This window comes from Saccopteryx bilineata, chromosome 2, assembly GCF_036850765.1.
Source record: "Saccopteryx bilineata isolate mSacBil1 chromosome 2, mSacBil1_pri_phased_curated, whole genome shotgun sequence".
Taxonomy (NCBI): domain Eukaryota; kingdom Metazoa; phylum Chordata; class Mammalia; order Chiroptera; family Emballonuridae; genus Saccopteryx; species Saccopteryx bilineata.
Window position 1 is genome coordinate 95068079 of NC_089491.1, and position 102516 is coordinate 95170594.

The window sequence follows — 102516 nt, forward strand, 5'->3', positions numbered from 1 at the left end:
CCCCTCTCCTTCTCTCACCGCCCACAGTCCATCTGTCTGCTCTTAGATTTGTCTTCAGTTTTAAATTCTGCTGAACATCATTGTTACAGAGTCTTCTATTTGGGTTTTGCCGCATGTGTGCAAGTTCCTCTCAGTCTCTCTCTCTCTTTCTCTCTCTCTCTCTCTCTCTCTCTCACACACACACACACACACACACACACACAATTGCTGATTACATATATCACATATGTACAACTTCAATTTTACTTTTACTAGTGTATCCGTCAGATCCACCTAGGAGACAAAAAACACAGCACTTTGAACAGGACTACGCAATGCACAAAATTATTAACTACTTATAAGGAATTAGAAACTAAAGGGGCATAAAACAGAGCTCAAAGAAAAAAACACCCTAGGGCTAAAGGAGAGTATCTAAGAGACAAATTTGGAAGGAGGCCCTGGACCCAAGCCTGGGTCCCAGACCTCTCTGGAAAGTGTGGTGGAGTTCCCTGGGTAGCCCTGAGGCAGAGCCGCTCTGGGCAGGAGGAGAGGGCTGGTCCACAGGGAGTGGCTGCCTGGAACAGGGAGTCCCCGTAAGAAGGCTGACAAACCCTTGGGGAAGCAGCCAGGGTGGGGGTGGGGGTGGGTTGCTGCTAGAATCACTGGGGGAAGAACTAACATTTTTTTTCAACCAATAAACACGGCATATCTCTCCTTTTAGTTCTTCTTAATATCGCTCAATAAATTTTTATAATTTCCTCAAAAATTTTTGTGCTTATAAAAATTGATATTAAGAAAAATACCAAAAATGTGCAAAAGTAGAGAGACTAATTTAATGGACTTTCATTTACATATATTATAAGTAAAATAATGACAGTTAATAATAAAATTGCAATCATTTCATGTTTACTGTTACTTTGTAACAAACTATAGAAATGATCCCTGAAAGTATAGTCTGTTACTTTGTTTATACCCACTTTTCCCCCATCCCCAGAATGACAAGAGCTCTTCATTATTTTTAATTGAGGTAACACTGGTTTACAACATTACCTAAGTTTCAGAGGTACAACATTATAATTCAACATCTGTACACACTACAGTGTGCTCACCACCAGGGCTCTGGTTTCCACCTGTCACCATCCAATTGACCCCTTTACCCTCTTTGTTCTCCTCCCAACCCCTCCCCCTCTTATAAACACACATCGGGTTGTCTGCATCGATGAATTTGTTTTATTTTGTCTTTTTCATTTGTTTTACATAGCATAATATCATAAAGTGGGGGGGTGCATAAACATCACTAAAAGGTTTATCAAAATGTTGCTTCTAGAATGAAAGGACAGCCTGTGTCTTAAATATACAGAAGTTCATTGCAACTCTCCAAAGGACAGTTTCCAACTTGAGAACATTTAAGATATTTTCTCCACCAGCTACAGAAGAGGCGATGTAACATAGTGACTCAAAGAGGACTTCCGTAATAAGTGCTGTGATCTCTGGGTTCTGCTCACATGCACAGAGACAGCAATGACCAGCCCGGCCAAGCTGGAGCCAGATACACACGGAAAGAGCAAGTCTCGGAGATCCTCGACAGCGAAGCTGGGGGGTAATCTGGTGCCTGAGACTTCCTAACGTGAAAGAGTTGTAAAGGAGAGGTTTATTGATAACCACATATTTATACATATTTCATATTTATACAGAAAATATAATATACTAGGAAATAGAATGTAAAAGGGAAGACTGGCACGTGGATAGCATGCCGTCTACGCCTGGGTCTTCCTGACATGAAGGCCGAGTAAAGACAACGGTTTCGGGACGTGACTGCACTGAGCAGGAGCTGGGTTGGCACTGGGATCCTGAACAGGAAAAGACAAGCTCGAAAGATACAGTGTGTCACTGAGTTGATCACTGCGGTAGGTGACTGAGGTTTCATCCTGCTGGAAAGAAACCTTATCTGAGGAACTATGGAATGAACATCAGATGCTTTGGATGTAAATTTAGAAGCAGCGTGTTTCTCTATTGGCTCCGGAGCCCATTGATCAAGCTGGCCGCGTGGGGTGTCATGCCCCGCATCTCCAGGTCTGCCCACATGTCAGGGGACTAGTGAGTGCCTGTGGGTGAAGAGGAGCCCCAGAGAGGAAAGTGAGATATAACAGGGTTTAAAAACTCAGCCGAATAAATTCAAGATCCAGTGGCTTTAGACAACTATTCATGAAGACAACTATTCTATTCAGGCAGTGTTCCACCCAGCAGATAGAAAGGAGCCCAAGGAGTTGTACAAAGTGACAGGCCTTCATAGGCAAGAGGGCACAGGAAGAAGGAGTTTCCAGCAAAGGTTGGATTGTGTCACGCAAGGTCACCATTTATGAGACAGAAGGGTCTGTCAGGCTGATTACCTTGCTAGTATTGACAGGTAATCGCAGATTAACTGGTTTCAGATTACATTCTGGGGAGAGGCTAAAACTGTGATTAAGTTAGGTACTAAACCTTGGTTTGCTGACCCGGGGTTTAGCCTAAGTGACTCCATTTGGGGTCTGTTGCCTCCCTTTGATCAGACTCTCAGCCTGAGGGACAGGATCTAAAGTTAAAGGATTAGAGCTACTCTCAGCTACAGCTCGGTAGCTCTTTTTATATCCTCCGCGCAGTGATCACAGGTCACGATGCTTTCTGCTCAGTCTCTGTGGTATTCACAGGTATGACTGCAGGTTCACAATTTTTTATTCAGTCATTTTCTTCACTCTTTCTCTGGCGTTCCAGTCTTAGAGCGATCCTCTGCTTGGTGGTTAGCAGCTGGGGACATGCACTGAAAGCTTTTGGGAGAATACAGCACACCAAGGAGACTATTCTGATTGTTATAAGCAGATCATTCCCAGAATTTGGAGCCATGATCCCAGACTCAAGCCATTCAAAATCAAATAAGAAAAAGAAGGACCTCATTGAAGGTGTCACCCTTTTAAGTAAGCCAGGTGGCTTGCGCAGTGATCTTATATAACTGAACGTCAGCTTGCCCAGAGGTGGTGTTCCTCCAGGTGCTGGGGGGTGGGGCGGTCGGGGGGCTACAGCACAGATATGTCCTTATTGAGCTAAAAGATAATCAAGGGCTGTTTACTATTATGTAAGATATCTCATTATGTAAGAGATAGTGATATATTTTTTATTATTATATAAGAACAACTTTAGCCTGAGAATCTGAGAATTCTCTTCCTGGGCAGCTCTTGTCTCAGCAGTGGATTCTCAACATTTTCAAGTGTTGCGGAGAGGTGCCTGACCATACCCTCATTACATTTACTCCTAACCGAGGAAGTAGGACCCTGCCAAAGAAAGCAAATCCTGAATCATGAACGCCTCCTGCTAGATCTTCTCTAACTTCATGATGTAAGTTCAGGGGAATTAACTAATAAAGTATCTCAGCTCATTTGTCAACTGTGTAAAGCACAGATAAGTAACCTAAGAGGCATTGCTTGGTTAAACACCAGCCATCTAAGCGTTCACAGGTCCAAGGAGAATGATAAAATGGCCACCGACAAAGGTAACCCCATTGGAGCACCAGCCATTCCCCTAGAGCTGGTGCTGTTAATGAATTCATCAGCAGGAATTGTTGCATTTGCCTATTCAAGATAGGGATCAGTTCAATGCTCTGCACATTTGGGAAGTACATTTAGCCTGAAATAAAGAAATGTTCTAAACTGCTTGCAGAGATGGCTGCTGTTACGGATTTCTTTACAGTTCAGACTCACAAGGCAAAAGACACATCAGATGCAAGTAAATGGGCAGAGGGCTGAAACTCTTATGCGGAATCAGCCCCGAGAAACTGTGCCACTGCATTTTTATTGAGTTCCAAAAGCCATAGTTCAGCAGATAAAATTAGAAAGCTACAAAAGCCTTTTCCCGGCCCTGGCCGGTTGGCTCAGCGGTAGAGCGTCGGCCTGGCGTGCAGAAGTCCCGGGTTCGATTCCCGGCCAGGGCACACAGGAGAAGCACCCATTTGCTTCTCCACCCCTCCCCCTCTCCTTCCTCTCTGTCTCTCTCTTCCCCTCCCGCAGCCAAGGCTCCATTGGAGCAAAGATGGCCCGGGCGCTGGGGATGGCTCCTTGGCCTCTGCCCCAGGCGCTAGAGTGGCTCTGGTCGCGGCAGAGCGACGCCCTGGAGGGGCAGAGCATCTCCCCCTGGTGGGCGTGCCAGGTGGATCCCAGTCGGGCGCATGCAGGAGTCTACTGTCTCTCCCCATTTCCAGCTTCAGAAAAATACAAAAAAAAAAAAAAAAAAAAAAAAGCCTTTTCCCATTCGTATCATCCCCAACCCTGCACATCTACTGTTTCTTTCATGAACAAGGACACAAGAAGAGTCAGAGTCTCAGAGCTTATCAATCATAAAGGATATCTGATTCTTGGAGGCATTCTTCCAAGAATCCTGCATACTTGCATTCAAGTAACCCAGGCCAGTCTCCCGTTATGGCTAATATACTCCAAGATCTCTTGTCTCCAAGTAACCCCTGCTCTGCAGTTAAGTGCCGGTTATATCTGTGCAGGTTGTCTCATACATATCCCCTCCCCTTTTTTTGTTTAGCTTGCACTTTATGTAGCATAAGAGATAACATGGCAGATTGCTACTCTATTTTGCTTTGACGCCGATTTTCTCTTATTATTATATATAGTAAAAAAATATAAAGCAAATGATTAGTATAATGCCTCCTACAGTTCCTCCAAAAATCTTAAATTGTTTTAGAGGATACAAGTTACTGATTTCATCAGAAATAGCAGTTAGTAAATTTTCTCCATCAATCAATTTCAACTGATCCTTAAAAGTAGTATCAATATGCTTTTGTAAATCTAAAATTTCCATAGTTAAGTTTTCATGATTTAACAAATGTTTTTTAACATTTTCCCAAGGGAAATGAGTACGATTCCAAGGAATAGGGGTAATACAAAAAGTTGTTACATTCCAATCACATTTTAGCTTGATTTGTCTTTGCAGGCTAACAATTTGATCTCCTAACATAATCACTCACAGTCTGTTCAAAATCATTAACTTTAGCATTAATATCACTATCTATACATCGTTAAGAAGTCCACCATTGTTCAGAATTTTCATGCCATTTTTGTACAAAGTCCACAGTCTGTATACTTTGATGTAATGCAACTCCAGATATAGCAGCGCGGTGGTCACAGCTATTAGTCCCATAATGATGGTGATGATCAGTCTAACCAGTCTCTTGGTTCGCTTCAAAGACTTAATAAGATGTTGTAACAGCATCATGGAAGGAGAACCCTGCCACATCCGATGCATCAATACTGGAATCCAGACTCCTGTTCGGGCTCTTAAAATATATAGACTTTGACTATTTTTATTAAAAAGAATGGAAGAGTTAATACATGTATAAAAAGCACACTTATTGCAAGTTATAGAATAATTTTCAGCTGTCCATGTGGTTTCACTGATAATAAACATATAAGGCAATCTAACACAAGCAGATATAAAATGTGTCTCATTCTTTTTAAAGGTTAACATAGTATGATTAGAAGGATTTCTCCAGATTTCTCCTTTCCACACTGACATATGTTTAAGTGCCATGGCTGCTTTCCACAAATGATATTGTATAAGACCAATTTTTATATGTGAAGATTGAGGTGACATCCCTTCTCCATGACATACAATAGAGAGCCAAGCTTGAACTTCTATTTTTAAATAATGTGGCTCATATCCTATACATATAAGTAATCCCTCAACTCCTGTTGTATAATTTTCTAATCTTATTTCTTCTTCCGAAGGTACTAAGGGACCTCTATCATCAAAAGGTCCTGGAAGCCAATTAGAGTCATTAACAAAAATAGGAATGGCACTATCTTCCCAATGAATAGCTCTACTTAATGGAGGATTAGGGATTTATGCCCAGTAACTAAAATTTTCAGCCATACTTACCTGAATTGTTACCATGGCAATCATTGCTAAGAACAGATTAGTAGCATTTTGTTCTTTTCTAGTAGCTTGTAGCATCTTTTACCCTCAAAGGTCAGCTTTTTAAGTTGACTCCAACTTGGTATTTTAGCCTTTTCAGTACTAAACAGTGGTACCTTTAAGGTTCTTCTTCTGAAATTCAATGTCTCCATCTCAGCAATGGGTGGATATGGAACAAATCTATTTCTCTTATGCATGTTGTTAGTTTAATTCTGCGAGCAGGGATCCAAAGGACTTCACCAGACTCTGCAATGACACAAGCAAACCCTCTTTCCCAATGTTGCACTACACCAGGTACCCATTGATCCAATTCATTTTTATAATGCACAAGTTGATTAATCTTAGAACTATTATTTTTTGTCCAATGTCTGTCTGCAGCTGTCAAATTATCTTCTCCTGTATTTAAGAAATTTAAAGTAAATAAAACTTTGTGTAACATAATTCTAGGGGATAATTTCTTTCCTTCTCCTCCCTTTTGTTTAAGTAACATATTTTTCAGGGTGCAATTACTGTGCTCATAATTACCTGTCCTTGAGGATTATATGGAATTCCATTAGTATGTTTAATATTCCAAAATGCTAAGAATTGTTGAAATTTAGTAGATGTATAGGCAGGACCATTGGCAGTTTTAATTGCTTTAGGAATTACCATAACATTAAAAGCTTCAATAAGATGTTGAATGACACAATCAGCCTTTTCTCCAGGCAAAGGTGTGGCCCATTGAAAGGAAGAATAAGTATCAATAGAACAGTACACATCAGATAGTTTTCCAAAAGAAGAAATATGAGTAACATCCATTTGCCACAGGTCATTACTGTGTTTTCCTCTAGAATTCTTTCCTCCTGGTAATGGAGGAGCATTTATAATACTGCACTGAGGACAGTTTATAACAATATTTTGAGCCTCTTGCCTGGTTGTCTTAAATTTTTGCATTAAATCTTTTTTATTTGTATGAGTCTCTGCATGAAATTTAGCAGCCATTTCTATTGATCCAATGAGTAATTGATCGAATTTATTATTTGCAGTAGACATAGGCCCTGGTAAAGCTGTATAAGAACGAATGTGAGTTATATAGATAGGCGAATTTCATTCCCACAATAAAAGTTGTAACTCTTGAAACAATTTGTGCAATTCCAAACCATTATTTGAAATGTAAAGTTTCTGTAAGTTTAACTGTATGTTCTACATATTGTGAATCAGTAACAATGTTAATAGGGCAAGAAAAATCATTAAGAAGTAATAATACAGCAGTAAACTCTGCTTTTTGAACTGATGTATATGGAGTCTTTATTACTTTTGTCACTGGTCCAGTATATCAAGCAATATGTAATTTATTTGTATCAGTATAAAAAATAGAAGCCTTTGAATTGGCTGAGCCAATACTTTAGTCAGCAAAATCTATTGTGCTCTTTTTAGAAATTGAATTCTTTTATCTGTAGGATTCTGATTGTTTACAGTACCAAAATAATCAGCCAATGCAATTTGCCAATCAATATTTAACTTAAAGTTGTCTAAAATCTGATTACATGTTAAAGGTACAATAATTTTATTTGGATAATTTCTATTTAGTTGTCTTATTCTAAGTCTACTTTTAGTAATTAAAGTACAGACTTTCTCTAAGTATGTACATAATTTTTCTTGAGTCTTATGTGGCAGAAATTGCCATTCTGATATCTTGTTTTGTTGCCATATGATGCCAGAAGAAGAATATTCTGAGGGAAAAATAATTAATTGAATAGGTTGATGTGTATTAATTTGACCTAAATAAGCAGTATGCATAATTTTTTCAATAAGTGATAACTCTTGTTTTGCCATTTCTGTTAACTGTCTAGGACTATTTAAATCAGAATCTCCTTGAAGAATATTAAATAAATTTATTAATGCATAAGTAGGAATTCCTAGAGAGGGTCTCAACCAATTAATATCACCCAATAATTAAGGTTTTAATGAGTCAGTTCATAAATTGACCTTTTGAGAAATAATTCTTTGATTTTCAATTATATACTCTAAATACGTAAAAGGACAAGATGTTTGAAATTTGTCTCCAACTATAATTAAACCATACTGATTCAAGGTTTCAGAAGCATCTTTAAGAATGACTGAAAGAAAAAAAAATGACTGAAAGTTCAGCATTATTTTCACAAGCTATTAATAAGTCATCCATATAATGGATTATCAAAGATTGAGGCTATTTCTGATTAATTTTTTCTAAAGGTTGATTTAAATAATTTTGGCACAATGGCAAGCTAGTCAACATTTCTTATGGAAATAATATAAACTTAGTAAAAATAGTTAGTTCTGCTTATTGTTATAGACACAACAGCTGACATTGCTAGAAACAGAGTCAAAGATGTTTTTTGAAGTCTTAGTCCTAATTAAAACATTTTTGCCTCTTGGGTAAGTTTGTTTAGTTGCCCCTAAGTAGGCAGTTTAGCTTTTTGTGTTGTAGTTGCTTTCATCTTTATTTCTCTAATAACCTTTGCCTCTAGGCTTAGTCTTTTTATTTCTTCTTCTGATGGCTCAAAGATGTCAAATCTCCCTTTCTTCTATTTCAGACTCATGCCAAGGCTTCAATTTTCTGGAAGGTATCTACTGATCCCCCGTATCTGTGGAGATAAGAGCAAATCCTTGCCCCTATATTTTGCCTACATTGCTGTTGTAAAGTAGCAAACTGTCCCTGCCTAAAAAGTTCATCTTGTATAATATTAACAGGAGGGTTAGTGTTAGCATTCCGATTAGCTTGAATATGAGCCTGATCCTCCTACTAAGTCATAAATTGTAACTATTTCACTTTTGAAAGAACAGTCTGAGCTAACATTTCTAAATTTTTTGAGACAAAATATTCAATGAGTCTATGAAGGAGGATAGCAGTTCTGCATATAAGGACAGTTAGTTCTGTACTGGGAGCAAGCCGTTTTTAACTCTTTAAGAGCTTTGACAGAGATTTGGTCATATTGAGTATAAAAACCTCCTTGAGGGAACTGTGCATTAAGTCCAAATGGAGTGAATGTGACAGAAAAAGCTTCTAATGCTGGACTTATGAATTTTAAATTCCCTTCATCTCTAGCCTGCATTATTCCTTTCATAAGAGGTGTGAGAATAGGTCCCTTAGCTTGTTTCCCAGGTACTACAATAGGTACTGAATCTACAAATGGATTAGCAGAGGGGGCAGAGGCTAATTATCTTGGTCAGCTTTGAAAGGGTTCATACTATATTGAATCTTCTTGTCAAAAAGTTTAGGCTGTATTTTAAAAAGTCACTCCTTTAATTGTTTAGAAGATAAATGTTTTTCTTCATCAGAGGTCAAATGACCTTTGTCATCTTCACATTTTTTTTTTTTTTTTTTTTTTTTTTACAGGGACAGGGAGAGAGAGTCAGAGAGAGGGATAGATAGGGACAGACAGACAGGAAAGGAGAGAGATGAGAAGCATCAATCATCAGTTTTTCGTTGCGACACCTTAGTTGTTCATTGATTGCCCTCTCATATGTGCCTTGACCGCGGGCCTCCAGCAGACCAAGGAACCCCTTGCTTGAGCCAGCAACCTTGGGTCCAAGCTGGTGAGCATTTTTTATTTTGCTCAAGCCAGATGAGCCCACGCTCAAGCTGGCGACCTCGGGGTCTCGAACCTGGGTCCTCGGCATCCCAGTCCAACACTCTATCCACTGCGCCACCGCCTGGTCAGGCTGTCATCTTCACATTTTAAAAAAACTTAGAGCTTTGTTAGGAACTTTGCCCTAAGCCTTGCAGCTTAGTGACCACTGCATAAGTGGGCCAGGAAGAAAACTAATGTTGCTTAGCAATAACAGATGCATTAGCTTCTATATCTAAAAGTCTTTTGTATTGTTAAGTCTATTTTAGGTCATCAGAGGAGCCAAATTCCCGCTTTCCTCGGGGGGCCCCCCTTTTTCAGGAAGTGGCCTGGCAAGCAGCCAACTGCCTGAAGCAGCTTGAGATAAATTCTTGAAATGACTTAATTTTACTTAATTCCTTTGTTTTACAGATCTGAGCATATCTTTTTTTTTTTTTAATGTTTTTATTTATTTACAGAGACAGAGAGTCAGAGAGAGGGATAGACAGGAACAGACAGACAGGAACGGAGAGATGAGAAGCATCAATCATTAGTTTTTCGTTGCGCGTTGCAACACCTTAGTTGTTCATTGATTGCTTTCTCATATGTGCCTTGACTGCGGGCCTTCAGCAGGTTGAGTAACCCCTTGCTCAAGCCAGCGACCTTGAGTTGAAGCTGGTGAGCTTTTTGGGGTCTTGAACCTGGGTCCTCTGCATCCCAGTCTGATGCTCTATCCACTGCGCCACCACCTGGTCAGGCAGATCTGAGCATATCTGCCTGACACAAACAAGACAATTTTCAGCACAGAAACACAAGTATAACATATAACTTTGATTAATCTTAATACAGTGATACCTTGAGATACGAACAGACCAACATATGAATTTTTTAAGATATGAACTGCAACTTGGTCTGTATTTTTGTTCAAGATCTGAGCGAAATTGCGAGATATGAGTTGTGATTCAGGAAGCTGCTGCTAGTTGGCTCGGCGCATGGGTCAAATATCGGCACTTTGATATACGAGTTGACTGACTTACGAGCTTGGTTACAGAACAAATTAAATTCATATCTCAAGGTACCACTGTACTTGAATTATTACTGGACTTCTAACTTTGAATACACCTTACAAAGCATTAACCAAATTAGCAAGTCTTAAGGATTCATATTCTATTCAATTTAAATTTAAATAAGTGCTCCTTATAATTTCTAATTTTAAAACAGAAAATATATGGATGAAACTATTTTTTCAATATAGAGCCAGCGTTTCCAATTTTCGTATGCAAGAACTTAATTCAGGACTTAAAAATCACATTTTAGACAACATCAAACAAAAACTAAACAGAGACTAGATTCAGACAAATCAGATGAACCAGAGAGAAATCCAGGATTTCAGAGTACAATCAGACTAGAAAGACGCCTGCCTGATTTTAGTCAGGGCATTTTCTGACAGAGGGACTGACAATGGATGGGACGAAGTAAAATTTTCCCAAGAAAATCTTCTTGACAGTTGCTGGGATATTTTCTATAGTCAGATCCAACACATGCCCCCTGCCTCAATTTCCAGGCAAAGAATAAGAAAGAAACAAAATGATAGTTCAGAGGATTGTAGCTAAAACATTAAAGAAAATCAGTAAACATTCTCCATTTTCCAGATTTTTTCTTTATTACAAAGACTGGAGAATTCTAAGAACTTTATGTCTTCTATATGTCCTAATTCTAATTGAGTTTGTACCAATTAATGTAATGCTTCAAGCTTCTCTCCTTTTAACAGTTACTGCTCAACCTATATTGGTTTTTTACTTAACCATAATAAATATCAGTCATTACCTGACGAACTGAAGGCCATGAGAATTTAGAATCAGACTGTAAAGGTTGTAAAGCTAAAGAAATTAAATTACAAAGAGACCAAACAGAAAAAATAATAACATCTTATATGAACATGCCATAAAGAAAATTTTTATTTTTAACAGTTATACCAGACACTTTTAATGCTTGCAGTAGTTTCATGTACTGGGTCTCTATTGATGAGAAATTGGTGTGAGAATTCCATTACTCTGCCTCCCGGAGGTATCACTTACCTACCGAGTGGTCTTATATCCCCTTTGGTCTGATGGTCCCGAGACTGCAAACTCTAACCTCTTCAAGCCCCCGTTTGTGAGTTTGTGCCCCACATTGGATGCCAGATGTTACGAATTTCTTTACGGTTCAGACTCACAAGGCAAAAGACACATCAGATGCAAGTAAATGGGCAGAGGGCTGAAACTCTTAGGCGGAATCAGCCCCAAGAAACTGCGCCACTGCATTTTTATTGAGTTCCAAAGCCATAGCTCAGCAGATAAAACGAGAAAGCTACAAAAGCCTTTTTCCCATCCGTATCATCCCCAACCCTGCACGTCTACTGTTTCTTTCATGAACAAGAACACAAGAAGAGTCAGAGTCTCAGAGCTTATCAATCATAAAGAACATTTGGTTCTTGGAGGCATTCTTCCAAGAATCCTGCGTACTTGCATTCAAGTAACCCAGGCCAGTCTCCTGTTATGGCTAATATACTCCAAGATCTCTTGTCTCCAAGTAACCCCTGCTCTGAATTTATATTTGTGTAGGGTCATCTCCTACAGGCTGCTGCTAGTGAGATCTTTTTGTGATTAGGGGCAGATCAATTTAGATAATCATGAGAACATGGGGTGCAAATGCACTAAGACTTACTTACATAGGGATTTATGTCTAACTGGGCAAGTACAGTTATAATTAGAGAAAGGTGAAAACAAGGCACTGGATGTCCTGGCCATAAAGGCTGAACTGAATAAGAGGCTTGGGGGTGGGGGGATCAGTTTGTGGTAACATTGGTAAAGAAGAGAACTTGATCACAGGGAGTCACAGGGTCTTTAACATCATGGATAGATCAGACTCTCTGATGACAAATCTAGTAGTCTGAAAGGTTACCCCCTGCCCCTTTGCAAAGGCCTGGCAGACACGCATGAGGACATTAGCCTTCCAGGCCAATGCCAGAGGGAAGGAAAGAAAGAGAAGAATAAAGGGTTTTGTGATAAACTAGGAAGTCTTGGTCCCGTATCTTGAGTGGATGTTGGCTAGTTCTCCTCCTGTCGATTTTACTCGGAGGTCTCCAGCATCTGTCCAGGACCAGATGTCAGATGGAGCGTCTCCAGCTGTGAGACATAGCCCCGACGCTAAAGCCTTCTCACTGTGTAGCAGGGTCGTGGGCAGGATCACTGGGCATGGTCCCTCCAGTGGGGTTCAGAGGCTGCCTTCCGCCCATGACTTTCCAGAATACCCAAGCACCGGGTCCAAGACTGTGACCAACAGGGTCTTTTGAATTGAAATCTGGAAAAGATTTTGTAACCTGTTGGCGATAGGCATTAGTATAACACCTTAAAAACTTACTGGTATGAGATAACAAGGAAGCAGTAGAAAGTTGTAGACCAATATCCATTGGTCTCCTGGTGACTATCTCATGTGGAGTGAGTTTGTTTCCCAAGGGGGTTACTGCGAACAGCCAGCAAAACCAGAGGCTACGCCTTAGGCCAAGGAAGTCCAGTAGATTCAGGAAGTTTGGAGGTTTTAAGAATGAGGGTCCCATCAGTTCTCTCAGCCTTACCTGCTGGTTGAGGGTGATAGGGACAGTGATAATATCTAGAAGTTTGTAAGGTTCTTGTTAAGGCTCATATGATTTTCCCAGTTAAGTGGGTGTCTCAATCTCTACAGACTGTGAAAGGTTTATGCCAAGTGGGAAGCACGTTTTCCAACAATTTCTTTGCCACCAAGAGGGTATCAGTGTTGCAGAAAGGGAAGGCTTCATTCAACCCACCCAGCAAACATACATTTGCTAACAAGGACAGATAACCTAGGCTAAGTGGCAGTTAAATAAAGCCCTTGCAAAGGACCTAGAGGGAGGAGTTCTGAGACCTCTGGGAACAAAATTATTTCTCCAGGGTCATGGACCTGGTATCAGTGGTAAACTGTCTTGGCAATTTCATAGAAGACTCCCCACCAGTGTTTATTTATAATTTGAGTCATCTTGATTGCACCATCGTGGGTAAAAGAATGCTAAAATTGAAAGATGAGGGTTTTCCGGGGAGCCTGGCAGATGCAAGCAGCCACCTGGGTCTCCCAGAGCCCCGACTGCTTTGCTGGTGCCATGCTGCGAGGACACCAGTGTGGCGAGGGTCTGGGTCTCCTCTTGCAGGAGCGATAGACTTCATCCATGCGTGTAACCTTTGTAGGTTCTGCTGCTACTGCCTCTGCATGGAAGTCGGCTCGGGCATTTTCTCCGATGCTCAGGTTCAGTCCTTTTAGTGTGAACTGCAATGTCGATAACAGTAATTTCAGAAGGGAAGAGAATAGCAGTAACAATATTGTTTGTTGATTGAGGTCCTTGTAAACATAAGAAAACCTGTTTGTTTTCATAGCATCCCAAAACCGTGGATGACCTCAAAGGCACCCCAGCTGTCAGTTTAAAATTTAGCAATGTGTCCCTTTGACAACTGGCATACTCTGGTGAGAGCATGGAGCTCTGCTTGTGGGGCTAATTGAGCTTGAGGGAGGTTTCCCCTTCCACGTGGTTCATATTGGATAGTAATAGTATAACCAGCTTGGAAATTCCCTTTCTCATTTTTACCGTATGAACCATCAAAAAACAATATTAGATTTGGATTAGTTGAAGGGGTGTCTTATAAATCAGGCAGCAGAAATAAGAGTCACTCAGTGTGGAGTACAGGGGGGACATTCTGCTGACTGCAATTCATCCTGATGCCTGTTCCAGGTGCACCTCCGCTTACAGAAGAGCCGCCGTGGGAAAACAGTGTGCGTGGGCCCTGCTGGCCAGACACACGGTCCTCCAGCCACCATGCCAGCTCTCGTGGGGCCAGGTCTCTCTGGTGCAGAATGACGGGTAGCTGATGTGGTCCAGCCTCACTGGACCCCTGTCAGAGTCAGAGGTAAGTCTGAATTGGGCACTACCTGTTGCCTGGTAGAACTCACATGTCTTATTGAACAGATTATAAAATTGATATCATGTGGGATCACCCTAGTTCCAGCTACCCAGGCTGGAAAAATTAAGAGTCATTATAAAATTTCTTCTTTTCCTTTACGCCCTAGATAAAAGCAGTCACCTGAAGCAACATTAAACACAGTTCCTCTCACTGACCGGTTTCCTTTCCGTGCCTGTCGCCTCGGTGGCCCAGCTCCTCATCTGGAACCACTAGGAGTGGGGTCTGGAGAACAACATCCTGGGTGTGCCACTGGCCGTCGTGTGACTCGGACAAACTAACCGTTCTGTCACTCAAGTTATTCTTATAAAATGGGATTCAGAATTACTCTAATGTTGCAGACTATTGTGAGGATTAATGAAATAATATTTAGCCTGACCAGGCGGTGGTGCAGTGGATAGAGCATCAGACTGGGATGCGGAAGACCCAGGTTCAAGACCCCGAGGTTGCCAGTTTGAGCACGGGCTCATCTGGCTTTAGCAAAAAGCTCGCCAGCTTGGACCCAAGATCGCTGGCTCGAGCAAGGGGTTACTCGGTCTGCTGAAGGCCCACGGTCAAGGCACATATGAGAAAGCAATCAATGAACAACTAAGGTGTCGCAATGCGCAACAAAAAACTAATGATTGATGCTTCTCATCTCTTCGTTCCTGTCTGTCTGTCCCTGTCTATCCCCCACTCTCTCTCTCTGTCTCTGTAAAAAAAATAAATAAATAAAATGAAATAATATTTATAAAAATGCAGGTGACCAAACAATGTGGTCCCAAGTGTTCTTTTAGATGTGGTGATTAGTAGAACGTAGTTTATAAGGATACATACCAAAATGTGTTTTCAACTTACATCTGTGATTTTTTAAAAAATTTTGACTTTAGAGAGAGAGAAAGGGAGAGAAACACTGATTTGTTGCATTATCCATTCATGCATTCCTTGGTTGATTCTTGTTTTTTTTTACAGGGAGAGAGATTCAGAGAGAGGGATGAGGGATAGATAGGGACAGACAGACAGGAACGAAGAGATAAGAAGCATCAATCATCAGTTTTTCGTTGTGACATCTTAGTTGTTCATTGATTGCTTTCTCATATGTGCCTTGACTGCGAGCCTTCAGCAGACCGAATAACCCCTTGCTCAAGCCAGCGACCTTGGGTCCTAGCTGGTGAGCTTTTTGCTCAAGCCAGATGAGCCCGCGCTCAAGCTGGCGATCTCAGGGTCTCGAACCTGGGTCCTCTGCATCCCAGTCCGACACTCTATCCACTGTGCCACCTCCTGGTCAGGCCCTTGGTTGATTCTTGTACATGCCTTGACCAGGATCAAACTCGCAACCTTGGTGCATCAGGATGAGGCTCTAACCAACTGAGCTACCCTGCCAGGGTATTTATTTTAATTTCCACAATGAAGATATATTACTTTTGTGCCTAACAACCATAAATACCATCTCAGGGCTCAGCCGAGGGAAGCTGCATCCCCAGCTCCCGCACATGTTTGTTGCCGAGGTAAAGTCTCACATACAGCTGTGCCTCCCACGGGGACTGCTCCAAAAGGCAGCTCACAACATGGCCACCTGCTTCATCAGGTTGGGCAAGTCAGGAGAGTCAGAGAAATAAGAAAGGCCATAGCCACACTCTTGTAACCTGATCTTGGAAGAAACATCCCATCAATCGTACTGTATTCTCTGCATGAGAAGCAAGACCACATTCTGGTCCAGCCCACACTCGAAGGGAGGAGGTTACACAGGATGTGACTCTAAGGGTGTGGGGATCATTGAGATGAATTCCAAAAGCTACCTACCACATGCACATACCATTCGGATGAAATTCAAGAACAGGAAAAACTAAGCTTCAGTAAAATAAACTAGAACACTGGTTTCTTTTTTAAATTTTTTAAAAATTTATATTAGAGAGAGGGAAAGGGAGGGGAAGGGGGAGAGAGAAACATCGATTCGCTCTTCCACCCACCCGTGCACTCACCGTCGACCCCAGCATGAGCCCGACCAGGGGGTCCCAGGTGAAGCTCCAGAGCACTGGGACAGGCTCCAACCAGCCAGCGTGCACTCACCGTCGACCCCAGCGTGAGCCCGACCAGGGGGTCCCAGGTGAAGCTCCAGAGCACTGGGACAGGCTCCAACCAGCCAGCGTGCACTCACCGTCGACCCCAGCGTGAGCCCGACCAGGGGGTCCCAGGTGAAGCTCCAGAACACTGGGACAGGCTCCAACCAGCCAGCGTGCACTCACCGTCGACCCCAGAGTGAGCCCGAACAGGGGGTCCCAGGTGAAGCTCCAGAGCACTGGGACAGGCTCCAACCAGCCAGCGTGCACTCACCGTCGACCCCAGCGTGAGCCCGACCAGGGGGTCCCAGGTGAAGCTCCAGAACACTGGGACAGGCTCCAACCAGCCAGCGTGCACTCACCGTCGACCCCAGCGTGAGCCCGACCAGGGGGTCCCAGGTGAAGCTCCAGAGCACTGGGACAGGCTCCAACCAGCCAGCGTGCACTCACCGTCGACCCCAGCGTGAGCCCGACCAGGGGGTCCCAGGTGAAGCTCCAGAGCACTGGGACAGGCTCCAACCAGCCAGCGTGCACTCACCGTCGACCCCAGCGTGAGCCCGACCAGGGGGTCCCAGGTGAAGCTCCAGAGCACTGGGACAGGCTCCAACCAGCCAGCGTGCACTCACCGTCGACCCCAGCGTGAGCCCGACCAGGGGGTCCCAGGTGAAGCTCCAGAGCACTGGGACAGGCTCCAACCAGCCAGCTCCCAAGCCAGGGCCCGAACACAGGTTCCTGACGGAGGTTCAGGGATTGACTGGTCAGGGTCACAGGACCTTTTCCAAGTTGATGAAGATGTGTGGTAAGATTCTGATAAAGCATGTGTGTTCATGGGGGTGTGCCTTTATCAGCACGTATCACACTGTCACTTAAAAGGTCTCTGTGATTTACTGCATGGGAGTTATACCTCAATTTTAAACAAATTTTATATTGCAGGGTTTATTTTGTTTGTTTGTTTGAGGGGGGTAAATAACTTCACCTTCCATATTCCCAGACACAGCAGTAGTTCATTTGTGTGCTTGGTTTCAAAACAAAGTTTCCATTTTCACTTTTCAAAAAAGAACAAAAACGTATTCAACTCTATTTAACAGATTAAGAAATTACAGCTGACCACCACTGGTTGGAGGACACCCCTCCCACATGACAGATGCAAAAACGTGCCGCCCGGGCTCATCTACCCCGATGCAGACAGCAGACCTCCGCTGGCACTAAGGCCAAAGTGGAGCACTTTCTGAGAAAACAGAGTACTATGGAGTTTTCTCTTTCCCTCTGAGGCAGGTTCTCCCTTTGCCCAGTGTTGTAGCCACCGTGGCAGTCTCGGGATGGCTATAGCCTCCTTCTCTGAGTAATTTTTAAATGCATAAAATAAAATACATAAAATTTGAAATCAATTACAAAAATTACATCACAATATTCTCTGAATAAGATGTATTAAGGCCTGACCTGTGGTGGCGCAGTGGATAAAGCGTCGACCTGGAAATGCTGAGGTTGCCGGATCGAAACCCTGGGCTTGCCTGGTCAAGGCACATATGGGAGTTGATGCTTCCAGCTCCTCCCCCCTTCTCTCTCTCTGTCTCTCTCTCCTCTCTCTCCCTCTCTGTCTCTCCTCTCTCTCTCCTCTCTAAAATGAATAAATAAAATAAAATAAAAATTTTTTTAAAAAAAGATGTATTAAAATATGCTTCTTTATGAACATATTCAATAACAAGAACTACTGGAGTGTCTAATAACTACCAAAATACTGAGCAGAGTATAAATGATTTTTCTGTAAAAACCATAGGGTGATATAAAAATATCCCAACTTCTATTGATAACAAGGTCACAAGTACAGCTAATATTACTGTGGTTTTGCCTACATTCAAATGAAAAGAAATGCCAAATTTTGGCTAGGAAAAAATCAAGATGTACTGTTTCCCCACCCAAGTTCACCAACCTGACCCGGCAGTGGCACAGTGGATAGAGCGTCGGCCTGGGATGCTGAAAGCCCAGGTTCGAGATGCCAAGGTCGCCAGCTTGAACGCGGGCTCATCCAGCTTGAGTGTGGGGTCACCAGCTTGAGCGTGGTCATGTCCATGGTCACCAGCTTGAGCCCAAAGGTCTCTGGCTTGAAGCCCAAGTCCACTGGTTTGAGCAAGGGTTCACCACTGAGCTGGAGCCCCCCAGCAAAGGCACATATGAGAAGCAATCAGTGAACAACTAAGGTACCACAACTATGAGTTGATGCTTTTCATCTGTCTCTCTTTCAAAGATCACCAGCCCCCCTAAATTTGTTAAAACTAGGTTAAGAATCCCTGGTACTAAAAGTATGGTCGAGATCAGTGATTTTCAACCAATGTGCCACAAGAATTTTTAAAACACACAATATCTTACTATTTAGTCAGGGGCACTGACCGTTTTTCCCATAGACTATAAAATTAAAAGAATGGCAACAGCCAACACAACCACAGAAGTCCAATGTGAATAAATCAAAATTATACTATTTGTCATCAGACTGGCAAAAAATAAATTTTTTGGTGTGCCACAGTTTTACTAATTAGTTTATGTGCCATGTGATGAAAAATGTTGAAAACCCCTGGTCTAGACCAATAGCCTGGGATCGTGGTTCTGAAATCACCTGGTTGAAGCGCAGACTCTGAGTCAGTGCTGCACCCTGATCGCCTGCAGTTCTAACAGGCTCCCCGGGACGCTGAGGGTCCCGCCCAGGAGCCCACCCAGGGGAAGAGGCTCCGAGGCTCACTCAGGGGCTTCAACCTGGAGTGGAGGTGAGAGTCAGAAGTCACACAGAGAGCACCGCCTCACCTGGGAGTCCCCAGGAATGACCTGGGACCTCACCCCCTTCCTCCTAAAGGGCATGCTCCCTTTTTCCATGTGCTTCAGCTTCTGGTGACAGAAAGAGGTGTGGAGTTTCTGAGTTGTCAGGAGCCCTAGGTTCCAGAAAACTACCGAGGAGTCACAACTGCCGGTCAGCTAAGTCGCTGCCCTTGGCAAGTCTCAGCACAAGGACACATATCCATTGACAGGACACAAAAATGACTCGTCATAAAAATGACTCACTAGGGCTTAAAAGTTAAAATGACCATGCAAAAGGAAAAAAGTAACTCAAGATTCTGAAATTAGTGACATATGTACCTTCATCATTTTTCTGAGGGCACAGAAAATGAATATAAAGAAAATATATACAATAAAAATATATAATATATAATATAATATAGTTATATAATAATAGTATGTATACTATATAATATATAAAATACACAATATATATAAATCTAGTCTCTAAATTAGGTTCTATTATTGTAGCAAACTTGACAATCACGAAACTCCAGTGCCCCTGTAACTGAGATACATTTAATATACAGAAAAAAATATTAAAACAGCAGAAAAAATTCAAGTTAACAAATAAGTTGCTTTTGTTAGCAGTAGAGTAGCCAGAAGTGAGCAAAATATCATGGATAGCTTTGTCTCATCCAGAGTGGTTTCTAGACTTTTTAGTAAGAAAAAAGAAATCTGGAGACCTAAGACATTGGGTTACTCTTCTTCTCCAGCTTCCTTGGAGCTCGCGGATCCCTCTACACCCTCTCCGCATCCCACATCCTCAACTGACCTTGACTCAAAAGCCAGACTAGAGCTGCCAGCAACCCCACACCTCGGGAATCTGGTTAACAGTAGAGCAGAAATTTCAAGTTTCAACCCAGCTGCAAGGGCTGCTCTTGGAGCGCCCTCTGCTGGCCACAGATAGAAACGGGCATAGAAGTCTTTCCACACAGATAAAAAAAAGGGTGTATTTTTTAAATTGGACAAGTACATGCAAAAAAATGAAACTAGACTACCAACATACACAACTCACAAAAATAAACTCGAAATTTATAAAATACCTAAATGTAGGTCGTGAAACCATGAAAATCCTCGAAAAAAAAGATATACAGTAAACTCTCAGACATCTCTTGTAGCGATATTTTTTGCCGATATACCTCCATGGGCAAAAGAAATAAAACAAAATAAATAAATGGGACTATATCAAACTAAAAAGCCTTTGCACAGCAAAAGATACCATTAACAAAAGAAAAAGACAATCCACTCTATGGGAGAACATATTTGGCCACAAGTCTGATAAGGGTTAATAACCAAAATTTATAAAAAAAAAACTTTTAAAACTCAACACCAGGAAGATAAAACAATCCAGTTAAAAATGGGCTAAGATTCTGAACAGACACTTCTCAAAAGATGACACACAGATGCCAATAGGCAGATGAAAAAATGCTCAATATAGCTAATCATTAGAGAAATGCAAATTAAAACCATAATGAGATATCACCTCACACCTGCCATATGGCTTTTATTAACAAATCAATAAACAAAAAGTGCTGGCGAAGGTGTGGAGAAAAGGGAACCCTCCTGCACTGCTGGTGGGAATGCAGACTCCTACAGCCATTGTGGAAAACTTTATGGCATTTCCTCAAACAATTAAAAATGGAACTGCCTTTTGACCCAGCTATCCCACTTTTAGAAATAAGTAAGAATCCCAAAACCCTAATTCAAAAGAAGATCTGCACCCCTATGTTTATTGCAACATTGTTTGCAGTAGCCAAGATCTGGAAACAGCCCGTGTGTCTATCAGTGGATGAATAGATAAAAAAGCTGTGGAACATATACACAATGAAATACTACAGAACCACAAAAAAGAAGAAAATCCTACATTTTGCAATAGCATGGATGAACTTGGAGATTATTATGCTAAGTGAAATAAGCCAGGCAGAGAAAGACAAATACCATATGATCTCACTTAGATGTGGAATCTAATGAACACAATAAACTGAGGAATAAAAGAGAAACAGAAGCAGGAGGGAAGGAGGAAGAGGCGACAGAATCAAAGAAAGTGAAGGGATTAGTCAAATTATATATACATAACACACAGATACAGAAAACAGGGTAGCAATAAGCCAGAGGGAAAGGGGGTGGGAGTAGGAAGAAGGGGAGCAAAGGGGGTGAAATGGGGGCAGAAACAGACTTTGCATGGGGCATGGCAGCTGTATGGCCAGTTGCCCCGGCCACCATCACAGCCGCCTGGCCCATGCAGGTTTGCATTTGATTCAGACAGACGGTAATGAAATAATGGAGCCAAGAACTGGTGGGCCATTAGCTTTAATCCTAGCTTGCAGCCGGCAGGCAAGAAATACACACAGTGGGAAAACACTTCCCTTTCCATTCAGGGCTCCCAAAGCCACTGACTTATCAGTGGATTTTAGTTTCCTAAAATCAAAGGTTTCTACCTCACCAGCCTTATTCACCTCTGTTCCCCACCTCTTCTCTCTGCACAAACTGGCTTCTCCTTCAGCACTCTGCCATCTTGGCTACTTCTCCTCTCCTCCACGGGGCCTTTCTCTGCTCTCCTTGCTCTCCTCTCTAATGCTAATCTCAGGAACTGGGAGAGAGCAAGCTCCCGGTCTGCCCCACTTTATAGTGTAGAAATTAAAACCTTTAATCCAATATACAAACAAGGAAGTCTCTGATACAAAGTCACTTAGGGTGGGAAAGGCTTAGTCTTAAAATTAAGCCTTAGGGTATAACAACCCTGCCTGCTTACAGCCTGTCCCTCACACCCAATGCAAGCTATAAGCGAGCAAACATATATATATCATATTTACAAACTTATTTGACCAACAGCAGCACAATGCGGTGTGTAGGGGGTGTTATATAGAGTGAGACACTTGAAATCATGTCAACACAATAAATTAAAAATAAACACTTTAAATTTAAAAAATAAACTATACCTGTTTAAAAAAAAAGAGTCATTTAAGAAAAGATCAATAAAGGTACTTGGGTGATTTTAAAGGAAAAAAAAATTCAATAAGAACTCCTTTCCCAGGCCCTGGCCGGTTGGCTCAGCGGTAGAGCGTCGGCCTAGCGTGCAGAGAACCCGGGTTCGATTCCCGGCCAGGGCACACAGGAGAAGCGCCCATTTGCTTCTCCACCCCTCCGCCGCGCTTTCCTCTGTCTCTCTCTTCCCCTTCCGCAGCCAAGGCTCCATTGGAGCAAAGATGGCCCGGGCGCTGGGGATGGCTCTGTGACCTCTGCCTCAGGCGCTAGAGTGGCTCTGGTCGCAACATGGCGACGCCCAGGATGGGCAGAGCATCGCCCCCTGGTGGGCAGAGCATCGCCCCTGGTGGGCGTGCCAGGTGGATCCCGGTCAGGCGCATGTGGGAGTCTGTCTGACTGTCTCTCCCTGTTTCCAGCTTCAGAAAAATGAAAAAAAAAAAAAGTTAAAAAAAAAAAGAACTCCTTTCCCAGGCATCCTTCTTATGAAAACAAAAGATTGACCATATTAATACTTCAGAAAAACTAAAACTAAAGCAATTTTCTTTAAGAATTCTAAAAATAGGACCTGGCTGGTTAGCTCAGTCAGTTAAGAGTGTCATCCTGAAACAACAAGGTTGAGGGTTCAATTCCCCATCAGGGCACACACGGGAAGTAACCAAAAATGCACAACTGAGTGGAACAACAAATGCTTCCTTTCCCCCTCCCCTCTCTCTCCCTTCCTCTTTTACTAAAAATCAATAAAAATTAAGCTCTGGCCAGATAGCTTAGTTGGTTGGAGCACTGGCCCGGAGCATGGAGGTTGCTGGTTTAATTCCCCGGTCAGGGCACATACAGGAGCAGCTCAATGTTCCTGTCTCTCTCTCCCCAGTTCAAAAATGGGCAAAGGACTTGAACAGACATATCCCTGAAGAAGACATACACATGGTCAATAAGCACTTGCAAAGATGCTCAACGTCATTAATCATCAGAGAAATGCAATTCAAAACCACAATGAGATATGTCTTCACACCTGTTAGAATGGCTACTTCAAAAAAAAAACCCCAGCATGCATCAGTCAGGATGTGAAGAGACTGGGAACCTGTGCGAGGCTGTGCAGGAATGTAAAGGGATGGGGTGTAAGACGGTGCGACTGGGGTCCATGCATTACTGTGGCTGAGCTGAGCGTATGGAGCCTGACCAGCAGGATGAACACCCGATGTGCTGGGGAAGGGGCGCACCTGGAGAGTGTGTGGCCACTCCCAGTGTTTTACCACCTGCCTGTCCTATGCATCTGTCTCTCCCTTGGGCTGTTCCTGACTTGTAGCCTTTATAATAAATTGGTAATAGAAAGTAACACACTTCCCTGACTTCTGTGAGCCATTCTAGCAGGTTAGTGAACCCGAGGAAGGGGGAAGTCCTGATTTATGGCCGGTTAGTCAGAAGCCCCAGTCACAACCTGGGACTGGGGACTGGCATCTGAAGGGGGGACAGGCAGTCTTGAGGGACTGAGCCCTGAGCCTGTGGGGTCTGAGCTAGCTGCAGGTAGTATCAGAATTCAATTGTGGGACACCCAGTTGACTTCCAGGGTTGGAAAACTGCTGAATGTGAAAAAAGACCCCACACATTTGGTGTCAGAAGTGCTCTGTGTGTAGAAGAAACAAGTTTTATTTTAATATCCAAAAAGAATTAAAGGCATGGGCTCAAAGATACAGTTGTACACACATGTTTATAGCAGCATTATTCACAAATGGCCAAATGGAAGCAACCAAATTGACAGGACGTCCACTGAATGGGTAAACAAAATGTGGTGTATCCACATGATGGTACATTATCCAACCTAAAAAGGAAGGAAATTCTGACACATGCGATAACATGGGAACCTTAGGACGTTATGCCAAGTGAAATAAGCCAGTCACAAAAGCAAATCCTGTGTGATTCCACTTATATGAGCTGCCTGGAACAGTGCAATTCACACAGACAGAAAATAGAACAGTGGTTCAGGGGCTGGGGCAGGGAGAAGGAGCAGTTACTGTGTAATGGGCATAACGGTTCAGTTTGCAAGAAGTGAAAGTCTGGTAGATTGTACAACAATGTGAATATATTTAACACAACTGAACTCTACACCCAAAAATAGTTAAGATAATAAGCTGACCAGGCAGTGAGTAAGAGTGTTGGACTGGGATGCTGAGGACCCAGGTTCAACCCCAAGGTCAATGGCCTGAGCACAGGGTCATCAACTTGAGCATGGGATCATAGATGTGACCCCATGGTCGCAGGTTTGAGTCCAAAGTCACTGGCTTGAGCAAGGGGTCACTTGGTCTGCTGGAGCCCCCAGTCAAAACACATGTGAAAGCAATCAATGAACAACTAAGACGCTGCAACGAAGAACTGATGCCTCTCATCTCTCCGTCTTCCAGCCTGTCTACCCCTACTCCGCTTAAAAATATATAATAAATTTTATGTGTATTTTACACTTAAGAATTTTTAAAACATTTTTAAGTAAGTTGAAACAACACATCAGCACACTCGTTCCTTCATTTGCTGCCCTGTCCACAGCTGGCTCAGCTTCTAGAAACTCAGAAACTTAGAGCTGGCAGGGATTTAAAGATCTAGTCAATTTCACAGGTTAGACTAATAGAGGTCCCAACGCAAGGTGGCCTGGGAAGGTCACAGTGGGTCAATAGGTCAGTAGTGAAGACAAGGCTAGAAGGAAGGGGCCCTGCCCTGCACCACAGCCCCTGGGGACAGCACACTTACTGACAGAGAGGAATAACTTTCATGCACTCAGGGCTCCCCCTCACAGCAGGGACCTGGGAGGGAGGCAGGACAAAAAGGAAACACACCTGTGGTTAAAGTCCACATGATCTGCATTTCATAGCCCCTTGAACAACCTGGAGGGAGATGAGGAGTGAAATAGGACCTCCTTAAATGTGGACAGAGCACACTCAGAGGCAGATCTAACAGCGGGCACACCAGACATGTGCCCTGGGCCCCAACTTCCGAAGGGCCCCGCAAAACACCAACTTGACACTTTTTTCTAATGACACCAAGTTTGGTTTCATATGTGCAATTTTAACATTAATAGTACATAATATTTTTTATTTATTTAAAAATATGGTTAACATGTGTTTTTATTTTCCCTGTCTCTCTCTTTTTTAAGGGGCCCAATATTTTCTTCTGCACTGGGGGCCTCAACCAACCTTAATCTGCCTCTGGGCACACTGCCTCTTATAGAATGTTCCACTGAGTTACTTGTAATTTTTCCCGACAGAAACCTTAAAAGGAGGTTCACCTTCCAAAGCAGAGTGGAGAACTGACTTACTGTCTGCCTGTCTACAGTACATAATACCATACACGGTAGGAGGCATGCATATAAACCATTTTTTATTTTACTTTGATGATTGGGAAAAATACCGACATACAAGAGCAAATCAAAGCTAACAGATAACTCCACTGGCAGCTTTTTGGCTAATTTTATGAAAATAAAGATACATCTGTTTAAACTGAAGAAATGCTCTCAGTGGCATCAGCCTTGGCTGGACTTTGGAAGTGAAGGTAAAGGTGCTGGTAAGAAAATAGCCACCTTCACAGCGTCAACCTTGTACCTCCTCCTGAGCTCACAGGACCGGTGAACAGCAGGGCAGCCCCTGGGAACAAGCCCGGTGACCGCGGCTTACTTTGAGAGGATGCACTGTTGGCTGGTAAGACTTTGCCTGGACACGTCTCTGGGCGATGGTGGCTCGGTGTGCAGTGCACGCGAGGTAGATTCTCTTTGTGTTTTGCAGCTTCGTGCTTTAATCAGAGGGGTCCCACGGCCCACACATCTGGCTTCCCTTTCCTACGTCCAGGAACAACCACCAGGATCGCAAGTCAGTCTCCAGTTCTGCCCCAGTCTTAACTCTTCAAATCTGGGGGGATGTTTTCTTCATCCACGGGTTGTTTAGGTTTTAACTGTCTGCTCAGAGTTAAGAAGGAGTATCGCAAGCCTCCTGCCATGCTGAAGGAGGGGAAAGGGTGAGAATTAAGGAAACCACCAGTAGTTGCTGCCAGCTTTATAAACACAGCCAGCTTAATCTGGAGGTGATTACTGAGCCTCCTGTTTTTCCTCATTTGTAGGTTACTTGATGAGAATTACCCCTTTTATTTTATGTCTTTTGTGCAGAAATAAAAGAATAGATCAAATCTAACACAGAACCTTCTTGAGAAAATAAGCACTTGGTTATTACTAAATAAACTATACATTATTATCCCAAAATAGCATCCCATGTCTGGGACCCCGAAATGCCTTTTAAAAGTATCTTAGTGGCCCTGGCCGGTTGGCTCAGCGGTAGAGCGTCGGCCTGGCGTGCGGGGGACCAGGGTTCGATTCCCGGCCAGGGCACATAGGAGAAGCGCCCATTTGCTTCTCCACCCCCCCCTCCTTCCTCTCTGTCTCTCTCTTCCCCTCCCGCAGCCAAGGCTCCATTGGAGCAAAGATGGCCCGGGCGCTGGGGATGGCTCCTTGGCCTCTGCCCCAGGCGCTAGAGTGGCTCTGGTCGCGGCAGAGCGACGCCCCAGAGGGGCAGAGCATCGCCCCCTGGTGGGCAGAACGTCACCCCTGGTGGGCGTGCTGGGTGGATCCTGGTCGGGCGCATGAGGGAGTCTGTCTGACTGTCTCTCCCCATTTCCAGTTTCAGAAAAATACAAAAAATAATAATAATAATAAAATATCTTAGTCACTCCTCTCAGTACCCTGAGCATATGGGGCTTTGATGGAGCGCAGATTCAATGAGCCCACTTCACAAGAGGAAGATGCTCACGTAGGGGATTTTTCTGTGAGGAAGGTACACGAGTTAAATTCAGACCTCGGCCCCTTGAATGTTCCTTATTCACATCCCCATGATCCACATGAGGGAGGATGTCATAAAAATAGAAGACTGAATGATTTAAGCAAAATTACCTTAGAAACTGTCATGTCAAAACACCTACTCTTTGACTTATTACATATTAATCAGACTTTTAAAAATTCATATTTTGCTAAAATTAGTTCATTTAAAAATCCCACTTACCATATATTTAACCCTATGAAGTTTAACACAGAGAAAATGTAGTCTCCACCAACTAACATCCCAATGTAGGCAATGGATACATTCTGCAGGAAAAGAGAGGATCAGTCAATCTAAAAGGAAAGAAGTTGGGGGAAAATACATGTATATGGTGAAATATGAAAGGAAATACTGTAGTTGCTTTGCGCACAGTAAGTGTTCACCGAGTGCTGGGTGAATGAAGAAAACCCATCCCACAGGCTTTATAAAGCAGGAAGCGAACGGTGCGCGGCAGCAGAAGAGGGCGCGTCCTGCCACTCCAGTCCACACACAGAAGAGATGGGAGAGGTGAGGTGTAGCCAGCATTCCAGACCCCATCTCTTCACCAGCATTGGGCAGTGAATTTTAATTACAGTACGTTGATCCTAAACTTGGACAGATTAGAGACATCTCATAAATGCCCAGCAGCACTCTGTCCCCTGTAGGCCTAGGCCCCTGGGCAGCCAGCAGGCAGTTCTTTTCGCTCCAGGAGGCGTGTGAATAGAATACAAAGCAAGTGTAGAAGAGAACTGAGAACAGCCCACCCTTCGTCATTTCGTGTGTGTCCAATGCAGGTGCACATGCAAACACTCACCCCCATCTATGAGTTTATTACACCTTACAACTGAGCACATATTGACACTGAAACTGTTCTTCATAAGGATTCCCTTTCTTAGTTGGCAGATGCTCCCAGAAAACCAAATTGTACATGACAAGGTATGTCTGAGCTCAGAATTTGGGACTTTTTTCAGCTTTTTTACTTCATTCTCCCAGATCATCCCCTCCCATCACCCTCCAATTTAAAAATCACAATTTGTCTCTCCTTTTTAAGTTAGCTAGGCCTCCCTCTGTTTTATGGATTAGATTAGAAGACAGAAGAAGGGATTGCCCAGGCACAGCTGAAAATGTCACAAGCCTCCATTCTTACTAGCACTGATAAGAAAATCAAACTCAGCTTCTACCATACGGACGGGACTCACAGTCTAGTCCTCAATTCAGTTATACACCCACCGATTTGCCCACTCACCTTGATGGCTCCCACCACGGCCGTTGTCAGGGCCGAGTTGTAATAGCTGCACAGCACAGTGGAGTACATCAGCAGAAACCTGGGCGAGGAGCAGACACCTGAGTGCGTGCCTATGCGCTGGGGAACAACAGATTGCTACGAGCAGTCAGCCCCATGCACGGGCACTTTAACACCATAAAGATTTTATAACCTCCATCTCAAAGCCTCTTTTTAACTCTGACTTTTTACAGGAAAATGGTCCAGTCATGCATTCACCAAACTTTCTACCTCAAGTGTCTCTTTTCATTTTGTCTGTCTCTTTCCTATTCATGTTAGCTCGAAAAGAGGTTAAGAACAATGAGATTTTTTGAATGATCTGAAATCTGTCGTTTGACCAGGAGGTAGTGCAGTGGAAAGAATGTCCACCTGCAACACAGAGGACCCAGGTTCAAAACTCAAGGACCCTGGCTTGAGTGCGGGCTTGACCAGCTTGAGTACGGGGTCTCTGGCTTGAGCGTGGGATCACAGACATGACCCCATGGTCGCTGGCTTGAGCCCAAGGTTACTGGCTTGAACAAGGGGTTACTAGGTCTGTAGTAGCCCCCCAGTCAAGGCACATATGAGAAAACAATCATTGAACAACTAAGGTGCCGCTACAGAGAACTGATGCTTCCATCTCTCTCCCTTCCTGTCTGCCTGTCTTCTCTCTGTCTCATCTTGAAATATATATATATATATGATATAATTTTAATTCATTAAGTTGTAAATGGGACTAATTCAAAGTAAATTGTTTAGGAGATTTTAACCAGTTTAACTGGAGAAAACAATCAAATAATTTAAGTAAAATTATTATGTTTATACAAAAATTACTAGCTTTATAAATAGAGCAACAGTGTTTTTATATTAAAAACTTGACAAAATGTAAGTTTCTTGTTTCGTTTTTACATTTTTAATAAATTCAGGATTAGTTTAGAACCCGGAGAAACTATAAGTAATCCTACTCCTGAGCAAAATGAAAAGATTGAAAACCTCAACCTGATGCTGATAAGGCCTGTGCTGCCAGGCCAGGGGGCGGAGGACAGAACCCACCGCACCTGCACTGCCGGGCCTGGGGGCGAGGACAGGACCCACCGCACCTGCGCTGCCGGGCCGGGGGGGGCCGAGAGGACAGAACCCACCAGACCTGCGCTGCCGGGGGGGGGGGGGGGGGGGGGGGGGGGGCGGGAGGACAGCACCCACCGCACCTGCGCTGCCGGGCCTGGGGGGCCGAGAGGACAGAACCCACCGCACCTGCGCTGCCGGGCCTGGGGGGCGGGAGGACAGCACACACCAGACCTGCGCTGCCGGGCCTGGGGGGCGGGAGGACAGCACCCACCGCACCTGCGCTGCCAGGGCCTCGTGCTGACTCAAGTCTTAGCGAGTACAGCTCAGGGGAGGGGACCAACTGATCTAGGAGACACAGAAAAGCTTCCAGCAGGCTCATTCAATGATGGAGCAGCCCTAGAACCTAGACAAGAATGGATGTTCTCTATTTTTATTTTTGCTGTAAAATTCCTATTCCAGGGTTCCAATCACGCAGCATTCTCTCCATCCTTCATTTTAGTGAAACCATCTTGGCCTGCATTCAGAATCATAGACAGCTTGGATCTAAGATTCCAATATCCATCTGCCCCAAGTGTGGGTGACCACTCACTCACTAGCTGGGCTGAGCAGGGAGGTGCTCCCCTCTCTACAGTCCTGGGGGAGTCTGAATTAGCAAGCAATTCTTGGTAACATAACAGATGGCTTCTGGACAAAAAGGCTGCACTTCATACTATGATCACTAGGTGTCCCCAAAGACAATAAATATAAAGCCACTAAGCTCAAAGAAGAGCATTGTTTTCTAAGAAACATAATGCATTTGTATATGAAAATGGGTATCTATCCAGTTCTTTGGGGAAAACCAAGGTTCTAAACTAAATAAACATCTAATAGTTCAGTCCAAAGGAAACTACATCCCCAAAATGTCAATCTCAATCTTCGAAGACATGACTGATTTTAGCACCTGTGATGAATACAATACAAAGATATTTAAAAACACTACAAATGCTCAGCAGCTCTTTGACATTTTTTTTTTAGCAGGGACAGAGAGAGAGAGAGTCACAGAGAGGGATAGATAGGGACAGACTGACAGGAACAGAGAGAGATGAGACGCATCAATCATCAGTTTTTCGTTGCGACATTGATTTTTAGTTGTTCATTAAGATTGCTTTCTCATATGTGCCTTGACCGTGGGCCTTCAGCAGACTGAGTAACCCCTTGCTCAAGCCAGCGACCTTGGGTCCAAGCTGGTGAGCTATGATCAAATCAGATGAGCCCATGCTCAAGCTGGCGACCTCAGGGTCTTGAACCTGGGTCCTTCCACATCCCAGTCCGATGCTCTATCCACTGCGCCACCGCCTGGTCAGGCGACATTCTGCATTTTAAATCACATATCATCTGTGTACATTTGAAAAATAAAGGCACATACATGTGATACACATTTTTTCAGGTATCAGACGCCAGCTGCATGTTTGGCTTACAGGGTCCAAGGGACAATGGTGCCCACGTGGATAGCCCTGGCCAGAAACCCTGCTCAAAGGCTTCTTGCCGTTGCTGAAAATGACATGCACACAAAAACATTTACCCAAACCTGTCTGGCAAATTTGTGGCGGTCACAAATGGAACTCAAATGACTTTATTTACAACCGGTTGCTGGTTACCATTCTATGCACAAACCTATACAGAAACTCAAAACAAATGTTCAAATCATAAAAGGCACTTTAACACTCCTCGCATCAAGCACAATGGTACCCCGGAACATTACTCTTTTATAATTCTAGGTTTCAGAGAATTTCAAGAATCCTCATCTTGCTCATCTCCAACAGGAGCTCACACCAACCCTAGGCCTCGTGAGATGTGCAACGATGCTGCAGTCACAGGATAGGTGTGGCCCATCTTCCAAGGGCACTGATTCTACACTGGGACCGGTTTGCTGGGAACTGAGGGGAATCTCTGCCATCTCTACAGGTCTGTCCTTCCTGTGCCAGAACCCAAGAATCCTGTTTTCTCTCGTCTGCTACCTCTTGGCAGTATCGATGAAAGTTCAAAGAATAGAACATTTTTTATCCCGGAATTAGGGAAATTTGATGCTCTGTGTTTTTATTAAGGGATATATTAGTGCTTTAATAGGATTAAAGGGCCCATTACTGGAGCAGAAACAGATTAGGAGGACGACCTCCGGGCCTGGGTGCTGGTGCCGGCAGCTGGTACGATGAACCAGATCCTTTCATTTGTCAGCAGATTTAAAAGACCCGCGGAACTAAAATCCAGCCAGTCAACTTTCGTTCCAATCTGTATTTTACTATCTTAGCTCTCACGATCCAACCTCTCTTCCTGACATAATTCCATACGCTTTATTTACAAACATCTGATCACAAACGTTACTCCTGAAAGCAGAGTCTTTCACCATAACTCGTCTCTCCTCCTCACCATTCCATTGGCTTTTAAATTACATCCTTAAAGTGTTAGAATTTTTTAAATTTATTTTCAACTTGGAAGAGAGGTTTGGTGGTTGGAAAAAATGAGGTGGAAATGCAAACGTGAAAGCAGAGAATGTCTGTGAGGAGCTGAGCGCCAGAGCCCTCTGGAGTCGGGCTTAGAGGCTCAGTGAGCAGGGACCTGGGAGAAGGCACAGCCTGAGCCCAGGGCCACTTGCTCTGGAAACCAAGAATGTTCTCAGAAGTTCACTGTGGTTTCCATTACTACAAAGAAGTAAATGATGCCATCATGGTGGTCTCTGAGCAAGAAACTGCCAGAAAGCAAGATTCTTGAAAATCTACCATGCCAAAATTAAAGCTTTGTTCTAGAGAAGTTTCAGAATTAAAACTTGACCACTGCAAGTAAAGTACACACAACAGAATAAAACTCTTGAACCCATTGCTAGAAGAAGAACCAAATCTGTCTGGGGTAGAAAGAGGACAACCAAACTGAGCAGGCTGACCTCAAGACAGAGGTGTTTAACAACAACCACATTTAATGCATACTGACATTTCCTATGTGTCTAGCGTTGTTCAAAGTGCTCTTTACTCATTCAATTCACAGAACACCACCTTATAAACCAGAAACTTTAGCTCACAGTCCCCATTTTAAAGGTAAGGAAATTGAGGCTCAGCAAGGTTACTTATCCAAGGACCCAGAGCAAATAAAGGCAAAGCCAGGACTGAAGCCCAGACCATTGGATTCCAGAGTTTGGGCACTTAACTGTTGCAATGGTGTGATGATTTTAGTGTCCTCAAAGGACTCACTTAAAAAACAGAGACCTACCCAATTTTTATCATCAAAGTTGGATGAAATCTGAAATGTTAGTGATTTTCATCATTTTTATTCATTTATTTATGATTACTATGCCTTTAGGATATTTTCATTTGGAAAATAATGACTGATAATATATTAAAAACTTTTAACAAGAGAGTATTTGTTTTCTAAGAAGCACATTATTAAATGGGCAAAATGTATGGAACCCTCACAGGCAAGTCCCAGAGTGACAGCGCATGTCCAGGCACTGCCGACCACGTCACTCCTGAGGACAGCTCACCACAGAGGGCTTACTTCCTGATTTCCTTCATGGAATGGTTAAACAGTAAAGCACCAGTAGAATACAAAAACAGTATCTCATCAGGTTTATAATAACAAGAGAAAAGACTTGAAACTCGGCTCTGCAGCTCACAGGTGAACGGGCTGAGAGGGAAAGGTGCTGGTCTGAGTTTGGGTGATACGGATTGATTTTTTTTCCTTTTAATTGGAAAGGAAAGAAGGATGATTTGACAAAGGGCAACTCACAACACTGCTTAGTAGATTTTTTTCAAAATTAAATGTTCTCAGTCAGCAACTGGGAAAACTACAAATACCTTACTAAACTTAGCTTCCAACAACGGCCGCCTGAATACTGTGAGTACTCAGTGCTCTCCCAGTGCAGAACGACCAGTGACTGGAAAGACACATTATCTGGAGACTGTTGGTCTTGAAAGAGGTGCAAGAGGTCATTCAAAACCACCCCTTTGGAAGAGAAGGCACTGGGTCTGGAGCGGTGAGGAACAGGGCCAGGCAAGAGTGAGAGCAGCCAGGGGGCAGGACGGGCTGCCTCGGGGAAGAGGCAGAGCAGAACAGCTCTGTCTGGAAACTGAGGGTTGGGCCAGACTCCAGGTGGGGAAGATGGACCTATGGAGCCCACTGAGCCCAGGCGCTCAGAAAGGCCTGATGTGATCCAGGCTGGGGGCAATTCTTAGGTACCAGCTGGAGCAAAATCAATTTGTAACTGTAGGAAAGTTTCTCAAATTCCCAATTTCAGGGACTGATTAAGATTAAACAACATGCTCACAATCACAAATCACCAAACACACTAGAAAGCAAACCACAATGACAGTCACAAACTACACAGATAGCCAAAAAAGTACATGTTTAGATTCTCAAAAACTGCAGATGGGCCCTGGCCGGTTGGCTCAGTGGTAGAGCGTCAGCCTGGCGTGCAGAAGTCCCGGGTTCGATTCCCGGCCAGGGCACACAGGAGAAGCACCCATCTGCTTCTCCACCCCTCCCCCTCTCCTTCCTCTCTGTCTCTCTCTTCCCCTCCCGCAGCCGAAGCTCCATTGGAGCAAAGATGGCCCAGGCGCTGGGGATGGCTCCTTGGCCTCTACCCCAGGCACTAGAGTGGCTCTGGTCGCAACAGAGCGACGCCCCGGAGGGGCAAAGCATTGCCCCTGGTGGGCAGAGCGTCGCCCCCTGGTGGGCGTGCCGGGTGGATCTGGGTCGGGCACCTGCGGGAGTCTGTCTGTCTGTCTCTCCCCGTTTCTAGCTTCAGAAAAATACAAAAAAAAAAACTGCAGATGTTGAAATCATCAGCTACAGAATATAGAATAGCTAGGCATGTAAAATTTAAAAGAATAAAAGGTACAGTCACAAGGATCACCAACAAAAGAATGTTAAAAATGAGAAGATAATTTTGAAAAAGAGCTGTGAAACTCTGACAAATAAAACATAAAATTGTTAAAAATCAAAAACTCCATCATCATCATCAGGTGAAACATTAAATCAAACACAGCTAAATGGGAAATTACTGAACTGAAGGATAAACAGAAATATTCTTTACTGTATATGAGTACATTATATAATTAAAACCCCATTTGAGAATTGAGTGTTAATCAAAGAGATCATGAGTTGTCATAATTTATTTATACATAATTAAAATTGTAGTATTCATGATTAAAAAAAGTGGGGGGGATTCATCTTTCTTCACAGGAATGACTTTTGATAAGTCATTCCCTGAGACAGTCATTCAAAGACCCTTTCGTGGGGGATCATGGAGCCCAGCCCAGAAAAGATACTCCAAAGACTTCAGACAGTGATTGCCTCTGGAGAGGACAGCTGCAGCGCTATAGGGCAGGGAAGAAGGGAAAGTACTGAATGAATGAGAATGAGGGAGGGAGGGTGGTTTACGTTCACTATGCACTTTTGCAGCTTTTGGATTATTTGCTAGTTACATGTATTATCTATTCACTCAAGTTTGGGGAACATAAAATAAAAAGACAAAGTTGTACAGTTTCTGATAGGAAGATAGACCTAAGGAAAAATTTAAGAACAAAAGCCTGAAAGTATTGGACAATATAATGGCCTCGACATCTCTCAGAAACCTCCCTGAATATAGCAGGTACAACACTACAGAAAATGGTTGTTATATCCACATATTTATGAGAGGTGGGAGCTTGAAAAACTTGGGACATTGTGACAAAGACAAACACAGTACTGAACTTGACATGTCAGCTACCTTCATTTGAAACAAACATTCAGAAATCAATAGGCAACATCACATTTGAAGTAGAATGTGACGTGTAACATGGGTCCCAGTCCACCACGGCTATAGGGGTCCTTTCCAGAGAAAAGTGGAGAAGCACAAATGAAGGGATTTTGAAAGAACAAACAACGTATATTTTCATTTGACTTGTGAAGAGATTCCATAGACCAAAGCTTATATTTATCTATGGTTCCTTACCCCAAAAAACAGGAAAGAAGAAACTGTATGATAAATAGAACATTCTTCCATTGGTTGAATTCAGTAGCCTATTATCAAAAAGAAAGAAGACTAATGATTAGATGAATAATAATTTATTAATTTAGTACATTTATTTAGTACAGGTACCAATTTCTCAAACAGAAAATATTATTTGGCCCTGACCAGAGTGGCTCTGATCGCGACAGAGCGACGCCTGGATGGGCAGAGCATCACCCCCTGGTGGGCATGCCGGGTGGATCCCGGTCGGGCGCATGCGGGAGTCTGTCTGACTGCCTCCCCGTTTCCAGCTTCAGAAAAATACAAAATATATATATATATATTATTTTTAAAATCCTAGGTAGTGCCCTGGCCGGTTGGCTCAGCGGTAGAGCGTTGGCCTGGCGTGCGGGGGACCCGGGATCGATTCCCAGGGCACATAGGAGAAGCGTCCATTTGTTTCTCCACCCCCCCCTTCCTCTCTGTCTCTCTCTTCCCCTCCCGCAGCCAAGGCTCCATTGGAGCAAAGATGGCCCGGGCGCTGGGGATGGCTCCTTGGCCTCTACCCCAGGCACTAGAGTGGCTCTGGTCGCGGCAGAGTGACGCCCCGGAGGGGCAGAGCATCGCCCCCTGGTGAACAGAGCGTCGCCCCTGGTAGGCGTGCCGGGTGGATCCCGGTCGGGCGCATGCGGGAGTCTGTCTGACTGTCTCTCCCCGTTTCCAGCTTCAGAAAAATACAAAAAAAAAAAAAAAAATCCTAGGTAGTACCAGTTATGTGACCTTGGGCAAATCACTTTTCTTCCCTAAACCTCAGGTTCATTTTATAAAATAAGAATTATTTTTTTAACTCCCTCAAAAGACCGATGTGAGGATTGAATGAAATTGTTTAGAACCCTATAGGTGGCAAGAACAAAATGGTAGCTAACATTGCTGTAGCTATCATTAAATCTTTATAAAACTGTAGTCACAAAATCAGGTGAGGTTTACTTCCTGTAAAATGACCTCAGAATAAAGTTTATCATAAAACTAATAATGTTGGCACTGTTAATTATAAACTTAAGAAAACTTTAAGTTCATAAACTGTTTTCCAGAATTCACCAATGCTTAGGAAGTATCATGAACAAATAAACAATTATTTGCTATTTACAAAGCAATAAAGTAACTCAGTGAAGGCATTGGAAGACAGAAAAGTTTAAGACTCAGTTTCTTCTCTTAGTCCCTAGCTGAGAAAATAAAGTTAACCCTCTTGCAATGGCAGGTGACAATAAAAAGGAGTACTGTACTCATGATTTGTCCTATCTGCCTCCAAAAACAATTTTTAAGTTGACTCAAGACTATACATAGGCCTGACCTGTGGTGGCGCAGTGGATAAAGCGTCGACCTGGAAATGCTGAGGTCGCCAGTTCAAACCCTGGGCTCGCCCGGTCAAGGCACATATGGGAGTTGAAGCTTCCTGCTCCTCCCACCTTCTCTCTCTCTCTCTCTCTCTCTCTCTCTCCTCTAAAATGAATAAATAAAATAAATAAAAATAAATAAAAAATAAAATAAAAAGACTATACATAAATATTGCTGAACAACATAATTAAATATAAGTTCTACTCACCTTCTGTTTTACAATACTTTATTGGCCAAGTTTTAATGGCTTTATATATGTTTTAAATTATTTAAATCTTTCTTAAGTTTGTAATTCAAAATTTTTAAATAATTTAAAATGGAATTCTCTTGTCAGATTGCTACAACCTTGTTATTCTTTACTGTGACTATTTCATTAGTGAAGCTGTGCCCAGTTCTCTTGTTAAAAAGATGCACATGGAACGTTAATAACTGCGGGAACTGGTGGTGGTACAGGGGTTTGTTACACTGCTCTCTCTCTCCTTCTGCATAGTTTTGAAAGTTGCCATCGAAACACATTTTTTTAAAAATGCTTATTTGTCAAACAAAAAAATATAAAGATAAATCTGTAATCCTGGCAAGCTCCAAGCCAATCAAAGGGGCAGAAACCATTCAAGAGCTGATGCCAGGGCCGAACACCAAAACCAAACCAAACTACGGAAAACACTGTGTCTGAAAGTCAAAGAAAATTGGCAACAGGAGGAAACTATACACCCCAAACTTAGCCAAAAATAGAAAACATTTGTTTACTCAAAGCACTCCAAGTACTTATGTAAACACTAAATAAAAGTTATATATTCTTGATACCACCTAAACCATAAAGGGTGATGGAGTCATTTTCATAAAAACATTTGGATTCTTTGCCAACCTAAAGTTTGAGAGATTTTAATTTTATTTGGTTTCTCTAATAATGATGAGGCTGTGCAGGTACTATTTTAAAAAATAAAGTAACATGACATTTATTTTAAAACATAGAAAATAACTCAAGATGAATAACAATGAAGTACTTCTTCCCTTAGACTTATTATTGTTATAAATTACATTAGCATGTAAACCTTTTTCATTTTGCATTTATGAATTTTTCAATCAGATAAAGTTACATTTGTCCCTATTATCAACTATAATACACTAAATGTTGTATATTACTGTGTAAACTGCCAGTTATAATAAAGTACAGCCTAGGAAATTTAGTCAATAATATTGTAATAACTATGCATGGTGTTGGGTAGATGGATACTAGACTTGGGGTGTGATCATTTCTTCAGTTATATAAACATCTAATCACTATATTGCACACCTGAAACTAATACAATATTGCATGTCAACTGTAATTGAAATATTTAAAACATTTTAAATAAATATTTTAAAATAAAAAATGTACTCTGATTCAGTAATTCAACAATTTAAATGACTAGAGGAAGTTCACCCACTGAGTGTTTAGCAGAGGTCTAATTTGTTAAAATTGCTGACTTTGTTAATCAGAGGTAGAATCAAGGTGTTATGCGCAGACCTATTGACTGTGTAAGTCCAAGGTCCGTGAGTGAACCCCCAGTGTGGTGACTCACCCCGAGTTCTGACACAATCTCTGACCCTCTCCAGTCAACCAAAAAAACTGACTCATCAAAATGCTCCTTCCTCTAACAAGAGAAGTTAACATTTAGTCTAATTTATCAATCAACTTTCTGTACAATCAGACCAAACTTGGCATGTAAAATGCTATTTTATAACAGACTAACACATCTATATATAGAAATTTGCTCTTTTACTGTCTCTTGTTTACAATCTGGCATGGAGGCAGCTACGGTTTAAAGTGACCAACTAGAAGAAGTCTGTCCTGATTCTGCTGTGGAGGAGGAACAAACTTTCCTCTACCTTCAAGGTCCTTTTGGCTGGCCTAATAATCAAACAGACATGAGACAGATTAACAAGAGAAAATAACCACCTTTAATACCCACATTCTATTTCGTCTATGTTGCTCATAAGGCGCCTAAAATTCAGTGTCTGCTCACCATGCCATCCAAAACATTGCTCCTATGGTGAAATATGCTTTTAGTTCCAATCAGGTGTTCAAAAAGTTTCTAGGAATTTCTACAAACAAATATATATATTTGAAACAGCTCTAAAACACCAGAATTTCAGAATATATGAACTCTAGTGACTTCAAAAGAAAAACAGCCCTGGCCAGATAATTCAGTTAGTGAGAGCATCCTCCTGACATGCCAAGATTGATGGTTCAATCCCCAGTCAGTGCACAAAAAGAAGTCAACTAATGAATGCATAAATAATAGGTGGAAGAACAAATCAATGTTTCTCTTTCTCTCTCTCTCAAATAAATAAACTTTTTTAAAAAAAGAAAAATTTATGCCCTGGCCGGTTGGCTCAGCGGTAGAGTGGCAGCCCAGCATGTGGAAGTCCTGGGTTCGATTCCCAGTCAGGGTACACAGGAGAAGCGCCCATCTGTTTCTCCACCCATCCACCTCTCCTTTCCTCTCTACCTCTCTCTTCCCCTCCCACAGCAAGACTCCACTGGAGCAAAGTTGGCCCGGGCACTGAGGATGGCTCCATGGCCTCCACCTCAGGTGCTAAAATGGCTCCGGCCACAACGAAGCAACACCCCAGATGAACAGAGCATCACCCCCTGGTGGGCATGCCGGGTGCCAGTCGGGCACATGCGGGACTCTAACTGCCTCCCCTCTTCTAACTTCAGAAAAAATACACATACACAAAAAAAGAAAAATTTATTCGTATGATAATGAAATGCGACAAGCTGCTAGTGCTACTCCATTGAGGGTTCATAATTTTGCTTTATGTAATGTCATCTACACTGAATGGTTTAAAATCAATGGATAATGGCTGAAAGGTATTGTGTTTTCAGATACCCTGTGCTGTTGTTATTACTAGAGAGGGGTGGGGCGCTCTGTCTACCTCCCAACACCCTGAATGAACAGTGAGGCTCCGGCTCACACAATGAGAGCCCTTTATCAAAACTGATGTTTATGGGTGGTTTATCCCCAAAGTGCCGCTGCTCAGACCTTCTGCTCTTCCTGGTTTTTGGAGAGGACCTGTACAAGTCAGAAAGGAGCTTCAAGAAAGAACAATCAGCCCTGAGGTTCTCCTAGGTGTCCCCAGAAGCCCACAGGCTTCAACCCCTTAAAAGGGCTACAAGCGGGACTGCCCCTCAAGCTGTGTGCACCACACCATGCTGACTGTTAAACACAGAAACGCTGTCCCATGGGAGGGGACCGGCTGCTGAGCAGGGCCTCTCTGACCCCCACCCATGGTCCAGCAGCCCAGCAGTGAGAGGGTTAATGCCGAGCAAGCAGGGGTTTGGTTCTGTGGGCCGGGGCCCAGTGCCCTAGTTTTCCACAGGACCTTAATCTCTCAGTAAGATCCAGGCAACATTCCTAGAAGTGGTGTGGCTGCCACCTTCCTGAAGAGGCAGGGCCAGGAGGGCTGGCTCAGCACAGTGGCCATGGTACTGCTGTTGTGGGTGCATACTCACCCCCTTAGCAGACTGGCCTCCCCCCTCTGCAGCTGGGCCTCTTGTATTCCTACTAATGCACCACTTCATTTGTCCCTCACTGGTGTGCAGCACGTAAGGGAGCAGGCTGGGTACTAAAAATATCCCTTCTCAAAAGTCAAACACAGATCCTGGAAGTCAGAGACAAAATGGCATGGCATCTGGAACTTGCTTTAAAGTGCCCCAGGATCAGCAGGGACAGCAGAGGGAGGGGTAAAATATGAATGGCCACATACCAGTAAGTGCGGAAGCGGGGCAGGCACACAAGTTCATTATTTATTTTCCCCACATATGTTTTAAATGCCCATAATCAAGGTAATAAATAAATGGACCTATTTTTTCTTTTTATTTTATTTACAGAAACAGAGAGAGAGTCAGAGTGAGGGATAGACAGAGACAGACAGGAACAGAGAGATGAGAAGCATCAATCATTAGTTTTTCGTTGCGCATTGCGACACCTTAGTTGTTCATTGATTGCTTTCTCATATGTGCCTTGACTGCGGGCCTTCAGCAGACTGAGTAACCCATTGCTTGAGCTAGCAACCACTGGTCCAAGCTGGTTAGCTTTTGCTCAAACCAGATGAGCTGCGCTCAAGCTGGCGACCTCGGGGTCTCGAACCTGGGTCCTCAGCATCCCAGTCCAACGCTCTATCCACTGCGCCACCGCCTGGTCAGGCAAATGGACCCATTTTTTAATGTCAAACTCCCTTTCTAAGTTATAGGTTTCCCAGACTTTTATGGCTGTTTCCAAAAAGCTTCCATGCAGAGTTCTTATGACCACTTCCTACCACTTCCCAGGCATGGGAAGGTAAAAGCCAACAGAAGAATAGTGCCAACGTCATTACTGGGGCTACCGAACATCTTCTTTCACGGAACCCTAGTCACCCTTACACCTTCCACTGCAGTGAGTGCCAAAGGTGAAACATTACAATGTGGAAGACTGCAGAGGAAGAACGCTCCGCTCCCACCACCATCGGCTCACCTGCTGCAGGTCTTCTGTGGAGACGCTGAGGAGGAGGGTCGGGATGATCATGAAGCAGGCATTGTAAAAAAGCACTCCATATTTCCCCAGCTCCTGCGAAAACAAGGAAACGCCTCTTGATTTGAGAAACGCAAAGCATCAACCTTCCATTTACACAACCGTGTACTTAAGCAGAGTGAGAATACGCATCCTGGCCAACTCTGTACTGCAATACTCTCAGCAGGTTTCTGATGTAAAATTCTTCCTTTCATACCGGGTAGTCCACTTTGCTCATGCAGTACCTGCCCTAAAGTATACTGTAATCCCAGGACAAACGTTGTTTTACACAGAAATGCAGATAAAATAGATGGAAATGGGTGGCTTCCGAGTTTCACCCTTCTCTGACATTCTAATTTTTTTTAAGCATGCTATTCAAAATAGGAACTCTGGAACAAAATAAAGAACACTAAAATGTTAATGTAAACAGAACTCCTTAAAAATATCTGCTCTTTCTATGAAAGGACAGCAGGTTTAAAACACCCGGTATCTCATTTTTCAGTCTTCCATAAAGCTACTTTTCATTAAAGTGGCTACACCACTTCTCCACCCCTTTCCATAAAGGGTGACATACTGTGATTCTCAAAAGGCAACAAAACTGTTTTCGTGAAACAGCCATTAATTGAAAAACAAATGTCTGTGCAGAGAGAGAAACAATGCTGTTAAAAACCAGCTCACAGCCCAAGGTCGCTGGCTCGAGCAAGGGGTTACTTGGTCTGCTGCAGCCCCACAGTCAAGGCACATATGAGAAAGCAATCAGTAAACAACTAAGGTGTCGCAACGAAAAACTGATAATTGATGCTTCTCATCTCTCTCCATTCCTGTCTATCTGTCCCTGTCTATCCCTCTCTCTGACTCTCTCTCTGTCTCTGTAAAAAAAAAAACAAAAAAACAGCTCACAGACATCAGCCAGCAGTCAGGGCAAACCCCTCACTTCCGGACAAAGAACTTGGAACAAAGAAATGCACGTCTGGCTCCTCCTGGAAGCTTGGGGCGGCTGGGGCGGGGTGAGGGTGGGGCCTCCAGCGGAGGCAGCACTCCAAGAAAGGATCATCTGCCAGCAGCCCCTATTGACTGTGACAGGCGGTTACTGCCAGGCAGGACCTTATAAATTATCCTCCAATCATCTCATCCCACAGATGACCAAACTGAAGTTTGAAGAAGTTAAGGTTCAAAGTCACAACGACCGCCACTCTACCGCAAAACTTTTCACTGTAACCCTCATTTCCAGCCTCTCAACCTGGAGTTGCTCTCAGGGGTCTCTCTGGTCACTGACAATGCTGTAAACACACACACACACACACACACACACACACACACACACACATACATCTTCTTTTAATTTTAATTTGCCCTTCAAAATAATCCTGTTTTATATATTCTGATTTTGCATCAAAAATAGGGGCATCTTCCATGCTATCAAATCTTCAATCAAAACTTTGATGAGACAAGGAGTAACAAGAAACTAAACAGACAAGATCACTGAAAAGAAAATTAGTGACATTATATAAATTCATTTACATGCCAACTTTACAAATTCATCTTATTTTTTCATGTGATTTGGAGGCCAGATGACTGTTGGTCAAATAAGTTTGTAAATATGATATATGTGTTTGCTCGCTTATAGTTTGCATTGGGTGTGGGGGTAGGCTGTAAGCAGGCAGGGTTGTTATAGCCTAAGGCTTAGTTTTAAGACTAAGCTTTTCCCCACACTGTTGATTGTTGCATAATGTGGGGTGTTGCACTCTCATGAGGAATCCCATTTATGCCTCAGATAAGTGACTTTGTATCAGAGACTTCCTTGTTTGTATATTGGATTAAAGGTTTTGATTTATACACTATAAAATGGGGCAGAGGAACCCATGCTGAAGGAGAGCAGAGAAAGGCCACGTGGAGGAGAGGAGAAGCCAGTTTGTGCAGAGTTTGTGCAGAGAGAAGGAGTTAGGGAACAGAGGTGAATAAGGCTGGTGAGCTAGAAACCTTTGATTCTAGGAAACTCGGATAAGTCAGTGGCTTTGGGAGCCCTGAATGGAAAGGGAAGTGTTTTCCCACTGTGTGTATTTCTTGCCCGCTGGGTACAAGCTAGGATTGAAGCTAATGGCCCACCAGTTCTTGGCTCCATTGTTTCATTACCGTCTGTTCAAATCAAATTAGAACCTGCATGGGCCAAGCAACTGTGATGGTGGCCATGGCTAATGGTTTTACAATGACGAAGCCTGAAAGACAGGGGTGAAGTATGGTACCTTTGGGTCCATTTTCTGTTTGGTGTAAACTCCATTTGCTGCTGTGAAGACATCATTCAGGAATACAAAGATGTAGCCTTCCAAGTTAAAAGCAAGGTCAGAACTGGGAGGGAGAACACAGAAAGGGGAAAGATTATTCAGAGACTGGCATCTTGGCCTCAACGTCGTCCTGTTTCATCTTCCTCCAATCAAATCCCCTTGTGATGCTGCGAGGCACATGTCCCCCTCAGTAGTGGCGAACTGTTCATTTCTCTGCTTTGCCTCCAGACAAAAACAAAACCAGGCCATCAGTTGGCTTCAACTAAATCATGAACAGCTTAAAACCAGAGAACATTAACCATCTTCCTTTAACTGCAAAGCCCTTTCTTTTGCTCAATGATAAATCGGCATCATAATTGGTGAGCTCTGCTTTCCTAAGGGGAATGACTTGTCCAACACACCCAGTGGCAGTTGTTTATTGTAGTAAATGGGGCCATCACCAGGGTACAGCCCTGTGGGGAAAGCTGGGCTGTGACTGGGGCAAGAGGGGTCATTTGAGAAACTGACAGCTCCATCTGGTGCCCAAACAGTCATTCACCCACCAGCACCTCCCAATACCATCCATCAAAAAGGCAAAGCAGGAATCCATTCCTTCTCTGCACTTCCCCTAAGCCTCCCTTCTTCCCATTTTTTCGAAACATCACCTCTTCAATTCCCACTTTAAATAAATAATACTGGTATAAAGATGTTTGGGGTATGTGGCACAGGGAGGAGACAAAGAACAACAGCTCAGCCATGATGTGATTCATCTGCCTGCACTTGACCTTACAGACAGTATCAGATCCACGTCATAATTCATAAATATCCATTGTCAAGGAGGTGTCCTCTACCCTCTTAGGTTCAGTGACTGGGGGCCTGAGAATTTAACTGATAATAGACAGATAAACAGCAATATATATATATATATATATATATATATATATACACACACACACACACACACACACACACACACACAAATTGTAGTGAATATTTTACACACCCAGAAGTTCACAGAGAAGTAAAACTCAAGCTGTTAGACTCTGGGCTTATATACCATTTTAACAAAGAATAGGGTTTAGGTTTTGAGAAACAAATAAGTGATGGGAAAGGGACAAGGAAATGTAAGAGGGAAACCAATGGAAGATAAGCATTATTTTAGTAAGGTCTCCTTATGCAGACTTCACCAATGTTGGTAAGAACTGTTTTCCTATTCCTGGTACAGGAGAGGGGGACACCTCCACAGAGAGCAATACATGGTGTGCTTTTAGACACCAAAGGGGGACAGAGAATTCCTACATCTGTTGATTCTCAACTGCCTTCAGCTCAAAATCATGTTTATGCCAAAGCGACATATTTTTGGAGTGGCATCTCCTGATCACTTCTGTGGCAGGCAGTTAAGACAGATGATGGGCCAGGTACAGAAGGTCACCAGGGTAGAAAGGTACTTAGCAACAAGCAAAACTAGGAAAACAAGGAGCTCCCCCACTAGGGTGACCTTTCCTCCCCTAGCACACCACTGGTCACGCAGTTTAGACCCTGACCTTACATATCACTGGTCGTGCAGCTTAGTCCCCTGACCTTTCCTCCCCTGGCATGTCACCAGTCATGCTGTAGATCCCCTTGGAGGAAAAACAAGGGCCCGAAGAGTGGCCTCATGGGACTCCCATGCAGGCCCTCATAGGACCACTCCCTTAAGCTTTAACCTCTAGGGATAAATAACATCGAGGCCTCAGTTGTGTTTCAGCTTCAGGCCCAGAAAAGCAGCAAAACCAGACAAGCAATGCCATCACAGTTAACCTCAGGACCAGGTGCAATGACTAATCATCCACTGCCCTTGCACTGACCAATCAAGGAAGACCACATCCCTGAAAGGACACACCTGGAAAACTGATAATATTCTATTGGGATCCTCCCATGAGGCCTGAAGATAAATACTCTCAAGACAGAAGACCCAGTGCTACTTTCTGTGGAGCACACCCAGCACACGGAGCCTTCCCCTCCACTCCTCCTCCCCTCCCCCCAGGTGCATTTTCCTTGCCTCTCTCCTAAGCTTCAAGGGCCTTTCTTTTGCCTCTGTAACTTGTTTCCTGAGCCCATTTCTTCTACAGCTCACTTTTTCTGTCTCTGTCACTTTCTAAATAAGCTTTCTTTTATAGTTTGAGTGTTGGCTCTGAATTCGCTCTTAGCTAGAACTCAAGTGCCAAAGTTGCTGAACTGAGGTCTGGTCTGACCCCACCAGACTAACACCTGGTGCCGTTTCCCACTAACATTTCAATATAAAAATAAGATTATTGCTGACCATAGAGAAGGCAGTTGAGAGCTGCAAAGATTGCATCAAGACTTGAACACAAATTAAACCAGATTTTGCTTGAAGCTTCTACTGGCATTATCTACAAATATATTTGTGAGAATATAAATTAATTTGAGATCATCATAAATCAGAATTCTTCTGGCTCACTCACAGAAATAGAATCTCTCAAAATAGGGTTCAGATCTTCTGCCTACTCACACTTGGCTCAGTGTTTAAAAGTTGGCCATTCCTTAAATTGGCAAAGAGATGAATGAGCAAAAACATCAGGCTTCTAGAGGAATGGGAAGGAGGTGTTGCTCACTTCTCCAAGGAGCCTGGGAGAAATTCCCAGAGTTCTCAGATCTCTTCCTGGAGATGGGGGTGGGGGTGTTCCAAATATCATTTGTTTAGGCCACCAATGAAAGCAACAAAGTTTGAGAAGAATTGACCTGTTCATAAATGAGTATTAACCCTGTGGTTGTCATTTAGGGCCATTCACAGACATTCTATTTGAACTTTCTCTGGACATGTGACTTGTCCTGGCAAATTAAATATAAGAAGAATTGACACTTCACTTCAGGGCCAAAGCTTGCAGAGTCACTGCACAATTCCCCACCCGCCCTCTTCCAGCCTAGATGAGTACAGAAGCCCCCTTTGAGGCAGGGGTCCCATCATCTGCATCCCTGAGCAGCTACACTGAGCAGAACACACACAGCATTAACTGGGGTCAGTCTGCACTTGTGGTGTGAGCAGAATATATGGTTTGTTAAACCACCAAGATGAGACATGGGGGCTGTTTGTTACAGCAACATACTGGCTAATCCAACTGAGTCCATTCCAGGATAATTTGCATTTTGTTTCTTTTCTTTTTTTTTTTTTTTTTTGTATTTTTCTGAAGCTGGAAACGGGGAGGCAGTCAGACTGACTCCCGCATGCGCGCGACCGGGATCCACCGGGCATGCCCACCAGGGGGCAATGCTCTGCCCCTCTGGGGCGTCACTCTGTTGCAACCAGAGCCACTCTAGTGCCTGAGGCAGAGGCCATGGAGCCATCCTCAGCGCCCAGGCCATCTTTGCTCCAATGGAGCCTTGGCTGCGGGAGGGGAAGAGAGAGAGACAAAGAGGAAGGAGAGGGGGAGGGGTGGAGAAGCAGATGGGCGCTTCTCCTGTGTGCCTTGGCCGGGAATCGAACCCGGGACTTCCGCACGCCAGGCTGATGCTCTGCCACTGAGCCAACCAGCCAGGGCCTAATTTGCATTTTGGATGAGTTCATTTCAGTGGGAGGAGAAAAGGGTGGGCTCTCGGCTGGTCTACAACTAAGAACTGCACTTGTCACCCACTAGGAGGTCACCATTCTGTGGGTGCTGAGAACGGGGGAAGTCAAGAATGATTATTCCAAGCTGGTTCTTGGGTGACTTAGATGCTTTGAGAAATACCAGTTACCCTTTGAGCTCTTTGGAGTATCATATATGTTAAATATGAGCTAAATTTCTAAGTGGTTCTGGAATGTGCTTCCCCACACATAGCACTTGAAGTGCCATTCCTCACCCAAGGCTTACAGACATTCTTATAAACCATTTTTTGTAAAGGTCTTCAACTGGCTTTAAGTCAGTGGTTTTCAAATTGAGCTCTAAGAAATCCAGAAGAGAAGGCTGCCCAGGGGAGACCCCAGAGTGCTGCGGGTGGAGGGAACTTTCAACAGGGCACCTCCTTTTTTTAGCTATTTTACTCATCTGATTTTGTTTGGGCAAAAGTCTTCATGACTACACAGGCTCTGAGGGCTGCGCTAATGTCCGTACTGACCCCACACCAAGGGCATGAAACACAGCACCGAAACCAGAGGCCTGCTTTCAGGGATCTAAACTCAGCCTCAGAGAGGACTAGGGAGAAGAAGACACAGATGAAAACACAAGTAATAAACCTTAGTCTTGGCAGGGGACTAAATGCATTATAATGATAAAACTGTTATTACTGTCTGCAAACTCTGAGGTGCTATGTGTATGTGTGTGTGTGTGTGTGTGTGTGTATGTATATATATATACTCATATATATGGTTTTTTTTTGAGAGAGAGCGAGATGGGAAGTGAGAAAAGAAGGAGAAAAATGAGAAGCATCAACTCATAGTTGCTTCTCATTTTAGTTATTCATATATTGCTTCTCACAGGTGCCTTGACAGGGGAGGGGGGAGCTCAAGCCAGGTCAGTGATCCCTCACTCAAGCCAGCGACCTTGGAATCATGTTGACAATCCCACCCTCAAGGCAGCTACCTCGTGCTCAAGCTGGCAACCCCACACTTAAGCTGGCAACCTTGGGGTTTTAAACCCATCCTGGGTCAACGCTCTAACCACTGTGCAACCACCAGTTGGGCAGTGTGACATATTTTTCCTATTTCTTCGGGTTACTGTCTGTCCACCAACTAGAGTGGAAGCTACATGAAGGAAGGACCCTGTCAGTGTTGTTTCCTGCTGGATCCCCTGCACCTGGAATGATGCCCGGCATACAGTCAACACTCAGTACATTTTTCTTGACTTTGGCCACACACTAGTATAAACTCTAGTTTATTATTAGCTCATTTCCTTCTCACAAAGACCCTGTTAGGTGGATGCTATTCAAATCTCTACTTTACAGTTGAAATAACTGGGGCACAGAGTTCAATAGCCTGTCTGGTTACACAGCTAGTAAGTGAGGCGGCTAGAATAAGATCCCAGATATCTAGACAACATAGCCCCCACTCTTAATTAGTTTGTACGTGATGATCCAGAACTCATTTCTAAATGAGTTAAAGAAACTAGTTTAGCTGGAATGCCTATAACCTTTTCTTTCTTTTCTTCATTTAAGTAGATTTTTCTTTTCTGTTATCATCTTTACTTTATAGATGAGGAAACTGAGGCACAGGGAGGCTGAGAATCAGCTGACAGGGGCAGGGCTAAGTTTTAAACCCAGGGAATGTAGCCCTAGCCGGTTGGCTCAGTGGTAGAGTGTCGGACTGGCGTGTGGGAGTCCCAGATTCGATTCCCAGCCAGGGCAAACAGGAGAAGAGCCCATCTGCTTCTCCACCCCCCCTCCTTCCTCTCTGTCTCTCTCTTCCCCTCCCGCAGCCAGGGCTCCCCTGGAGCAAAGTTGGGTACTGAGGATGGCTCTGTGGCCTCTGCCTCAGGTGCTAGAATGGCTCTGGTTGCAGCAGAGTGACACCCCAGATGGGCAGAGCTTCACCCCCTGATGGGCGTGCTGGGTGGATCCCTGTTGGGCGCATGCGGGAGTCTGACTGCCTCCCCGTTTCCAACTTCAGAAAAATACAAAAATAAATAAATTAATTAATTAAACCCAGGGAATGTAGCTGTACACGTGCTGTAACTACCACACTGGAAAAGATAGGAGTCTAAGTGCCTGCTTTCAAACGCTAACTTGGAGTTCTCCTTCCTGCTCTTGCATATTAGTGAGGAACACAGTAGCCAAGCACTGCTATTGGCTCATTTCCCAAACATACCAAGACATTTCATGAGAGCATTCCACCCTTGGAAATACTGACTCCTAAGGCGTCACGGGATGACAAAACAAATCTGTATTCAAGGGCTTTATAAATCTGTTATTCTTCTTGATCAAATGCCTAAGAAGTTTTCAGTAAAAATTTTAAATTATAAACAAATATTCAGTAATAAAAGTAAACAGTTCATTCCTTTTTATGAGAAAAGCCATACTAATATCTTATAATGATCTCTGTATATATTCTCAGAAATGTTCTGGCCAACATGGATTCCAGTTTCACTTCTACAGGGACTCACGGGGATTCCCCTAACGTCAACAGATCTGTCTCCTAGCTGCGCAATTTAATGGTGGCCAGATGGAAAACAAAGAATGAGACCCAGGCTGGGCCTGTTGTCAAAAACACAAAGAAGTTATCGAGCAGAAAATGTCCAAAGTCTTACCCAGCTGCTATGAAAGCACCAAGAATGATGGCAGAGACACTGACAATGACATCCAAGGAATACTGTTCCCTGTAATAAATAAATAGATGGTAGACAAACAGACAGACCGAGGAAAAAAGTACACAAATTATATTTTTATAACAAACTAAAAATAGACATTGTTAACAGTTTTATAGCTAAGATCTAATGAATATTGCTTTACCTTCAGAAAGCACTAAAAGTACCCGCAAGTAGATTTGTAAGTTAGACCACATTTACTGCATTTCTTGAACAACTGCCTTAATCTAATTATAAGCATATTTCTCTGTTAGCAGAACAATCATCCTATCAGGCCATCTAAATTTCACTGCTAAATACTCTTCACAGCAAAATCAGAAAGAACCTTTTTTGAATGTCAGCCTGAGTATCCTCATGAGAAATTTCTATACCAACTTTATAAAAATCAACTCATTCTGATGTTACATCATTACCCCTACATCAGAATAGACTTCCCTGTGTCCCCGCCTACCCTGTATGTTTATGTGGACAACTTCCCCTCTGGATTCCAAAATCAGTGTATGTTTCATCTGGCTCAGGAAACAGATTTACAGCTGCTTGAGTTTTTTTGTTGGCTTTTAAATAAATTTTTATTTCCAACATGTATTAGTTATCTAATGTAAAATTACAATTTTAAAAATCATTCATTAAGTTCATAGAAAATCACAGAAACAGGAGATTGCTTTTAAGTTAACAAACTATTTGTCCTTAATTTACTGCTCCTTAGCAATTCAAACCAACTACCTGGAAAGAGGACAAGATGTTGAGAACTTGCTAGGTAACAGCACTGCAGGGTAGAGGCATGACGACACCAGAGGACCAGAGAAAAAACAACGATCACCTGAGTATGATGGTTTCCAGAAGCAACGTAAGCGGAATAGTAAACTTCCTGAGCACGGTGAACATCGGCAGGCTGTCAGGAAAAGATTTGAGTACAATAACGTCAGACACCAAATAATTCTTAACACATTTTACATTTTTAATTAAAGCACTCATTTTTCGAATTAAATATGAGGAATTAACCTACTTCTCATGAATACTACTAACAAACCACACTAAATAAATTTCAAAAATGGAGATTAAATCATTTCATGCCACTTTCATTCATTGGCTATTTAAAACATCGTAATAGCCAACTACTGCAAAACTGTGCTGAAACTACACAATGTGAACCAATACACCCTTTGGCAAAACAACCTGGGACTATGTATCAAGAGTCATCGCGCCTGACCCGTGGTAGCGCAGTGGATCAAGCATCAACCTGTAATGCTGAGGCCACTGGTTCAAAACCCTGGACTTGCCTGGTCAAGGCACATATAGGAGTTGATGCTTCCTGCTCCTCCTCCCTTCTCTCTGTCTCTGTCTCCTCTAAACTGAATAAATAAATTAAAAAAAAAAAAAGAGTCATTACATGGCCCTAACCTTAGACTTAATTACTTCTTGTTGCAAAACTTATCCTAGGTAATAATCCAAAGAAAAGAAAAAACCTTGTGCACAGAAGTGTTCATTGCCTTAGTGTCTTTGTGAAAAACATCAGAAACAACAAAATGTCAGACAACAAAACAATGATTCAATAAATTATGATAAATACATAGAGAAAACATTCTACATATAACTATGATATAAAGCTTCACCACTATTAGAAAATAAATAGTAAATAAATGAAGGAATATATAAAATTAAGTAGAGTCTACAACTGTATAACAAGGTACACTCTGTACATAAAAAAATAAAATGATTATTTAAAAATGTGTTAGCAGATAGAATTACTATTAACTTTTTCCCAAAAATTTTATGCAATGAGATTACAGTCAATGCTTTTTAAAAATACTTAAGAACTGGCCCTGGCTGGTTACCTCAGTGGTAAAGTGTTGGCCTAGTGTGTGGATGTCCCAGGTTCAATTCCTGGCCAGGGCACACAGGAGAAGCGCCCATCTGCTTCTCCACTCCTCCCCTTTCCCTTTCTATCTCTCTCTTCCCCTCCCACAACCATGGCTCGGTTGGAGCAAGTAGGTCCTGGGTGCTGAGGATAGCCCCATGGCCTCACCTCAGGCACTAAAATAGCTCGGTTGCCGAGTAACAGAGCAAAAGACCCAGATGGTCAGAGCATCACCCCCTAGTGGGCTTGCCAGAAGATCCCAGTTGGGGCACATGGGTGAGTTTGTCTCTCTGCCTCCCCGCTTCTCACTTAAGAAAATTAAGAAAAATAAAAAAATACTTAAGAACCTTACACCCACTCCTAAAATTCAGGAATTCCAGGAAACAGCTAAATGCACAACCTACACACTGCCAGGCCTGGAGCAGCCCCCCTCCACCTGCTTCCAGATGGGACCCTCAGATAGGATGACCTTGGGAAGGTAAATCAGAACCACAAGCAGGAGGGAGAGTGGTCAGCTCCTCCTGACCAAACTTGAGCAGGGACTTCACACTAACAACAACACCACAACCAGGGACCAAGTACAGACATAATTTTCAGGGACTTTATATCCATACTTAAAGATATCTTATGAGAATAGTTTAAATTGCCTTTTCCAAAGCAATTAAAAAATAAGTATTGTTATTTTCAATTAATTTCAATAAATATTTTTAGATAATGGCTTTTAAAAGCAAGTAAGATATATTTAATGATCCAAACTTAAAAGTTTCACCTTAAAATCAAGAATAAGACTAGGGGCCCTGGCCAGTTGGCTTAGCGGTAGAGCGTCGGCCTGGCATGTGGAAGTCCCAGGTTCGATTCCCAGTCAGGGAACACAGGAGAAGCATCCATCTGCTTCTCCATCCTTCCCCCTCTATATCTAAGAATATTAGTTATTCTATATCTAAGTCTATCTATATTTTCTCCTAAGTTTTCTTCCAGAAGTTTTATAGTTTACGTTTTACATTTGAGTGTACGCTGATTTTGAAGTTAATTTTTATGAAAGGTATAAGGCCTATGTCTAGATTCAGTTTTTTGTGTGTAGATGTCCAGTTGTTTGAGCAGCATTTGTTAAAAAGACACTCTTTTCTGCTAGTGGGAATATAAATTGGTACAGTATGGATGTTCTTCAAAAATTGTGAAATAGAGCTACCATGTGACTGAACAATTTCTCTTCATTCTCTTACCTATGTACCAAAAAAAAAAAAAAATCAAAAACATTTATATATTTGTGAAAATACACATACCCCCTATGTTTACTGCAAAATTATTTACAACAGCCAAGACATGGATATCATCTAAATGCCTTTCGATAGATGACTGCATAAAGAAGATGTGGTACATATACTATAGAATACAGATACACCATAAAATAATACTCAGCCACTAAAAAGATAAAATACTGCCATTTGTGACATGGAAAGATTGTAAGTGAAATAAGTCAGATGGAAAAAGACAAGAACCATATGGTTTCACTCATATATGCAATATAAAACAAAAAAGCAATAAATGAATAAACAAAACAAAATCTCAAAGCTACAGATGACAGAACGGTGGCTACCAGAGGGGATGGGGGCTGAGGGGAAGACAAAGAGGGTAAAGGGGACCATGTATACAGTGACAGAAGGAGACTAGACATCAGGTGGTAAGCAAACAATAGTTTATAAGTGCTGTACTGTAAAGTTGTACACCCAAAATTTATATCATATTATTAACCAATGATTTCCCAACAAATCTTTTTAAAAAGATGTTCCCACTAGGTACACTAAAAAAAAGCCCTCATTTGGGTGGCAGAGACCCCCCCCCCAATGTGAGAAGTAGGCAGCTGGTTGTCATTGTTAATAGAGGGCACCCCCCCCCCAAGAGCTGCAGAAAGGCCAGGAAGACACACGGTAACCCAGCAATAATATCTGCCCCCAGAAGCTTATTTGAGGTAAGGAAGGAAGAATGATTGCTCTGATCCCAGAAGGAAACAACACACCAACTGAAAACAGTTTCACATTTTGGTTTGCATATAACCACACCTGTTCTTTCCAAACAAGTGCGAAAGGCAACAGGCCTAATTTCATATATCTATGTTTTATATGTCTTTTTCCTGCCTCCTTCTCCACTCTCACTATACAAGCAGGTTTTCCTCCATTTTTGTCACCATTTGCCCAAACTTCATTTTCTCATTATTTACATCTTTGTCAAAAGATTAGTGACTCTAAAGTGTGTTCATTAGGCTAAATATTTCACACCACGTTTTCTAATTTATAGGAGTGCTGTGTCTTTCTACATGTCCATTTTTATTTTTTTTACAGTGGCTTTTAACAAAAGTAGTCAATCAAAGGATCATAAAATAAGTATAAATGTAAACTTCAGAAGTATATGGCACACACTTTAAAATAATGTCTATTATTTCTCTCTCCCTGTACCAAACCTGCCCTATACTAAATGTGACAGAATGTTTCTGTTTTTATAAACCTGTGATGAAACCAAAAGTACACAGACCCGTAGTCATACAAATGGTTCCTCCTGAACAAACCACCCGTTTCTTGATTCTAGAGATCGTACTTTCTATGTTCAAATTTGAATATAAACAAAAATCAGCTTTTTAACATTTCTTAAAGCAGTAACAAATTAAACTCAAAACTCTACCTTATTTTCAGAAATTATTAAATATCACAGTGTTCCATATTAGAAATAACCCAAGCAATATCCTGAAAAATCAAACTTGGTCTTTGTAATATTAGAACCAAACAAGTGAAGACCCTCCCGTCAACCATTATCATTCTATACTCTACCTTAATTTACTTGTGCTTGATAATCCACTTATGTGGTTTCCAACGTAGAGGAGAGGCAGGGGAAACAGCTTCAATAAAAAAAATAAAGAATATTTGGTTAGAACTCCAACATGTATTTTCCTTAATATGATATATAAAAATGGTGACATTATCTCTCTAGCAATATGCAAATACTTTTGAATTCCTTTCCCCGCAATAAGTGGGAATTGTCCAGAATCCAAAACACATTTGTAAGATTCTCCATGTGACCAAAACAGTTAGGGGGGCATTAATATCCATGATCCTGGGGAAGCTGAATAGAAACAGAAATCTTGACCTTGCCCGTATTAGCAGACTCTGTTCCTAAGGGAAGGCTCTGAACAAGGACGTCTCTTCAGCGGAGACCCCTGGGAATTAAGGATGGGTGTTTACAGTTTATGCCTGAATTTGAAAAGTCTGTGAAAAGGGGTGTAAAGTCCTGTTATCTGTGCATATATGCAATCCTCTGGACAAAGGCCACATTGGTTCATCTCTCTCACCGGAATGTCACAAGAACAATGACCCCTCAAAAAGATATGTATAGCAGTGGCCCTGGCCGGTTGGCTCAGGGGTAGAGCGTCGGCCTGGCGTGCAGGAGTCCCGGGTTCGATTCCCGGGCAGGGCACACAGGAGAGGCGCCCATTTGCTTCTCCACCCCTCCCCCTCTCCTTCCTCTCTGTCTCTCTCTTCCCTCCCGCAGCGAGGCTCCATTGGAGCAAAGATGGCCCGGGCGCTGGGGATGGCTCTGTGGCCTCTGCCTCAGGCGCTAGAATGGCTCTGGACGCAACAGAGAGACGCCCCAGAGGGGCAAAGCATCGCCCCCTGGTGGGCATGCCGGGTGGATCCCGGTCGGGCGCATGCGGGAGTCTGACTGCCTCCCCGTTTCCAGCTTCGGGAAAATGAAAAAAAAAAAAAAAAAGATATGTATAGCAGCCACATTACTTTGAAGTTAGTTACTTTGTTTCAAGCCTAAAATAATCATATACTTAAGTCAAACAATGCATCCTGTACTGGAATTAGCTTTACTGAGCTCTGAGTTCCTGAATTATTTTCTGACTGTCAAGAGAAATATTGTTCAGAACATCATGAAGAAACAAAATGTAAGACCTAGTCTTCCTTAATTGAAAAAAATAATATATATATATATCCTTTCATAAGGCCACATAATAACTTTTAAGAACTTTTTAACTGACATAATAATCGAAACATTTCTTTTTCCACTAAAAAGACAGTAACCATGTAAATCAGGTAAGACAGCCATTGAAGGATTCTGAAATACTAAGTGTTGTGTGCCCCCCCAAAAATTACAGAATTCTATCATGAGGAGATTTTCTAAAGAAAGAAGATTTGAGGAAGAGAGGCTAATAGATCCAGGACCCTCTGCTTTATTCATCAACACTCTGGTTAAGAGCCTACAACTGATTCAACAGTAACACACCGGGTGATATTACGACTTTAGAAGGTCTTAGGCATTGAAAAGAATCAGTTGCCTTCATACCCATAAATAATTCAAAATAAAACTAATACTGAGTGGTAGTTTCTGATAACAGTGGGCTAGCTTATTTACACTAGTCCTACTGGTGAGAACAATTAAAAATGCTAGGTATAACTTAAAACCCTTCATGAAAGCAAAAAAAAAAAAAAGAAGGAAAGAAAGAAAAATAGGAATTCCCCGGCCACAACTAAAGGCAGAACAGAACCCAGAGAGAAACCATGAAGCCAGCGGACAGCAGAATTTCATCTTCAAAATTCTGCCAAACTGGAATTGGGCCAAAAGAAAACCTTTCAAAAACAAAGAAAAAATTCAGATTTTTCAGAAAAACAAAAACTATGTGACTTTACCATCAGCACACCATCAGTAAATTCCAAATGAGGTAATTCCAATCACGAGGGAAATGGGAAGTGTGAGATGAAAAGGGGAGAGAAAAGCAAAGGAAGCAATAAATACAGGGGGGAAATATAAATAAACACTGATAGCTTTTTAAAGAAGAAAATAAAATATATTGTGAAATTTACATAGAGTATATATTAAAGTTATCTGGTGACAAAAGCATATAAATTGCAAAGAGAAATAAATGGGTGAAAGTCCTGTTGATGGGGGGAGAGTACACTTATGAATCAACTTTAGAATTTGACAAGTTAGGTGTGCCTGTTGTCACTGCCAGGGTAACACTATAAGAACTGAAACGGAAGAGGTCTACCTTATATAATTACATACTTCACCAGGAAAATTTAACTAGCTAATTTTTTAGGCACCTAATGATACAGCCTCAAAATAAATAAAACAAATATCTGACAGAAATACCTAGAGAAAAAGACAAATCGACAATCAGAGATGAAGGCTGTAACAACACTTCCCTTTCCACATGCTCGTAAATTGTAACTTTGACACTTCCTTCCATCCAGAAGTGGAGTCTGCATCCCTTCCTCTTAAAATTGGATGGGACTGATTTAACTAACAATGTACAAATGCAACGATGCTATGTGACCTCTAAGGTTAGGTCATGAAAAGCAATGCCATTTGGGTCCTGCTTGCAGGAACACTCTCACCCTTGCAGACTTCAGCCAGCCTGTGTCCATTAGGACTCACCTGAGCCTGCCATTTTGTAAGAAAGTCCAAACTAGTTTGCATTGAGGACCATAGAGAGAACCTTGAGCTTACAGCAAGAGACACGCAACCAGCCCCCAGCTGCACTAACCAACCCTCAGCCCCATCGTTTCAGCTCTGCCATCATCTGTCTGCAACCGTATGGGAGCACTCAGCCAGAAATGCCCAATTGAGACCTTCCTGAATTCCTTAACCATAGTAACTGTAAGAAATAATGTAATGATTACTGTTTCAACTCCCTAAGTTACAGGGCAGAAGATATCACAGATAAAAGGTATCTACAAAAACCAACAACAAACAATAAACTTACTGGTGAATTGTTAAAAGCTTTCCCTCTGAGATCAAAGATGTCAAGTATCACCCTTTCTAACAAACCTGCACTAGAGGTCCTATGCTATAGAGTAAAGCAAACAAAAGAAATAAAAGATAGAATGTTGAAAAGAATGAAACAAAATTACCACTTTTCAGATTACTCTATTTTGAATGTAGAAAAATCCAAAAGAAACTACAAATAAATTATGATTCATGGGCCATAGTTTTGCAGATACAAAAATATGTCCTTGCCTGACCAGGCGGTGGTGCAGTGAACAGAGTGTTGGATTGGAATGCAGAGGACCCAGGTTTGAAACCATGAGGTCGCCGGCTTGTGCGCAGGCTCATTGGGCTTTGAGCGAGGGCTCACCAGCTTGTGCATGGGGTAGCTGGCTTGCGGATGGAATCATAGACATGACCCCATGTTCGCTGGCTTGAGCCCAAAGGTCACTGGCTTGAAGCACAAGGTCGCTGGCCTGAGCCCAAGGTCGCTGGCCTAAGCACAGGGTCACTCGCTCCACTTTAGCCTCCCAGTCAAGGTGTATATGAGAAAACAATCACTGAACAACTAAAGTGCCACAACGAAGAACTGATGCTTCTCATCTCTCTCCCTTCCAGTCTATCTGTCCCTATCTGTCTCTCTCTTTGACTCTGTCTCCATAAAAAAAAATATATATATATATATCCTCTTATTTTCAAAATAATATATTTCTAAAAGATATATTCAATTGCAAAAACAAATAAAATTTAATTTAATTTAATTTAATTTAAAAGTACCTTGGAATAAATCTAACAAAAATGTTTGAACTCTACAAAGAAAATTACTAAATTTTACTAAGGTCAATTAAGACGGTGTATATATACAATATTATGTTCATGGATTGAGAGATTCAATACTTTTAAAATGTCAATGCAACCTAATTAAATTAACTTATAGTTTCTATGCAATGCCAACCAAAATCTCAAAAGTTTATTTCTCGGAAGCTTGACAAGCTGCTCTCAATCTTTATATAGAAATGCAAAAGATCAAGAACAAGGAGGGAAGACTTGTTCTACCAGATAGCAAGACTTTTTCTAAAACTATAGAAATTAAGATTGTATGGTGATGGTGCAGAAAACACAAACAGACAAATGAAAACGCAGATACTCCAGAAACCAGCCTGTGCATATGTGAACGACAGCAGATCGTGTTAAGTGGCACAATATTAAGGACAGATTTTTCAACTGAGTCTGTGACCACCAAGTACCCATTTGAAAAAAGAAATGAAATTGTATTATTACCTCACACCATCCACAAAAGTCAACTCCAAGCAGAATAAAAACCTATTCTGAAAAACTATATAGCATTTGTCTAGCAAAATATCTTTATAGCCTCAGAATGGAGAAGGATTTTCTGAATAAGAAATATAGCAATTAATCATAAAGAAAAAGACTGATAAATTTAACTACTTTTAAATTAAGTAATACAGTATATAACTAGCAAAAAGACTAATAGTAATATATTTTTTATAACTCCTACACAAATCAGTTAAAAAAAAAAGACATCTGCCCAATAGAAAAATGGGCAAAAGTCTTGAACAAGTACTTTACAAAAGAGAATATCCAAATGGGCATTAAAAATGGGAAGGTATTCAACCTCATTAATAACTAGGGAAATGCAGATAAAAGCCAAGAAGATGTCATTACACACCTACCAGCTTAGCACAATGTAAAATGACTGACATAGGCCTGACCTGTGGTGGAGCAATGGATAAAGCATCAACCTGGAACTCTGAGGACTCTGGTTTGAAGCCCTGGGCTTTCCTGGTCAAGGTACATACAGAAATTGATGCTTACTGCTCCTCCTCTCTCTTCCCTTTCTCTCTCTCTCTCTCCTCTCTAAAATGAATAAAGTCTAAAAAAAAAATTAAAAACAAAATAAAATGACTGACATATAAAGACTTGGCAAAAATGTGGAGCAACAGCAGTACACTTTCATCAGGAGTATGAACTGGTATAACCATTCTGGAGAACAATTGGACATACCCTACTCAAGCAGAAGGTATGCATACATCAGGAGCCAGCAGCTCCATTTCTTGATACACCCTCCAGAGAAACTCATGCACATGTGCTCATTTGGACTGAACTGTGTTCCCTCAAAATTCATATTTTAAATCCTTAACTACCAGGTGACTGTATTTGAAGATAGGATATTCAATGAGGTAATTAAGGTTAAGTGAGGTCATAAGGGTGGGGCCCTAATCCAATAAGACTAGTGCCCTTATAAGAGGAAGAAATGCCAGAAGGGCATGCACACAGAGTAAAGTAAAGGCCATGTTCAGACACAGCAAAAAGGCAGCTGTCTACAAGTTACAGACAGAACTCTTACCAGAAACCAACTCTGCTCACACGTTAACCTTGACCTTGAACTTTCTGCTTCCAGAATTATGAGAAAATAAATTTCCGTTGTTTAAGCCATCTAGTCTGTGGTGTGTTATGGAAATGCTACCTGAGATCCAACTATAAATATGTTCAAAACAGTACTTTTTCATTTTATAGCTTCCAAACTGAAAACAATCAAATTACCTTCAGAAAAGCAGGTAAGTAAATAAAAAGATACAGCTACACACAATGTGGCTGAATCTTATTATAATATTAAGTGAAAGAAGATAACAAAAGTTTAATTCCCTTTATATGAAGTTCAAAAAATAGGCAAAACTAGACTACAGTACATAACTCAGAGATGCATACAAATTTAGAACAATTATCAAAAAAAGCAAGAAAATTATTACAAAAGTCAGAGGAATTTTTTGAAAAGGAGGATTTTGTGATCTCATCTCACAACCAAGGTAATGATTCAAGGGCAATTATTTATTCAACTGTACGTTCACATATGATGCCTTTCTCTAGGTATGCATCATATTTCACAATTTTTAAATGTTTAAAGTGTTTAAAATGATAATGTATCAGAAACAAAGTGTAAGCAAACCCAACAATACTCTCATTTTTTTCCTATGGTGACTGGTTAATATCTTTTGTATACTTCAATATTTTGTTTTTTTCTTTTCATGTATGTCCCTGATTACTGATGATGTGCATCAGCTTGATGAATAATCCACGCCAGACACCAGCACTTTTCTAGGCCTTAGAGACACAGCACTGAACAAACCATGTGAGGTCTTCACCCTAAGGAGCTAACAGTCTGATTTAACCTCCCTAAATTCAAAAATGTCATCATAATCCACTTACTATCATCTGTTCTACCAAATTGTTCTAAGAATTCAATGTCTGGCCTAATGCCTGGACCTAGCATCTGTTCAATGAGTTAGTTCCATTCCACGTTCCCAGGAAGAAATGGCAGGTCTCATGCTTCTTGTCCCACCATGGATAAAACTGCAGTAGTTCTATGCATATCAAATTGTGTTCTTGCCTTTGTCAATCCAAACTAAAAATGAAAACTTAAACAGGGAACAACAAAGTAGGGCCCAAGAGCCAAATCCAGCCCATGTCTTGTTTACATAAATAAAGTTTTATTAGCACACAATGACACGAATTCATTTCTGTATCTTCTATGGCTGCTTTCATAGTAAGTGATAAAGCTGAATAGTTGCAACAGAGATGGTCTGCCCATGAGCCTAAATACTTATTATCTGGTCCTTTACCAAAAATGTTTGCAAATACCTGCTACAGGGCTTTATCATTTCAGAAGACACATAGTATTTATTTAATGTGAATTGCTAACTACACACTCGCACTGTTATCACAATAATGAACAACTAAATGATAAAAAATCTTAATTAAGAAATAAGCCAGGCCCTGGCCGGTTGGCTCAGCGGTAGAGCATCGGCCTGGCGTGCAGAAGTCCCGGGTTCAATTCCCGGCCAGGGCACACAGGAGAAGCACCCATCTGCTTCTCCACCCCTCCCCCTCTCCTTCCTCTCTGTCTCTTTCTTCCCCTCCTGGAGCCGAGGCTCCACTGGAGCAAAAGATGGCCCGGGCACTGGGGATGGCTCCTTGGCCTCTGCCCCAGGCGCTAGAGTGGCCCTGGTCACAACAGAGCTACGCCCCGAATGGGCAGAGCATCGCCCCCTGGGGGGCGTGCCGGGTGGATCCCGGTTGGGCGCATGCGGGAGTCTGTCTGACTGTCTCCCCGTTTCCAGCTTCAGAAAAATACAAAAAAAAAGAAAAAAGAAATAAGCCAGGCAGAGAAAGGAAAATATCATATGACCTCACTCATATGAGGAATCTAATGAACAATGTGAACTGAGGAATGGAATAGAGGTAGAGGCAGGATCGAAGGGATCAGAGGGAAAGAGGACAGAGGGAAAGAAGAGGAAAGGATGGGATCAGTGACGGGAAAGAGATTAGTGAAATTATATATACATAACACAGGGTTATAGAGAGCAGGACAGCAAATCCTGAAGGGAAGGGGGGAGGGTGTTGGGGAGAGGGGCCAAAGGGGGTATCAAGGGGAACACAGGGTGGGGGTGAAGGGAGGGAGATATATTCGGTAGGTCACTTGAATTTATGTAAGCACAATAAATTAAAATCAATAAAAAATTAAAAAGAGAAAAGTTTCTACCTAGTGCAACCAGGAAACACAGTGCTTACAAATATGGACTTGAACTCTAAGATCAATTTGTAATTCTGTAATACTTTCCATCTTTCATCATAGCTATATGTACTTTAAAAAAAATTATGTATTGATTTTAGAGAGGATAGGAGAGACAGAGAGAAAGAGAGAAACATCAATTTGTTGTTCCATGATTTATGCATTAATTGGTTCATTCTTGTATGTGCCCTGACCGGGGATCAAACCTGCAACCTTGGCTTAGTGGGACACGCTCTAACCAAATGAGCAACCCAGCCAGGGCTGTATTTTTTATCACATACCTTTACAGGAATTTTCTTGTCAAAATCAGGGAAATGAATTATTTTATTTAGCTTGGACAGATACAGTATCATTATGGTAGCTGCCATCTATGGAAAAGGAGGAAAAGACACTTCAGCAAAATATCTGGATTGTCTGAGGCACAGAGACATCAGAAGAAAACAGATTCATCAAAAAGACAAATATCCAAAATCTTCATTTTCTAGGTTCCAAAAAAAATTAACTATTTCTTGTAATATTAAAACTGGTTTTCTTATTGCTATATGGAATCCATCAGACCTATGGACAAAAAGTATAACATCAAATGGACTCATGTATACACATTACCTTAAGGTACTTAAGGAATGGTGACAAAGGGGGAAATAGAACCATGTTCCCCAAAGTGACCAGAGGGACCAGCATCAGAGAGGAGACTCAATTTTGGACCATACTGCACCTCAATGGGGCGACTCTGCTCCAGGCCCCACCCCAGCTCCACCCATCCCTTTGTTAACCACCAGGCCTTGGACCTTTCTGTCTTCTGGCCCCCAGTTTTAAAATAATTAAATTCCATTAAGGAAATTGAAATAAGTCCTTGTTTTCCCTACAAATACACTGTTCCTAAATTATAGAATGAAATAAAATGTGTTATTTCATATTGTTTCACCAAGAGTACCATGACCAGATGAATATATTTGTAAACCACAGTCTTAAAAACACTTAAAATTTCATCATGTGTACTGACTATTTAAGAGGTTAACTTTTTTCACTTACCTGTCCAATTCCAAGAACAATTGGTGATGGGAAACTACAAAAAAACATAGAATAGGAAATTATTTTAGCAACTCATAATTTGAAGACACGCACTCGGTGGCAGGAGTTATTCAGAAGTCTTCAACTTTTTTCTCCATCTTAGATGTGGAAATCTTACCATCAAATTTTTTCACTTTCATTGGTTTATTTCTATCATTTTCTAAGCTGATGGTTGCTAAACCTGGCATATTTGACAGCCCCCTGGGGTAGACTGTCATTACATTAACAAGCAACACAATTGTGTAAATAGAGAGCCAAAATAATCTGGGGATAAATTATTGGAATAAATAACTTCAGCAAGATTACTGGATACAAGACAAACATATAAAAAATATATCTATATACCAGAAAGACACAAAGAAAATGAAAACTTTAAAGACATTTATGCCAGCACCAAAAAACAACACTAACTGGACATTTTATTTTTTTTAGGTATGATATTGGGTAGTGGTTTTTGTTTTTTTAGTGAGAGACAGGGAGAGAGATGAGAAGCATCAATTTATAGTTGTGGTGCCTTAATAGTTCATTGATTGCTTCTCATATTTGCCTTGTGGGGCGTGGGCGGGGCACTCCAGCAGATCCAGTGACCCCTTGCTCAAGCCCTCGACCATGGGGTTTACCACCTGGGTCCTCACCACTAGATACCGAGGCTCTCTCTACTGCACCACCGCTTGGTCAGGCTCATGTTTTGGACTGCAAGCAGCATCTCTGCCCCAGGACCCACCCACCCGTGCCCATGTGCCAGGCTCCCCACTCAGCACCCCAAAGCTAGGCCAACAGCTGAGCCAGGACACTGCTGTTTTGCACCCCAATCTGAGGATGGAGATAAGGAGGAAAAACGATCAGGAGAAGCAAACACTCTGCAAGATTTTGCTGGAAGCACGTTTGGGGGGAGGGAGTTCCTGGGCAGGGCTGCCACCCTGTATCCAAGAGAGGACGCTGGCGCTGGTGGTCAGACCCGCCGGAATGCACAGATTTCCAGACTTTGTGTTCATGTTGCCCGAGGCCCCTTCTCCATCAGCGTCCCAATGTCCTTCCTCCAGAGCTGGAGGCCAATGGCTCTCTCAATTTGGCCTAGAACCAGGTTATGAGGAATGGCCTGGCCCATCCACCGTAGCCCGCCCTGATCTGTGTTTGTTTGTTTTTTGTCCCCAGATCCTTCCGTGTCAGTCCCTTGCTCTGCCAGCGCTGCTGGGTCACCTTGCCCACCTCCAGGGTCTCCCGTCCAACCCCACCGTGTTTTTGGTGACCAAATGCCATTTGTTATGGCTCGTGGCCCCGTTCTCGGCAGCCTCCACACCTTCTCTCGCGTCTGTGCCTCTAAGATGACCTGAGCGGTGTGGGCATGCGTGGTCTGGGCCTGGGCCTGCGCAGACTGGGCCGCGCGGCCTGGGCATGCGAGGACTGGGCCTGCGCGGCCTGGGCCTGCGAGGTCTGGGCCTGCGCGGCCTGGGCCTGCGCGGTCTGGGCCTTGCTTGCAGCCTGTCCCTGTGTCCCATCTACTCTCAGCGTGGCGGGGCGGGCAGGTCCGTGCAGTGGCTCCAGACCCAGGAGACACAACATGACCTCGTCGCTCTAGGTGTTGTTAATTTATTTTTGAAACAAAAGAGTGCCTTTTATCTTCTAAAAATACATATTTGAGATGCCTTTAATGACATTTTTAATTTCTTTCAAAATAATCTGGGGGTGTGGTGGCATCACATGAAGGTGGCGCATAAATGTAACAAAGATGTTGAACCTGGAGGAAGGCTATATGGGGATTCATTATATTGTTTGTTTTGCTTTGTTTTATTTTTTTTAAGAATATGTTTTGTTTTTAAAGAATTTATTAGGTACAAACCTAATAAAAGATTTCCAAGAAACACCTCGACATAGAAATTTTTAAGTCAATATTTTAAAAAATTAAAGAAACCCTAAGTGTAAAGTTCATGCATTGGAAACCCAATATTGGAGTGAGTGAGGTCCATTATACTCAAGCTAGCTATAAAGTCAATGTAATCTCTGTAAAAACATTGGCAGGTAGTGGAAATTGGCAAGCTGACTCTAAACCTGAACAGAAAGGTGAAGAGCAAAATGACCCAAGGTAATCTTCAAGAAGAACAAAGAGAAATAACTCTGCTGGATGTCAACATTGACAGTAAACTTACAATGAAAGAGACAGGGTGGTGTTTGGACAATGACAATCCAGTAGGACAACGAAGAGAACAGAGTTGGGGACAGACACATACATATATATGTAACTGACTGGTGACAAAGATGACAGTGCAGAGCAATAGGGAAAAGAAGGTCTTTCCACAAATGGCACTAGGTAATCAATATAGAATCCTGATCCCTACCTTACACCACACTTGAGAAGGCAGCTCACCACCTCACGGGGTTCATTCATTGTCCAGCCCTTTACCGACTCCCAGTCATTCTCTCAAGGCTACTTTAAAAAAAAAAAATCTCAGTCCTCAGACCTTTATCTGCCTATAAGAAGAAAAGATGCCTATTTCAGACAAGTAAAAAGAATGAAAAATCAGCCCATCTTATCAGAAAAAACAGAATAAATATCTGGACAGGACCACTGTGAGAATAAGACTAACTCCAGCAAATGGAAGCTGCACTGTGCCACCCAGATGCCCCTGTTTGGACTGAAGCACTCACTTCCCCGGTTGCCCAAGAGCAGCCTCAGCTGAAGAAAGCTGCCTTGCCAACAGCACATTCCCTCTCTGAGAGCAATTTCATTCCAACCACTGGTCTATGCAGGGGTAGAAAGGATAGGGCCTTTCACCTCAATGCTGGACAGCGCTGTCAGAGGCCCTGGGATCAGGCTTTGTTGTGGTCACAGCAGAGCCCAACCTAACTCTGAATCCCTCAGTCCTTGCCACTGGGGTGAATCCCAACAATGCTCCTAAGTTCTTCTTCTAAATGTCATTGTCTGGTTTCCAGAGAATACAACCAGAACAGCAAACCAAATCACAAAACAATATAGCCCTGGCCGGTTGGCTCAGCGGTAGAGCGTCGGCCTGGCGTGCGGGGGACCCGGGTTCGATTCCCGGCCAGGGCACATAGGAGAAGCGCCCATTTGCTTCTTCACCCCCCTCCCCCTCTTTCCTCTCTGTCTCTCTCTTCCCCTCCCGCAGCCAAGGCTCCACTGGAGCAAAGATGGCCCGGGCGCTGGGGATGGCTCCTTGGCCTCTGCCCCAGGCGCTAGAGTGGTTCTGGTCTTGGCAGAGCGACCCCCGGAGGGGCAGAGCATCGCCCCCTGGTGGGCAGAGCGTCGCCCCTGGTGGGCGTGCCGGGTGGATCCTGGTCGGGCGCATGCGGGAGTCTGTCTGACTGTCTCTCCCCGTTTCCAGCTTCAGAAAAATACAAAAATAATAATAATAATAATAATAATAAATAAAAAAACAACAACAAAAGGCAGACAAAGAGCCCAGCCTAGAAGAAAATATACTACACAGAGAGAAGAAACCCTTCATAATTGCTTCCACAACAGAACACCTTAATAAGATGATGGCAACAAAACAAGAGTTCAAAACTGAGAGGATAAAACAGTCAAATGAGATGAAAATGGTGCATACAGATCTATGAAAACAAACTGAGGATCAAAACAACATACCTGCCACATTAATAATTTAGAAACAACAGAGAACTAAATGGCCACTGCTGAAAATTGAATTACCAACACCAGAGGTAATTAGGGTGAATGCAGAGGAAAAAGACAAACTCAAAGATGAATATACTGTATATGGAAGACAGACTAACACCCCACGCAAGGCTCACTGCTAAGCCTGGTATGAAGAACTCAATAAAAAGAGAAAATGACTTCAAGATAAAGGACAAATTCATTTCCATGACATAAGGAAAATAAACACACTGAATCCTCAAATCTAAAAGCACACTTGTTACAGAAAATCTGTTAAGAATGCTCAACACGATTAAGACAGCAGCCATGAACTCTCCATAAACAAAACAAAACAAAACAAAAAAATACCTACAATGAAGTCTACCATTAGGAGTCAAATCAAAATAATGAACTCAAGAATGGTAAAGGGCTGTTACTGATTACTGTATTCACCAAAACATAGAACAGATTCAAACTGTGGAGTTATAATTACAGAACAGGATGCTACATTATAAAAGAAGTTGAAGTTATGGAGGAGAGTGAAGAGGCAACAAGTATGCAGGAGCCTCATTTTTCATAGCAGAGAGGTCATACATACTATCAAAAATTGAAATGTGTTTATAAAATAAACATAAGGACTTCAACTTAATGTTTTTCATGACCTCTTAATCTTAGAGCGATCTTTTAAGAAATATTAACTCTTATAGTGAAGAAATATGTTTAAAAGTCAACAATTCTTTTACTTAAACTTTTTTCTCCATTAAAATCATTTTGAAGTAAATTTCATATGTCCATGCAATTTGCAATCTCCACCTTAATTAAGTCTTCAAATACAGGCGGCATGATTAATAGTAAGACAAGCCCTGATAAGATGTAACATGAAGCTCACAGGGTCAGCAAGGAAGTGGTGTTGCCAAAAATGTTTAATCCAAATATAATCAAGCCTTTAGATCTAACTTTCGGTTAGGAAATAATGAGAAATAAATTCAGTGAGACTTAAAATAAATCAAATAATCCATAACATGGGACGTTTTACAACACAGCTAGCCAGAGCTTTCCAATATCATGGGGGAAGGGGTGGATGGGGGGCACTTTTCTAGATGAAAATAACCTATAAAGACCTAACTCTATTCATTACATGAGTCTTGATTAACCTTGATTCAAATATATTAAACAACTATAAAAAACATCTTGAGGAAAATGGGAATAATTATATATTTGGTTTTAGATTATTTTAGGAAATTACTGTTAACTTTAACAGAAAAAAATGATACTATGTAGAAGATACATATTTTCAGGAGAGGCATTTCAGAGTAAGGTATCACAATATTTGCAACTTAATTTCAATGTTTCTGGGGGAAAACTGCTAATAGCAAAATGTTTATTATTGTATTTCAGTGGTGTGTATATGGGTCTTCATTGTACTTCATTCTCCATTTTTTGTAAGATTTTTTTGTTTGTTTTTTAGATGAGAGGAGGGGAAGATAGTGAGGCAGACTCCTCCATGTACCCCAACTGGCAACCCTATCTGGGGCTGATGCTCAAATATCAAGCTATTTTTAGTGCAAAGCTTGATGCACTCAGATCAACCAAGCTATCCTCAGCACCCTGGGCCACGCTTGAGAATCGAGGAGGGGAAGAAGGGAAGAGGAAGAGAAAGTGGAGAGGGAGGGGGGAAGAACCAGATGGTTGCTTCTCCTCTGCGCCCTGACCAGGAATCTAACCAGGACGTCTATATGCCAGCTGACGCTCTATACAGAGCCACTGGCCAGGATCCCATTTTTCTTTATTCTTGACACTTTTCATAATAAAAAAATCGGGGGCCTACCCAGATGGTGGCACAGTGGATAGAACATCAGACTGGGACATAGAGGACCTAAGTTTGAAACCCCGAGGTCTCCAGCTTGAGCATGGGCTCATCCAGCTTGAGCATGGGCTCACCAGCTTGAGCATAGGATTGCTGGCTTGAGCATGGAATCACAGATATGACCCCATGGTTGCTGGCTTGAGCCCAAAGATAGCTGGCTTGAAGCCCACGGTCGCTGGCTTGAGCAAGGGGTCACTTGCTCTTCTAAAGCTCCCTGGTCCAGGCATATATGAGAGAGCAATCAATGATCAACTAAGGAGACTAAGGAGCCTCAACAAAGAATTGATGCTTCTCATCTCTCCCCCTTCCTGTCTTGTCTTTCCCTATCCGTCCCTCTCTCTGTCTCTCTCTCTCTCTCTCTCTGTCATATACACAAAAATGATGGGGAGATGTAAGTGATCCTCAGAAAAATAATTAAAGATCCAACTCCTTTTAGGACTAATAAAAACTATTTCCATAATAAATGAGTAAATATGTATATAAATCAGGGGTCAGGAACCTATGGCTCGCGAGCCAGATGTGGCTCTTTTGATGGCTGCACCTAACTCACAGACAAATCTTTAATAAAAAAAATGTTAAAAATATAAAACATTCTCATGTATTACAATCCATTCATTTCCTACCGCTCCTGTTCATGGTTGCGGAGCCAATCATAGCTGTCCTCCGGGACAACACCAAATTTTTATTGGATAATGCGTAACGTACACAGGTCGTTGTATGGCTCTCACGAAATTACATTTTAAAATATGTGGCGTTCATGGCTCTCTCAGCCAAAAAGTTTCCCGACCCCTGATATAAATTATAGTATGAACCAATTTACATAATAAGTATTTCAGTCTATGTATCTGTCTCCAATCCAATCATCTAAAAAGATATCTAAAATGCAAATAGCAAAATGTTTATTATTGCATCTCAGTGGTGTATATGGGTGTTCACTGTACCTTGATTTCTATTTTTTTTGTATATTTGAAACTTTTCATGATAAAAATGATGGGGATACCTAACCTGTGGTGGCACAATGGATAAAGTGTCAACCTGGAATGCTGAGGTCGCTGGTTGGAAACTCTGGGCTTGCCCAGTCAAAGCATATATAGGAAGCAACTGCTACACGTTGATGCTTCCTGTTTCTCAACCTCCCGCCCCAATTTTCTCTCTCTCTCCTAAAATCAATAAATAAAATCTAAAAAAAATATTTTTTTAAATGATGGGGGGGATGTAGGAGATCATCAAAAAAATTAAATAGGCCCTGACCAGTTGGCTCAGCAATAAAGTATCAGCCTGGCGTATGGAAGCCCCAGTTTGATTCCCAGCCAAGGCACACAGAAGCATCCATCTGCTTCTCCACCTTTCCCCCTCTCCTTTCTATCTCTCTCTTCTCCTGCAGCTATGGCTTCATTGGAGCTAAGTTGGCCCAGGTGCTGAGGATGGGTCCATGGCCTCGGCCACAGGCGCTAGAATGGCTCTGGTTGCAATGGAGCAAAGGCCCAGATGGGCAGAGCATTGCCCCCTGGTGGGCTTGCCGGGTGGCTCCCGGTCAAATGCATGCAGGAGTCTGTCTCTGCCTCCCTGCTTCTCACTTCAGAAAAATACAAAATATAAATAAAGTCCCCTTTCCCAACTGCTTTTTGGATTAAAGACAACTATTTATAAATAAATAGGTAAATATATAACATTTATAGTATGGACCCATTTATATAAAAGGTGGTTCAGCCCTTGTCAGGTAGCTCAGTTGGTTAGAGCATGCTCCCAATGTGCCAGGGTTGCAGGTTCTATTCCCAATCAGGGCACATTCAGGAATCAACCAATGGGTGTGTGAATAGGTGAGGCAGCAGGTTTGTGTTTTTCTCTCTCTTCCTCTCTCTAAAATCAATCAATAAAATTTTTTTGAAAAATATTAAGGTAATACAATCTATGCATCTGTCTCCAATCCAACCATCTGTCTAAAAAGACACCTAGTCCTGGCCACATGGCTCAGTAGGTTATTAAGAGCATCGTCCAGAAGAGCAGAGGTTACCAGATCAATCCCCAGTCAGGGCACACACAGGAACAGATTGATGTTCCTGTCTCTCTCACTCCCCTTCTTCTCTCTCTAAAATCAATAAAGTAAACATTTAAAAGAAAAGATGTCTGAAATTACTACCTAATGTTGATTATACTAATTTTAAGATTTCACCCTAATATATTCCTTTTGTTTGAATTCTTTATAATGATCACAACATAATAGCTTTCCTTTTTAAAAAGATAGATATTTCAAGATACTGATTCTAGGTTGTGGCAATATGAATGAATAATTATTATTCTTCTTTGTACATTTCTGTATTTAACCCCAAATTTTTTAAATGAATTCTGAACATAAGGAAGTGAAGACAATATGTGTACACAACACTTTGAGAAATCGGACTGAAAGAACTGGGAGTGTCTATGTGGAATCAAGGGAAGGCTTTTGCTGATGGAGAGAGGTTGCTGATGCAAAGAGGAGGATCTCTAGAAGGGCGCAGGGAGGCATGTCAACCCAGAAATGCAGGGGTGGCCCTTCCACAGGAATGAAGAAATATTCACTCCATTTTAGCAGGAAGGATAGGGAGGGGCCTCCTTGCTGGTTTCTATTTTCTCATTTTCTCAATGAAGTATCACAGCAGGAGCGTGGAGGCTGGGGGTGTGGGAGGTTTCATGTCAAAGGGCAAAGTCTGAAAGAGTCATTTCTGGGACAAGGAGAGCTGTTACAGGTTTGTGAACAACAACTTAAAGTCAAACCGGCCAGTCCAGAGCGGTGTTTCTCCCAGGCCATCAGAGTGCTTAAGCACTGAAGGAAGTGGGCAGATGAAAGGAGGAAGCTGTGCTGCACAAGTGACAGCCAAGGTGGGAGCCGGAAGCGAGTCACATGGCTTCCAGAGCGGCTCCCTGCTGGACAGCTGGACCCAGAGGGGAGGGTTGCCAGAGCCCTAGGTGGTGGCCATCCCTGTGGAGACTGGAGCACGTAGCCCTGGGAGCGACCACAGCTGCCATGATTTAGCATGCTGAAGCCCCAAAGGCTGACTTCAGTCTGAGTTGACAAGAAGACCAGTCTTCTTTACTGACTGAGTCACAGGAACAAAGGAGTCATCACAGTGCAGGAAGAGTGCCCGGGGATGCTGCAGTCTCTTCAAGCAGGCACTGTGGGGAGCCACCGACACCACCTCCACCGCGCCCCCAACCCTAGCACCTGGCAGCGCTCGGGGTGAGGCCAGCTTCTTCCCAGGTGCCAAAGGGAACTGCATCTTTAAGAAAGGCACATTTTCATTAAAGTTTTGAGGAAATTAAGAATTGGTTTTGCTTTTAATGTAGATTTCCAGTTCCACACACTGGAGATTTTGACTCAATAGCTTTTATAAAAACCTCTTGGAGGGATTCATTACCAGGCAGGTTTGGAAACCATGTTGAAGAACCCTGGGGTTCAGAAAGAAGCAGACACACAGCAAGCACTTGTGAACTGAATACAATTAAGTTCTATATATTTTAGGGATTATCTGTAAATTCTAGCATGTCATAAAGAACAGTATTAAAATGGCAACACAAAAACAAGTCCTGACCACATGTACAACCATCATGGATCTGAATACCTGGCTTTTCCCTCTCACCCCACATGGTCTGGCAGTTCATGTCCTTCAGTGGCCTCTCCATCCATCCAGGAAAATATGGCATTATGTTGAACTAAAAACAAGTAAAATAACTAAAACGAATAACTAAGACCACCCATCAGTCTTGTGTCCCACCCACAAAAAATCTGCTCAAAATCTAAGAGAAAAAATATCCACTGAGCTACATTCCCATGACCCTGGGATTGAGGTGATTATTAAGGTCCTTCCTTCAAACCTACAGCACAACATTATCCTCAAACAGTTAATGCTCAGGTCAGATTTCTATGGTTTATTGTAACAAAGCACACCAACCTTCCTCTCCTCAAAACTGCTCCTAAAGTGTTTTGAGAAGAATGAATGAACACTATTATTTGAACTGGGTTCTCCAATTGTATAACATATTACTTTACAGAAATGTAAACCATTTACTTATACGGGTTATAAGAGTTTTGTATTGCTGAGACAAAAAACTCAATTTTTTCCTTTAATCACAGAATTCAAAACAAAATTTTAAACATAGAAAGGGTAAAGCATGGAATGTTTCATATTCTTCTTTTTTTTTTTTTTTTTTTTTTTTTTCATTTTTCTGAAGCTGGAAACAGGGAGAGACAGTCAGACAGACTCCCGCATGCGCCCGACCGGGATCCACCCGGCACGCCCACCAGGGGCGACGCTCTGCCCACCAGGGGGCGATGCTCTGCCCATCCTGGGCGTCGCCATGTTGCGACCAGAGCCACTCTAGCGCCTGGGGCAGAGGCCACAGAGCCATCCCCAGCGCCCGGGCCATCTTTGCTCCAATGGAGCCTCGGCTGCGGGAGGGGAAGAGAGAGACAGAGAGGAAAGCGCGGCGGAGGGGTGGAGAAGCAAATGGGCGCTTCTTCTGTGTGCCCTGGCCGGGAATCGAACCCGGGTCCTCCGCACGCTAGGCCGATGCTCTACCGCTGAGCCACCGGCCAGGGCTCATATTCTTCTTGGTTGGACACAACCCTTCATCTTCAAAGCACTTAACCAATGTTAACTGCTCCCTACTTCGAACAAGAAGACATGTTTTGAAGGCGCTGACTACCACGGCCAGAGAGCACACCTGCTCACTCAAGTTCAGAAAGTGGGGATTGAGCTCAAATGTCATCTGACACAACTCCCAACCACTCCCAAACAAGCTTATTAACGGCATTTTCTTGTTTGTTTTTTATCATAGGCTTTCAAGTTGGGTTTTTTTTTTTTCTTTCAGTAGCTTCCACTGTGTGTGTTAAATGATCCCAGTTTAGGCATCTAGTCATTCCAATTTCTTTAAAGCAGTGTTTGCCTTTCCCATGGACACCAGCAAGCATGCTGTGACACACTGGTAGAGACCTTATAAACAAGATCTGCACCCAAAGAACCACCAAAAATCCTCCCAAATCTATCGCTTCCCTCTATATCCACTGCTAATCCTTACCCCCAGTCCAAGCCATCTCTTAGAATTATCTAGAATACTGCAGTTGCTTCCTAGCTTACTCCGTTTCCATTATCATCACTTCTCCAACCACCGACCAGCAAAAGAAACCTTTTTAATCCCACAAATTGTCACATCACTCCCATTGCAAAACTTTCAAAGGGACTAACAACTGCATTTAGACTAACATTTAAATAATTGGCTTGGTATGATGGTCTCTCTGCTTTCACCCTGGTCCCCCAATATCTGCTCCCAACACAGCAGCCAGAGTGACGTAGATCACACTCCTCTGTCCCTTCTAGTGCTTCCCATCTCGCTCCGAGCCCCCACTGTGGCCACGAAGGCCTATACAACCTATACCGACCCATCATCTGGGACCCATCCAGTACCATTCCCACCCAAGCTGCTTATTCTTCCGTGCCTGGAATGTTCTTCCTCTAACTCCCTCACCTCACTTATATCTCAGCTCAAATGCCACCTCCTCCATACAGCTTCACTGACCACACTGAGATAAAATTCTTTCCAAAGCCCACACTCCCTACCTCCTTTTCCTACCTAATTTTTTTTTCCTCCTGACTGCACAGCCCATCTGCCATAACGTAAATTCCAGCAATTTATTCCCTACACTAGGAAAGCTCCATGTAAGCTCTGGGACGCCAGATATATGTGCCATAACATTTGGGATTGTGACCTTAATCACCTCTGTATCCCAAGTGAAGGATCCGATCCTGCCTTCCCCACCAACCTCCCTGACAGCTCTTCTACTTTTCCCCACTTGCTCATTCAGTTCCAACCATAGTCAACTCTCTCTGTTGCTCCAGCACACCAAGCTCATAACCCCTTCAACACTTTCCCTCCTGTCTGGAATGCTGTAGCAACAACCACTCCACCCTGGGCAATCTCATTTCACACCTAAAATCACCTTGCTTATTCATGAACCCACTTGTTTATTTTCTGTCTACACCACTGATACGGGATTTCCAGGACAGAGGCTTTGAGTTGTTCGCAGCTGCTCTCTGATTCCTGCCCCGCTTGACACATAGTAGGTGCTGCTCAGTATGTATGTTGCAGGTGTAACCAGCCAAACTCACGTGGGTCTGGCTTTCTCAAGTATAACATAAGAACGCTGAAGATGCTGACACTTCTTTGTGCTCTTTATAAAAATGCCGGTATTACAGTATCCTAGCAAGTATAGTTCACAGAGACCCCTCACTTATGACGGCTCCTGCAAAGCCCTGGGAGGCATTTAACAGGGTTGTAATTATCCAGCTTTCGCATCTGAGAAAACTGTTGACTATGTGACCAGAACAAGAGGCATAGTTATTAAATGGTGGAGCTGGGTCCAAACCCACAGCTATTTCAATCTGCTATGGTGACAGCAGGATTAAGCAGGTTTTTCTAGTCCTTATAAACAGGTTCAAGGAACCTTAAACTTGCTGGTTTACTGTACGCTCATTCAAAAAAAGTACATCAGGGAACGTCCCGTTGTTTTTCCGTCTTCCATGAACATGCTGGTAATTTGAGAATGATAACACAATACAAATAAACTTATCTGTTCTGGACTGATCTGATTATTGAGCATCTGTCTAGACTCACATAAAGAAATGTTCACTTGTTTTAGCTCTCGGTGCGTTTGGAAGCACCGGGACGGAGCCGCTAGGCAGTGTCCATGGGAGTAAGCAGTGGTGGTGCCTCCCGTGGTCACTGCGAGTAAAATGACTGTGAGGTTGCCCTTACTTTTAGAAAGCTGCGACGGTCCCGGGCTGCGAAAAATGTTATCAAGGGGCCACCTACGTTGGCACCGGGACTCCCAGCTCTCTGTCCCCGCCCGCCCACCAACTCGGCTTTAGTGCACCCAGGGCAGGGCACCGCGCCGCTCCCCGCCCGGGAAGGACCTCGCGAGTCCCGCCCGCTCTGCCCGCCCGCGCGGCGCCGATGCGGGGAAGGTCCTGGGCCAGGTCGCCGCCAGCAGCCGAGTGCCCCCGCAGACCCCGTCCGGACCCCTCGCGCCAGCCTCACCGGTAGGTGGTCAGCAGCGCCTTGTTGACCAGCACGATGAGGAAGGAGCAGGTCCCGTAGAAGAGCGCGGACAGCAGCTGGGCCCCCCGAGAGGGCTGCCGGCCGCAGGCGGGGTCCGCACCCGCCCCGTCGGCCTGGTGGGTCATGGCCCGCAGCTCGCAGCCCCACCGCCCGCCGCCCGCCTGCACCACACTCGGGCCCGCCCCGCCCCAGTTCCGTCCCCGCCCCGGTCGCACCGCGAGGGCGCTGCCGAAACAGGAAGGGCACCAGAGCGAACTCCACGTGCGGGTGCGGCCGGGCCAGCGCCCCAGACCTGCGGGCGCCCGGGGAGCCGCGCGGCGTGACTTGGCCCCAGAAGTAGGGTGCGTGGGAGCACCCCCGTCTCTGGCTGAGCAGACTAGGGTTTCGGAGGGTGCAAACCCTACCTTCTCCCAGACTGCTCTCTTCGGAAGAAACGCTTCAGTTAAGTCTCAGGGTTGGTTTTGATTTTTCCCTACGATACTTTTTTAATGTATAATTTACATACAATGAAATGTAGATTTTAAGAGTCGAATCAACCCGTGGAACCACCCAAATCAAAACATAACATGGCCATCACCACTTTAGTGTCTCTTTCGCCTCACTTAAGTCTATCAGAAGTTATTCTAACTCTAAATACCACAGGTTAGATTGGCCTTTTCTAGAAATTCATGAATATGTTCTCTTCTGAGGCTTTTTTCACTCCCTTTTTATTTCTGCCACTAGCCCCATGTTGTTTCTTTTCATTGTTGAGTAGTAGCAATTTGTTTATCCATTCACCACCTGATGGGTACATTTGTTTGTTTCTGGTTTAGGGCTATTATAAAAATACTTCAATAACAAGTAGTAGGCATATATTTTCATTTCTGTTCGATAAGTACCTAGTACTGGAATGGCTGGGTAAGGTGGGCACAGTCTCAAGGCTTTCCTTACCTCTGGCTGCTTTCTGGCGGGTTCTCTCCTTACCTGAGGGGCCCCTTCCTGTCTAGCCAGATAGCCACTGAGCATCAGTGTGTGGAGGTTAACTGCAGGAGAGCCTCCCAGAACTGCCTCTTCTGACCAGTCTACCAGCTAGCAATTTTTTAAGTGTCCCCCATTTTCATTCTCAATAATTAACTTTAAAAATCTGAAAACTTAAGCCCTGGCAGAAAGTTGGGTTGGTTGGAGAGCCATTCCAGAGAGCAAAAGGTAGAGCGTTGTATTCCCTGATCAGGGTACATACAGGAGCAGCTTGATGTTCCTGTCTCTGTCTCCCTGCCTCTCTCTCTCAAAATAATAATAATAATAATAATCTGAAATCTTAGCGGTTTAGAAAAGCTAAAGATTTCAAGGTAAGTATGTTTGAGCCTAAATTATATCCCTGACCTACAACTGTTTTTGCGATTGTAGGCATTGAACAATCAAGAACATTTTCAGCACTGAAAAGAACTAAAGCAGAACTTTTTTTTTTTTTTCTTTTTCACCTTTCTGAAGCTGGAAACAGGGAGAGACAGACTCCCGCATGCGCCCGACCGGGATCCACCCGGCACGCCCACCATGGGGCGACGCTCTGCCCACCAGGGGGCGATGCTCTGCCCATCCTGGGCGTCACCATGTTGCGACCAGAGCCACTCTAGCGCCTGAGGCAGAGGCCACAGAGCCATCCCCAGCGCCCGGGCCATTTTTGCTCCAATGGAGCCTCGGCTGCGGGAGGGGAAGAGAGAGACAAAGAGGAAAGCGCGGCGGAGGGGTGGGCGCTTCTCCTGTGTGCCCTGGCCGGGAATCGAACCCGGGTCCTCCGCACGCTAGGCCGACGCTCTACCGCTGAGCCAACTGGCCAGGGCCTAAAGCAGAACTTTTGAAAGTAACTACCACTAAAAGGAAGAATCCACATCACCCAAAACAAGAAAGAAAACACAGATAAGACCATTTTAAAAGAGAATGAATTCATAGGCAAGTTCTATCAAAAAATCTAAACTTGAAGTCATTTTGGTAATTTCCTCAAAAAGATCGTTTCCAATGAGTCTCAAAATAAATTTTGACTGCAAAACATTGCAGTTTAAATAACCTTAATCAAATTTACATTTAATTTGCTTCTATGTCAACACTTTCCAGACCTTAAGTTGCTGTTGAAATCTTGTCCATAGTCTCTGTTAAAATCACAACTCAGAACTAAAGAGTTGCTTGCAAATTCTTTTGGAAAGCCCAGGCCGAACCTCGACATTTCAGGTATAAAATTAAAGGTATATTAAAAATATCTAATGAAAAATTAGGCAGAATTGCTTGACTCAGAAAAGTAAACAGGCTCTGAGTGGATTCTTGGGTAGTTGACCCAGATTCAACACATCCTGAATATACATAAAATTAAATCCCATTCCTGATGACGCTAATGTAAGGTCTACAGTAAAACTGGCAACAACACATCTACACCAGTGTATTTTTAACACTATAATAATGAACCAGATGAAAACATTAAGTGAGGCCCTGGCAAGTTGGCTCAGGGTTAGAGCATCATCAGCCGGGCATGTGGAAATCCCGATTTCCTGGGTAGGACACACAGGAGGAGACCATCTGCTTCTCTACCTCTACCCCCCGCCCCCCGTCTCTCTTTTCGCCTGCAGCCATGGCTCCATTGGTTCCAGCGCAAAGCCAGAACCCAGTCCACGGAGCCTCTGCTAGGTTGAGCATGGCCCCAGACAGGGGTTGCCAGGGTGCATGAGGAAATGTCTGTCTCCCCTCCTCTCACTGGGAAAAAGAAGATAAATAAGTAAATAAATAAATAGAAAGTTAAATGGATATCTAAAATCTTTCTAAAGAAAAAGCAATTCACACTATGGTACCAACTATGGTAAAAAGATGACTAGGATGAGACTGGAATGGAAGATAAAATGCATCAAAATAATGATGGAAGAATGTAGGGTTATAGGTGGCATTTCTTTTTAAATCTTTTTTTTTTTTTTCTTTGAGAGGGGGACAGAGAGAGAGAGATAAAAAGCATCAACTCCTAGTTGCGGCACTTATTGTTCACTGATTGCTTCTCACATGGGCCTTGACCTGGGGGGGGGGGGGGGCTCCAGCCAAACCAGTGACCCCTTGGCTCAAGTTAGTGAGCCTGCGCTCCAGTGGGATGAGTCCACGCGCAAGCCAGCGACCTTGGGGGGTTTGGAACCTGGGACCTAATCCCAGGTCAATGCTCTATCCACTATGCCACCACTAGTCAGGCTCTAAATCTTTTTAATTTTTTTGTATCATGGTGGTTATATTTTTGATAGGAAAACAAATTATAAAGGGTTCAAGAATGAACTTTAAACTGTAAATTAAAATAAAATTTTATTCAAAAAATCTTTTAAAATTACAGCATGTTTATTCTTATGCTGTTAACTCTGCCAAACTACAATTTAGCAATATGAAGCATAAAACACTTCAAAAATTTGAATGTAAACCACATTTTTAAAACAAAAAGCAGTCCTAATACACCTCAAATTTTAAATGCCAATGTATCTGTCCAAGTACATAGCTTATATCAAAAAGAACATTTTAAATATTTCTATAGTAAATAGTTGTAATAATTTCTTAAACTTTCAATTATACAAATAAAAAATGTTTGTGGATATAACTATAGTTGACAACAGCTGATGAGAGAAACAAAAACTCTTACTTTTGAAGGCCTTAGATTTTATTATTTTTGAATTGACAAGTATAGTTTTTTAAATTCTTACTGCCCTTCCCGCTTTATGTAATTTCATCACATTTTAAATTTCAAGACTGGTAAGTGTTGCTTTATATTTATAGCTCATTTAAGTCAAACTTGAAAGTAAAAATCTGGAGAAAATGTTGAAACCTAAACCAAGAAAATGCAATGTTAAAGTCTCACTTTGCTTATAAGTGCTCCAAGTTAAAATTCTATATATCAGATTACAAAATTCTTAGACCATTACAAATATAACTTTTCTTATGACAAAAAATCCTTCGACTTGACATTTACTGCACTGAGGATTACATTAGTAAAGTACGTTCTCATCACCCACATTATTTGTTACTGTCATCTTTCACATTTTTGCTCCTTTCCAAGACATTTACATCCTCCCCTTCTGGAGCACCACACGTGTGACACTGTGTACTGCAACACTGGGATTGCAAGAGAAAGAAGCCTACATTTCAGATGTGTAAACTACATCTGTAGGCTACTACTTCAATTCAAGAGATATAAAAGGCACTGAAAAGCCCATGTTTCTCTCTATTATTTTGAGTTTTACTGCAATTAAGCAATCTCTAAAAATTACCATGCTATGCATGTTTTTTACTTCCTGCTTACAACAGCTAAATGGTGGAGGTTTGTGCCTACATGGAGGTGAGCCGCTCAGCTCTTGATATTTCTGTTCATGCTTCAGTACATAAAGTGGTGTTTAAAAACTTCATCTATTCAGAAAAATGGTTTAAACCACCACACAAGTTAACACACATGCAGTTAAAACTATTTATTTTAAGAAGCCTACTTATTTGAGTAGCTAATATTTTCTGCAGTGTTTATCTGATAGCTAAATTTACTGAGCACAAAATAGCTTGGCATGTTATTCTGAAAAGCAAGAAGGTGGCTTTATGCACTGAAAATATAAATAGGAGGCTTTCATTTTCTAATAATTCTAAACAAGCAATACAATTAAATTTAGTGTTTGCTAACAAAAGATCTAAAACATTTCACTACAAAACAACCCTGTTGATGTCCCTTTTATCAACAAAAATCCAGGTGCCAAATCTCATTACAGGGCCCATTAAAAAAATTTTTTTCTTAACCAGGTTACCTAGACTTTGCAAGATTAATCACTCAATTTCAGCAAATGAGAAATGTGAAATGTGCAAAAGTTCCCAAGTTACCAAGAGGAGGGGTGACAAGTGCTTTCAAAACCTAAGTGTCATATAGTAAGTTGTAAAGCCTCAGAAAGATAGAATAAGACTGATTTGACTCCAATTTTTTAAATTCTGAACTATTATACATCTTACCAGATCCTCAAATATCTATTTTTCTTTCCAAAATCTATAACTTAGGACATCTTCTGAAATAGTCAGTTTTCCATTTCTCTAGTCTTGTTAGTTACACTATTTTGCAATTTAAAAATATGTATTTTACACACACATCTTATTTCTTGCTTACTTCAGTGTTTACAGTATTATTAAACATACTAATATACATTGTTTAAAATGATCTTATAAATAATCTATCTTAATCTTCTTTGGCTACATGTTCGACTCTGCTTTTTCATAAAAGTGTCTTATTCAGAAAGTGCTTCCTGTGAGAACTGCTTCCAATGAATGCATTAAACTTGCAAAATCTAGCTTCCCACAATACATAGCTTCCTACCCTGTATTATCAGTCCCATATTTACAAAATATTTTAAACTTTACAACAACCCATTACCATATAAAAAAGTGCAATTCTCTCTCACCCCATATTCTGGAGCAATGACATTCTTCATGAATTTCTACAGAATAGCAGCCTATGATAAGCAAATAAGGTGCTTAGCTTATGCCCAAGGATCTACTTTTGAAGTACGCTGGGCAGTACTTTTGTACAGTGGCAGTCAGTGTCTAGCTACTGGCGGAGGGGCGCCCCCGTCAGGTTGGCCAGCTCTATGAGAGCGAGGGCTCCGTGCAGGCGCTCCCGCTGCTCCTGCAGCCTGCGCTGAGCACCGCTCTTCTCGTCGTCCTCCTCGTCAGACTGCAGGTATTCCAGAGGGTCCTGCTGCTCCTGATCGGCCTTCTGCGTGAGCTTTCCTCTCAAGGTGGGGGTACGCTGCTCTCTGGTTTCCCAATACCTATGGGAAATGCATCTGCGTTAGTTACAGTACAGATGACAATGTCAAATGTTTATTGTGCTTTTTTAAAAAAAGGGTTCTTTACCATAATAGTAAATATGTTTCAGTTTAAAAAATTATAAAAGTGTTAACACAAAAGATATATTACACATCTTTCTTGTTAAGGAGGAAATTCAAGTTGAAGGACTTTCCCAGATTTCCAAAATCAAGAACTGGCAGTCCTGGGTCTCATGCTCAACTCTCTAATCATGTGTTTTTGCCATTGAACTTTAGCTGCCTGAAAGATCATATGTAAAATACACTCAAGTATGGAAGTGGTAGAACAGAGAGCCATGAGAACTATTTATCCACAGAGGGATGGTGATTTCTCACAGAGTTAACTATGAGAAACTTTAAACCCACAAATGTGACTTGAATACTAATATCTGTAACACAGAGAGTTTATTCTAAAATTTAAGAGTACTGCCATTATTCTATTACATGGCTAACTGGTAATTCACAAGAGAAAATATAAATGTTCTACCTTTTAGATAACTAAAGAAATGCATATTTAAAGAACAGTATCAATGCCTATCAGTAGATGAATGAACAAGGTGAGGTGTATCCATACAATGGGTTACTACTCCGTGATAAAAAAGAAGGAACTATTGAAATAGTCAACATGGATGAATCTCAATAATTATGTTGAGTTAAAGAAGCCAGATAGACTGAGAATGCCTATTTTATGGCTTCACTTGTATAAACTCTAGAAAATGCAGATTAGCTTATAGTGGCAGAGTAGATAGATCAGTGTTGTTTGGGGAGGAGGTAGGCAGGAAGGGGTGGGAGTGATGGATTACAAAGGGCCCTGAGGAAATGGTTGGAAGTGGTGGTCAGTTCACTATCTTGATGGTGGTGATGATTTCACAGATGTAAACATATGTCCAAATGTATCAAATTGTACATTTTTTAAAAATTTATTCATTTTGGGGGGAGAGAGAGAAGAGGGGGGAAACGCAGGAAGCATCAACTCTCACATGTGCCTTGACCAGGCAAGCCCAGGGTATCAAACCAGCAACCTCAGCATTCCAGGTTGACACTTTATCCACTGCACAACCACAGGTCAGGCCAAATTGTACACTTTCAATGTGTACAATCTATTGTATGTCAGTTATACCTCAGTAAAGCCATTTTAAAATTAGAATCAAAAAATGTACAACTACTAGATTTTGGGAAATCCAGACTACTCAAACTGGAAAAGTTTTGAAAGTACTCAGAGGTATAAAAAAGAAATGCAAATAGTTCAGAATGATTTGAAGAACAACTAGAAAAGGAGAATGGCAGAAGATAAGTTTAGCTAGGTCAGCAGGGACCAGGTAGTGAAGGGCTTTGTGTGCCATACATAATAAAGAGTTTAGACTTCACACTGAGGATCACATCAGTATTAGAAAGACCCTCTGGCAGCAGCAGGGAGAATGCACTAAGGCAGTGGTCCCCAACCCCCGGGCCGCGGACCGGTTAAATAACTTACATTATTTCTGTTTTATTTATATTTAAGTCTGAACGATGTTTTATTTTTAAAAAATGACCAGACTCCCTCTGTTACATCTGTCTAAGACTCACTCTTGATGCTTGTCTTGGTCACATGATACATTTATCTGTCCCACCCTAAAGGCCTGTCTATGAAAATATTTTCTGACATTAAACTGGTCCATGGCCCAAAAAAGGTTGGGGACCACTGCACTAAGTGATGCAGCAGCTGAATTTGAGTTGTTAGGAAGTAGACTCCATCGAGTAGATGGGAGAGAGGACAAAGACAAGGATGACCAACAAGTTTCTGGCTTGTAGAAATTAGAGATAATGGGGCAGTGGAGGCCAGACAGGAGGGAGAGGGAGCAATGCAGGAAGCAAGACAGACAGTCCCTGCCCCTGTGGAGCTCACAGCCCAGCAGGGAAGAGAGGCACTGAATGAATGAATGAATAAGTGTATGATGTTTGGAACTGGAAAGTACTGTGTGTTATAAAAGTATCTATTAAGTAAATCTAACCTTGTTTGTTTTGGGGCTTGGTAAGCAGGTTAGGGAAGAACTTCCTGCAGTAATGTTTAACCTGAGTAAGAAATGAAGAATGAGCCATGAGACTAAATGACAAGGAAAGCTGGCATACTTTGCAGAGGCAGCAGTGAGCACAAAGGCCCGGAAACCACAGCAGGAGTGGTGCTGAGAAACCAGGAGCCCAGACGGCTGGAGAGGTTCCATTGCCAGAGTGAGGCAGAGCTCCAGCAGTGAGCACTCGAGGGTTCTAGACTCGATCCTAAGCACAGAGGAAGTCAATGCAGCTAGGGAGTGGCACCATCCACAGCTGGGGGTTTGCATAAAAGAGATGACTTCTTAAATTAAAATATCCTGGTCCTGGCCCATTGGCTAAGCAGATAGAGCATCGGCTCGATGTATGGATGTCCCAGGTTCGATTCCCAGTCAGGGCACACAAGAGAAGCAACCATCTGCTTGCTTCTCTTCCTCTACCTCTCTCCCTTCTCTCCCTCTTCCCTTCTCACAGCCAGTGGCTTGGTTGGTTTAAATGTCAGCCCATCAGCCTTTAGCACCCTCAGCCAGGATGCTGAGGATAGATCGATTGGTACGAACGTCAGCCCCATATGGAGGTGACGGGTGGATCCCAGCTGGGTTGCATGCGGGAGTCTATCTCCCCTCCTCTCACCAAATAAATAAATAAATAAATAAATAAATAAATAAATAAAATGAATAAATAAAATAAACTGCGGTCTTGGTGGCTCAAGACTAATTAATATAATATAGTTTTCTATCACACACAGATCCTAATAATACTCCTAACAATTCAGTGGTTTAAGAAAATAAAGCACCATTTCTAATTATTTTATGAAATGTGTATGAAAGCAACTTATTTAAAATGAGAGAACTGTGGAAGTCCCCTGCATCAGCCCATGCACTGGGGGTATTCTGCAGGAAGAGCCTTACTTTGCCAACCACTCAGCAGCAGCCTGGTTGTCCACAGCCTGGTGCTTGCTGAGAGCATCAGTGGGCTCCTCCCGCTTCAGCCGGGCATAAGGGTGCTTCGTACAGTGGCGGTTTGCATGCGTAAATCTGCTAAGGCAGCCTACAAAAAACAGCGGGAAACACTCATCAGAATCTGGACATACCGCATACGTGGAATACATTCAGTTTCTCCGGTAACCAAGGAAAGCAAATTTAGATGATGAAGTTTGACCTGACCAGGTGGTGGCATAGTGGATAGAGCCTCGGACTGGGACTCGCAGAGGACCCAGGTTGGAAACTCCAAGGTCGCCAGCTGGAGCAAGTGATCATAGACATGACCCCCATGTCGTTGGCTTGAAGCTCAAGGTCATTGGCTTGAGCAAGGGGTCACTCACTTTGCTATAGCACCCCCCACACGGCACATATGAAAAAACAACTAATGAACAACTAAGGTGCCACAACAAAGACTTGATGCTTCTCATCTCTCTCCCTTCTGTCCCTATCTGTACCTCTCTCTCTCATACAAACACATACATACAAAAAGATGATGAGGAGATTTGGCATTCAATAACTTGGAGGAGGAGGGAAAAAATCGCCCTAAGCACAGTATTTTATCAATGCTAGTGAGGGGGATGGGACGACGGTTTGATGGGACGATGGTTTTCACCTCTTGGTCATCATGTTATAAACGCATTTCCAAGAAAACCAGATAGAAGGTGAAGGAAGACAATTTGACTTTGGGTGATGGGTATGCAACATAATCAAATGTCAAAATAACCTGGAAATGTTTTCTCTGAACATATATACCGATTTACCAATGTCACCCCATTAAAATTAAAAAAAAAAATTTAAAATTAAAAATAATAATAATAATAATATTGCTTTAGTATTTCATTCTTAAAGAAGTTTGGATTCTTTGCAATAAATACTTTTTGTTAAAAAATTAAATAAACGCATTCAACCCTACTGGAAAGTGATTCATTAACATGAGTCATAAAAATGTATAAACCCTCTGTCCCTAGAATTCTATTCTTGGAATCTATCATAAGGCAACATCTCAAAAGATGAACAAAGCTTTAATAAGAAAACATAACCCTCAGCTTTGTTGCTAAATAAATTTTAAAACTAATTAAATATTTAATATCTAACAATGAGGCAATCATTGTGTGAACCTTGAACAACGTTAGAGGCAAAAATCCAGCTATAGCCAGTATATGCTTAAGCAAATTCACTAGATAAAAAAGCTGCAGACGGCCCTGGCCGGTTGGCTCAGTGGTAGAGTGTCAGCCTGGCGTGCAGGGGTCTCGGGTTCGATTCCCAGCCAGGGCACACAGGGGAAGCGCCCATCTGCTTCTCCACCCCTCCCCCTCTCCTTCCTCTCTGTCTCTCTCTTCCCCTCCCACAGCCAAGGCTCCATTGGAGCAAAGATGGCCCGGGCGCTAGGGATGGCTCCTTGGCCTCTGCCCCAGGCGCTAGAGTGGCTCTGGTGGCGACAGAGCGACGCCCCGGAGGAGCAGAGCATCGCCCCTTGGTGGGCGTGCCGGGTGGATCCGGTCGGGCGCATGCAGGAGTCTGTCTGACTGTCTCTCCCTGTTTCTAGCTTCAGGAAAAATAAAAATAAAATAAAAAATAAAAAAAGCCGCAGACATCTGTAACAACTGACAATAACGAAGAAAACCAGAGCTATACAACAAAAAACTGTACTGAATTTCAATTATACTGCATAAAAATGTACACAAGAAAATCATCTTCAGAAACTATAAGACATTAAGGAAATCACCTTAGAAAATGCTTAAGAAATTACTAATAGCAGCAGTGTTAAGATGGTAAAATTTCCCCCTTCAATGAAAATGTAGATAATATGCTTCCTTCAATTTAATAGTTTAAAAGTTTAAAACCAAAGTAAAAGCCTACTCGAAAGGTTGTATTTACTTTCATAGATTTTCCCATTGCCTACAACTGGATATAGTATTTTTAATTGCCTTTTAAGATTTTCACCTAAAAAGAATACTTTCTTTAAAAAAAAAATCAATCTTTTCCCAGAAATTGACCACAGTTCTATAATCATTTTTTTTTTAAGTGAGAGAGAGCAGAGAAAGAGACAGAGAGAGGAGAGGACAGGCAGACAGAAAGGGAGAGGGATAAGAAGCATAAATTCTTCATTGCGGCACCTTAGTTGTTCATGGATTGCTTTCTCATATATGCTGTGATGGAGGAAGACGGGGAGGGCTAGAGCCTGAGCCAGTGACCCCTTGTTCAAGCCAGCGACCTTGGACTCACGCCAGCAACCATGGGATCATGTCTATGATCCCATGCTCAAGTCAGCGACCCAGTGCTCAAGCTGGTGAGCCTATGCTCAAGGCGGATGAACTCGTGCTCAAGCTGGTGAGCCTGCATTCAAGCTGGATGAGTCCTTGATCAAGTCAGTGACCTCAGAGTTTTGAACCTGGGTCTTCTGTGTCCCATTCTGATGCTCTATCCCAGGGTCGGGAATCTATGGCTCACGAGCCAGATGTGGCTCTTTTGATGGCTGCATCTGGCTTGCAGACAAATCTTTAATAAAAAAAATAATAATAAGGTTAAAAATATAAAACATTCTCATGTATTATAATCCATTCATTTCCTACCGCTTATGTTCATGGTTGTGGGTGGCTGGAGCCAATCACAGTTGTCCTCTGGGACAACACCAAATTTTTATTGGATAATGCCTAACGTACACAGGTCGTTGTATGGCTCTCACGAAATTACATTTTAAAATACGTGGTGTTCATGGCTCTCTCAGCCAAAAAGGTTCCCAACCCCTGCTCTATCTACTGCACCACCACCTGGTCAGACTCTAAAATCTTGATTAAAAAAAAAAAAATTCTCCTCCCAAAACCTTGAGGCAAAATATCTTTTGGCTACTAACTCATAGCTAGTTATTACATAAACTTAACTCCTAACATACCATTTTCTGAACAAACGAAAGGTTTCTCTCCTGTGTGAAGACGCTGATGCGTTTTGAGCTGTCCGCTTTGAACAAAGGCTTTTCCACAGTCTGGATAGTCACACAGGTAGGGTCTCTCACCTAAGACAGATATTAAACATTATTTCTGAGATAGTAAGGTGAAAGGAAGCAGGGACGAGGGAAACAATCAACCTTTATATAGCTCAGACTTCAAACAATAATAAATACATCAGCCTCCACAGAGCTGCACGTGAAAATGTGAAAGACAGCACACTTCATGACATCAAGCAGCTATCCATTCGGAAGCACAATATTTTCTTTAGGCCTTGAGCTTTTAGGTACCCCAGTTCAAATCCTTGACGTTATCATCTTCCATTTTTCCCCATATTTTTCTCCCCATAATCCAAATCACAACCTCTTGCTGATTCTTTAAAATGTCTCCAACTCCTACTTTCCACTGCAACTTCCCTTGGTCACCTGGAAGCCCCTCTACCTAGAACAAAGCCTGGCTGCCCTCTAATCTATCCACCTGCACAGTACTTCCAAGTAGCTGGCACAGAACTCTTGCTTTTGTCATAGCAATTACCCCCAGAACACTCCAACTCCCTGGAAAAATAAAAATTATCTGCTGACTTCTAATGGTCCCCTAAGAACTGCAATGTAGCTACTGGGTAAGGTGTCAGGGTTTATCTTTACCCTGAGACCCATTCCAGCCAAGAAGCAGTTCTTCATTTTATTCAACTCCTTGCAAATCCTATCTTCTCTGCCTATGCAAATCTCCTCAACCCCGTAGGCTGTCTGTGAAACTCCTCCTCCTTCTAAGAGCTCTGTATCCTCTTAGCATCCTATGTTGTTCATGTATCATGGTACTCTCCCTATACAAAGATGCATAATACCTTGTATTCCATTTCAGTTCTTATGCTCAACACAGTGCCAGGCTGGACAAAGTGTTACTCAATCATAATTGAATTTATTATTTCTTGAAAAAAATATTCTTTGATCAACAGTTATATACTGATTTCTCCCAATACAACTAAAAGACCAGTAACTAGTCATCCCTAAACTTCTCATTATTTAGAAATGTACTAAACAGTTTTGACAGTTGGATACAAGTTAATAAAAAACAGGAGATGGAAGATTATATAAGAGTAAAAGGAAAGTGTTTCCAAGGCATATACTTTTAGAGCTTAACTAGACCACAGAGATCATGGGCTCAGTTCCCTGACATATAGAGCAGGATAGTAGGCAGCTGCCTGGAAGTATCAGGTGACACACAGGGGTTGAGTGATCAGGGCTGGGACTCAGGGATGGTTTCATTATGCCAGATGGTCTTGAATCTTATCTACACTTGCAACATGCACTCTATGGCCTGCGAACCAGTTACCTGGGGATATTTCACACTAATTAGACTCTTTTAAAAACAAAAGTTCTCAAAATCAGATATTCACTAAATAAGTGTAGCCCTTTGCCATAGAGGGAACCCCCTCCTCCTAAGAGGTGGGAAATATGTACAAAGTAATGGCTGTTTTTCAAACAGGAGTCTTCCTAAGTGGACTCAGATCAGCTCTGGGTGGGGAGGAGGGGTGTCAACAGACCAACTGGGAACACTGGGATTGAGAAATTCCACACCCTTCCTTGGACCCCTTTTAGCTGCGCCCACCCCGTGCCTCACCACTTCCCCATTCCCTTAACAATAAAAGATGCCTGAATTCCAGATTCTTCTTCACATGAGTTTGAGAATTAGTTCTCCCACCTTCTCAAGCTACACCTTCTCTATCAATAAACCTTTTCTTACTCTAAAACACTGTCTACTAATTACTGGCCTTTCTTTTCTTTTTTTCCTCTTTATATTTTTCTGAAGCTGGAAACGGGGAGGTAGTCAGACAGACTTCCACATGCGCCCGACCAGGATCCACCCGGCATGCCCACCAGGGGGCGGTGCTCCGTCCATGTCCATCCAGGGCATCACTCTGCTGCAACCAGAGCCATTTTAGCGCCTGAGCCAGAGGCCACAGAGCCATCCTCAGCGCCCGGGCCAACCTTGCTCCAATGGAGCCTTGGCTGTAGGAGGGAAAGAAAGAGACAGAGAGGAAGGAGAGGGGGAGGGGTGGAGAAGCAGATGGGCGCTTCTCCTGTGTGCCTTGGCCGGCCCACACACCAGGCCAACGCTCTACCACTGAGCCAACCGGCCAGGGCCACTGGCCTTTCTTTTGAGGTATCAGAAACATGAACCTTGGGCCTATAACATACACAGCACCTGTTTGTTTTTAAACTACAATAAGGAAATATAAAGCAACTAAAAAATTAACTTATACACCCAAACATCAAATCAGCTTTCAATTAGGTATTATTTTCAACATTCTCTAAAATTTGCTCACCTACCTGTATGAGTCCTTTTGTGAGCCTGGAGCGATTTCTCCCGCGGAAACACCCTATTACAGATGTTACAACGAATTCTACTGGACGAATGCTCTCCTTCATTTATTAAATCCCGGACAGTATCTGCTCTGGGTCTGCCACGTCGGATTCCATCCTGTTAACAATTTGTATAAACATTAAACAAAACATCACAATAAATACTTTTCAAAAAATCTTTCTTAAGTGACATGACCAAAAACGGTATAGTGGGTAGTTCCAAGGACACATCCCTCCACAGAACACTGAAAAATTGAGCTGTCACATTTGGCTTTGTCCCAACACCAGAGAACAGAGATTTACACAGCAACTCCACAAACAATGAATTTTTTTAAAAAGGCATCTTACAACATTAGGAGGGTTTTGCAATATTTTTTACTTGCCCTTACCCCTCTCCCTACTATATAGTGACCTTGAAGACAACGGCTTCGGTTCTCAATGTGGGAACCTACTCCCTGGTTCCAGAGAACAGCACAGACCTATTATGAAAGAACTGTGTCTGTTTCGTTATTTTGGTTTTTTTTTTTTAAGATTTTACTTATTGACTTTAGAGAGATGGAGAGATCATAGTTGCTTCACTTTAGCTCATTTATTGCTCCTCATATGTGCCGTGACCAAGCAAGCCCAAGGTTTGAACCAGTGACCTTAGCATTCCAGGTCGGTGCTCTATCCACTGCACCACCACAGGCCAGGCACTCGTGTCTGTTTGACCTGACTGGGGGCTACTGAAGGACTGAGGCAACACGCTTGTCTTTGCTCTGCCTAACTTAGAACTCTCGGGGTGGAAAAGCCACAACACAGAGCACTCTGCTCAACACCCCGTGCAGCAATTACAGCTTGTGGCACCTAGGGCAACAGAATTCAACTGAGGCAAATAATATACCAAAACCTGGGAGGAAACACTGAGGTGAGAATTTCTTTGGGAAATTAGGGCATTGAAAAGTGCCCATGAATCCTAAAGATAGGAATTCAGAAAGCCACACACATACCCAGGGCAGAAGCATGCTCAGCAAAGGGCTGAGAAGACGCTAAGTTTCACCTTTGGCTAATCTTAGGCATAGCACCATCAGGAAATGAGGGCTAAGGCAGAGTTGTAAACAGTGTGACTGAGCAGTGAAGGAGGGCCACAGCCAGAGCCATTCTGCAAAAATTAGAAGTTTTCCTTCTTTTTTTTTGGCTTCAGGCTATCACTAGAGTTTTAATTTAATGACAGATTTTAAAGGGCAGAATGAATCAGCAAATTTGAACCTAAATCAATTTAAATAATCCAGTAAGAGGAACAGAAAAATACTGAACTGAACCTAAGACACCCATAGGACATCAAGTGTCTTAGACCTTTCAGCTGCTATAGCAAAATACCATAGACTGGGTAATTTATAAACAAATTTATTTCTCAGTTTGGAAAGTCCAATTAATCAAGATGCCAGGAAGATCAGATAAGGCCCCTCTCTTGGTTCATAGCCAGTGCCTTCTCACTGTGTCCTTACATGGTAGAAGGTGAAAGGGATCTCTCTAGAACCTCTTCGATAAGGGCACTAATCCCATTCGTGAAAACTCCCGTGACCTAAGCACCTCCCAATGCCATCATCTTTGCCAGCCAGGATCTGAGAACATAAATTTCTTGGGGGTGACCCAAACATTGAGGCCATATATACAAAAATACACACAATTGGAGACCCGGAGAAAAAGGGCCAAAAAAAAAAAAACTTGAAGAAACAATAGCTGCAAACTTTCCAAATTTGATAAGGTACAGTCAAGAAGCTCAATGAACTTTAAGATAAATAAACAGAGAAATACATGCCAAGATACATTAAAGCAAACTATTCAAAGACAAAGAATCTTGAAAGTAGCAAGAGAGAAGCAGTTCATCATATACAGGGAGTCCACAAATAAGATTAATAGCTGATTTCCCACGAGGGACTATAAAAAGCAGTGGGATTACATGTTGAAAGTGCTGACAGAAAAAACAAGTCAACCAACAATCTTGTATTCAATAAAACTATCCTTCAAAAATTAAGGAATTAGCATTCCTACATAAACAAATGCTAAGGAGTTCATGCTAGGAAACCTGCCCTACAATAAATCTAATGGGAGTTTTTCAGGCAGAAATGAAAGGTCACTAGACAATAATTCAAAACCACACAAAGAAATAAAGAACACCACTAAAGGTAACTACATAAGTCAGAATTATTGTATTTTTGGTTTATACCTCCTCTTTTATTTCCTATAGAATTTAAAAGACAAATGCCAAATGTATAAAAAATTATAAATCTATATTATAATGGGGAAACAATATAAGATGTAATTTGTGATGACAGTAACAAAAAGGGGGAGGAACAGAGCTGTATGGGAACAGTTTTGGTACACCATAAAGTAAGACTGGACTAATGAAAATGATACATTTGGCTCAGTGGTAGAGCCTCTTTTTGGCATGTGGAAATCCCAGGTTCTACTCCCTGTCAGGGCACACAGGAGAAGCCACCATCAGCTTCTCCACCCCTCCCCCTTCTCTCTTTCTCTTCCCCTTCTAAATCCATGGCTCATTGGCTCTGAGCATGGCTGGGGTATTGAAGATGGCACCCTGGAGCCTCTACCTAAAGCGCTAAAAATAGCTTGGTTGCTATTGGAGCATCACCCCCAGATGGCCTTGCCCGGTGGATCCCCCTTCCAGCACATTCAGGTATCCATCTCCCCTCCTCTCACTTGGAAAAAAAAATTAAAATAAAAAGTTAACCATTTGGCTGCTGCCCAGCAACTCTAAGATCTTGTTTCAGCTACAAACCACACATTTATTTTTTCCAGATGAGAAATGGAAAGCTAAAAAACACAATATAGCATCCTGGCCATATACAAGAAGGCTTCACTAAGTATTCTTTGAACTAAGAAAATTAGGCAAGGCAAATAAGTAAGCATCTAATACCCTAAAATCAATGAATAAAGAGCATCTTTTAATCATACTTACAAAAATAAGCAGTGCTACTTTAAAAGGACCATTTTCATTTAGCCTTAGCAATAAGAAAATGTTTCTAAGTATGTACATTTCATGTCATTTATTTATTTAATTTTTAGAAAGAGAAAAGAGAAACATCAACTTGTTCCACTCCTTCATGCCATCATTGGTTGATTCTTGTATGTGGCCTGGGGGATCAAACCTGCAACCTTGGCTTGTCAGGAAGATACTCTAACCAACTGAGCAACCTGGCCAGGGCCTCTGATACATTTTGACAATAATAAAGTCTCATCAGCAACCAAGTATACCAAGTCTAAGAGAGAAACCTTGTTGGGACTGCTTGATTTGCAAGTAAATTAACAAATTTTAAGACACCCCATTGCTATTTTATGGCAACTGCTGCTAGAAAGAAGCAAAACGACTGTCAAAAATGTTTGCCGGCCCTGGCCGGTTGGCTCAGTGGTAGAGCGTCGGCCTGGCGTGCGGAAGTCCCGGGTTCGATTCCCGGCCAGGGCACACAGGAGAGGCACCCATCTGCTTCTCCACCCCTCCCCCTCTCCTTCCTCTCTGTCTCTCTCTTCCCCTCCCGCAGCCGAGACTCCATTGGAGCAAAGATGGCCCAGGCGCTGGGGATGGCTCCTTGGCCTCTGCCCCAGGCGCTAGAGTGGCTCTGGTGGCAACAGAGCAACGCCCCGGGGGAGGCCCCCCACCTGGGGAGGGCCCCACCCCGCGCAGAGGGCGTGCCAGGTGGATCCCCGTCGGGCGCATGCAGGAGTCTGTCTGACTGTCTCTCCCCGTTTCTAGCTTCAGAAAAATACAAAAAAAAAAAAAAAAAAAAATGTTTGCCTCCTTCAGTAAATTTAATTTTTTCAATAGACTTTCAATACCTCCAGAAGGTACATTAGTAAATTTGAAAGTATTTTCTAAACTATTTCATGATAAATGTTTTGAGTTCTCAATGTCAATAACACACTTTAAAATTATTTAATAGACCTTGGCCAGGTAGTTCAGTTGGTTAGAGCCACCATCCCAAACCACCAATGTTGCGGGTTAGATTCCCAGTCAGGGCACATACAAAAATCAACCAATGAATGCATAAAATAAGTAGAACAAATCGGTGTCTCTCTCTCTCTCTCTCTCTCTCTCTCTAAAAATCATAAAATAAAAATAAACTTTTTTAAGTTTAAAATTACTTAATAAAATCCCTGAAACTGCTTGTAGTTCATTATCTCCATGTGCACTATGGGTGAATCATGCTGACTGAATTTGCTCACTTTTTGGGAGACAAGTTTGCAGTGAAGCTGGTGTCAGTAAAATGTTCTCAAGCCACACAGATCCCACAGTGGAGAAGTAACCTCATGAATGTTCCCCTCTACCTGTTTCTCTGTTATAAAGATTAGAGGCAACAACAGTTGTGGGTTTGAGAACAACATTTGTGTTCATTTGCTGTTGATTTGTTGCTTTGCCTCCCAAAGGAGGTGTCTGAGTCCTGCACATGGGATACCAGCTTCTGCTTTGTTTCTTCCTGTCTAGCACTGCCTCCTCTGTCTGTGGGGAGAACCTTATTGTGCCCCTTATCACAAGACTGCTTAGCATGTCTGTGGGTAAAATTACATATTAGCATTATCTTCTGTAGAATTTTGGGAGGGAAGGGAGCAGGTCTAATTTCCCTCTGCCATAATCTATTCCAAGCCTTCTCACCTTGTGCTCTAGTGCCCTTATGCCCTCTACTCAGCTGCATTCATCAGGTTACTTCACTGTAGGACCTGTGTGGTTTGAGAGCATTATTGCACCAGTTTATTGCAAACTTGTCACCCATCTTCCCAAAAAAGTGAACAAATTCTTGGCCTGGCCGGTTAGTTCAGTGGCAGAGCGTCGGCCTGGCGTGCAGGAGTCCTGGGTTTGATTCCGGGCCAGGGCACACAGGAGAAGTGCCCATCTGCTTCTCCACCCCTCCCCCTCTCCTTCCTCTCTGTCTCTCTCTTCCCCTCCCGCAGCCAAGGCTCCACTGGAGCAAAAGGCGCTAGAATGGCTCTGATTGCCGCAGAGAGACGCCCCGGATAGGCAGAGCATCGCCCCCTGGTGGGCATGCCGGGTGGATCCCGGTAGGGCGCATGCGGGAGTCTGACTGCCTCCCTGTTTCCAACTTAAGAAAAATGCAAAAAAAAAAAAGTGAACAAATTCAGTCAGCATGATTCACACATAGCGCATAAGGAGATAAAGAGCTACAACCACTGCCTGACCAGGTGGTGGCACGGTGGACAGAACGTCAGATTGGGACACAAAGGACCCAGGTTCAAAACCCCAAGGTCGCAGGCTTAAGCACAGGCTCACCAGTTTGAGTGTGAACTTGCTGGCTTGAGCATGGGATCACAGACATGACCCCATGGTCGCTGGCTTGAGTAAGGGGTCAGTTGCTCTGCTGTAGCCCACCCTCCACCCCAAGGCACATATGAGAAAGCAATCAATGAACAACTAAGGAACCGCAACAAAGAACTGATGCTTCTCATCGCTCTCCCTTCCTGTCCATCTGTCCCTATCTGTCCCTCTCTCTGTCTCTGTCAAAAAACAAAAAACAAACAAAAAAACCACAACCACTTTCAGGAAGCAAAACAAAGATCCCTCTTTTAGATTCTAAAGTCTAGATTTACTAATCACAAATAAAACTAGGTAACCTCCTTAAATAAAGGCATATTCCAGGCTTTCCTCTCCATTCCCTCCAACCCTGCAAGATGCGGAAGCTAAATGAGTGAATTTCTGGAGCTGTATTTGGATTGCTTCATTGATAAAAGGACAAGTTAGAATCATTTCAACTCGTAATTTATCAATCAGTTAAAATATGAAAGATTGTGAAGGAAAAAAAAGTGAAATATAAAACAGCCTTTTCACTTTTACATGTTCTTCATAATTTCTGGTCTATTTCACTTCTGAAAAGAGGTGGTCAAAGTGGAAATAAAACTGAAACCTCTGCATCATGTAAGCAACTTTTATAGGTTTGTATGAAAATAAGCCTGTTTTAGGCCAAAAATAACACACTTGCATATTTCATTTATCTATGATAGCATTACTCTTGGATAATTCCAAATTAGATTCAGTTATAGTTAACAGTAAATCCAAAATCTTCCACAAGTATTTGTGCATGTATGCCTTTATGTTGCTTGACATTTTTTTATGTTTTAAAAAAAGGGAGGTCTAAACACAGAAAAATATCTAGGATACCTACATCTTACTAAGGACTACCTACAGATAGTTAACAGTGACTGGACTCTTCACAAACTCATTTAGCACTATTATGAACATTTTTACCACTTGTTTTTTCAAAATTTGTCAAAGCACATAGTTTTTTTATTTATCTATTAATTTTAGAGAGAGAAAGGAGAGAGAGAAACAGAAACATCAATTTGTTCTTCTACTTATTTATCCATTCATTGGTTGATTCTTGTATGTGCCCTGCCAAAGGGGATTGGACCTGCAACCCTGGCTTATGGGGAGGACTATCTACCCAACTGAGCTACCTGGCCAGGACATCAAAGCACATAGTTCTGCAATTTTAATATCTTTCTTTTTTTTTTTTTTAATTTTTTTTTTTTATTTATTCATTTTAGAGAGGAGAGGGGGAGACAGAGAGAGAGAGAGAGAGGAGAGACAGAGAGAGAGAAGGAGGGGAGGAGCTGGAAGCATCAACTCCCATATGTGCCTTGACCAGGCAAGCCCAGGGTTTCGAACCGGCGACCTCAGCATTTCCAGGTCGACGCTTTATCCACTGCGCCACCACAGGTCAGGCCTCTGCAATTTTATAGTTCTTTAAAAACAATGACATTAGTAACATAAAGTGTATCAATTTTCTCCAGGCTCAAACAACATGGAGTTTCAGTATCTTTGCTACTGCATGTAAAATGTTCATACTTGTTTCAACTTATAAATCAGTATTTGCCAACAGGAATGCACTTATCCACTAAATGATTTATCTTGGCAAACTGCTTGTCTTATATAGCCAGTTAACCAATTGAACCTGAATAGTAATCTTAACGCCATTCCCTTTTAACATAACTATTTACTGGACACCTTTATTCAGTATTTAGTGTGCAAGGCATTAAATTCGAATAGTCTACCGCAGAGAAATGATCTGGCCCTCCTGGAGTTTTACAGGCTACGGAGGTTAATTTAAGTATGTCTGCGGAAAGGAACCCGAACACATGCTTCAGGACTAGAAGCCACAGAAACTCAACCACAGTCCCAGCTTTCTCCCTACCTAGCCGTGTGACCTTGGGCAAGTCCCTTCACCAATCTCTACAGGCAAAGCTAATGCTAGTATGTAATTATACTGCAAACGTACTTAGCAATCCTTTGATTGCTTATCCGAAAAACGTAGGTTTGAACCAAATAGTCACATGCTTCCCAACTCTAAACAGTCTGAGAGTCCGATCAATTTGAGGTTAGCGACAACAGCGTCCCATGCCACTGTGCTCTTCAGCTCCTAGCAAAGTAGTGCGCTGGATAAATGAAAGGCCGCGAGGACCCAACTTCCGCCGCCGAAGTTTCCCCCAAGTCCCTTCCCACTCTTCCGCTATCTCTGCAAGGCATCTTTAGCAGGGCCAGGGTCGGGGGTCTACGGTAATGGAGCACAAACTGCGCATCCCCCTCGCTTTCGGCACCCAGAACAGCTCTAGGAGGCAGACACTTCGCTCCCTGTCCCGCCAGATGGGCTTGCACGGAGGACTGACCCGCCTCCTCCGCGCCCCTAGGCTGAGCTCCAGTCCCCTGCACCTGCTGGACTCCCGCCCCGGGTCAGCCCGGCCTCCCCCAGGCGGCGTCATCAGGCCACCGCCCCGCCCCGCAACGCCCCGGACCCCGCCACCGGGACCGGTTTTTTTTTGGCGCGCGGCAGTGACGTCAATGTCCTGTCACCCGACCCGCCCCCGCCGCGGCCACAGCAACTTCGCATTTTAAACTCGGCCCCGCCCCGCCCACGGCGTCTGCGGGCGCTGCCGGCTCCCAGAAGCGCCGTTAACCGCCCGGCAGGCCCGCGCCCCACCCCACTCACCTTGAGGTGGCCACTGTCCGGGCTGCTCGCTTCCTCCTCGTCCTCCCCTCCGGAGGCCGCGGGAGGGGGCGCGCCCCGGCCCCGAAGCCCCGGGTGCTGAGCGGTAGCGGCGGGCAAGGTGGCCGAGGCGGCGCCCCCCGCGGCCCCGGGGCTGAGCGTCACATTGTGCGCGTTCTCGCCCCAGCGCCACGGGTACACCATAAAGTCGCTGAAGCCAGGGCTGGTGGGGATGAGCGGCGGGGGCGGCTCCGGCTCCCCGCCGCCGCACGTGGCCTTGATCGGGGTCGTTCTGATGACCGACACCAGCACCCGCTTCGGGGAGTCGTGGCAGAAGATGACGGGCGGCGGCTGCGGCGGGTTGTCCGCCATCGGCGCTTCCACGCCCCGGATCATCGCCCTGTGCCGATCCGCAGCTCCCGCAGCCGGCGGCCGCACTCCCTCAACCCGGGTCTGGTCCTCTGCTCCGCTCCGCTCACCCGCGCTGCTCCGAGTCGCTGGCTCAGTTCCGCGGGCTCATGGCAGGCGGACGTTCCCCGGAATTCTCCTGTGCGGCGGCCAGCCAAGGAGCGGAGCACCTCGGCGGGCACCAGGTGGTCAGGACCGGACCCCAAGCCCCGCTCAAGCCCGCCCTCCGCTCTTTGTACTCCCCAACGCAGGCTGCAACGGTGGGATGCAGCGGGAGGCCTGGCTTGCGGTGCCGGAAAAGCAGAACTCAGCCCGCTGAAACCCAGAAAATAACAACCTGCCGCTGCGGTCCCCACTCCGACTTTTCCCGCGTTACATTTCGCGCCTGGGCGGAACCAATCACCGCGAGGCCCTTGCCGGCTGGCCGCAGCGGCAAGTGACAGATCACGCGAGCCAATGGCCGGGCCCGCGCTTCTTTCTAGCGGAGTGGGGCGTGGCTGAGGCAGCGCGCGGATTCTTTCTGGCGAGCCATTGGTCGCCGCTCTTCTGTTTTTTTCTGCCTGGAGAGCCAACTGCACTCGAAACTCCGGGGGAGCCCGGGAGGCCAGCGTTCACTCTGGCTTACGGCGGGGATCCCCGCCCCCGCTGTCCCTTGGCTCGGGTTGTAGGAGCGGAGGCGCGCGGGGATGGGAGAAAAAGGGGCGGGAGGCAAGGGAGTTTCTGATTGGACAAGCGTTCCGCGAGGCGATGGATCCGGGGCGGTCGTTGGCCGGTGCCTGTAACTGTTGGGCTGCGGTTCCCGCGCGTTGGGAGTTTAAAGGTCTGGGGCCCGGTTTTCCTTGCCGCGCGCTTGGCGCTGGACTCCCGCCACTGACTGCGGTTTCGAGCCTTCCCACTGCAGGGTTTTCAGTGGACGCCCAGAGGTGCCCAGATTTTAGTTGGCGTCCTTCTGCCCAGCTGTTGAACTCGCTGTGAATTGACCCTGTCCGCGCCCCACGACTCCCGCCCAGGCGTAGGTGGGCGTTAGTCAGGACCTTCGCCATCCCGGGCCATGGTTTTCCATCTTTGTAAAGTGGGGTAGTTAAAGAAGTGGCCTCCGAAATCCCCGCGGGCTGCTTGCGCGCAGAGGGGACACGAACTCAGGCGTGTCTCTGCGGCCACACCCGGGACAAATAAATCCAAGACGCCCAGAGGACCCCGCCCCCGCCAGCGGTTCCCCCACCCCCGGGGCCTTTACTTCATCACTGCGTCCATTCATTCCCATCTTTCGGGACTCTAATGTCTGCCCGCCGTCGCCTCAGGATCCCACCCCGAACCGGAGGGATGCTGGACAGTCTTGCGATTCCGAGCCACCGAGGGCCAGCGTGCGGCTCTGAAGCACCGCACAGCGGATGGGGCAAAATGGAACGGCCAGCCTCATATTCACTAGAATGGGAAAGAAGTGACTGTTGTTTTAAGTTTTTTTTTTATTGGAATAATTCTAACTTTTAAAAGTACAAAGTATGAAAACTTAGTGTGATTGAATCATTTGAGAGAGTAGAGAAAGTTTCACACTAGCAGATTTGAGCTTTTAGCACCTTTGAGAAGAAATAGAGTTAAGACAAGTGTCGGCCCAGGCTTCTACTGCCTACGGTGAACAACTCTGACGAGGTGTGCCGACTGCAGAACAGTGCGGTCGTTTGGTTTTTTCTCTCCATTTTGAGAGTGCTACAAAAACAAAGAATGGGGAAGGTGCTCACTGAATTCACGGCTGGTGGTTAGCAGATGGAGGAGAGAGGGTGACAGAGAAGAGCGCGGGCGACGACGAGGTCAGATGGACAGCCCGAAGGTGGTGATGATGCAGTACATGGTCTTGTTCTCCCACCGCACGGTGCATCTCCCGTCAGAAGAGCTGTCCCAGAAGCAAGAACTCGCCGAGTGCAATCCTGCTCCGTTCTTCTGCATAATTACACAGGACACAATGTATTTAAATGGTTTTCCCAGCTTGCTGAGTTGGCTCAGAGTTTGTTCCACTACGTCGTTGGTCCACTGGTTAACCTTGCTGTGCTGGTAGGCGCTGCCTCCGATGACACTTTCCACGGCCTCTTTTACAATGCTGCTCACTTCATCAACAATAAAAGTCGTCTCTTCGGAATCCTGAGAGTCTCCCATCTTCCCTCCGACGGGTCGCCGCCGCCTCGCGGAGAGCTTAAGTTTTTTACTATATCTGTTTTGTTCTTGGCTTTATTGCCAGATCCTACCCTGATTTGTAGTAGGCCTTCCAAAAATATTTGTTGAATGAATGAATAAAAAGAATGTATTGGTTGCCGGTTCAAAACCCTGGGCTTGCCTGGTCAAGGCACATATGGGAGTTGATGCTTCCAGCTCCTCCCCCTTCTCTCTTTCTGTCTCTCTCTCCTCTCTCTCCCTCTCTGTCTCTTCTCTCTCTCTCTTTCTCCTCTCTAAAAATGAATAAATAAATTTTAAAAAAAGAATGTATTAATGATTATCCAGTAGTCAAGTGTTAGAATTGGTAATTAAATTAGAACACGCCAACTTTCTCTCTCTCTCTCACATACACACACATGCACACACATGCACGCACACACACACTCACAAATATACAGCTACACCTAAATTAATTTAGCCACAATTGTTTAAAAACATTTACCTGATATGAACTAAGATACATTTTTTAAGTGATAAAAAGGAAAACGTGAAATATATTTCATTCATGTTTTTTAAAAAGGCAGAGTAAGGAGCCTGACCAGGCAGTGGCTCAGTGGATAGAGTATCAGACGGGGATGCAGAGGATCCAGGTTAGAAACCCCCGAGGTCACTGGCTTGAAGCCCAAGGTCGCTGGCTTGAGCAAAGGGTCACTCACTCTCCTGTAGCCCGCCTCCGCCCCCATGAGAAAATAATCAAGGAACAACGGAGTGACCCAATAAAAAATTGAAACTTCTCATCTCCCTGTCTGTCTGTCCCTCTGTATGTGTCTCTCTGTCTCTGTCAATAAATAGATAAGTAAATAAATAAATGCAGGGGCCTGACCAGGCGGTGGCACAGTGGATAGAGCGTCAGACTGGGATGTAAAGGACCAAGGTTCGAGACCCCGAGGTCACCAGCTTGAGCACAGGCTCATCTGGTTTGAGCAAGGCTTACCAGAATGAGCCCAAAGTTGCTGGCTCAAGCAAAGGGTCACTCAGTCTGCTGTAGCCCCCTGGTCAAGGCACATATGAGAAATCAATCAATGAACAACTAAGGAACCACAACAAAGAATTGATGTTTCTCATCTCTCTCCCTTCCTGTCTGTCTGTCCCTATCTGTTCCTCTCTCTGACTTTCTCTGTCTCTGCCACAAAAAAATAAAATAAAATAAATGCAGAGAAAGGAGATACATATTTTATTTTATATATACAGAATATCTAGTAGCAGGAACCACAAGAAAATGATACATCTGTTGACTCTGGGTAGAATTATGTGGCTGGGAAACAGAAGTGAAAAGATTTCAAAAGATATAACATATAACACTTTGTATCTTTTGAACTTTGAACCAAGTAAAAGAATCTCTTCAATAAAGTAGTATATAGCTAACATTTCCTGGAGCCCTACTATAATAATATCTACAAATATATATATACAATAAAATGGATGGATACTTCACTTACATTCTACTATCAACAAGTCTAGGCTCTGGCCATTTGGCTCAGTGGTAGAGCGTTGGCCGGGTGTGCAGAAATCCCTGGTTCGATTCCTGGCCAGGGCACACAGGAGAAGTGCCCATCTGCTTCTCCACCCTCCCCCTCTCCTTCCTCTCTGTCTCTCTCTTCCCCTCCCGCAGCCAAGGCTCCATTGGAGCAAAAGATGGCCAGGGCGCTGGGGATGGCTCCATGGCCTCTACCTCAGGCGCTAGAGTGGCTCTGGTCGCAACAGAGCGACGCCCCAGATAGGCAGAGCATCGCCCCCTGGTGGGCGTGCCGGGTGGATCCCGGTTGGGTGCATGCGGGAGTCTGTCTGACTGCCTCCCCGTTTCCAGCTTCAGAAAAATACAAAAAACAAAAACAACAACAACAAAACAAGTCTATGAGGCAGATATTCCCATTTTACAGATGAGAAAACTTGAAGCTTATCTATACTCACATAATTCAATAAATCCTTTGAAAGAATGCCTCTGAACACTGCCTATGGATTATATCTCAGATCTGCTGAACA

At 43.2% G+C, this 102516-nt stretch overlaps 2 protein-coding genes and 1 pseudogene across 2 annotated transcripts; all 3 read right to left on the reverse strand.

Moving 5' to 3' along the window:
* Positions 1–23985: 23985 nt before the first annotated feature.
* SLC35D2 (solute carrier family 35 member D2) lies at positions 23986–75990 on the reverse strand. Its single transcript, XM_066257397.1, has 12 exons — positions 75762–75990; positions 63175–63208; positions 62424–62510; positions 54614–54681; positions 50754–50825; positions 49877–49945; positions 43641–43743; positions 41362–41454; positions 35471–35538; positions 28426–28504; positions 27384–27466; positions 23986–26332 (listed from the first exon to the last, which is right to left on the reverse strand). The coding sequence occupies exons 1-12, from the start codon at positions 75905–75907 to the stop codon at positions 26230–26232; spliced, it is 1005 nt and encodes a 334-aa protein (XP_066113494.1). The 5' UTR covers positions 75908–75990; the 3' UTR covers positions 23986–26229.
* Positions 75991–79149: 3159 nt separating this feature from the next.
* On the reverse strand, positions 79150–99507 carry ZNF367 (zinc finger protein 367). The gene is made up of 5 exons (XM_066257411.1): positions 97921–99507; positions 89894–90044; positions 87512–87631; positions 84547–84685; positions 79150–81571 (listed from the first exon to the last, which is right to left on the reverse strand). The coding sequence occupies exons 1-5, from the start codon at positions 98311–98313 to the stop codon at positions 81349–81351; spliced, it is 1026 nt and encodes a 341-aa protein (XP_066113508.1). The 5' UTR covers positions 98314–99507; the 3' UTR covers positions 79150–81348.
* A 474-nt stretch (positions 99508–99981) lies between these two features.
* LOC136324479 (dynein light chain Tctex-type 1 pseudogene) lies at positions 99982–100506 on the reverse strand (annotated as a pseudogene).
* Positions 100507–102516: the final 2010 nt, after the last annotated feature.

What these genes read in the sequence shown, in the direction of transcription:
- ZNF367 (XM_066257411.1), bottom strand. Translation starts at nt 98,313, where the DNA reads ATGATCCGGGGCGTGGAAGCGCCGATGGCGGACAACCCGCCGCAGCCG. An exon ending in TCACAAAAGGACTCATACAG is followed by an intron (nt 87,632 to 89,893) that starts GTAGGTGAGCAA and finishes TATCTGTCTTAG; the next exon opens with GTGAGAGACCCTACCTGTGT. An exon ending in GCTGCTGAGTGGTTGGCAAA is followed by an intron (nt 81,572 to 84,546) that starts GTAAGGCTCTTC and finishes CATTTCCCATAG; the next exon opens with GTATTGGGAAACCAGAGAGC.
- SLC35D2 (XM_066257397.1), bottom strand. Translation starts at nt 75,907, where the DNA reads ATGACCCACCAGGCCGACGGGGCGGGTGCGGACCCCGCCTGCGGCCGG. An exon ending in TCAAGCACAAGTAAATTAAG is followed by an intron (nt 50,826 to 54,613) that starts GTAGAGTATAGA and finishes TTTTCCTGACAG; the next exon opens with CCTGCCGATGTTCACCGTGC. An exon ending in GGTGCTTTCATAGCAGCTGG is followed by an intron (nt 43,744 to 49,876) that starts GTAAGACTTTGG and finishes TCTCCCTCCCAG; the next exon opens with TTCTGACCTTGCTTTTAACT.